This window comes from Hyaena hyaena, unplaced genomic scaffold (assembly GCF_003009895.1).
Source record: "Hyaena hyaena isolate Hyena2069 unplaced genomic scaffold, ASM300989v1 scaffold_390, whole genome shotgun sequence".
In the NCBI taxonomy this organism is placed as follows: domain Eukaryota; kingdom Metazoa; phylum Chordata; class Mammalia; order Carnivora; family Hyaenidae; genus Hyaena; species Hyaena hyaena.
In genome coordinates this window covers 657941-799078 of record NW_024081018.1, presented here as the reverse complement: position 1 = coordinate 799078, position 141138 = coordinate 657941, and the positions used below count along the sequence as shown (strand labels likewise).

The following is a 141138-nucleotide window of genomic DNA, read 5'->3' as shown; positions in this document are numbered from 1 at the left end:
TTATAGATAGTCCCAATCCACAATTATTTACTGAACTTCCACTACATACAAGAGAGGCAAAGGGCTGAGACTATAACAAGGTTTCTTCTGCCCACGAGCAGATGAAAGACACAGATGTGCAAAGCTTTCAGACAAGGCCGGGGGGGTAGTGGAAGAGACCGGATGAGTGATTAGCTCATGTTTTCTGAGCTAGAAATTGGTCCACAAGATCTGACCAAGGAGACCTGGGCAAGCCATTTAATATCTCTGTGCCTCAGTTTCCTCCTCTGTAAATTACAGATGATAATAGTAGCTATCTCTAAACTGTCCAGGAAAATAGCACTGTGCAAGTGCCTGCTGTTTTATTAGTGTGGGGATACAAAAGTATTTCAGAAGCTGTTGCTTAGTTGTCAAAATATTTGCATTTTGAGCACATTCTAATGTGAGGATTGTGGAGCAAAATATTTGAAATATGAAGTGTCCTGGGAGATACAGAGTAAAAGCTGCTCTTGGGGGAAGTGGGGAGGGGGAATGGAGGGGGAGAGAGAGAGAGACAAAGAGACATAAAGGGACATAGGCAGAGAAAAAAGAGACAGAGAGGCTAGCTAAGGGTCAGTAAAGGAACACAGAGGAAGAAAGATTTGAAATGGGCTTTAGAATCTTCCTGAAAAATCATAACCCTTTGAGTTAAAAGTTCAAACCCTGAGGTAGAGGACCACTTCTGACACATAGCCTCACCAGGTTTGAAGTCCATTGCCAGAGCCTGCTCACAGCGCAGTGCACAGCCGGGCACTCAGTCCGCGTCTGTGGAGCAGAAAGGAACAAGACAGAAAGACAAGACATATACAACTTCAAAACCGATTATTTCCTCCTTTATTTTTAGCCAGGGACCAAATCCGGAGCTGGGACTTTGTTTCCACTGCAAGCATTCACCACCAGTTTGTCAGCACAATGAAATCGGATACAGGAGTATCAGCAAAGGACTGAACAGGGCATACTTTAAACAGCATTCGACTTTCTGGCTCACAATAACAGATCATCTTTCGCAGAAACTATTTTCATCCTACGTATGATTTGATCATAAGCCACTTTCTCATTAAAAAAAAAAAGTTTCACCTGAGCAGTACTTTTTTGTGTTTTTGTTTTTTCCTTAGTTTATTGTCAAGTTGGTTTCCATAGAACACCCAGTGCTCATTCCAACAAGTGCCCTCCTCCATGCCCATCTCCCCCCTTCCCCTCTCCCCCACCCCATCAGCCCTCAGTTTGTTCTCAGCATTCAAGACTCTCTTATGGTTTGCCTCCCTCCCTCTCCCCAACTATTTTTCCCCTTCTTCTCCCACTTCATCCTCTGTTAACTTCCTCCTAATCCTCCTATATGTGCAAACATATGATATTTGTCCTTCTCTGCCTGACTTATTTCGCTCAGCATAACACCCTCAAGGTCCATCCATGTTGCTACACATGGCCAGATTTCATTCTTTGTCATGGCCATGTAGTGTTCCATGGTATAGATAAACCACATCTTCTTGATCCATTCGTCAGTTGATGGACACTTAGGCTCTTTCCATGTTTTGGCTATTGTGGAGAGGGCTGCTATGAACATTGGGGTCCACGTGCTCCTATGCATCAGCACTCCTGTATCCCTTGGGTAAATTCCTAGCAGTGCTATTGCTGGGTAATAGGGGAGTTCTATTGTTAATTTTTTGAGGAATCTCCACACCGTTTTCCAGAGGGGCTGCACCAGCTTACATTCCCATCAACAGTGTAGGAGGGTGCCCGTTTCTCCACATCCTCGCCAGCATCTAGAGATCTCTGATTTGCTCATTTTAGCCACTCTGACTGGCGTGAGGTGGTATCTCAGTGTGGTTTTGATTTGTATTTCCCTAATGATGAGGGATGCTGAGTGTGGTTTCATGTGTCTGTTGGCCATCTGGATATCCTCTTTGGAGAAGTGTCTCTTCATATCTTCTGCCCATTTCTTCACTGGATTATTTGTTTTTCAGGTGTGGAGTTTGATGAGTTCCTTATAGATATTGGATACTAGCCCTTTATCTGATATGTCATTTGCAAGTATCTTTTCCCATTCCATCAATTGCCTATTAGTTTTATGGATTGTTTCCTTTGCCGTGCAGAAGCTTTTTATCTTGATGAGGTCCCAGTAGTTCATTTTGCTCTTGATTCCCTTGCCTTTGGGGATGTGTCAAGTAAGAAATTGCTGTGGTTGAGGTCAAGGAGTTTTTTTCCTGCTTTCTCCTCTAGGGTTTTGATGGTTTCCTGTCTCACATTCAGGTCCTTTATCCATTTTGAGTTTATTTTTGTGTATGGTGTGAGAAAATGATCTAGTTTCATTCTTCTGCATGTTGCTGTCCAGTTCTCCCAGCACCATCTGTTAAAGAGGCTGTCTTTTTTCCATTAGATGCTCTTCCCCGCTTTGTCAAAGATTAGTTGGCCATACATTTGTGGGTCCAATTCTGAGTTCTCAATTCTATTCCATTGGTCTATGTGTCTGTTTTTGTGCCAATACCACACTGTCTTGATGACAGCTTTGTAGTAGAGGCTAAAGTCTGGGATGGTGATGCCTCCCGTTTTGTTTTTCTTCTTCAATATTACTTTGGCTATTTGGGGTCTTTTTTGGTGCCATACAAATTTTAGGATAGTTTGTTCTAGTTTTGAGAAGAATGCTGGTGCGATTTTGACTGGGATTGCATTGAATGTGTAGATTGCTTTGGGTAGTAATGACATTTTAACAGTATTTATTCTTCTGAGCCATGAGCATGGAATGTTTTTCCATTTCTTTGTGTCTTCTTCAATTACCTTCATAAGTTTTATATACTTTTCATCATACAGATCTCCTATATCTTTGGTTAGGTACTTTTTAAAGGAAAAAGTAAAAAAGACTAATGAAATCCAGCCCCTAACTCTGTGCCTGTTGTTGAGATAGCCCTGACAGGGGGTGAGCCCTGATTGGAGTCATATGACCCGGGTACACCTCCGGACACCTAAAGGAGGAGCCAGGAGAGCTTTTTCTAAGGTGAAAATGGTGGAGGCAGGGAAATCTGCAGATTTACAAGGGTTTATGGAAAGACCGGGATTCAGCCCTACAGCATGATTCACAGGTTACAAATCAGCTTTGCACATATTTTATTACTTGCTCCTCACAACATCTGGCAAAGTCGTTTTATGATTTACACAGAAAGAACCAAACCCAAAGAAATTCAGGAACTGGTCCAGTGTAAGGACACCTCAGGGGTGTAGGCCAGATTCTCTCCTGCTGGATGGGAAATTCCTTGAGGACAAGAACATCAATGTGTTCAGCTTCAGATCCTCACCAGAGTCAATGTGGGACCTAGCTCAGAGCAGATAATAAATGTTTGCTTGGAGAATGCATGTGTATAAATTGGACGATGCCTTATCTCCGCACAGCGCAGAGTGCTGGGTGAGCAGTCCTTCCCCACTTGGAAGAGTCCATGGTAATACCTCTCTGAATTCCCTTCTGACACCTGTATGCTCTCTGTGTCAACAGGACAATGGGGCATCCATTCCATTCTGTGCCCCTTACTTCATTTAAACTGGTATATTCATTTCCTATTGCTGCTTTACCAAATTACTGCAAACTCAGTGGCTTAAAACAGCACAAATTAATTTTCTTACAGTTTTGGAAAACATTAGTCAGAAATCAGGGCTGGTTCCTTCTGGAGGCTCTGAAGGGAGAATCTTTTTCCTTGTCTCTATCATCTCTCAGAGGCCATTCCTGCATTCCTGGCCCTGTGGCCCCCGCCTCTGTTATTCAGAGCTTCTACCCTCACATCACCTTCTTCTCTTCTGTGGTCAAATTTCCACCTGCCAAATGTCACAGGACACCTGTGATTACATTTAGGTCCACCTGGACAAGGTAACGTTAACAGGGAGCAGGATCTGCGGCTTTTTGGGAAGCGTTATTCAGCCTACTGCATTTACCGCTATTAGACTTAAAATTTACATTTTTATTTTATATTTGCCTGTCCTTTGAAGACACTGTGAGCAGCTTGAGAGCAAGGACTGTAGCTTCTTTACCTCTGTACTTTCAGCTCCAAATACAGTGCCTCACCTATAGTAGATGCTTCCGCATGGTTATGTGAATAAATAATCCCGGGTCTGGCAGAGTAAATATCCCGCTTCTGTCCCAGGATCATCCCAGTACAGCATTCGAAAGAAATCTAAAACTACTTCAAAAAAGCCTTAAAAGATGAGTCAGTCTTCAGCAAAATTCTTTGGGGGACATAGAGAAAGAGGTCACACAGCACATTACATAGCAAAGCTTCCTAAAAATGCCCCCAGAGGGGCGCCTGGGTGGCTTAGTCGGTTAAGCGTCCGACTTTCGCTTGGGTCATGATCTCGCGGTTCGTGGGTTCGAGCCCCGCGCTGGGCTCTGTGCTGACTGCCAGCTCAGAGCCTGGAGCCTGTTTCAGTCTGTGACTCCCTCTCTCTCTGACCCTCCCCTGCTCACGCTGTCTCTCTCTCTCTCTCCTAGAAATAAATAAAAAGCATTAAAAATTTAAAAAATAAAAAAAATAAAAAACATAAAAATGCCCCCAGAGACATTTCTCCCTCTCCTCCAGGCTCCTTCGCTCTGTCTCTCCCTTCTTCTGCCCATCCTCTGCCCCCAAGCAGCCAAATCTGTCATTGTTCCCAGGGAAAATGCAGGAGCATCAGGATTTAATTTTGACACTATCCATTCTCAACCAATGGGCAGGCTCTCACTGGAAGCAAAAAAAAAAAAAAAGGCGGCACTATCCACTTCCTACATTCCTGGGTGTGTTCCTGGAGCTGTCTGCCACACGGCAGGGTCTGCCAGCCACTGCATCTAGTTCCCAGTGATCCTATTTGGACTGTATTCGGGACCAGCCCTCTTTCCCAGGAAGCAGTTCAAAGAGAAGGCCTCCAGGCAGGGCCCTGAGGCTGACTCTAATGGGTGAGGGGAGAGAGCTGCCTGGCAGCCTGTCCCCCCAGAAGGCTGTGGAACTTGCAACCTCTCTAAGGGAGCCCGGCGCCTCCAGTGTGAATGCCTTGAAGGCCTTCCCTCTTCCTCCTTCCAGATTAATATCAAAAACCAAAACGGGTCTGAGTAAAATCTCACTTGGTTTGGTAACTATTTGGCTATACGTTTATGATGCCCTGGCACAATCCAGCCTCTACGCTATGATTCTGGGCACTTCGCTGCGTGGACAAGTTACTCCAAAGGCAAAATAATGACAAGAGTTTCAGTGTTTTACTTGCCTCCTAAAATGGAATAAATAGCCCAGAACACATGGCAGGAGCGTATGAACATTTTTATAGCTTTGGATACCTATCATTTGATTATTTGAGGAATTATACAAACATAGCATCACAAACAATATGTTAAGTACATATTGCCCATAGTTCTGCTAACATGAGGGTTATTATTTGTATTTATTCATGCTAGTTTCATAGTTCAGAATGATATCTTAAGTATGTTTAAACATGTTTTTCTTTATTGCTTTCAAGGCTGTGTATTTTTCTAAGTGATGTTTGTTCTTCCTTTTTATTTGTTAATAAACTGCTCATCTCCTCTGGAAACTTACAGAATGGAATCCAGACACAATTATACATTTGTATCAGTTATTTCCTATTTCGGGATAAGCTTCCAAGATGTATATTTTTCACATATGTTTTTTCTATAGCCTGCATCTACCATAAATTTTAGAATAATCTTTACTTTTTTTTAGAATGGTGTTTATACATTCATATTTCTCTATCTTGTTCTCAATATTTGTCATTTCTTCAAGTGGTTAGACATTTATCACCCCTTCAAACACAAGATTTTTTCTTCTTTGTAAAAATGGTACTGTATGTTTTACTTTATCTGAAATTTATTATTCAATATGATACAATGTATTTCTTTAAAATAGTACATTGCAGAAAGTAATCAACTTCCTTTTTTTCTTCTCATTGCCTGAATAATTAGTAAATGATGAAATCTTTCTGCATTGTTGTATTGTTTTTCATTCATTGTAAATTAAGTTTATAAAGTAGGACATCTGTAGCCACAGGAATTTGTTTTGTTTCATGCACTCAACAAATTTTCTTTTGAGCATCTACCATATGCCAGACATTGTTCTAGATGCTAAGGATATGGCTGTGAACAAAGCAAACATCTCTGCCCTGTGGAGCTAACATTCTGGTGAAGGAGTGGAGGGGGGAAACAATTTTTTAAAAAAATACATGATAGATGGATACATAAATAAAAGGTATGATAGGAAAAATGTTAGGGAGCCTGGCATGGGGGTGAAAAGTTGGAGTTTTCAATGGGGAACTTAAGGACCTCACTGAGAACTCAGACGACGACGTGTGAGCAGAGACCTGAAGGAAGGGAGAAAACAAGCATGTACCTATCATCACTATGGGGGTAGGGGGCGGGGGGACGGAGGCAGGTTCCAGAAGAGAGAACAGCAACTGAAAACGAACATCAAGTTCCCTGGGGAGGAAGATGCCTGACGTGCTCCGGCTGCAGGGCAAGAAAGACCAGAAGAAAGCAGCGGAAGCAGTGGAAGCAGCGGATTTGTTAGGAAGCTCCAGACAGTGGTGCAGACAAGGAGCCATGATGGCCGCCACCCGGGCTGCGGTGGGGGGCGGCCAGAAGTGGTGGGTTCTGAACCTGCTTCCGACCTGAGGTAAAGAAGGTCAAGGATGACTGCAGGTATTTTGGCCAGACTATCGGAAGGTTTTGCATTTACTAAGATGGAACAGACTGGAGGAACAGCTGAAATTTGGAATTGGTTCCATTTTAAGCTTAAGATGCTCTACCAAGTGGAGATGTTCTGCTGTTTTGTTTTGTTTTGTTTTGTTTTGTTTTGTTTTTCCTGTTTGGGGATCCGTAGTTTTGATAAATGTTCCTTTTTATAAAGCATTTTATTATTTTTTAAAGTTTTATTTGAACTTAGGTATTTCAGGAGAGAGAGCGTGAGAGTGGGGAGGGGCACAGAGAGAGAGAGAGAGAGAGAGAGAGAGAGAGATCCCAAGCAGGCTCTCCAGTGCCAGTGCAGAGCCCAATGTGGGGCTCAAACCCACAAATCGTGAGATCATGACCTGAGCCATAGCCAAGAGTCGGAGGCTCAACTGACTGAGCCACCCAGGCGTCCCTACAGTGCATTTTAAATCCTGTGAGGCAGTATTTTTTCCCACTGTTCTGTAAGGTTGATATCAATTATTCAGCTTCTGTAAGTATTTTGTAAGGCCTGAAACTAATATTGCAGTAAATCTATTAACTTTGAAAATACAGTCACATTTATTAGATTTATTAGATTTATCATTTTTTAGTAATGATCCCATATATATTTCCACTTGCTCACATCCTCCTTTCCTTTTTCCTGTTATGGTTTAATAATTTTCTTGGAATAAATCTTGTGGCTCAAAGAAAACCCTCAACTAATTTATTTTTGGTTCATGGTTATAAATGGAATCTCTTTTTGTTTTATATTTTTATTAATATGCAGCTGTATTTCACTGAGAGCTAGAAACCCAATTGTTTTATGTTGGTTTCTCTTGGCTACATCTTTGCTGGATTTGCTTATTATTTCTAGTAATTTAGGGGTTGCTTTTCTTGGAACTTTCAGGTATATAATCATGTCAGTTACAAAAAGTAGTATTTTTTTATCCCCATATTTTGATGTCCTTACCAAATAGCTATTACCAAGCATTTCCAATACCGTGTTGCATGAACAACACTGGGTGACTCTTGTGTTCTTGCCTTAATGGGAGGAGCTGTCATAAATCTCCAGTAAGTGTGACATGAGCTCTTCAGAAAAAGTACATCATTCTCACGGTAGCATAAAAATCTCCGTATCTTATTTTGAAGATTTAATGAGGAATAAACATTAAACATGGACTGTCTTTTCAACAACTGTTAAGTAAATGAGCACTTAAAACTTCCTTTTCTGTTTCACTCATCACTTCATCTGCTACATTTCCTCCCTTTCTCAAATGGAAATGAACTAGTTAAGGAAGTGCCAAGGAGTCCCAATGCAATTATATTTTTATTTCTTTCTCTTTAATTTTTACCAGCTTTTGGCTTGTGTTAATTATTGCATTACTTAGGACCTAACACTTGAGAATTGTTAAGCACTAGTTGTTTGATGTATGTTATCACTCTAAATATTTGGGACTGTAGGAGCACGTGAGTGGCTCAGTCAGTTGAGCATCTGACTCATGACTTCATCTCAGGTCATGATCCCAGGGTTGTGGAATCAAGCCCCACATCAGCCTCTCAGCTGAGCATGGAACAGCTTAGGATTCTCTCTTTCTCACTCTCTCTCTCTCTCTCTCCCTCTGCCCCTCTAGCCCAGTCGCGAGCTCTCTCTCGCGCGAATTAAAAAAAAATTGGGAGAGGGGGCGGGGTGCCTGAGTGGATCAGTCGGTTAACTGACCGACTTCGGCTCAGGTCATGATCTTGCGTGATTTCAGGCCCCAGGACGGGCTTTGTGTCTGAGCGGACAGCTCAGAGCCTGGAGCCTGCTTTGGATTCTGTGCCTCCCTCTCTCTCTGCCCCTCCCCCACCCACGCTCTATCTCTGTTTCCCTCTCTCTCTCAAAAAATGAATAAACATTTAAAAAATTTTAAAAATTTGGGGTTGTAAAATCTTCTTTATTTAAAATCCTGTTGTTGTTTTTTAAATTTTTTTAGTGTTTATTTATTTTTGAGACAAAGAGAGACAGAGCATGGTTCCAAGCTCTGAGCTGTCAGCACAGAGCCCGATGCAGGGCTTGAATTCACAAACCATGAGATCATGACCTGAGCGAAGTTGGACGCTGAGCCACCCAGGTGCCCCATTTAACATCCTGTTTTCTACGCACTCATGACAGAACTTAAAATATGCTCATCTTTTTAGTCTTTTTTAAAAAAGCTTTTTGGTTTTAATTATTTTTTCCAGGTAATAAATAGTTATATTTATTTTATAACCCAGATTTTAAATTTATTTTCTCCTCATAGGGAGGTTTATCTCCCTGACATGTAATATAAATGATATACTTGGATGATCTTTCCTTACCCCTTATATTTATCTTTATTGAATCCCATTTTTTACTTTCCTATTTTCTTTAACTTGTCTCAGTGGAGAAACAGAAACACCAAATTTTGTGGTAATATTTTGATAGTCTGGAATCTTTTTTGAAATTCTAGCGCTTTTGGTAGGATTGGGCAGATATTTGAATGCAGGCTTTTCTTCCTCCCCAACCATGTGCCAGTGATATGTGGCAACAGGTCTGGGAAATAGGCATTATTATCCTCATGTTACCAACATGGAGGCTCAGGAAGGATAAGCGATTTGTCAGTGTTTTACATCTAATACGTTCTATAGAACCACAAAATAAATTTTAGTAGATTAGCAGTTGATTTTACTTTGATTCATTGGCCTTAACTTTCAGCAATGTCCTAGTAGATTACTTTGTCCTAGGGGTTTTCTGCTTCTTGGTCTTCTTTGTCCCTGGTTGTGGTCTTCGCCTCTGTAGGGCTCTGCTGGTAAATTACACCCAGCCTCTCCCTCCGGCTTCTAAGAAGAAAAAGTGAGATCGGTCAATCTCACTTGCTTCTTGGCAGAAGGGAGGCTCAGATCCAAGTGCGCCCCTTTCCAAAGCCATGAAGCAACCTCCACGACGGCGTTTCTATAGATATGACTTGGGGACCACTTGCCGCAGACACATCTGAGACATTAACCGCTCACTTACAAAACGAATTCCTAGGCCCCATCTCAGACTCACTGAGTCGGAAACTCTGGGGATACATCCCAGGAAGCTTAACTGAATCTTAACGTAATGGGCTCCCAGCTGGATCTTGTGTACTCCCAAACCTGAGAGCCACTGCCCAAGTGTGACACGCATGCGTGGAAGAGACAGAGATGTCCCCTGATGAGTCATGTCCTTGTGGAAGTAAGCCTCTCCCTTGAGTGTGAGCAGAATGTGTGACCTGCATTTAGCCAACAGAAAATGGCAAAGGTAGTGGGACAGATACTTCTGTCATTATGGGACACATAGTCTCTAAGACTGTCTTCAAGAACTGCAGAGAGAGACAGTATCCCACTGGTCTTCAACAGGTGAGCTACCATGTTGTGAAAATCTATGAAAGGGCCACATGCCAGGAAATATGGGTGACTTCTGGTTGCTGCAAGCAGGCCCCAAATGACAGCCAGCAAAAACAGGGACCTCAGTCCTACAATCAGAGGAACTGAATTCTTCCAGCAGCCATGTAAGCTGGAAGAGAACTCCGGACTCCATAAAAGAACGTAGCCCCAGCCTATAGCTTGATTTTAACCTTGTGTGACCCCGAGCAGAAGACCCAGCAAAGCCATGTCTGGACTCTTGACCCGCAGAAACTGTGAAATAATAAATGTAGGTGGTTTGAAGCAGTTGTATTGTGGGACCTGGTTACACAGAAATAGAAAACTAACATGCCTCTCTTCTCAAAATATCAACATCCATCTTTCTTGTCACGTTAGTTGCAGACTTAGGGGTAGAGGCTCTAAGTTATTATCTATTTTTTTAATCTTAACTGTATCTTTTAATTTTTTTAAATATTTGTTTATTTTTGAAAGAGAGAGAGAGAGACAGAGCACGAGCAGGGGAGGAGCAGAAAGAGAGGGAGACATGGAATCCGAAGCAGGCTCCAGGCTCTGAGCTGTCAGCACAGAGCCCGACGTGGGTCTTGAACCCATGAACCGTGAGATCATGACCGGAGCTGAAGTTGGACACTTAACTGACTGAGCCACCCAGGCGTCCCTTAACTGTGTCTTTTAAAGTAGATAATACACCATTATACATTCATTATAAAATTTAAAAGCCCAACCACACCAAGTATTGGCAAGGAAGCAGAGTAACTAGAATTTTCATGCTTTGGGAATGGAAATGGAGAGGGGGTCGGATCGCTTGGGAAAACCGGCATTTTTAAAGAAATTAACATATACACACTTACAATCTAGCTTTCCCATTCCTAGGTATTTACTCAAAAGAAATGAAAACATATTTCCACTCAAGGGCTTACACACAAAGGTTCACAACAGCCTTATTCACATAGTCCAAATCTGTAAACAACCCAAATGTTCAACAGTTGGATGAATAAACCAAATGTGGTCCAACCATACAACAGAATACTATTCAGAAACAAGCTATTGAATATACAAAATAACATGAATGAATCTCTAAGTCATTACCAGTGTGCAGAAGCCAGATACAAAAGAGATACTGTATGATTCCGTTTATATAAAATGCACACTGGCCTTTAATGACAGAAGGCAGTTCAGGGGTGTAGGGGGCCAGGAGGGAGAGAGAGATGGACGGCGAAGGGACATGAGGAATCTTTGGGGAATGATGTACATGTTCTATATCCCGACTGCGGTCGTCATTTCCCAAGTATGTACAATTTTCAAAATTCATTGCCTTGTGCATTTTGAACGGATGTGGTTTAACTGTACGATGAACTCGATACACTTGGCAAGGAAAAACAGATCCATCTGGTACAAAATTCAGAAGGTACAAAAGGTGTAAAGTGGCCCTTTTATTAGTGCCCCTAACAGAGGCAGCCACTGTAACCAATTTCCTGTGTATCTTTCTGGAGATATTTTTACTTAACACAAAGTGAGATTTTTACATATAAGTACATTAAAAAAAAAAAAACACCAAACACCTCCTCTTTCTTTTCTGTTTTTTTTTTTAATTTTTTAAAAATATTTTTATTTATTTCTAGGAGAGAGAGAGACAGCGTGAACAGGGGAGGGTCAGAGAGAGAGGGAGATACAGACTCTGAAACAGGCTCCGGGCTCTGAGCTGGCAGTCAGCACAGAGCCCGACGCGGGGCTCGAACCCACGAACCGCGAGATCATGACCTAAGCGAAAGTTGGACGCTTAACCGACTAAGCCACCCAGGCGCCCCACTTTTTTGAATAGCTATATAATTGTCCCTTTATGGTTGTCCCATAACTTACTGGGCTAGTTTCTAATTGATGGACATATTTTTACAAAGAAAACAATGAGCTTAAATTGCTCGGTAAAGGAACATGTGAATTATTTTGTTTTTAAAGGTATTCTTAAATTACTCTCCATAGAGGTCACACCAATACCTATTTCTACCAGTAGCAAGAATGCCTATTTTTTCCCACAGCCTTGCTGGCATACTATATTATCAGATTGTTCAATGTGGTAGATAAAAAATATATGTATCATTATAATTTTATTTTTGATTTCTCTTATTATGAATGAGATTGAGCATCTGTTCATGTTTTTATAGAGTTATTTATGGGTGCACCTGGGTGGCTCAGTTGGTTAAGTGTCTGACTTTGGCTCAGGTCATGATCTCACAGTTCGTGAGTTCGAGCCCCACATTGGGCTCTGTGCTGACAGCAGGATTCCTTGTCTCCCTCTCTCTGTCCCTCCCCTGCTCACGCGCTCTCTCTCTCTCAAAAATAAATAAACATTTTTAAAAGGAGTTATTTATAGTTGCCTTTGCAGTTACTTTGCTGTGAACTAGTTATTCATATCTGCCTACTTTTCTATCGCATTGTTGGCCTTTTTCATATGGTCTTTTAATAGTTTTTTATACATGGTTGTGGCTCAGGTTCCCTAGGAAACAGGCTGAGACAAAGCTTACCCGCTAACGCTTTACTGGGGGAGTGCAATCCCAGGGCAGCAAGAGTGAAAGGAGAAATGGAAGTGAGGCCAAAAAGTAGGGAAAGCAAATGCAAGGTGGCACCTTACCAAGGTGGCCACAGCTTCGTGAGGAAACGGACTGTGGCTTGGCTACATGAGTATCAGGGCCGAGGGCTGGTGAGAATGGGGAGAAGGTGCTATCTTCTGTCAGGTCCCTCCCATCCACAGTCTCTCTTAGGTCAATGTTTGCCCCACAGGGCATTAGTTGCCCTGCACTTCTGGGTGGCCCTCCCAGTACAGCTTGCAGGGGGTGGGGTGGGGGCAGATCCTGTGTTCTGTGGCATGGCGTTTCCCTGAGTCCAGAAGAGGGGAGAGTCCTATCTCCCACATCTGGGCACCAACACAACTGTGGCCTTCATCCAGCCTTCATCCTGGTGGAGGACAAGCCAGCAGTGTGTTGGGGACAGGCAATGAGAGCTGTGGCCAGGGGACGGCACTGAGCAACCAGCTGAGGCCCTGGAGAGTCGGGTAGATCTGAGCAATTCTGGAGAAAATTTTATATCTTTTTTATATAAAATTATAAATTTTATAGATACAGTTCTCCTATAATCCCTCAGATCTACCTGCAATACCCAAAAAGGATAACTTTATATCTATATAGGATAAGGACATTATATTTTATTTTATATACATTATGTATATCACATATAAAGGATATTATTAAATGTATTATCCTTTTTGCCATATTCTAAGTTTCAGATACTTCCCCCTGCCCAGTTTGCTATTTGATTGTGACCACTTGTGGTGATTTTTTGACTTTGGAGAAAAAAATTCTATTTTCTTTTAAAAATTTTTAGTGTTTATTTATTTTTGAGAGAAAGACAGAGTACGAGCAGGGGAGAGGCACAGAGAGAGCGAGACACAGAATCTGAAGCAGGCTCCAGATTCAGAGCCCAACGTGGGGCTCGAGCTCATGGACAGCGAGATCATGCCTGAGCCGAAGTCAGGTGCTTAACCAACTGAGCCACCCAAATGCCCCAGAAAAATTTTATTTTTATATGACTGGATTTATCAATAATTTCTGTTATGACTTCAACCCTTTCTTACTCTGAGATTATGAAAAGAAAAAAAACTTTCCCATCTTTCTGGTGCTTCTAGGATTTCAGTTTTCAAAGCTTAAATATCTTTGATTCATCCTGATTTTATTTTGGTACAAAGACACACCGTATGGATCCCAACCTTATTTTCCAAATGGCCACACAGTTGATCCTGATGTAAAAGGACACTTTTCTCCTATATTAAGTTTCCTTACTTCGAAGACTCTTTATTGAACCTGCTTTCACCTACTGGGTCTGAGACTCTTTAGATTGAAGAAACAATTTATGAGAGGAGAGCCCCACACAGTGAATGGAGGTCCACTTTGTCTTGGACCGTTGTGCACTCCAGACAGGGCAATTGTGGGCAAATAGCAAGAAGTTATTTATTTTTATGTTTTGACATAATGGATCCTGCATTTTGTGATGCTATGTGTAATGATTTGAACTGTGACATGTCAAGATGGGCTGATGTCTCTGTAACTGGCAACACCGTGGTGACATGGAGGAGATGGAGCTTTGAATTACAGCTTCTTCCCCCTGGAGATGGTCGTAAAACATCAATGCAATTTTGGATGTGCTATTTTTACTTGGCATGGTCTGTGGGATAACCTCAAAGGCGCTTAAAGTGCCAAAAGACGAGTAAGACAGGAATAAAGGGGGAAGACAAAACATTTCTTTTAAAAGAAACTGGCCACTAGAGCCACCCTTGGCCAATAGCATTAACCGTTTCCTCATGTGCCCCAATGCCATTTTAGTGATGCTGAATGATTTATGATCCATCCCTCCTGGCTAGACATAAATTTCTTGGGGGCGTAGACTGAACAGAGACCTGGCTATATTTAATCCAGGGGCTTAAGCTAAAGTCTGAAACACAGTAGCTGCTTAAAATGCCTTTCTGGAGTGAATGAAATAAACAACAGGATAAAGATTCAGAAAAACTCCCATGATGTTTTCCTGACACCATCTCTGTTCCCTTCAACTCCACCTGGATTCTGGGGTCTCACTGTGCCCTTTCATTCGCTGACTTCCCCACTTACCCTTTTATGTGGGTCTCTTCCCCATGACAGTGTGAACTCTTTAAAGACAAACTGTCTTAATCAGTTTTATATCCATAGCACCTAGTAAACACTCAATAAATGTTTGTGGAGTGAATGAATGAATGAAAGGTCTGTAGGCAGACTGTTCGAAAAAGACTGAAAATTGTTACTGGGTAGCTCGTGTCTGTGCTCTTCATGTCCAGAAAGGAGATCATCTTCCCAGAAGAGCAGAAAGAGCATATGCTTTGGACAGAGAACACCTGAGTTCTGATTCCAACTCTGCCACTTACTTTGGACAATTCACTTCTTTTTTCTGCGTTTTAGTCTCTTGCACTGTAAAGCAGAAATAATGAGAATTGGAGATAAAGTTTGAAAAGTCCCACCACAGAGCATGGCATATAGTAGGCCCTCTATAGCAGCTGTATTATTGCTGCTGTCATTATTATTATTATTATTTACTATTACTGTTATTAAGAGGTGTGAGGGCAATACAGAGGAAGCTGTTAAAATTTATAGTTTAGGTAGCTTTGGAGGAGATGATTTGGGGAGGGGATAGGTGTGGGGAGACCTCTGATAATTTCTGTGATGATGATAACCATCAGATACTGAGCATTGACTCTGTCAGGCATTCCACACACATCACTTCATCAAATCCTCACAGCAACCCTTAACATTGGTGGTATCACCCACTTGTCAAAACGAGGAAGCTGAACCACAAAGCACTTCTCTGAGGTTCAAGGTCAGAGAGGTAGTTGATGGTTGAGCTGGGCTCAACCCAGATCCATCGTGAAAGCTTTATTTTCAACTTAGCTCTTACCCTACTCTGAATAACCCATACTCAGGAGCTGAGAGTGTTCTGGGAATAAAACCTCAGGTAGAGACCTGTCAAGAACCTAGATAGTGAGTTAAGCTGGGCTAAGGTCTTAAGTAAAATTACAAGACCATTTACACCCATTTTATCGTGAACCCATGCTTATCACGTCTGCGGTCATTAACAGTCTTGGTATTTTAAACAACTGAGCTTATGCTGAACCAAATGGACTGCACTGGGTGTAGGGAGGTGGACTTTGGGGGGAAAAATTGCACCTGTACCCATTCCTTTAGCAGCAGCAAGTTACCCGTGGTTTTAGGAGAGCTGCCTTTTAGGGAGCTTTCCTGGGCCTGGCTCATCACACACTGGAGAATGTCATTGGTTTGCATTTCCTCAGCATGCATCAGATGTTTGCCTTAGCATACCATACATTCTCCAAGCACAGGGGACATGCAGACTCACCCCAGGCATGACGGTCACAAAGCTTCATCTGGCTCCAGTCTCATTAACCTCTTCTCTAGTGCACAGGCTCATCCTAGTCAGACTTTTCTCTGGCATCATAGAGCTTAGAACCTGATTCTGAATTCTCCCGGGCACTGTTTGCCATTGTTGTGCAAGCCTTCTCTCCACAGCTGGATAGTCTTAATGTGCTCTGATCCCCATCATCTTCATAGGTATTCAATAAATATGCCCTGAACAGAGAGGTTAACAGAGCAAGCTGAGTTGAGCAATATCACCTCTTGGCATCAGTTTTATGCGGCATCAATATTCAGGAGGGGCTGAGGCAATGCGGAACAGGATGGACTCCTTTAAAACCTCTTGGTTTGTATATATGTCCCTCCCGCAGAGAATCCTGCTGAAAATAAACATAGCTTGCCCTGTGTGTGTCCATCACAGGAAGGATATACAGCACGAATAAGAACCATCTTCTCTGGGGAAGCTTTTCCAAAGGACACTATCTATTTATTCAGCAAATATTTACTGAGCAAGACGGGAGGAGGAAGGGCATTCCAGGGAGAGAGAACGGTTTGAACAGAGCTCAAGAGAGGGGAAACCAGGGGTATGCATGGGGTCTAGTGTGTAGTGGGAATCTGGAGGGAACATTTGAAAGGTAGGAAGGAACAGATCAAGAGCTTTGAAGGCTTGGCAAAGGCATTTGGGCTTATTTCAACAGGCAAGAGGGAGTCTAAGAAAGATTCTGAGCAAGATGGACATAAGCAAAACTGCTCATTAGGAAAATTAATTTGACTGTAGTGCCTAAAATGGACCGAGATGAAGAAAAATCAGATAAAGCAGCCAATGACTGGGTATCCACTATGCACCCAACAACACCATGCCAAGCCCTTTATACACATTGTCTCATTTCATAAAAGCAATGGATAATTGATTTAAGACTCAGTGCCTGGCTCATAGTATTTTCTAATCTTCACAATCACCCTGTGAGTTGAATATTATTATTACCTCAACCTTTTTTTCCTTTCTTTTCTTTTTTTTTATTATCTCAATCTTACAGATGTCTATGCTTCAAACAAGTTAAGCATATTATACCCAAGGTCAAAAGTGTTAACTGGCAGAGCCAGGTTTAAACTCAGGTTGGTCTGACTCTAAAGCAGACTCTTAAGGAAGGGAGATGTTAGGAAGTAATTGTAAAATCCTGACATGTGGTGGTGAACTAGAAGAGGGGCAGGAGGGAAGAAAAAGAGAAAATGGATGTACAACTGAATTATGGATACATAATAGACATGATGTAGCAATTGGTTCACTGTTGAAGAAACAGAGTGGTCAAAGATGGCTCAAGGTTGGGAGCATGGGTGACCAACAGAAGGTGGCACTATAGTGAAAGTCAAGAATATAGGAAGTAAACTAAATTAAAAGAATTCAAATTATGTTGGGTTTGACGTGTTGATGGCATTATCAAGTAGAGATATCTTGCAAGCATTTGAAAATCCACCTTATTCCTTATACCTTGTCCCTCACATAATGTCTCATTCTTAAATGTCTCATTTTTTCTTTTATTTAATGTTATTTTTAAATGTTTATTTAGTTTTGAAAGAGAAAGAGAGAGTGGGGAAGGGGCAGAAACAGAGGGAAACACAGATACCGAACAGGCTCCAGGCTCCGAACTGTCAGCACAGAGCCCGATGCTAGGCTCCAACTCACAAACCATGAGATCACAACCTGAGCCGAAGTCAGACGTTCAACTGATGTAACCACCTAGGAGCCCCTATTTAATGTTATTTTTTTAAAAATTTACTGTGCTAAAATATGCCCAACATAAAATTTACCTTTCAACCATTTTAAGAGTCTTATTTTTTTAGTTAGCATGAAGTTGACTTCTGGTTTCCGGTATAGCATGGAAGGAACTTGGAAGTCATCGGTCCATCCAACCAACAAACAAGCAGCAAGCTGAACACACTGAAAAATCAACTCTTCTTACATCCATCAGAAAAGTGAGCTCACAGAGCAAACTACCATCCCCAAAATGGAGACATAGACAGGTACGTCCAAAGAATTACAACTTATTATAGCTGGTGGGCACCAGTACTGGGAGAGGAAAATCTAAAGTGTAGCTGTCGAATTGCTGGAGGCTCAGACTGAGAGTCTGAGAGTTACAACTCAGGGCGTGGAGGCAATCCTGGGGAGTGCCCATGCTTTTGTGATTTTTAGCTCTAGAAGCTGTACCAGGTTCTTCTGGAGAATATCAAGGGAAAATCCCCTTGTACCTCCTTCTGGCAGAGGAAGGGAAAAAGTGACCATTTTGAAATATGCCAGAGTATTCCATTCTTCTTAACGAAGGCCTCCCCCAAGAGAAACTATTTTACCAGAGCCTAACTTACTAGGGTTTATTCAGAACTTTATTCTTAATTAGGGGAAGGGACATAGCCAACTCTAGCCTCCTATTCCGCCTAACGGGAGAGAAAATGGAGAAGCCTGTATGAAGTTCATACAGCCCAAGGCCACAGCCTCACTAAAAGACTAAGACCTAATCATCGGACTACAGACCGATTTCCTCTTTTCACTCCTGACCATCATACCACTAAAGGCCTATTTACCAGATTTCCTTAAAACTTTTTTTTAACGTTTAATTCCTTTTGAGAGACAAAAAGAGAAAGAGTGTGAGTGAGGGAGGGGCAGAGAGAGAGAGAGACAGGGAGACACAGAATCAGAAGCAGGCTCCAGGCTCTGAGCTATCAGCACAGAGCCCAAGGCGTGGCTTGAACTCACAAACCGTGACATCATGACCTGAGCTGAAGTCAGCCACTTAGCCAACTGAGTCACCCAGGCACCCCTACCAGATTTCCTTTTATCCGAATATATCATGTCAGGCTTTCAACAACCAAAAAACTTTGCAAGGCATAGTAAAAGGCAAGAACCCCACAGTTTGAAGAGGTAGAGGAAGCATCAGGACCAGATTCAGATATGGAAGGGATGTTGGATTATCAGACTGGGAATTTAAAACAACTATGATTAATACCCCAAGGGCTCCAATGGAAAACCTAGCCAACACTCAAGAACAGATGGGTAATGTAAGCAGAGAGATGGAAAGTCTTAGAAAGAATCAGGAAGAAATGCTAGAGATAAAAACAAACAAACACAGTAACAGAAATAAAGAATGCCTTTGATGGGCTCATTAGTAGACTGGACGCAGCTGAGGAAAGAATCTCTGAGCCTCAGGGTATGTCAATAGAAATTTCCAAAACTAAAAATCAAAGGGGAAAAAAGACTGGAAAAAAAAAAAAAGGAACAGGATATCCAAGAACTCTGGGATATAATGGGAATACCACAAGAAAAAAAAAAGAGAGAGAAGAATAGAAGAAACATTTAGAGCGATTACGACTGAAAATTTCCCCCAAATTAATGTCAGAAACCAAACTACAATCCAGAAAGCTCAGAACACGGGGCAGGATAAATGCAAGAAACAGATAAATAAACAAACAAAACAAAAAAATTACGCCTAACCATATCATATTGAAATTGCATAAAATTAAAGAAAAAATCTTGAAAGAAGCCAGGGGGTTGGGGGATGAGTGGAACACCCTACCAACAGAGGAAGAAAGATAACTAATGTGGCTTCTCAGAAAGCATGCAAGCAGGGGCGCCTGGGTGGCTCAGTTGGTTGGGCGGTGGACTTCGGCTTCAGGTCATGATCTCACCATCCGTGGGTTCAAGCCCCGTGTCAGGCTGTGCTGTCCGCTCGGAGCCTGGAGCCTGCTTGGGATTCTGTGATTCCCTTTCTCTCTCTGCCCCTCCCCCACTCAAGCTCTGTCTCTCTCTGTCTCAAAAGTAAAATAAACATTAAAAAAAAAAAAAAGAAAGCATGCAAGCAAGAAGGGGATAGAGTGAACAGAGGTGAATAGGTTAGTGTTGAGCAAAGAAAAACCACCAACCTAGAATTCTGTGCCCTATGAAATTATCCTTCAAAAGTTAAGGAGAAATAAAGACTTTCTCAGACAAACAAAAATTGGGGGCATTGGTTGCCGGTAGGTCCTGACTTGCAAGAAATGTGAGAAGTCTTTCAGAGACAAGGAAAATGATGTCAGGAAGAAATTCAGATTTACATTATTTTAAAAAATGAAGAGTGTTAGAAAAGGAATAGATGAAAATAAAATAAAAACTTTTCTTGGGGCGCCTGTGTGGCTCAGTCAGTTAGGCCTCTGACTTCAGCTCAGGTCATGATCTCTCAGTTTGTGGGTTCAAGCCCCATGTCAGGCTCTGTGCTGACAGCTCAGAGCCTGGAGCCTGTTTCAGATTCTGTGTCTCCCTCGCTCTCTGTCCCTCCCCTGCTCACACTCTATCTCTCTCTCTCTCTCAAAAATAAATAAACATCAAAAAAAAAACCTTTAAAAAACCTCCTTTCTTTTTTATTTTAGAGAGGAAAAGAGAGAGAATCTCAGTCTCCATGCTCAACATGGAGCTGGACTTGGGGCTCAATCTCACGACCCCTGGGTCATGACCTGAGTTGAAATCAAGAGTTGGATACTCAACCAACTGAGGCACCAAGTCACCTCCTTTTTCCTATTCCTAATTAATCTAACAGATAATTGTTTGGAGGGAGGAATTTGGAATATTTTGTTATTACAAGACACTTGCACTAACCACAAAGTGGGAGAGTGTTATTTGAAAATGAACTTGGATTGGTTATAAATTGTATACTGCAAACTCTAGGACAACCATTAAAAAAGGTTTAAAAGGGGGACATCTGGGTGGCTCAGTCAGTTAAGCGTCCAACTCTTGGCTTTGGCTCAGGTCATGATCTCATAGTTTCATGAGTTCGAGCCCCATGTTGGGCTTTGCACTGGCAGCGAGAAGCCTGCTTGGGATTCTCTTTCTCTCCCTCTCTCTCTGCCCCCCGCCTTATGCTGTCTCTGTCTCTCTTAAAATAAATAAATAAACTTAAAAATAAAGGTTTAAATGGAAGTATAATTGATAAGGTAAGAAAAGAAAGAAAATGGAATTATATAAAATAATTAAAACTTAAAACTTTTTTAAATGTTTATTTATTTTTGAAAGAGAGAGATAGAGGGTGAGTGGGGGGTGGCAGAGAGAGAGGGAAACACAGAATCCGAAGCAGGCTCCAGTCTCTAAGCTGTCAGCACAGAGCCTGACGTGGGACGTGAACTCACAAACCACGAGATAATGACCTGAGCTGTAGTCAGCCACGTAACTGACTGAGCCACCCAGGCGCCCCCAAAACTTTGAAAGCCAGAAAAAGAATGGAAGACAAAAATAGGAATGAATGGAAAATAGCAACAAATACGGTAGACACCAAAACAACTATGTCCATAATCACTTTAAATGTCAATAATCTACATATGCCAATTAAAAGACAGAGATGTCAGAGTGAATCAAAAAAAGAGACCCGATTTAGGTGCCTCAGGTGTCTTGTCGGTTAAACATCCAACTCTTGGTTCAGCTCAGGTCATGATCTCACGGTCCGTGAGCTGGAGGCCAGCACTGAACTCACGAGGAGCCTGCGTGGGATTCTCTCTCTCCCTCTCTCTCTTTTGTTTCCCTGCTTGATCTCTCTCTCTCAAAAACAAAACAAAACAAAACAAAACCAAGTCCCAATTAAATGTGGTCTACAAGAAACCCATTTTAAATATAACATAGATCATATATATAAGTAAACATGATTAAAAGTAAAGGGATGGGGAGAGATACTCACCAACAGAGAGCAAGAGCTTCTTTCACTCAACATAATACCTTGAGGGTCACCAAAGCTGTTTCATGTAACAAGAGTTTGTTCCTTTTAAATCCATCGTAGAGATGAACCACAGGGGGGTTTTGAATCCATTCATTTATCGAGAGACAATTGGCTCTCGACAATTTCAATTTTGGCAATTACGAATAAGGCTTCTATAAATGTTCCTGGATACGCTTCTGGGTAAACATAAATTTCAATTTCTCTGGGGTAACTACCTATGAGTGCAATTGCTGGGTTACATAGCAATTTATGTTTCATTTTGTAAGAGTTTATCCAATTGTTTCCCAGTCTCGCTGCAATGTTTTGGAGACATATTCTGATGCATGAGAGTATTCTCGTCAGCACTTGGCGTTGTCAGGGCTTATATTTTAGCCATTCTAACATGTGCTGTGCTATCTCATTGAGATTTTAATCAGTATTTTCCTAATGGCTAATGATGTCAGATATCCTTTCATGTACTTACTTGTTTTATCCTTTTTAGTAAAATGTTTAAGGTTTTTACTCAGTTTTGATTCAATTGTTTGCTTTCTTCCTGTCAAGATTTCAGAGTTCTTTGCATATTTTTGTTACAAATCCTTTGTTGGACATATGACCACAAATTTTGCCCTGAGAGGGTCTGTGGCTTGTTTTTTTCATTCTGCTTCCCTTATTACCAAAAGCATTTAATTTTGATGAAGTCCAATGTATTCATATTTTTCTTTCATGGATCATGCTTTTCTGGTCAAGTCTCACAATTCTTTGCCTAATCCCCAGGTCGTAAAGAATTTCTCTTGTTTTTGTCTACAAGTTTTATAGTTTGATGTTTCACGTTGAAAATGATACGGATTAAACATCCATCCTGAGTTAAATTTTGTACACGATGTGAGGTTTGTTTTTCTACTTGTGGATGTCCAGCTGTTTCAGTGCAGTTTGTTGGGAAAAAAGCCTGTCCTTTCTGCACCAGATTGCCTTCGCGTGCACTTGTGAGCTATAGTTAGCCCTAGACGTGTGTATCTGTTTCTAGATTCTATACTCTGTTTCATTCATATATGTATCCCTCTTGTTGCTAGTACGACACTGTTTTGTTTACTATAGCTTTGTATTAAGTCTTAAAATCGGATAGTGTGATTCTCCCAGCTTTGTTCTTCTTTTTTAAAATTGTTTTAGCTATCTTAGGAGCCCCTGGGTGGCTCAGTCGGTTGGGTGGAGTGTCTGACTTCAGCTCAGGTCATGATATGGTTGGTGAGTCGAGCCCCACACAGGGCTCCACACTGTCAGCACAGAGCCCTCTTTGGATCCTCTGTCCCCTTCTCTCTGCCCCTCCCCTGCTTGCAGTCTCTCAAAAATAAATATTAAAAAAATTGTCTTAGCTATCCTATTCCTTTGCCTTTATGTATAAATTTTAGAATCAGTTCATCTATATCAAAACCCTAAGATTTTGATAGGAACTGAGTTAAATTTATCAAGTATCAAATCTATACTTTATTGAATCTTCTAGGCCCTGAACACGGCATGATTTTCCATTTTTTTAAATGTCCTCTTTGATTTCTTTCATCAGTGTTTCATAGTTTTAAGCATATAGATCCCATATGTGTTTTAGGAGATTTATATCTAAACGTTTTATTTTCTTAGCTATTGCCAAGTGATAATGGTTTTTTAAATTTTGGTTTCAAATTTTTTATTGCTAGTATATAGATCTATGACTTTTAATGTATTGATCTTACATTCTGTGATCTTGCCATCCTGTATTAATTAGATGACGTTTCGCGTGTGCGTACAAATTCTCCGGGGTTGTCTGTGAATAGAGATGGTTTCATTTCTTGCTTTACAATCCAGATGACTTTTATTTCTTTTTTCTAAGATCATAAATACATGTGACTTTTATCAGGTGCTTTTTATACACCTGGTTATTGCTTTGACTCTTTTTTTTTCTCCTTCAAGTGGCAAGTGTGAGAATTACATTGATTGGTTTTCAAGTTATGAACAATGCCTGCATTCCTTGGCTAAATCCCACTTGGTCATGGTGTATTATTCTTTTTGTATTATATTATTGAATTTTATTTTCCAATATTCTTTTGAGGATTTGCATTTATGTTCATGAGAGTTATTTGTTTCTAATTTTCTTTTCTTGTGATTTATTTTTCTGCTGTGGGAATAATTCTATTCTATCAGTGGACCAAACCTTTATTTTAAAAAGGATCGAAACTCAGAAATGGCAAGGATTCTGCAAACATCCCGTAGAAGATAATTCCTGGATTCTTGAACCAGTGCCATTTGCTGGGCTGTGAATCGGGTATAGTTTCTTTTATGTTTTGCTCCTGAATCCAAAATACAGATAGTAGTCATGCCGGTTGCAGTGATGACTGACTTTTGTAATCTCAGTATCTCAGTGCCAATTATTAAAACTAGTCTTCCCTGCTGACACATTTTCAGTGATGGATGTAAAATGTAAATTCTTCTATAGCTGCACTGTCCACCTGATCTCTTTTTTTTCCCCCTTCTGTTGCCGCACCTAGAATGGCAGAAAACTTACTGGCCAGGAAAATCCAGACTTCGGTGCAATTCACAACTACAGATGCTCCCTGACTGTGTGGTTTGACTTAAAAGCTTTTCGACTTTACAAAGGCACAAAGGCAATATTCAGTAAAAGTTGTACTTCGGATTTTGAATTTTGATCATTTCCGGGGCCGCCTATACACCTCACAATCCTCGGTCGTGACACCGGGTACAGCCAGTCGGCCGCAGCTCCCTCCTGTCAGCCACATGACACTGAAAGGTAAACAAGGCCTCTGCTTACAACCATTCTGTGCCCATAAGGCCATTCTGTTTCTCACTTTCCGCACTTTATTCAATAAATTAAATGAAATAGTTGACACTTGATTATACAATGTTATGTTATAAAAGGCATTTATGTTACACAAGTTTGCCCAACTGTAGGCTACCGGAAGTGTTCTGAACACATTTAAGATAAGCGAGGCTAAGCTATGATGTTCAGTGGTTTATGTGTATTAAGTGCATTTTCAACTTAAAGATATTTTCAACTAATTATGGGTTCATCAACATGGACCTCACCATAAGCGGAAGAAGATCTGTATATTGATTTCCAGAGGCCTTAGGGCACTTCTGCTTCCTTCTCTCCAGGACGGTACAAATAGTTCAGATACCCCAGGGCCTCTGGGTAGCAGGCATTTGGTTGAATAGATTGCCCATCTGGGGCTCACAGTCATTCAGGTGAAGGCCAGCTGGGTCAGCAATGGGGAAGTAGATAAAGGGGGAACTTTCCACAGGCAGCCCTTCTCCAAGCGATGAGAGGAATATATAAGTCAGCTATTCGTTTGTTTAATTGTAAACATTTTTAAATTTTGTCATAAGCATTAAGTTGAGATAGTCTTAATGTGGAGGGGTGTCTATGAGATAGAGGGGGAAATTAAATAATAAACACACTAAAATAGTCGAAATTCAGGTAGTGCTTTTTATATGCCAGGCACTTCTCTCAGCCTTTTACATATAGTGACCCATTTAATTGTGACAAAACCCCCAATAAGGTAGACATCATTTGTAATCTCAATTTTACTAGGTAACTGTCACAAAAGGGTTGTAGAATACTATGAATAGCCTTATGTATACAATTTTAAAAAACCCACCTATGAAGATACAAAAAAGAAAATATTACGTGGAGGTAAGGTTTCCCGCTCTAAGCCTAGAGTGTGTGCATGTATAGGAAAGAAGATTTTCACTTTTGTTGCACATACTTCCATTTGCTTAGATTTCTTTTTATGAGTGTGTATTACTTTGATCCTTTAAAATTGTATTTTTCTTCTGGAGTCCCTGGGTGGCTTAGTCGATTGACTGTCCGACTTTGGCTCAGGTAATAATCTCACGGTTCGTGAGTTTAAGCCTCACATCAGGCTCACTGCTATCAGGGCAGAGCCTGCTTCAGATCCTCTGTCTCCCTCTCTCTCTGCCACTCCACCTCATGCTCTTTCTCTCTCAAAAATAAATAAAACATGGGGGGGCCTCGGTGGCTCAGTTTGGTTAAATATCCAACTCTTGATTTTAGCTCAGGTCATGATCTCATGGTTTTGTGAGTTTGAGCCCTGAATCAGGCTCTGCGCTGACAGTGAGGAGCCTGTTTGGGATTCTCTCTCTCTATTCCTCCCCTGCTCATACTGTCTCTTTCTCAAAATAAATAAACTTAAAAAAAAATAAATAGGGGTGCCTGAGTGACTCAGTCAGTTAAGCGTCCAACTTCGGCTCAGGTCATGTTCTGAGCTGACAGCTCAGAGCCTGGAGCTGCTTTGGATTCTGTGTCTCCCTCTCTCTCTGGCCCTCCCTCGCTCACACCCTGTCTCTCTCTCTCTCTCTCAAAAATAAACATCAAAAATAAAAAATAAATAAAACATTAAACAAAATTATATTCTTGTACAAACTATTCACTAGAGGTAATATGCACTGATTGTTGAGTTTTTTTAAAAAAAACTTTTTAAGAGGCGCCTATGTGGCTCAGTCGGTTAAGCGTCCAACTTCGGCTCAGGACATGATCTCACGGTTTGTGGGTTGGAGACCCCCCCCCCCATCAGGCTCTGTGCTGACAGCTAGCTCAGAGCCTGGAGCCTGTTTCAGATTCTGTGTCTCCCTCTCTCTCTGACCCTCCCCAGCTCACGCTGTCTCTCTTTCTCTCAGAAATAAATAATAAAAAAATTTAAGAGAATAAAAATAAAAAAACTTTTTTAATGTTTATTTATTTTTGGGAGAGACAGTGACAGAGCATGAGTGGGGGAGGGGCAGAGAAAGAGGGAGACACAGAATCTGAAATAGGCTCCAGGCTTGAGCTGTCAGCACAGAGCCCGGTGGGAGCTGGAATCCACCAGCCGTGAGATCATGACCTGATCTGAAGTCAGACGCTTAACTGACTGAGCCACCCAGGTGCCCCTCAAGTTTTTAGAGAAGGAAAACAAGCACAAATGAGAAAACAGAAATGACCTGCAATCTCACCTCAGAGAGGAAATAAACATTTTGGTGTTTATATTTTCAGTTATTTTTTCTTAGTATAAATATATGATTTTAACGTTTATCAAAAACTTGGTCACTGGGTGTTATATGGAAACCAACCTGACAACAAACTATTTGTTAAAAAAAAAAAAGAAGAAGAAGATGTGTTATATTTATACAATAGAATACTACATGGCAATGAGAAAGAATGAAATCTGGCCATGTGTAGCAACATGGATGGAAATTGAGGGTGTTATGCTGAGCGAAGTAAGTTAGATAGAGAAGGACAGATGCATTATGTTTGCACATATAGGTGGATTAGGAGGGACTTAATTGAGGACCATGGGTGAGAAGAAGGGGAAAAATAGTTGGGGAGAGGGAGGGAGGCAAACCATGAGAGACTCTTGAATGCTGAGAACAAACTGAGGGCTGATGGGGTTGGACACTTGTTGGGATGAGCACTGGGTATTATATGTAAACCAACTTGACAATAAACTATTTAAGAAAAAAAAAACTTGGTTGACACTTGGGGAGAATAGAAAGTCTATATTGGCCCCTGACCGCCCCCCCTCCCCCATTCCTGGCACAGAGCTCCTAAAAACCCTCATAATTTCTCCAGTGATAAGAGCCCTGTGAGAATCTCTGGTTCTAATGAGGTGACTGTCGGTGGGCTCCTGGGTGGGGCTGGTCACTGGAAAGACTGTGATTAAAAGCTTGGAATTCTCATTCTTGGAGAAGGGAGAATGGCTGAAAATGGAGTTAATGATGGATCACGCCTCCATGATAAAAAGGTCAATTCCCACAAGCACATGGAGAGCCCGGAAAGCACATGGAGGTTGGGGGAGAGCAGCACTGGGAGAAAGTATGGAAGTTCCCCGTCCCTCCCCACATACCTCGCCCTGTGCATCTCTCCCATCTGGGTGTTCATCCGTATCCTTTCTTATATCCTTTTATAAGAAGCTGGCGGATCTAAGTCTGTGTTCCCCTAAGTTCTATGAGCAGCTCTGGCAAGTGAATCAAACCCAAGGAGGGGGTCATCGAAATCTCTGGTCTACAGCTGGCCAGTCAGAAGCACAAGTGGCAGCCTGAGCCTGCGACTGGCATCTGAACTGGGGCTGGGGAGGGGTGTGGGGGTGCCGGACTTGTGAAACTGAGCCCTTAACCTGTGGGATCCGACACAGTCTCCTGGTAGATGGTTTTGGAATTGGGTTGAATTGTGGGAGCCCAGCTGGTGTCGCAGAGAATTGCTTTGTTGTGGGGAGAAACCTCTCTACATTTGGTGACCAGAAGTGAAGTGTTCTGGATAAAGTAGAGGAGATGGACAGGAGAGACACACAGTGGGGAGGGGGAAACGGAGTCTTTCCATACACAGCACCATAACGCTGTTTTATTTATTTTTTTTTAATTTTTTTAATGTTTTATTTATTTCTAGGAGAGAGAGAGAGAGACAGCGTGAGCAGGGGAGGGTCAGAGAGAGAGAGTCACAGACTGAAACAGGCTCCAGGCTCTGAGCTGGCAGTCAGCACAGAGTCCGACGCGGGGCTCGAACCCACGAACCGCGAGATCAGGACCTAAGCGAAAGTCGGACGGTTAACCGACTAAGCCACCCGGGCGCCCCTGTAACGCTGTTTTAAAAGCCGCCCTTTTCAGCTAGCGATTTTGCCATGAGCATCTTTCCAGGTCATTAAGCATCCTCGCACAGTATGGCTTTGACCATATTTTTGGTCGCCTACTGCTGTACTTTCCTGCTGTTGGAAGTGGGAGAGGGTGATTAATCGAACATTTAATGTGGTGGAATAATATGACTGAGAAATCAGCTATATGTGGTTTTCTTGGCTGTGGACTCTTCAGAAAAAAATGTAAAGTATGTTCCCCACATCCTCCCAAGGAGGGAGGCCAGAGTTTCCAGTCCCGGAGGTCAAGGAGGACAGGAGCTAGTTTTCCAACTAGAGGGCAAGCCTTACCTGTGGGGCAGTGACTTCTGGTACCTGAGAAGAAGGTGCAAGGTCACGAGCAACCACACTCATGGCAGAAGCTGAACACACACTCCCACCCCCTGTACGTGCCAGGTGGCAGAACCTGGTATGGGCCGGTGGGCTGCGAGGAGGAAGCAGCACTCCCAGAGAGGCAGGGCCAGCTTCAGCATGCACTGCAAGGGACAGATGGAACTGTGGCCATTTTCACTGAATAAGGACCAGCTGCCCCAGTTGTACAAGATCAAATGCTTTGTTTGCTTATTTGGGGATTTTTGGTTTTTGGTGTGTGTGTGTGTGTGTGTGTGTGTGTGTGTGTGTGTGTGTGTGTGTTTTAATCCAATGGGCCAGGGGATGAGGCCCTAATAATATTTTAAACTCACCAACTGTGGATGGGGCTTGGGATCAGACTTATTTTTTTATTTTAATTTTTTAATGTTTATTTATTTTTGAGAGAGAGACAGACAGAGACAGAGAGAACATGAACAGGGGAGGAGCAGAGAGAGAGAGGGAGACACAGAATCTGAAGCAGGCTCCAGGGTCTGAGCTGTCAGCACAGAGCCCGACACAAGGCTCGAACTCACAAACCGTGAGATCATGACCTGAGCTAAAGTCAGAAGCTTAACTGACTGAGCCACCCAGGCACCTCCACTTGGGATCAGATTTAAATAAACCTGGCAGGCCCCCTGTGTGGCTCAGTTAGTTAATCACCTGATTCTTGGTTCTGGCTCAAGTCATGATCTCACTGTCCTGAGATGGAGCCCCACAATGGGCTCTGCACTGGGTGTGGAGCCCAAGTAAGATTCTCTGTCTCTGTCTCTCTCTCTCTCTCTTTTTCCCTCTGCCCTTTCCCTACGGGCTTTCTCTAAACAAACCAACAAACCTGGCAAAATAATGAATATTGGTATTTCTTCCCCATTGAGTGTCATGGAGCTATTCATTCCTTTTTTATGCACAACAATATGAGGAACATTTATGTGGCTAAATCACAGGCTCTTCATTTCAGCATCTCTTGGCCCCTAAGGGGCGGCAATGTCTGCTGGGCCAGTCAGCTCCGTGGATTAAGCTCCTTGGATTAAGAGATCAGAACTGGGCAAAGATTGACAAGAGTGGGGAACCTGTTCCCAGTCCTCACTCTCTCACTAATGTGCTTTCTACCCCGGAGCAAGTTCCTTTCCCTCTCTGTGCCTCCATTTTCCAGTCTGTAAAGTTCTGTGGACCCGTGAGCCCTTGCCTCTTGGGAGCCCTCAGCCTAGAGGAAGTCTAGACAACTCAGCGGTAAATGACATGACAGCCACGGAAACCAGAAGCAGCTCACTATTCTCCCGTGTGCTCCGGTCAAACCAGATTGTGGGCCATGTTCCAGAACATACTCTGGGTTTTACACCTCCACGGTTTTGCTCTTGCTGTTCCCCTGGAACGGGGGGCCCCCATTCCTGCCTGTGAAAATCCGACTCGTCCTTTAAAATTCGCCAACAGAGGCTCTCCACAAGGCCATTCCCATAGGAGTCCTCTTCCGGTCATCTTCCACTGGTGTCTCAGGCCTCTGACTACAGTCATCAGGGTACATTTTGCAAGCTCCCTGAGGGCAGGGGCTGGGCCTCACTCGGCTCCGGGTGCTGCACAGGACCCAGCCCAGGATGTTAGGAGTTATGGTGCAGCCAAATGTTTGTGGAACTAAAATTGGGACCTGGGCCTAGGCTTGGCTCAAGTTTCAGGCTATTTCAGGCCCTGCGATGGGTGGGGCGGCGAGGGGGAATGCCGGGGCTGCACGATAAAAGGCCTGAGCGGGAATGTGGCCTGGGCTTCACTGCCTGGAAGGGCCTCTGTGCCTCCCTCCTCTCCCCACCACCCAAGCCCGAGCAAGGAAACAATGTGTACTAGCAACTCTTGCATCGGACTCCTGGGGGCCCCTTAGGACCTTCGCTCCGCCCACTCTGTCCCTGAGTCCCTATTGGTGGGGGCCAAGGGCCTAACCTGGTCTACAGGAAATGGCCGGAGGGGCTGTGGGAAAACGTTAACGTCCAAGCTCCCGGGCTCTGCTTGGGCCCCACTGTTGCCCTTGGTCTAAAGCGTCGTGTTGACCCTTTGTCCGGGCTCTGTTTGGAGTGTGCAAGCGGCATGAGCTCATGCGAGGCTGAGTCGTCTTTCCTCACTGCTGCAGAATGGGACAAATGTTGAGGGCGGGGAAGAGGGGGGTTAACTCTTTTCCTGGGGAAGAGGCCAGGCTCGCAAAGAGTAAGGTGGAGCCTCCAACCCTCAGAAGGCCTTGCAGGCAGAGCTCCTGCCCACCGCCAAGCAGGGGCGAGGCCTGCAGGATTAAGACAGACAGGTGTGAGGGGCGGCGTTGGTGATCTGGGCCAGCTATAGGAAGAGCTGGGAGGGTGAAATGGTTAATGGTTTGTTGAAAAACAGGGAGAGTCCCTCCTCCAGGGGCCCAGCTGGCTGCAAAGCCAGGAGCTGAGGCTCCAAGGGTGATGCAATGGGGCCCGCCCTGCACACCAGAGAGGGTGAGGAAGGGGAGCTCCCACCCAGCAGCAGCCTCCACTGCAACAGCTGACCACTCTCCTCCGACTCCAACAAGCCAACCACGGGGCACGGCCTGTGGGGCAAACGGGGCAGGATCCCGGCCACCAGAATTTCGGGGGTTGCCGCTTCTGCCTGTGCCACCGCATCCGACCCCGGTGCCCTTCCGGCCCAGGCGAATCCCTCTCCTGGCCCCCAACAGCAGACCTGACCAACCTGGCCAACCTCCGGTCTCTGCCAAGTCCAAGACCATTTCCAGTCCCAGGGGCCGCTGGCAGGTAGCAGGTGGGGAACCTGAGAGGTGGAGACAAACAGTGCAGTTCCTGATCCCAGCAAAGTGGCACCTCCCCTCACCAGCCCACTCTCCATGGCCTCGAGACAGGTCAGTGGCCAGGCAGACAGTATTCTAGAAACTGCTAGCAGACTAAGGACAAACCCACGTGTGGGTACGCTGATGTGAACTCTGGAGACAGACTGCTGCCCACTCCCCACGCTGGGGGCTGGCATGGTAACTGCAGTTTGCTTCTCAGAAGGACTCTACAGGGTGGGGCACACGGAGGGAGTGAGGGGAAGACAGCTAGGGGTCGGGATTTGGTGACAAAGCACAGCTGTTGACTCGAAGCCCCATGAGGACAGGGACACAGTCTGTCCTGGTGACTGCGGGCTCTCTGGCATCCAGCACGTCTCCTGGCACAAAGCCTGTGCTTAATAAATAACTGACTGGCAGAGACCTGGGCTCAAGCTGATGCCCAAGGCCAGTTGGTTTCACAATTTCTGTAGTCTGCTTTTTTTGGTAAACGCCTTACCCCCTCCCCCCCCACACACACTCACAGGGGCAGGAAAGTACACAAAGTAGCACAAAGAATCATCAAAACAGATTCCTTGAACATTGTTTACCATTACTGGACGCTTGCTCAGCCCTTAATTTTTATGGGCTGTAGCTTGGGAAGCTGAAACTGCAGAGAGATACATCAGGGTTTCTGGTCCAACCCAGAAGAAAGCGTCTGAGGAAGTTTGGAGGGGCTGCTAGATAGATACACAGTAGCCAGTCCCCAGGCCAGGCTGGGCCAGGGAAGTGGCAAGCGCCATGGCTGGAGGAAGTACGATCATTCCGGGTGTAAACAAGTTCTCAGCACCAGCAGTGAACCACCTTACCTGAAGCAAGCAGGTATCTGGGGCTGCTCCTCATTCTGGGAAGCAGGGCACACTGAGAAGTCCAAATTCTCAGCAGTGATGCCTTCCCCTCCAGATTTGTGGCTAGAGCCACATTCTAGCGCCTTACATTTGCACAATATTTGTAACTTGTTCAAAGCTCTTTTACAATTGTTATCTTACTAGATTGGATTGTTGCAAGCCCCAGATGGAGAGCTATCTCCCTGTTTTGCATGAGGAAGCAGAGGCCCAGAAAGGCCCAGGATTCCGGTGTCCAAGTTGGTAGCAGAGTCAAGACGTGAGGCCACATCTCTGTCTTCCCAGATGCCCCGCTTTGCTCCATGCCACGCAGCCTCCCCGTGAGTCGGCCGTCACGAGTTCCAAGCACTGGGCCCCACATCCCCTGTGGCCGAAAGGTGCCTTCCCCCAGTTCCCATTCACAGCCGGGACAATTGGCGCCACTGTTTACATTTTTGCTCCTTCTCTCTGGCAGGACCTGGTGCCAGTGACCCAACCTTGTCTGTTTTGCTTGAAAGCCTATCCCACTCTGCCTCCTACACCCACACACTCTAAATTCATGTTGCACTCAATTGGAAACCAGTTCCCCACTCTGGGAGAACGACGGAGCCAACTTTTACGGCAAGACGAGGGAGAGGGAGCGCTTGAGAAACACTGACAATGACAAGCTTGTAAGCCATCTGCGTATGTGGTAATGTGTTTTCGAAACACTAATCTGATCAGAGCAGGACACAAAGCAGCATGTACCTACTGATCACAGGTATGTAAAAGCGAGCTTCTGTGAAATTGCCACGAACCAGAAGTGAACTTAGAGAGACGTGAAGAGATTTTTATCTTCACAGGTTTTTCTTGCCTATAACGTTCAAAACAATAACAAATTATAAGTATGATCATAATAGGGGCGCCTGGCTGGCTCAGCCCGTAGAGCATACGAGTCTTCCTCTCAGGGTGGTGGGTTCAAGCCCCATGTTAGGCATGAGCCTACTTTAAAAAATAATAACATAAAAAATTATTTTTTAATTAATTATTTTTTAACGGTTTTTATTTATTTCTGAGAGAGAGAGAAAGAGAGAGAGAGAGAGAGAGAGAGACAGCTTGAGCAGGGGAGGGTCAGAGAAAGAGGGAGACACAGAATCCAAAGCAGGCTCCAGGCTCTGAGCTGTCAGCACAGAGCCCGACGCGGGGCTTGAACCCATGAACCGTGAGATCATGACCTGAACTGAAGTTGGAGGCTCAACTGACAGAGCCACCCAGGCACCCCTAATTATTTTTTTAAAATAACTAATTATTTTGTAAAAATATGATTACAACAAGCAGAGGAGGAGGCAGCGAAGCAGAAGGCCCCCAGGGGACTATCCATCTTCCCAAAAAGGCTAGCGTTAAAGAGAGTGGCAGGGGGAGGAGATTGGCCACGGGTGGGGTGGGGGGGCGTTGTGAAGGAGCTGGGTGGAAACTGTGCTCAGAGATACAGGGGTGCACCTGGGAGCCTCGCCTCTGGGAGTCCCTCAGGGCCAGGAAGACACCTAAGCAATCTGCCTGTTGCAGGGGCCCCCTGCTCGTCAATTACAATGTTAGTGGTGCCTCCCCGAGTTGTGCAACATGGAGGCCTTGGGACAGAAAGAAGATGGAGTGGATCTGTTGAACGTGGAGCCACTGAGCCTTGCCCCCTCGCTCCTGTTGTCATCTGAGATCTCTTGCAATGTCTCTCCACCTTTCATCGAGGAGGGTTGAAGCACGGCCTGGGCCATAGAAGATGAGAGGCTTCCACGGGGCAGCCGAGCCTTGCTTCTAGTGGTGAACAGGCGGGGGTGAAGGGCACCAGCCTGGGGCCCCTTGGGACTTTGGGACAGTGCGCGGCACAGGCACATCAAAGTCGCGTTCCGGCTCCAGCTTCAGCCCTCACTCTGCCCCATTTTGCACCCTGGGTCCCACCTGCACTGACATAGTTACAGTTCCCACGGTACATCCCGGGGTATTTCCCTGCCCTGCCGCTTCTCATGCTCTCCCTTCCCTACTTTGTCCGGCTGTCAAGAGTCAGCTCAAGTCACCTCTACAAAACCGTTCCTGCTCATCCCTACCCCTACCTCGCCTACCCCCCACCGTCTGTCCCCTGGTAGAGATCAGTACTTCTTTCGTCTCTGTAGCCCCAATATCTAGTGCGGCTCCTGGCACATCTTTAGCATTCAATGTGTAGTTTATGAATTTAAAAAAATGAATGAGTGTGGGGAGGAAGTTTTGGGGTAGACAGAAGAGTGAATTTGATTGGCAGGACTAAGCCCACGTGGGATACCCCAATGCCACCACGTTTTTGGTGATGGCATCTCCCAATTCCTCTCCACCCCCAGGCTACTCCTTTCTAGGGCAGGGTCCCTTCCGGTCCTTAGGCTCTTTGGTAGCTTCCCTCCACCACACACAGCAGGTGCACCGTCCTTGAGTCTCTATTCATCTCAACTGCTGGCGCCTGCTCCTTGTTCTCACCTGTGTGTGGGTTGGACTGTTCAGGAGAGTGAGCCCTGGCTTAGCCGTCTGACCTTGCTCAGAGGTGCTGAGTCAGATAGGTGGCTGGGTGGGCTGCAGACAGGTCAATTCTTTTATTTTTTTTTTTAATTAAAAAAATTTTGATGTTTATTTTTGAGAGAGAGAGAGAGAAAGAGAGAGAACAAGAGGGGGAGGGGCAGAGAGAGAGAGACAGACACGGAATCCAAAGCAGGCTCCAGGCTCTGAGCAGGGCTCGAACTCATGGACCGCAAGATCATGACCTGAGCCAAAGTCGGAAGCTTAACCAGTGGAGCCACCCAGGCACCCCAGGACAAGTCATTTCTTGACATCCATGAGAGGCAACCCCCCTAGCTGAGTTGTGTGAGGCCACCTAGAAGGGGGAGGGGCAGCACGCAACCGCTCGTACCCATGTTATATCATCACACTCTCTGGCTGGGTGAGTTCTTTGGGCTCCAGCCCGCACATGGTGGGGGGCAACGGCAGCCAACCATGCCCTCTGCAGCAGGCTTGTTTCCAAGAAGGCCCTGGGCCCTGGCCTGACATGAACCACATAGGCCTGGTGCCTTTTCTAGGGCAGAGAGTACTATCCATCCGGCCTTCCAGCCTAGCACCCAATTCCCATAGGTGGGCCTCCCCACACCCCTCCTTGGACCAGGCACTCAGCTAAGTGGAGTCAGACTTGCTGGTCTCCTTCCTGGTCAAACCACAAAGGCTTCAAGGCTTCTTCTAGGCCAGGCCCTGTCTTCACCATCTGCAGCAGCTGCACTGGCCAATTCTGTGAGCGAGGTGTTACATTTGTCACTCTGTTCAGGAGGGGTCCAAGAGAGGCTGAGCTTCTATCTCCAGGAAGCTCACAGTTTGATTGCTAACATGCATGGCAGACCTTGGGATCTGAGAGACAAAGCGCTCAGACAATGCAGTTTTTTACAAATCAAATCCCAAAGACAGACACATCTATGTTTTTGTTTTTAGTTTTTTTAGTTTTTTTTTTATTTTGGTTTGTTTGTTTTATAAGCTATCCTAAGTCACATGTTTTCCTATTCTAGGGATGTGGAGCTTTCACCTCTGTTCCAACTGGCTCTCCCTCTGTTCTCTGGGCGGGCGGCTCTGATCCCTGGACTGTGACAACAGTGTGGGCAAACCCACGGGATGAAAGCTACGTTAGGCCGTGTGTCCAAAGACCCTTGGGACCCTCCCGGCCCCAGCTGGGAGATAAGGGGTCTGGCTCCCTTGTGGATGAATCTGGCATTCCGGTCCCCCTACCCTCTGAGCCTTCTGACACAGGAATACCCCTGTGAGGGAAGTGGGGGGCTTGAAGGAGTGGGCAGATGAGAGAATCCTAACAGTTCAGACGCGGATGTGCAGAAGTATGTATCCTTTCGGGCACTTCCAGGCCTCATTCAGACAGACAGCCCCATGGGGCGGGGTGGTTGGAACATGGGCTTCTCTGACTAAGACTCCTGGGGCCCCAGAGGCAAGTATTTCACAGTCTTCCCAGCCTTGAACACACACCAGTGGAAAAGATGTCATTTCAAACCACAGCTTCTTAAAAGAGTTGAACCTGTCAGAGACCTGGTGGGCTTCTGGATATAAAAAGGTGGGCTTGGTGGGGCGGGCGAACTTTCAGAAGAGGGCGCTGGGAGGACCGAATTACTCATCACAGTAGAGAGGAATCTGGCTTTCCAGAGTCCATCAAGGAGGAGAGAGGGCGGTGGAGGATGGGAAGGGAGGAGCGGGAGGCAGCCACATGAGACCGCAGTGGGCTAGGGGAGCTCTGTGGGGTGGTGTGGCCAATGAGAAACCCCAGGTGACGAGATCGCCAAAATAACTTCTCAGAACATTTCAGAAATGTGATTTTAAATTGTTTGCTGTGTGATGTAATCTCTCCCCTGTGGCCCACAAACCTTCATTAAAAGTTCTGTTACATGTTACAGCATTATTTTTGCAGTTGTTTTGGAATAGGGGTGGGGGTTGAAAGGAGAAGGGGCCCCGCTCCATATCTGAATTGACAGCAGGAACTAAAGAAACAGCCACAGCACCAGAATATGAGTATCACTTCAGATGAGCCAGAAAACTAGAGCCAGAGGTAACCATGAAAATCTAAGTCCCCCTAGTAATTCACAGAAATCCTGGGGAGGACACTGGACTTTCCACAGGACACAGGCGGGCGTTTAGCCAGTGTCATTTAAATCTCAAAGGACACGCTACCTCAGCTGACATTAGGTTACAAATAGGCTTTGCCTCTCCAGCCGGGCTAAGACTTGCAAAACATACAATGTATCACGCACACCTTTACTATCCAGGGCCTTAGCGCAGAGCACACAGTAGGGACCAGTAGCAGCATGCGAATGGCCTGGGTGCCACTAGGAACTGGCAGAATCTAATGCTTCTGGGGAGGAGCAGGAAAACCATTCAAGCCAGGGACTTATCTGTCTCTCGCCCCCAAAGCCCCCCCTCCTGCTCTCCACCCCCCTTACCCATTAGCCCTATCCCTGTGGCCAGATAACATCAGCTCTGCGACCTGAAGGTCTTGTAAACAGGCAAGACCCAGCGGAGACGGTGGGGGAGGAGGTCACAAAAGGTTGTGCGGAAACCACACTGCTCTGAGTCTGTCCTGGGGTGAGCAGAAGGGGAAGGAGGTGCTGGTTCAAAGGGTCTGGGGCCATCAGTGGGCTGTCTCGAGCCCCGCCTATTTCCTAGTTCTGGCTGTAGAACGGGTCGTGTGGGGCTCCGGTCTTTGCTTCCAAACATCCCACTTACACTTTTCGGAGGCCTCGCGGGGACCCCCACAGCCCAAAGACTCCCTCCCAGTTCCGAGGCATTCCTGCGGAAGCCTCGCGCGTCTCAGAGGGCTGATGCCGCCACCTGGCGGCGGAAAGGGTCTGACTCACCCTGGGAACCTCGGCGAGGCAGGAAGAAGAAGGCGTGGCTTCTGCGGCCGGGTCCCGCGTGGTGACGTCATGACAGGCCGCCGTTTCTCCCCGCCTCTTCTCTCCCCGACTCGGAGCTGCCAGTACTTGACGTGGCGTCACCACCGTCTACCCTTACTTTGCGTGCGTGTTTGCGTGCGGCGGAGGTGGCGGCGCGGGCCGGTCGGAGCTCGGCGCTGCTGCTCCTGCTGCTCCTGTCGCGGCCGTAGCTGTCCGGCTGGTTTAGACTGCCGAGCGGACGAGGCGCTGGCCACGGCACTTTGGCACCGGACGCAGCTCGGCGCGGCCCCAGCAGGAGGGTGGGCGAACGCGTGTCGGAGGGCGCCGCGCGCGCGGGCGGGCGGGCGCCCGTGAGGGAAAGAGGCGGGGGCGGCGGGTCAGCCGCGGGCCGGGCCGGCCGGGGGATGTCGATGCCTGACGCGATGCCGCTGCCCGGGGTCGGGGAGGAGCTGAAGCAGGCCAAGGAGATTGAGGACGCCGAGAAGTACTCCTTCATGGCCACCGTCACCAAGGCGCCCAAGAAGGTGCGGGGGCTCTGGGTGGCGGCGGGGGCCTGGGCTGGGGCCTCGCGGAAGGGGCGCGAGAGAGAGCCCAGGGCCCGGGATCCGGCTAGTTCGGGACTTCAGGGGCCGGGTTGGAGGTGGTCCGGGACGACCGCGGTGGCGTTCGGGGTGGCGAGCGAGTGGCCCCAGGCCTATCCCGAGCTGGAAAGGCCGCCCCTGACCTCACTTTCCTTTGTCCCTCGGCCCTAGCCCTCCGGGATCTTTCTGAAATCCGACAGGGCCGGGCCTTGAATTTGAGGCTGACTTTTCCTGGTTGCAGGGCCTTGCGAAGACGGGAGTGGGGAGGTGGGGGGTGGGATGGGCGGGGGGGGGGGGGTGAGCCAACTCACGACCCCTGTGACCAGACCCAGGGGATGGGGCCGGACAGAACCTCTCCCTTCAGGTGAGTGGGCAAATCTGGCAGAGCCGCTTTGGGCAAATCTTTGGGAGCAGTGACTGTTTTATCGTCCAACAACTGCGTGCTAGCGTGGAGGCAAAAGGAAAAAAATACGTGGAACCAGCTCGTCTATGCAGGTGAAAGCAGTGAGGGTAGTGTGAGGTTGGAAAGGACACTATGGTTTTCACCTTCTCTGGTCATCCAGTTGCTTGGACATATGTAAGGTATTAACGTTTGGAGGTTGGTGACAGCAGACACTGCCATGGATACAGGTTGATGGTAGTCATGTGAATAGATCACTCAAGCATCCCTTGGGAAGGGAGCTTGGGTGGGTTGGAGGGGTGGGTGGTAAGGAAGGATTGCTCATTCTTCACTGCACTCAACTAAGGCAGAACAAGTTGAGTCTGTTGTGCTGCGGGTTGAGCTCAAAGGACGCCCTTCTAATTCTCTTGTCCTGAAAGATTAAATAGCAGCCTTTGGGAGATTTTAGTCTAGCCAGCCCTCTGGACGGTGGAACTGGGATCCCAAGTGCCTTGTGAACGTTTGCTGCCAGCCACATCTTGACTTTCCACATACCTGGCACCCAGTGAACAGCCCAGAGGGACCTTTGCAGAGGGGTGACCTTTCTGAAACCAATGAGAAGCTGGATAAATATTTCCCTCCTTTAAAGACAGTGTTTCAAGGCCGCCTGGGCCTGCAGCGTTTGCTGGGATGCAGTGCTTGTGAGAGCCGAATGGAGCCAGTTTTGCGGGACTAGTTAGAGTCCTTGAGGCTCCTACGCCTGATTTAGTTAAGCTGTCAGAGGGGAAAAGATGACTTTGTTTTTTAAAGGAGATGAATCTACCACTCCAGAGAGCAAAGGGTAGGATTGAAAAGACCGTTCACTGCTTTGCGCCGTGGCTCTGTTTTTCCGTAAAATTAAGAAACTTCCCCATAGAATGCCTTAAAAAGGTGGTTTGCGGTCCTTTGGTTCTGCGAAGTGTGATTGAGCTTACTTTTAGTGCTGTCAGTTCCGCTGACTGCTTTGGGGCAGTAAGTCTGTAATCTGCACTATTTGGGGGAGACAGTCACAGCCTTTCTAAGAATGCTTAACCTATGATGAGTTAGGGGAAAGGCTTGTACCCTAATTCCCTGACTCTTCCTCTCCCCATTAGCGTATCCTCTTTTGTCTAATTGCTTCAGAAATTAAGCGTTTTTATTCTTTCTTAATTTGAGTTAGCCTGTATCCTTGCAGGTGCCACTTTTCATAAGACAAAGTTTACTTTGTGGATTGTAAGCTCCATAAAGGCGAGGCGGGGGGGGGAGGGGGGGGGACTCATGCTCACCCTTGTATCTACTGTACCCAGCTCTATACTTAGCATACAGTAGGTACTCAAATATTAATTGCCCACCTGCTAACTAGTAACTGAGATGCCTACCAGGAATAAATACTCCTTTTCCTCTTCCCAGGAGGAATACTGTTAATGTATGTTGTAGTCAAGGCAAATGCTAATGATTTTAAAGACTCATATTCCATTAGCTGTGAGAAGCAGTCTCTGCCAGGAATGTGGGAAGCCCCTGTTAGAAGTTTTCATTTGCTAGTAAATAAATGTACCCCATGTTTCATATTAATCTTGCTCTTTCTGAGCCTTATTGTTTAGCCTGTACACAGTACTTTGTATTAAAGTGATTTATGATGACTAATTACCCTTTCCCTAGTGATGGTACAAGGCATTTATTTAGTTAATGAGTTGGTTGAGGACTAGTCAAGGTCACATAGCAAGTCCTAGTTGATCTGTTTTTTCAGAACAACTAAATTGTACGTTATGTCTTAAGTCACTTTTGTACCTCTGCCATGTATTGATAATGTGAGAAAGCATGAGGAAAGAGGGGAAAAAACGTAGCTCAGCATGTACTGAATGGTACAGGAAAAAGAGGCCTCTTCAAAAGGTGCCATCCTTAACCTGTGAGAGTTCCAATGTGGTTTTAGACCAAGTAATCCTTACGTCATTCCAAGCCCCGAGGCCCCTCAGGAAGTGAGGTGCTAGTCAAGCTACAGGTTACTTTAGGGTGACCTTGATGGTCCTCAGATCAGATTCCAGTGTAACTGGTGAAAGTTTGTTCACTTTGGGGAAGAGTGGTTGTCTATCAACTAAAAGCATAGATAGAAATTCTTCAAGTATAATCATAACTTACTCAATTTTGTGCACTCTAGGGTCTACCACAGTACTGTGAAGTTAATAGGACTTGTTGGGGGGCACCTGGGTGGCTCAGTTGGTTGTACGTTCCAACCAACTTCAAGTTGCATCCAACTTCAGTTCAGGTCTTGATCTCACGACCCTTTGTGAGTTCAGACCTCATGTTGGGCTCTGTGCTGACAGCTCAGAGTCTGGAGCCTGCTTTGGATTCTGTGTCTCCCCTTCTCTCTGCCCCTCCCCTGCTCATGCTCTGTCTCTGTTTCTCAGTAATAAATAAATGTTTAAAAATTTTTTTTTTAAAAAATAGGACTTGGTTGGATCAAGGCTTGATCTGGGTGTCAAAAAGTCAACTAATTGGCTACCGCCTTAAGTAAGTGAGCTTCTGTGCCTCAGTTTCCTCATCTACCAAATAAGTGCTTTTTATTTGAAACAAGTGGAGATAGGTGCACGTTAGGAGCTAAGATAGCAAAAGTGGTTTTAAGGGAGTCTATTAGTGTTCGTATACTACTTTTTAGTGAGCATTTGAGATGGTTTACAACACAAGACATATACAATATAGATGGAAAGTCAAAACGACAGAAGGAAAGGGAAAAAATACTGTTAACCCTGAGGGCTAAGACGGTTGATGAGGCTGATCATCACATGTAACTCCAAGCTTCCTTGGAGCCAGAGTATAAAGGAAATCACGTTAGCAGACATGGGAAATAATGCTTACCATTTTCTTGGGAAGACAAGTTTTGCTGACACATAAAGTTCTAGGGGAAACTTTCATGGGATGGTATTGACAGCTATGGTAAGGCTTGTTCCCAACTGTTAACTGTTTTCAGTTGTACTGCTAGGAATATTTAGGTATAAAAGGGGTCCCTGAGTTGTAAGGGTAATGTACGTCAAAGCACAGCTAAAGAGGATTCTTATTTAACGTTGGTGGTTGTCAGTCAAGCCAAATAAGTCAGTTCCCCATAATCACTGGGCATTATCCCTCTTTCTGCTACTTTGTTGTTGCAGAGGTGATGACTGTCCTTGGACCTTTGGAAATTAACATTGTGTCAAGTTGATTTTTTTTTTTCCCTTAGAGTAAACTCACATCTCCAGCTTGTTGATGGATAAGTTTGCTATTCTCTACACTTCTGAACATTTATTGCCATGGGTGGGTAGAGGAAGGGGGCCTCTTCAGAGTGATACATTAGGTATCTTACCTAACATCTCTGCAGAGGGACTTTTACCGCCAGCACAGTAGAGGAAAAGAGAGACAAAACAGCTATTTTTGTTTGTAGGATATTATTTGATTAAGGCACGTATAAAACCAGTTCATCAAAAGGGTGGGCTGAGACTTATGAAAGCACACCAAGTATAGCTTTCGTGGGTACTGCTCAGCTGTTAATGTGTTGGGTGGAATGCAGTAGGATGCCCTCTCTTCGTCAGGGTTGTGTTATGACTAATTCTTGTTGCAGTTTTATAGAATTTGTACTGATACTTCTTAGATTCACTGAGAAGAGGTTTGATAGGTGGATATTTCTTATACTTTCTACATCATTAGTATTGAGCTCTGTGCTGACAGCTCAGAGCCTGGAGCCTGCTTCGGATTTTGTGTCTTCCTCTCTCTCTGCCCCTCCCTTGCTCACACTATCTTTCTCTCAAAAGTAAATAAACATTAAAAAAATGTTTTTTAAGTATCTCAATTCTCTTCAGAACAGCTGTTTTAATGGCAGTCTTCAAACAGGAGTCAGGGATATAGGAAGATCTAGTTTGGATTTCTACACAGATATTGATTATCTCTCTTTTTCCTATTTGATTTGTTTAATTAGGCACTAGTTGCCATATTACTTTGTTCTAAGTTTCTTTGCACTTTTATCTTGTAACAGAAATCTGTTCATTGTCTAGATCCCTTGCTGGCAAGATTACAATTAACGTATCTTTTGTTGGATCCAGTGTGTGTTACCCACTGTATTGTAAAGTTATTTATAAAGGATATTTTGATGCATAGAATCGGGTAGATTTCTAGTTGCCTGTGACTCTTGATAAATTTATTCTTCCACCTCAAGTAATTATGATCTGTAAACAAGTATTTTAATGCCTTCTTGGGGCTGTTAATCAAAGAAACTGGCCACTAAAGGGGAATCATTTATACTTAACCAGTTCTAAGTTTGGGAACTTGAATATTAAAATTTTATAAAGAAAGACCACCCTTATTCTACTGGGTAGAATAACTCAGAACACATCATGTTGTGGTGGGTCAGAAACATCTTCATCACATATGAAGAACAACACATTTGCATAGACTAGAGTTTTTTCCAACCTGCAATCTAAGAACCCAAAGTTAAAGACCAATTCTTACCACAAATTTTCCTTTCGACCGTTGTCAATAGTGTTGGTATCTTACATATGATAAGCAGTTTAAGCTTCGCATTGAGGTGTGTTCACCTTTTCTCTTCCAATTCTATCTTTCTCTTTGTCTCTTTCAGGTATTTCACATGCTCTCCCACTGTTGCTTGGCTAACTAAGGAGCAGTACAATGTACGTCAGGCACTTGATTTTTGGAGTCAGGTTTACCTTCAGTTCCTACCATCTGATAACCCTGTGATTTTTGGACAAGTGACTTAACCTGTCTGAGCCTCCATTTTCTTGTCTGTAAAATGAGAAATGATGATAGTACTACAGGATTGTTCAAGGGTTAGCATTTAGTAAATTTACTCATTTTACTTAGCGTTTTTGTTCCTTTAAAACTAGAGTGACCATATTTCTGGTTTGCTTGGTGCAGTTCCAGTTTGTATGTGTTCACCCGCTGTGCTGATCAGTGACTACCTCCATAAACTCTAAAAAGCACTCTTGGTTTATATGGAATTTTGAAATAGTCTTAAAGAGCCAAAACAAAGATGTTTCTATTGGAATGGCTTTTCAACAGGAAAGAACTTTTCCCGAGAAAAATGTTATTTTATGTAGAGCTTAAACCTGTTTAACACTAAAATATTTGATTTCTAAGAGGTACATAGAACTTAGAGTTTGTGCTAGAAATGGGTTGGATGTGCTCTGCCTGACCACCACCCCTTCCCCTTTCCTCCCCCCCCCCCCGCCCCCACATCACACGAAGCACTTGTAGAAGGTGGGCGCCCATCAGACAGTGGGCCGGCTGAGTCCAGGAGTTTATATCCTCAAACCGTAATTATCTGGGAGTCTTCCCAAACAATCCTTGAATTACATGCAACAATTCCAAAGACTCTTTTGAGGTGTGACTTTACCTTTGTATGTGGTCACCTTCAGCTCACAACTCAGTGTTCTCCACCTGCCCCCCCCCCCCCCCCCCCCCCCAGGTACTGTTTCCCTTTGCTCTAAACAGCCTGCTCCTAATTACATGGAACTGATTCCGGCAGAAGTGTGTGGCCTTTGCTCCAAGGCAGTTACAGGACCAGGGTGGAGCCCTCATGGCTTTGTTGACAGACTGGTTTCATTTTTTTCCATTCAGTCGAGTGCCTTAATCTCACAGTGTGTATAATGGCGGGTACTACTTAGCAATATACAATGGGGCTTAATCATTTACTCCTCAAACAGGCCACAAAGTGAAAAAGTAGAATGAGCTACAGGTAAAAGGTGGCATTTGGAACCCCATGGTTGAGACGAGGAAAAGACTTGAAGAAACATAAATCGGGGACTGGCCCTGTGTGCTCCTGCTTTCTTGCCACAGAAGTCCCAGTGCCTCAGCTGGCATGCCTCTGTAACGGTGCCGGTAGGGCTTAATGGGCTTAAAATGTGCTCCCTTACCAGCCCAAAGCAGTTCACTTCTAACCACGGACACCCTGTACGCAGCTGTGTGCTAGAATGAGGTTAAATGGGTTGGGGGGGTAGGGATACGGGACGGAGGAGGCCTGCTCACTGTTGCATGCTGCTTACCTTGGGCCTGCCTCAGGCTTAGTCCTTTACCATCTGAAGAACTGCAAACTCTTACGTATTTTTGTCTTCTTTCCTGAAGAGTGTGTGCACCGGGCCATCCGTGGAATCCCCCCGAACATGCTGTGTGCTCAGGGTGCCAAGGAAAATGCTAATGTGCTGATCCACACTGGTGCACAGCTCTGTGAGCTAGATGGTGGAGTGGTGAGTGACAGGATGAAGGGGTTAAAGGCCTGGCCGAGACGAGTGTACCCATTGGCCTCCTGAATGAAGCTGTCCATATCACTGTGTTTCGAGTAAAGTAACTTCAGGGGAAGTTCTGTTTTTAATAAATGTTATCAGCTCTTACAGTACTCCTCAATTAAGATGAACTTTTGGGACACAGGTTTCCATGATCATAACGGGAATTTATTCCTTTCCCCGAGGACTGGCTTGACCTCAGGTCAGGGTTTTTGGGCTGTGATTTGTTTTCATTATGATCATAGGATCCTGAAATTAAAAAAGGGACTTATCAGGAAAGTAAGTGGTGGCCAGTGGTTCTGCTCTACCCTTTGGGACCACACCCTGTCTCTTTCCTCAGAGATTTTAAGGGAGATGTATTTGGGCTCTCATGATGATTAACTTTACTTTGGAGACGTAGAAAAGAGCTCTTTGTCTTGAATTTTTAAAGTATACACTCTCATCTCTGCTTCTGATTTTAGAAGAGAGGTCAGTAAGTAGACAAGCCTGTAGAAGGTAAAGAACCGAAACTGGTTTCTCTTCTGCCTGTTGGTGGGATGCTCCTGAGATATTTACTGGATGAGAGACTCTTGAACAAGGGTTCTTAATCTTTTGAGTCACAGATCCCTTGAAGAATCTTGTGAAAATTATAGTTCTTTAGGAAGATTCACGGGCACAAAAACTTACATACTTTTCAGAGAACTTGTGATACTCCCTGAAACTCACCCCTGGATCCTGGGTTAGAAGAGGAGGTCTCTAAGCCATAGTGTCTCTTTCCTTCACAGATCCAGAAACAGCTGATTGTTTCCAGCTTGCAGTTTGTCCTTGGAACGAAGCTGAGGTTGTTGCTGTTCTTTGTCAGCCCCTCTTTGGGATGTTCCTCGCCTTCCCAAGGGACTCATTATCAATGCCTTGAGGGCTCAACTCAGGAACTTAGGCATACTGAAACCAGCATTTCAGCAACTTTTGGGGATTCTTGTACTGCCTTGTACTACCTCATGCCCACTGCCCTTCCTGTGAGCTGTGAGTGCCTCTAAAGCTTCAGACCTGATTCCCAGCAGTGTTCAGAGTGAGGAGCTCACATGCTGCACTAGCAAAACTAAACAAAATAACTTGTTCCCATTTGTCTCAAAAACAGGTTTGCTTTCAATGTAGTAGTCCTCAAAACTATTTTCAGGACTGACTTGATATCTGAATCATACGTTTCAGTTGCTTTCTCTAGACCAGACATAACTGAGGGCAAGGGCTACATCTCACACATATGCACGGTATGCAGTGCTGCCGGTATAAGTACCATCAGTTGTTTATTGAGTAAAACATTGTGAGATGATTTCTCTAGGAGAAAGTGAGTTGGACTCACTCGGTGTCTTTGGCTCGTTGTCCCCTTCAGTTGGCAAGGGTGGTTTTTCTAACTTAGTTCCCTCTCACATGGGTAATAATGGGAATATGGAGAACTGCAGAGGAGAAATGGGTAAGAATCTCCAGCAGCTCAGTAGATCCCTTCATCATGCCAAGATCAGGAAGTAAGGAAGGAGACTGTTAAGATGCAAGGCCTCTAGCTCCTTAGCCCAGTTGCTTGACAACCACAAGGCAGTAGGTGAGAAGCTTGGGGATATTCTTACTTGTAATGGGAAGGTAATTTGATATCCCGCCCGGTTTTAAACCCTTAGCATTAGGGATACTGCCCTAAGTTGAAAGTGGTGTTCACGTGCTCTTGATTTAAGGAACAGAGGCTTACCTTTAGGGGGTTAAAGATTTGAGGGCCAGCAGTGAGTCGGACAGTTTCATTTTGGAATTTGTGTTGGAGTGTTGAAAGTGATAAACCAGAGTGCTGCTCAGCAGTGCTGGGCAGACTTCTGATTCTTCTCATTCTGCAGCCCTAGCCGCCCCTTCTGAACCAAAGGCTAAGCTCCATGTTCAAAAGCTATATATGCCCTTGTCTTTGAAATCCACCTCCTTTAGAGTTAAGTCTTCTGGGAACTGGGCCAATGCTTGTCCTAACCAGGAATCAGGTCCTAGTTGGCACTGAGGATTCTGTGTTTGTTGTTTCTCTAAGTATGTGATGTAAGCAGAATTCAGGGGAAAGGGAGACCTTCAGAATTTTGTAGGTTTGGAAGTAGAAGTAGGTGCTTTATGGAGATGGCAGATGTGTTCGGTTATTCTGGTAACTAATTCACTTCCAGTGGGTAGCCAGGTAGTAGTACCCTACTTCTAAGTCAGTACTTAAGTTTTTAGGGCCCAGCTTTGGAGTCCCAGACTCCTTAGCAAGCAAGACATGAAGATTCCCAATGTTCAGTTCTTATGGAGAGTGGCCCAGCTGCCTTGTCCTGCTGGACTAGATGAATTGTGAATGTTAATTATACTGATCAATACAGTGGCCTTGGTAACAGACTTGTAGCTGCTGTAGAATCTGTTTACTTCAGGTTTGTAACAGAAAAGAGAGCAAGCTGGTCGGGAACATGATGTTCTAAATGTAATAAGCTGTATTGTAAGTCCAGGGAGGCACTGACCCTGTTGCACCCTCTTCCCCAGGGTTTCCCAGAGGGAAACATTACTCTGGGGGTGGTTTCTGTTCATATTTGCTGGTTGAATATGAATTGAGGTCAGCAAAGGCACGGCTTCTATGAGCTGGGATAAAGAATATTTACAAGTCATAAAGGTTAGGAGAGCATCCATGTTGGGAGGCATCTCATTCCTCTGCCCAGTTTGCACTTAGGAGTGGAGAGTTGATGGGATTAGTTTCAGCTCTTGCATTCAGAAGAAGGAACCCCTCCTATCTGAGAAATAGAGGGTTCAGAATTCTGCACATTCTTTTCTGACGCCACAGGGAGAGGATTAGCTGAATGCTGGGCATGTTTGGAATGAGAGCACCTTGCCAGTTTTTACTGATTTTGGACCAAGCCATTGTAAAAATATAGTCTCTCTTCCTGAGACAAGCTCTTTGTCGTGTTCTCCTAAACTCTGTGGATCCGTTTGATGGATTGGCTGTACCTGACAGATGGAGTTGGTATTACAAAGGCAGATTTTCTGCTTTCTTTGCCTTATTTGTTTTATCTCTGAACACGATGTGTCTAAATCATTTGTTCCCTGTGTGCGTTCAGTTGCTTTATCAAGAGCCTGGTAAACTCAGTGTGCTTGTGTTTGCTTTTCAGATCCTGCTTAGATTGTCTCAGATGAGTGCTTCTCATGGAGTAGAAGGAATGGAAGGAATCAGTCACCTAGGGAACTTTTTCAAAACATTCATTTCAGGGCCCTAACCTAGACCTACTTAATCAGAATGGGAAAGGGTTGGTGGTAAGGGGCAAGTGGAGAATAGGATAGTATGTGCTTTTTGAAACTGCTGAAACCTGGAAGATCCCGTATTTAGAACCACTCTCAGACTATCTAACAAGGCTGACCAAAATTGTTACGATATCTGATATTGGGATATAACTACCATCTATCTTGGATGACTTTGGCCATGAGGAAAAATCGTGTGCCCCATGTGAGAGGTCCTGAAAATAGCCTATAGTTACTCTTCTTTTCCACAGTGTTCAGAGTAAGCTGTGACCAGAAATCCTGGAGCTGTCAGCTCAAGGTTAGGCACCTACTGCTGTCTCCCAGGACCTGTGCTGGGCACTTAGGATGAATCAGTGAACGAGCCAAAGATCCATATCCTGTGGTGTTTACATTCTTGTGAGGTTATTATTTGGGTCACGTAAGTCTAGTATAGTGGTTTTTAACCATTTGGGGTTTGGAGCCCTATCAGAGTTGTATCCTTGTTCCAGAAACACACACATACACACACACCGATTTGCATATAAGGGGAGTTGGCAGCCTGAGCCCCGTCCATGAACTCGAGCTAAAAACCTAGAATGCTTGTCCAGAATTGAGAATGTGGTGATTGGGATAAAGCCAGGCCATGAATTGTGTATTTGGGACTATTACCTGCTAGCCATGCTGGGTTGTAGTTTCTTCATCTGTACAGCCAATCCCATTTGCAAAGAACTTAAGAGCATCTCAAAAAAAGTAAGTATAAGCAATTGCTAGGCCTCCACTACACCAAGCACATTTCTTAGTCTTTGCTCTTTGAACGCTAAGAATGATTTTGACTCTCTGTTCCCATTCCCCCCACTCACATCCCTAGTCTCTGGTTGGCTGAGCTTGTTGGACTCAATAGATTAAAAATCAGGTCAGGATATGAGAATTTCCTTAACATGATTAATACTATTAGTTCCTAGACTAAGAGTGACAGTAAAATTATAAAGATCATGAGAGGGCATTACATTGAAATTCTGGCTTTAAAACAACATCACAGGAGGAGTTGATAGATGAGCGGCTGAGGAAATGGCCAACAAGTAAAGACTGGAGAAAAGATGATGGGGAAAAAAGGAGGGCAGAATTCAGAAAGACAGTTGACTGAGCTGGTAAGCCAGATAGCCTGAAACCAAAGGGAGTGGTTTTGAGACCCAGAGCAAGAACAACAACAAAAGGTTACATTTTAGTTCTGAAGGGTCTGTCACTATTGTTTTATTATTAAGCAGAACTCAGGATAAAAGGAAAGAGCGGATAAGGCTTTGCTTCACTTCACGTATGCCAATATTAATATGTCTCTATCCTTGGAAAAGTTGATGTTTGACTTGAAATGGCTAAACGTGCCTCAGGGTTAGTACAATGTGGAATACAACCTGTACTGCAGAGACAGGAGTGAAATTTTGTTTGGGACACTGGGAGAAAGAATTCTGTAGAAATAACATGGCCACATACAGAAATTGGAGCACAGTGAGCTCAGAGTCCTGCGCCAGTATCTGTGCCTTCACCTCCCTGAAATCTGATCTGTAGTGTAACTGCAGATCAAGACCTCCTTAGAGGTGGTCTTTACAGGGAATTCTTGTTGCTCTGCCTGAGGCCTATGGGGAACTTTCCAGACCCACACTGAGGGATGCTGAAAAAGTGCTGTGTTTAAGGTTTACCAGCCCGAACTTTTTACTCCCCTCCCCCCTTTTTTTTAGAGCGATTGCGAGTGGAGGAGAGGGACAGAGGGAGTGAGAATCTTATGCAGGCTTCACACTCAGTGCAGAGCCCGGCGTGGGGCTCCATCTCAGGAATGTGAGATCATGATCTGAGCTGAAATCAAGAGTCAGATGCTTAACCAAATGAGCCACTGAGGCACCACCAGGCCAAATTTCTCTACAATCAGAGCCCATAGTCCTCCCCAAAGGAGCCTGGAGGCTCTAGATGATTCCAGTTGAACCGCTCTAATGGTCCAGCATATGGAAAAACTGTTCTGCTATGAAAGTTTCTAACTTGCTGTTAATATAAGGACATCTTCTTGTTTTGTTCGGTGGTGCATTAAACCCAAAGCTACCTAATCTAGGGGGAGTATAGTCATTCCATCAATTGTGTGTATTTTGTTCTTTTAAAGAAGCCCTTTGAATGATCAAAGGAATTTCAGACCTCACTTCCTGGGACTGGTTAGGTCTATTTTAAGATTCTATTCACCTTATGAAGCTATACAGTTAGTTATATAGATTGTACTGTTGTGTGAAAGAAAAGTTCCACCATTACCATTGTGCACAACATAAATAAGTTACCTTAAAAAGCACATTTAAAATATATTCTCTGCTGTATGTATGTAAGAAAGGTGGTCATTTCTAATGAAAATAGCAGGTTTCAGGGCACCTCGGTGGCTCAGTGGGTTAAGCTTTGAACTTCAGCACAGGTCATGATCTCACAGTTTGTGGGTTCGAGCCCTGCTTCGGACTCTGTGCTGATAGCTCAGAGCCTGGAGCCTGCTTTGGATTCTGTCTTCCTCTCTCTCTCTGCCCCTCCCCTGCTCATGCTCTGTCTCTGTCTCTCAAAAATAAATAAATGTTAAAAAAAATTTTTTTAAAGAAAGACAATAGCAGGTTTCCCACATGAGGAAAAAAATCTTTGATCCGTTTTAACCATACCAAATTGAAAACCTCTTTGAATAAATAAATACAGGTGGAGTTTCTAAATTGCTTTTGATGCCTGCAGTAGAAAATTCTGTGGTCATTTCTTTCATCCTAGTGATCTGGATTAGATTGCCCATGCATTCTCCCCGTCCCCATTCTGTCCCCAGAAGACAGTGGAAATGTATGCCAGAATGGAGCTTTTTGCTTCCATGTTTTGGGCTCTTACTCTCTCCTCACCCTTTCCAAGTCTAAGGAGCAGTACCTCCCAGGGCAATTCATTGGCAGCTTCAAAATACTACATTTCTTTGCATCATTTCACTTGTCACAAAATCAACCTAGATTTTGGAATGGAGAGAATTTCTCCTCCTTCCCTAGAGCTCCCAAGTCTTGATCTGGAAGCTCAGAAAGCTTCCATGTAGTAGCGGACCATCTTGTGACTGGCCTCTTGAAAATAAAGGGGAAGCTGCTGTTTTCCCTGGCCTGTTCCAAAAGGAGAATAATATAATAGTACTGGGCTTATAGGGATTTTTTTTTTTTGATTTTTTTTTTTTTGCTTTTTTTTTTTTTTAATTCTCAATTTTTAGCAAAATTGCCTTCAGCAAGTCACTTAGCCCCAACCCCTGTTCTGTTTCTTCCATCTGTGAAGTGTAGATCTCATAGTCCAGAGATTCCAAAATGTTTTGAAAATACAAATCTTCTGTAAGGAAATCATGTCTGTGGGCCACTGATGTTGAAGCAGAGTACTTAAAGTAGAATGTCATAGAAATTTAGGCATTCGGGACCTTGATTTTTATGGCACCAGTAAGTGTGGATTTCAAATCTATAGTCAGCTTTAGGTAAAAGTCCTGATGTAATGCTTACAGTGGTTTTACTTGTTCTTTATATGCCAAAATTTACATAAGAACAGTTTGAAAAATATTTAGATCAGTGACTTTCTGGCAGTGTTACTTATTGATAAAATTTGCAGAGTAACTCTTCCTATACCAAATTTGATTTTGACTTTAGGTTTGCAGTACAGCCTAAAGCAAGAGATCTTTATCTTTGTGCGTCTTTCCTCATTAGACAATGGCTGTTCAGAAAGTCGTACGTCAGGGCAACTTCACTTCTGTGTTCTGGTTGGGGAGCTAGAGAGATTGGGGAATTATACTGTATTCCTTCTGGAGCAGTAGGTAATTCGTATTGTTAAATAGCTCCAAACACATTGGAGCCAACAATTCCTTTCAACTCCCTTGTTTCTTTTTCTTTTTTTTTTTAATGTTTATTTTTGAGAGAGACAGAGAGACTGGGTGAGGGGCAGAGTGAGCGAGACAGAGAATCTCAAGCAGGCTCCGCACTGTCAGCACAGAGCCTAACGTGGGGCTCCAGTCCACCGAGCTGTGAGATCAGGACCTGAGCCGAAACCAAGAGTCAGACACTTAACCGACTGAGCCACCCAGGCACCCCGTCAGCTACCTTATTTCTTACAGTCTGTCTAAGGTCATGATTTCATACAGAGACTTTTATCTAAAATTGAACATACACATCTCAAGTTAGAAAGTCAGGAAGGGATGGCAAATATTACCTTTCTAGAATGAAAAATACAGTTATGTTTTTGATGTGATTGATTGTCAAGATTTTTGTCCTTGAATTGTGTTTCTAATCTCCTAGACATTTGCTTTTTGTGTTTTGTTAAGAGCTGTGGAAACTAAAGCCACCCACAGCTGACCTTTACAGTGATTTTACCTTGTTCTTTGAAATTGAAACTGCTCCATCGGTCTACAGTCGATTCTGAAAGATCCCATTGATCCACCCACGTGTGGAAACAATACCTGTTACTACATAGTTACTATTTAATATTAAGTCTTTAAATTATTTAGTGTTGAGTTTTGATGGCTTTTTCCTCCCTTGAGCCTACACTTTATGGGAAGCAATAGATGGTAACAAAAAAAAACTGATATGGGTTCTGTCTCACTAACCTTTATTGGGTATTAGCCTAGGGTTTAGAAAGCACATCCAGGTCCACTCAGCTGCCACTCTTTTGGAGCTGCTTGTGGTTCTTCTGCCATCAACTGTTTGGCAAAGATTTTCATGTCTTTCACCTCTCAGTGGACATAGCCTTCCCAAATGCTGCTCTGACTCACAGGTGGGATTCATTTACTCAAGCAAATATGTGTAGAGGGTTTGAATGTCTTGAGATGTCATTGGCTTTCAACTTCATTTAAGCTAAACTTCCAGATCAAGGAAGGAAGGACTGTTTTCATACATCTCCAGTCTTGTTTCTGCTTGGCAGGCAAAGGGATTGTACAGAGGGTATTTACTCAATCTGTGTGGCCACCTTCCAAAATGTCAAAAACTCTGCCTTCCTTCTACACCTGCCCAGTGATCGATTGCTTGCTTTCACTGTTAGTTTTTCTTCTGCTAGAAATTAGTTTGAAGAATACAGATTTGCCTGTTGTAAGCAGCTGACAAATTTTCATCTTAAAGAACATCCCAACATACCTTGCAGTGAGGTTTGCCGGTTTAACTTCTTGTGAGCTTTATTTAAAGTCAAGATAGGCTTTAGAAAGGACTGTGAATTAAGGCTAATGACTTTTTATTACAAACATAGAAGGTGAACAGTAGTAACCTGGCTCAGTCTTTCCCAGCACTTAAGAATTATTGATTTTTAGATTCTGAACCAATACAAAGTGATTCCTATGTGGAAAAAAAACAAAGTGCAGAACATTTTAACATTCTATTTTTTGAGTAAGAAAGACAGGGAAAATAAGAGTACAAGTATATACTTTGCTATTTTTTTTTAACCTGTAGAAATGAATATAAGCCAGAAATGAATGAAAATGGAGAGGGGGGAGGAGAGTTGGGAGATAGAAATGGCAGTGAGACTTCTCTGAATATCATACCTTTAAAACTTTTGAGACATGTGTCTTATATGTCAAAAGATTAAATTTTTTTTATGTCTTTATTTTATTTTGAGAGAGACAGTGAGCAGGGGAAGGGCAGAGAGAGGGAGACACAGACTCTGAAGCAGGTCCAGGTTCTGAGCTGTCAGCACAGAGCCCGATGCGGGTCTCAAACTCACAAACCATGAGATCATGACCTGAGCCGAAGTCGGAGGCTTAACCGACTGAGCCACCCAGGTGCTCCATATGTCAAAAAATTAAAGAGGAAGAAATTACTTGTAAACAGAAACAAATGAACCTAACTACATATTATACTGATATTAATCATTCAGAATACCATACTTCACCTATACATCCTTGGTGAGATATTTTCTATGGACAAAAGGAACTTCAGTGAAATATTGACAGTTCACTATGTAGAATATTGTTAGTAACATTAGTCTTGTAATTTTGGAACAGTTTTATTTGTATTCTAGAATAAAACAAGTGTGGGGCGCCTGGGTGGCTTAGTCGGTTAAGTGTCCGACTTTCGCTTAGGTCATGATCTCGCGGTTCGTGCGTTCGAACCCCACGTCGGGCTCTGTGCTGACTGCCAGCTTGGAGCCTGGAGCCTGTTTCAGAGTCTGTGACTCCCTCTCTCTCTGACCCTTCCCTGCTCAGCTGTCTCTCTCTCTCTCCTAGAAATAAATAAAAAAAAAAAATAAAAAATAAAAAAAAATTAAAAAAAACAAGTGTATCATTGCTATTAGAGACCAGGATTGTCAACATAAGACAAAAGAGGGTGCCTAGGTGGCTCAGTCGGTTGAATGTCTCGTTTTTTAAAAAAAAGTTTAATGTTTATTTTTGAGAGAGAGCACAAGTGGGGGAGGAGCTGAGAGAGAGGGAGACACAGAATCTGAAACAGGCCCTAGGCTCTGAGCTGTCACAGCGCAGATGCGGGGCTCGAACTCACAGACCATGAGATTATGACCTGAGCAGAAGTCAAGACACTGAACCGACTGAGCCACCCAGGCACCCAGAATGTCCGACTCTTGATTTTGGTTCGGGTTGTGATCTGGTTCATGGGATTCCGCATCAGGCTTCGCGCTGTCAGCACAGAGCCTGCTTGGGATTCTCTCCCTCTCTCTCTACCCCTTCCTCTTTCTCTTAATAAATAAACTTAAAAAGACAAACCATAAGAGAAAAGAAATACAAATAGAAAAATTAAAAGCTTAAAAAATGTTAAATTTGAAATGAAAATATCAATATAAACTCATGAGTAAACAAAAAGATTTATTTCTCTATCCCCTGTAAGAACTTAGAAGCACTAATGCTTCTATTAACAATTAGCATACTTTATTCTCAGATATTATTTTCTAAATACCATCCCCCACTGAAAGAAATCAAAGCTCCTTGGAGAAATGGAGAAATGGTTGATTCCAGATCTGAAGCAGAGAAAGAACAAGGTGAGCCTGGTAGATCTTATGCCAGAAAGGAAGGAAGCATTTAAACAGAAGAATCAGCTTGAAGGAGACTCCCACTGGCCCAGTTTGAGACAATTGGAGCATTCAGTGTACTCATTGTGTTACTGAGTGTTACAGATTGAATAAATAAAAATATGAATGACAAAGAAAAAAATGAAAGAGGGAGAAGAAAAGTTTTTCCTTACAAAAAGTAATGCCAGCTAATATATGCGGTAAGAATGATAAGGGGAAAAATCATGATTCTATAACATACCCCCAACCCTGACTGCAATATAATTGGTTCAGGCAGGGATTATGAACAGATGGTAAAGTCACTAGGGAACAGGATATTCACAATCTGACAAATATCACCTCACAATTTAACCTTTACTTGCAAAGGAGAAAGTACACCTTTTCAGTGACTGATGATCTCACTTTAACCCAGGGTTCAGTTTAGTGTCACTAATAATGGAACGACCTGACATTATATGCTACCTAATATGCAAAGTAAAGTATCTAACATTTATCTATGAAGTATTCTTGCCAAAATTTTAATCTCTCTCTAATCAAACCTCAAAGCTGAACTTCAGTTTATAGGAAAAAATAATCTGAAAAATTCAGAATATGGGAGATTCCATAAGGCAACTAATTGGCCTGAACTCATCCAGGAAATGTCAATATCACAAGGAGAAGAGAGAGAGAGAGAAAAAAGGAGAACTGTTCTAGATTACCAGACACTAAAGGAACCTAACAAACCAAATGCATTTAGTGAATCTTGATTCTGTCCTGAGTTGGAAGAATTAGGGAGGCATGTAGGTCTGTTAACTATGAAAGACATTCTTTATTTTTAAATTACCCAAGTATAATTAACACAGTGTTATGTTAGTTTCAGGTGTACAATATAATGATTAAGTCATTCTACACATTACTCAGGGCTCATCCAGATAAATCTACTCTTAATCTCCTGTATGTCTTTCACCCATCCCCCACCCACCTCCATTCTGATAACCACTAGGTCTGTACTCTGTACTTAGGAATCTGTGTTTCGTTTCTTTTTTTTCTTTCTTGTGTTTTAAATTCCACATACAATTGACAGTATGCTTGTATACATGTGTAGATGGAGGGTATAAAGGTATTCATTATACTATCCTTGTAAAGTTTTTGTATGTAGAAAATGATCATAATAAAGCTGAGAAAATGAAACTGTGGGGGTGCAGAGGGAGTTGGAAGGAAACTTTGGTGTATCACTAAAGTCGTGGGTATATTCCAGGAACCTAGATTCCTTTAGTCACCTGTACATAAATAAACGGGCACCTGGATGGCTCAGTCAGTTGAGTATCCGACTTTGGCTCAGGTCATGATCTCATAGTTTGGGGGTTCAGGTTGGGCTTTGAGCTAACAGTGTGAAGTTAGCTTTGGATTCTCAGTCTCCCTCTCTCTCTCTGCCCCCCACCCCATGCATGCTCTCTCTCTCAAAAATAAACATTGGAGTTCCTGAGTGACTCAGTCAGTTAAGCACCCGACTTCAGCTCAGGTCATGACCTCACGGTCCGTGGGTTCGAGCCCCACATCGGGCTCTGTGCTGACAGCTCAGGGCCTGGATCCTGCTTCAGATTCTGTGTCTCCTTCTCTCTCAAAAATAAATACTAAAAATTAATAAGTGTTTTAAAAGTTAAAATAAATAAACAAAAATACACTAGGGTTGATGATAATTGAATGTTAAGAGAAAAAGAATGACAAGTGTGTTTTCATAGACTATTGGTAGCAGATTGAGGATGAGGGAAGTATGGACAGGCCAGGCAGCTGGACAAGCAGATAGCTAAATAGCCATTGAAACATAGTCGGGATGTGTGTCTATTGTAAATTGCAGCTTTCGAAAGATTAAGAAGTCCTTTCCTGTGCTATTTGTTGCCACTTTTTAACCTCTTAATTTTACCTCTAGTTGGCAGTTGGAGGCCCAGATCACTTACTTTCATTAGAGCACTTTAGGAGATCATGGAAAAGCCAGTGAGATACATTGTCCCACATGAAGGGTGAGGGTGGGGTGGAGAGTAGCTGATAAGTATAAAACTGCTCTTTGCAGAGGTTTTTAAGCTTTATGTTCCTTCCTCAGCAGTTAAGTGACTTGGCATTGTGAGCCCTGGTGTTGCCTCACCCCTTCCTCCCACCAACCTTGATGAAAGATCAACTTGAGTCCCATTTTTGAAAGGAGTGTTTCTTCTGGAATTGGATTCCAGCAGTGTGTTTGTACGCGCGTGTGCACACTCACATTATATCCTGTTACTCCTGAGACACAGAGGAGTGGAGTGGAGGAGGGAGATACCTGCTGTGATTAGTCAGCTTGCCTTTCCCTCCCCCTCCAGAAGCTCAGGCCCCATCTGGGGAAACTGAGAACTTAAGAAACTTGAGACAGGGAGGGAGGACAGGGAGCAGCCAAACCTGCTGAGTCTCAGCAGACTGGTTTCTGCACTGGGGAATGGAAGACGTGACCAAAGGTGGCTGTGGATTTGCCTCTGTGGCCTGAGATTGATTCCCTTGAGATAAATTATTTTCTGGTGGTGTACCTGAGGGCACCGTGCTGGGAAGAGGATACCCTTCTTCTTTGGGAAATTTCTTCTACCTAATTGAAGGTGTGACAGATGTGCAGACTTCTGTAGTTCTTATACCAAAAAGTTGGTGTTTATTGATAACTGTTTCTTTTGATCCATCAGAAATGGAGTCAGACCGATCAATGGTAAGTATCAAGGAAAAAATCTTGTACCTATTTAGCTTAGGCTGACAGCCATACTCTCTTCCTTTCTTCTGAATAAAGAGCAGATGAGGGAAGTAGAATGAGGCAGATGAGGTAGAATCTGTAGAAGGAATATATTAGCCAGAAGATGTGTGAAAGAGGGATTAGAAGAGATGTAAGAATCCTGGCGGGTGTTCTAATACATTGCTTAGTAATTGATCTTGATAAAATTGCTAGCTTCCTAATAGTCATCTTTTTGCTCAGTTGCAAAGAAATACACTGACCATAATTTCAAAACAGAAAAATCTGCACATCCACTATGCTAGAGGAGACAGTTGGACAGATTATATAAATTTGGGGATGTCTCAGAAAATCAGTAGTGTACCAGAAGGAAGTACTGGCCCTTCAGATACTCCTCAGCAGTTGAGAGAGACTGATCCCTTTACTCACTTCTAAGCTGTGCTTTCTTAATGATTTGTTTTCCTAATAATTGCTATTTACCTTTGAGTGTAGTCCTTCACCCTTAGGAGGAAACCTTTGTGAGGAAATTAAAAGCTGTTAGATAAGCATGTGAAATAATAAGTTTAATAAGATGTCTAGCCTACCCTCTGATTTTTGGAGGTCTAAGCTAAACAGTATCCAGATAAGGTTGATAAGACCACAATATCTACTATTTTCCTTAAGAAGCAATAAAATTCTATGACAGCCATTTGCATTATCATTACCTTTGGTCAAAACACATCTACAGATTGTACATATTTCCTCTCATAGACCTTTCCTGAAATACCATTGGGTATTTAGTAGGTGCCTACCAAATACATTGATTAGAAGGATACAATAGTGAATATTCTCCTCATCACCATCCGTTGGCGATAGTGTCAGTGGAATTCTGATGGCTTTTAATTCCCTGTGATTCAGGAGCTAGACAGCAGAATGGAGTTGGACCTGGGACAGAAGTGTGGTTAAGCTATTTGATATTTGAATAGATACAACAAATGTTTGGGGAAGGAAACTTTTCAGCTTCTTATGGTAAGAAATATCAGTTGGGATAAACTGAATAGTATACAACAATTTTTCTTCCTTGGAGGCTTATAACTGTTTTGGATTGCCTGTGATCCCTTTTTCTTGATAAATTACATACAGCAATCCTTTGAGCTCCCCTTGTCACCGTTCTTAACCACTAGGTGGTGGATGTACCATATCCCAGATTGTTTCTTTGGTAGAGCTTCTCTTTATCATTTTCAGTGTCACGTTGAAGAGAGTCAACCTTTGTACCCACTGAGCCCTTAGAAAAGCTTCTCTAAAATAGCACATTAAATTGGCCTGATACTTAATTGAGTTTTTAAGGCACAGCAAGTAGACTTCTGTATTTGGATGTGCTATTTGGAGAATGGGTCAATCTGACCTTCTAGCCTTTCTCAGATGTAATATGAGTTCAAGAATGAAATACTGGCATGCTTGTCGTGGGTAAGGCTGTTTAACTGCGTGGTAACATTCAAACACAAAAGAGTTCTTTAACGTAGAACTTTATGATTTTCAGATACTTTTTGGATTTCCACTTACTGTATCTTTTTCCCCCTCCCCTCTTTCCCATTCTACATCATATTTAGACCTTACTCTTCCTTACAGATACAGCTTTGAAGAAACACTGAAGTACACCGACTAAAAATTATGATTGGAAGAAATCATGACAATAGGAAGTAATGTAAACAGAACAATCTTGTAGCTGTCTTTGGATTTTGTTTTTACTTAAATGATCATATTGGGTATAAATGCAGTGAATCCATCCCAGTTAGAGAGCTGTTACAGAGATCTGGTTTCATTAGAGGGAAAACTTGTGGTACCCAAAAATTGCTTTTGACAGCAGTGTCATTGTTTACAATGTGAAGGTGAGTGGCATTCCAGGAAGTACTTCAGAAGGAAGACAGAGTTACTAGCTATGCAGACAACCAGGGGGGCAAGCAGGCCTGGTGGGACCTGGCAGGGCAGAGGTTCTTTTGGCGCAGTTGGTGCTGGGAGAGGAGACAGGTTATCTTGCATCTTTGCAGAGCTGTACTACCTTACTTACGAGCAGTGAAGAGTGTCAAAGGGTTGCGGGAATAGACAGCCATCCATCCATGTCATGGCTTGAATTAACATGCTGCCCACTTCAAATATGAACCACATCCCTGATTTGAGAGGTGGGGCACAGCACTGATTGGTAAGCTGCTTGCGACACAGTCTCCTATTAGGTGGGAAAGATTTTGCTAAGCTTTAGGCTACTGACACGCTGCATTAATACAAGATGGGATTATGATTGTTAAGTCACTTCTTAGGTTGCTGAAGAAACACAATTCTATCTTGCCACAGCCACCTCTCTTATTTTTTTATTTAAGAAACTGCAAATGTTACTGCATTTCCCTCCTCCACCGCCAGGTAGGTGGTGTCTGGGAATATGCCCAGAGCCTTTTGAAAAAACATGAGCAGAGGAGGGAATCGTAACAGCCAAGAGAGAGGACTAGCTTCCGACTAGACTGTCCATGCCAGGAACAAGGGGGCTGTTGGAGGAAGGGGTGCTTTGGAGAGCGTGAAAGGCATTGATGGTATCTTGACTAGTTTTTCGGCCACCGAAAGAACTGCATATTGGGTTGAAAGTCATTACCTTGGTCCTGGATTAATCTCTTCAGTAAAACTAGCTTTGCTGACTGCAGAAGTCATGTGAACATGCAGTGCAAAATCCTATCTAGAAGGGCCACAGTGCTGACCTGTGGCCACCTCAATGGAGTGTGGGTTTTTTTGTTTTTTTTGTTTTTTGTTTTTCTTCTTTCCTCTTCTTTTCCCTGAAAAGAACTAGTGCTTTTGGCATTAAAGCTATAAAGTTTTAGCATCTGAACTGAAAAAGCTGTGTCAGATATACAAAGATACTTATTAATCAGGTTCCAGTGCCATATATGTTGTTTAGCCTGAGTCTCTTTTGTTGACTTACTTTTTTTTCTGTGTCACACATTTAAGCCTGATTCTTCTACTGCCTGTTGATGCTACCCTATCTCAAAGGTACATGTGACGGTGGAGAGGAATGTTTTGCAGCTGTAACAAATGGGTAGTTTACTATTCCTGACTTCAAAGTGGCTATAACCATGTTGTCAGCATTATGGAGAGAAGATTTTAATCTGTATTAGCTTTTCCATTTCCAAAGATATCTGCTAAAGACTTAGTTTAATGGATTCTCCATGGGAACCTTTCAGATTTAGTCAGATTGTGAGGAGTATCTTAATTCAGTCTCAGACCATTCCATTTTTCAGGAGGCTGAAGGTTTTTTGTTTGTTTGTTTTTATCTTACAGGGTTTATCAGAGTTTAAATAAGAGTTTAAGAGGAAAGTTTAAGCCATTTAATGGAGGGAAATGTTTTCATACATTTTAGAAACATCCATTAATTTGACTATAAATAATATTAATTTTATTTGCTATTTATTAAAGCCAATTTTCCAAGTATCCTTCAAACAGTTACCTAGTTCTGGTGTATTTCACTTAAGGAAGTTTTTTTTTTTTTTTTTTTTTTTTATGTTTTATTTATTTCTAGGAGAGAGAGAGAGAGACAGCATGAGCAGGGGAGGGTCAGAGAGAGAGGGAGTCACAGACTGAAACAGGCTCCAGGCTCTGAGCTGGCAGTCAGCACAGAGCCCGACGCGGGGCTCGAACCCACGAACCGCGAGATCATGACCTAAGCGAAAGTCGGACGCTTAACCGACTAAGCCACCCAGGCCCCCCTCACTTAAGGAAGTTTTTAATAACAGTTTACCAAGTCATTTAGTTTCGCCTTCCTTCAAGTTACTCATAATTTGTTGGACTTTGCTGGGGTGTGCATATATATTTCACTTTTCTGTTGTGTATTCCAGTGTTTCACTGGGTGTAGCAGGTTCTAAGGACACAGCATTGGCTTTGTGAGGTATGGGTGTGATTGGACCCTGACTGGGCACCCCAGTGTCCAGCACCATTTCAAGGCATTTCCATAATTTTTCAAACAACAAGACCATTGCTAAATTTAGGATAAGAATGTGCTACAAGAGCATATTCTGGAAAATAAAAAAGAGCAGAAGCACTATGAAATTGTACCTGTTTTTTTGGTACAGTTGGGAGGAAGAGTGAAGGGTTTGATGTGTCAAGGTTGTAAAAAGCGAGAAAACTTGATGGATTATGAGAAGGAAGACTTGTGAAATTTGGACAGATGCTAAGAAAAGTTGGGTCTTAAGCTCTCCCACCTACCCCCCCAGATTCTGAAACAGTTGGAAAGAGATAGTAATTGGCATTTGAGGAGGAGTCAGCAAGGAGCCTCTGCCTGCCCCATTCTGGTAGGAGAGTTGCTGGCTTAGTAGGGGCCACTTGATACATGAGGTTTAGGGAAGGAAATGTATGGCCTTAAAAAATGGAGCATTTCGTAGAATCCTTGTTGTAAGCTTTCAACTGTTTGTCTTCCTCTTACAGCAAATCCAGTTTGCTGATGACATGCAGGAGTTCACCAAATTCCCCACCAAGACAGGCCGGCGATCTTTGTCTCGCTCCATCTCTCAGTCCTCCACTGACAGCTACAGTTCGGGTAGGTATGAACTTTATGTCCACTGTGATCTTTCTTCTCTGCTCCAGAGTCTTACACTAGCTCTCTACCCACTGGTCTTTACTTATCTAGAATCTGAAAGTACTTCCTATCAGGACTTCCCATCGTTGTGCTAAAAGCTGATAGTTAGCAGTTGAGCAATGGGAGTGTCCCCAGTCAGGCGTGTAGCTGGTGAGGCTTTTGTCATCTGGAGGCTCTCTTCCCATGCATGGCTGTCTCCGTGTGTGGTCTGTGGCCAGTGCCCTGTTGGTAGTCCTGGGCTGGTTCCCATTCCCACGTTATCTGCCCACGTACAAAGGGAGAAAATCAATTCTATTTTGGCTGACAGAGCTGGCTTGGAAAAAGATGTGTACTTTGCAAGCTTAATTTCTAGTTTTATTGTATAAGATATACCCTGCCACTTAACTTTTTCTTTCTTGGCTCCAAGACTGCTTGAATTGTGACAATAAAAACTAGTGTTTTGGCTCCTTTCATGGTTACCCTTTATGTTGAAGTGTCATCCCCTGTTAACCTTTGGAGTAGGAAATGTTCAAACCACTATAGTGTGGCTATAGCTCTGTCGCTTTCTAGTTCTCTCCTATTTTAACCCTATGTAAGTACCCTTTTTTTTTTTTTTTTTTAAACTGTGGCCTTCTCAACTTTAGGCGGGGTACTAGAAAGGTAATGTGGGAAAAGATGTAGAATTTCGGATTTGAGTACTGGAGGAATATAACACTGGAAGATCCACAAGGGCGTCCATCCTAAACCCCCCCCCCCCGCCCCCCGCATTGTTCAACTGAAGAAACATCCAAAGATTCAGAGACTTGCCCAAGGTCATAGATTGCTGCTAGTGTCTGCAAGAGATTTGTACCAAAAGCCATTTATTGGCTTTTGCCAGAATACTATTCATATGGTATTATTTTTTTAAGCTTATTTATTTTGAGAGCATGTGAGCATGAGTGGGGGAGGGGCAGAGAGAGAGGGAGAAAGAGAGAATCCCAAGCAGCTTCACTCTGTCAGCACAGACCCTGACGCAGGGCTCAAGCTCAGAAACAGAGATCGTGACCTGAGCTGAAGTCATGAGTCCAGTGTTCAGCTGACTGAGCCACCCAGGCACCCCTGTGGGTATTAACATTAAGGACTGGGCTTGAGGCAAAAGGAATGTGAAAAAACAAATAAGTAAACACATCTTTAAAAACTTGTCCTTTGTTCGTGCCGCTGACAACCCAGTGTAGATAAGATAGGCAGATAAGAGAAAATGGTGGTATACAGGGTTAACTCCTGAATAAATGAATACACGAGTCACTGTGGGCCTGTGTACAAGAAAAGGTTCCGAATCTAATGGCTGCCATAAATAAAAGTTGTCATTGGAGTGACAGATACAAAAGAGTGGGGGTCATAAACAGGCTGATTACAGCTAAGAAAGAATTAATTGTGAAACGCTGAGTTATAAGAGGAAGAAAAGAGTGAGCGAGGAAAGCTTTAATGAAGTCCTCAAAGATCTTGATGGCCATGTATTTACAGGAACCTATCGGAGCATTTTTAAAAGCTTTGTAATACAGTTAAATTGCTCTAGTGGGACAGATACCTTTAGGATATTTGCATTAGCAAGTAGTATGTAGGAGACAGTGAGAGAGACCTGATGTACTGGCAGAGACAGAGATCAGGAAATACTTAGTTCAGAGAAGAAAGAGGTGATTTAAGAGGCAGGGAGTGATTATTGTATGTCCTCCTGCATATCTGTCCAAAAGGACATTTTTAGCCTTTATGTGAAGCTGCTTTTTTTAATGTTGAACATCTTGAGTGATCTTAGGCCTGACAGTACTACTAGAGCTGCTCGCCTTTGAGTCCTTTCTTTCCATCTCCATATTTCTTGAGCATAACCCAGTAGAAAATCCCTTGTAAGATTTTCTTGTCACCGTCATCTTTATTAGTGGTTCTCTGAATGTGACTTTTTAACAGCAGTGTCAGCAACTGCTGGGAACTTGTTAGAAATAGTAATTCTTGGGTCCTGTCTGAGACCTACTGAATGGGAATTTCTGGCAGTGGGGCCTAGCCATTTGTATTTTAACCTTCCACGTGATTCTGATGATTGCTTTAGATGCTTAAGTGTGAAAAGCAGTGATCTACAAAAATTGCGTTTCTTATATGCCCTAAATTATTCTTCCATTTTTGCTGTGTCTGGTTCCAATCCAGGTTGGGACCAAGTGCCCCTGTTATTTTGGGATTCATGAGAGCTGTGCAGTATCGGGGTCAGTAGCTTCTTGTTATGAGCACTAATGGCAGAGTGTCATTAGAGTGGATAAAGGGGCCACAACACTGAAAGATCCACTTGATTTCATTCCTGTGTGTTACTCTGGAAGAGCAGAGCTGAGAGTGATGTAAAAAATTGCTGCAGTTAAGAGTTCACGCAACTTAAACGAGTCCTTTGGGAAGTGCACTTTGTGGAGTTGGGGGCTAGTGAGGTTTTTCTGTCCTTGTTTCCTTCTCTCCTGGCTCTAGCTGCATCCTACACAGATAGCTCCGATGATGAGGTTTCCCCCCGAGAGAAGCAGCAAACCAACTCCAAGGGCAGCAGCAATTTCTGTGTGAAGAACATCAAGCAGGCAGAATTTGGACGCCGGGAGATTGAGATTGCTGAGCAAGGTAAAGAAAGGGAGTGGGGAGGGGGCCAGAAGAAACCCCTTGCCAGTCATCAGGATCTATAGACAACTTCACACTTGAAAACTGACTTGCATGTCCCCTGGGAACATTCAGTGTTCTGGATTCTTGTATAAGCCGATCTCTTTTGGAGCCAGAGCCTCAGGGTTCTCGTTCTCCTTGCTTCCTGTTCTCAGCATGTAGTAATTACGCAGAGTTGTTTCTGTGTTCCTCCCCCACGATACTGTATTTGGAGATCTGCCTGTGGAGTCAGCAAGTCCCGGACCACTACACAGTGGTTAGTTCTGCAGGATCCTACCGTAGCTGCCAATCTCAGAGACCCACAGTTCCCAGAGGCAGCAAGTGTGGGAGGGTTTTCAGCTAAGTGTGTGGTGACCTAGGGTCCTGAGCACCCTCTGCTGGAGCTAGAGTAAAGGTGACTGGCAACTAAATTTTGGTTTCCTCACTCACCCCACTCCCCATAAAGTCTTTTTACTCTTGTTGCTTTCCCACTGAAGGCATGCTCCGCTCAGGGAGTGGGGTGGGTGGTATGGAAACCAAATGGGCTGACAGAATGGGCTTCGACAGCAGAGAGAAACAAATGTTCATCTGCTGGGGGTGAAGTTCTTCCTTCCTGGTCTGATGATTACATACAGGAGCCCATTAGCCACTGCCATACCCACTTCCCTGTCCTCTCAAATGAATGAGGAGACTCACCATCCATTTCAATCAGATTTGAGACGTTACTTCATTCTCCGTTCAGTCCTCTGTGTATAAGGCTGAAACAGTGGAGGAAGATATTCCAAGTGATTGGATGACAGCTACTCACTGTTCTGCTGTTGAAGCTGCCAGTCATGGAGGAAACATGGATATCTGCCATATCTTGCAATATCTCAACAGATACAGATCAGCCTTAGATGTTGCTGGGGCAGGACTTGGTAATATTGCTAGTGCAGACCTGGCTCAAATCCTCTGTTCTTTCACAGACATGTCTGCTCTGATTTCACTCAGGAAACGTGCTCAGGGGGAGAAGCCTTTGGCTGGTGCTAAAATAGTGGGCTGTACACACATCACAGCCCAGACAGCGGTGAGTTTACTGGGAGAAAAAGGAGGGACTTCTGATGTGGAGAAAACATAAATTTTTCTCTTAGTTGCTTTTCCTTCCCTATCCATCCAGTCTCTAAATTCCAAATGCAAATGACCATTAGGTGGGGCCTCCTGTTACACAATAATGTGGTTTTCTTCCTTGCTTGCATACGTATAACCTGTAACAAACCTGACTTCAGGAGATCTCAATTTGCAAAAATATGGTTGTTAGGAAAATGTAAAGACTTCGGCACACATCTTTCGGGTGAAGTTAGGTACCAGTGTGCTGCTTGCTGGGTTATACCCTTCTGTGGTGTCTCAGTGCAGCCAGGTTGCTGCAGAGTTGCTGGGTACTGTTCTCGCACATTCTACCCCTATCTGGCCCTCCTCTTTCTCACCCTGTCTTCCTCCATATCTGCGTAGGTGTTGATTGAGACACTCTGTGCCCTGGGGGCCCAGTGCCGCTGGTCTGCTTGCAACATCTATTCCACTCAGAATGAGGTGGCCGCAGCGCTGGCTGAGGCTGGTAAGTTCAGCTTCTTTCACCACCTTTGCCTCAGAATAATTATCTAAATGTAGTGTTTATGTATTAAAATAGGCCTTACAGTATCCTATAAGGGGCTGTAAAATTTGGAGGGTATTAAGAATATCAATAGGAAGAAAATGGGTAATAAATGAAGGTCTGTATCCGTGATGAAATATCACGTGATCATTAAGAATGACCAACCCTAGGGGCGCCTGGGTGGCTTAGTCGGTTAAGCGTCCGACTTTCGCTTAGGTCATGATCTCGCAGTTCGTGGGTTCGAGCCCCGCGTCGGGGTCTGTGCTGACTGCCAGCTCAGAGCCTGGAGCCTGTTTCAGTCTGTGACTCCCTCTCTCTCTGACCCTCCCCTGCTCACGCTGTCTCTCTCTCTCTCCTAGAAATAAATAAAAAAAAAAAAAAAAAAAAAAAAAGAATGACCAACCCTTGAAAAGAATCTTAATTACATGGGGAAGTGCTTGCTTACAATGTTAAATGAACAAATAAGAATATTCAACTGTGTGAGGTATAGGAGTTCAGCTGGTCTTTTTTTCACCAAAGGCTCATCACTTTTGAGAGAACACAAATTAAGAAGTGCCTTCTGTATTAGTAGTTCATTGGATAATGTGGTGTTCGATGCCGCATTAAAAATACATGGACTGCTTGTAAGTTCAGTTAAGCAGAAAACATTTTTTATTGTTAAAATGTTCAGAAGAAAACTACCATGAAATTAAAAAAAATTTTTTTTAATGTTTATTTTTGAGAGAGAGACAGACAGAATGCAAGCGGGGGAGGGGCAGAGAGAGAGGAAGACACAGAATCTGAAGCAGGCTCTGAGCTGTCAGCACAGAGCCCATTGCAGGGCTCAAACCCACGGACCAAGAGATCATGACCTGAGCCGAAGTCAGAGGGTTAACGGACTAAGCCACCGAGGCGCCCTTGAACCATGAAGTTTCTTGAAGGACCTCCCGTCTCCCAGAGATCCTCAGAGAGCAATTTTTTAATACTTCTGTTTTTCTTGATGACCTTTTTCTGGTGTTTATTGCAGAAAATTGAGAGGAATTTCCAGAATAATAATGATAATAATCCTAATACACAGGGATATTTGACACATTTTTTTCCTTTTCTTCATTTTTTACAGAGATAAATAAATCTCAGTATGTATACAATTTTATAACCTAAAACATAACATTTTCAGAAGTAGTTTCCCATGTCACTGAAAGCTTGATGGCAGCATTTGTAATAACCACACAGCCCCGTGATTTTACGTCACTGTTACACTCATGCTAAACATTTAGGTTGTTTCAAGATATTTGCTAATGTGAATAATGTTCCAGTGAACAACTTTCTTTTAATTCCCACTTCATTTTATCTCCTTAGGACAGAGTTCCAAGTATGAAATTGGCCAAAGAGAATAACACTTTAAGGTTCCGGAATACTTTCTAACAATAAAAATCTCTTAGATTCATTACCGATTTCTGAACTAAAGGTGCTCTTTTGACTTTTTGCCCTTTGGAAGTGGTTTCCTTTCCAGCATCGGTTCTGTAGCCTTTCTCTCCGTGTGGCTCTCAGCAAGTGGAATTGGTTTGGGAACTCCAGGAAGGAAGGCCAGCTGATTTGTCCCCGTCCCCACAGGAGTTGCGGTGTTTGCTTGGAAGGGGGAGTCGGAGGATGACTTCTGGTGGTGTATTGACCGCTGTGTGAACATGGATGCCTGGCAAGCTAACATGGTAATAATGCGTATTCATCCTGCACTTTGACCACAGATTTGTTTCCTTTTTTCCCCTCAAAGCATGGCTCCCTGCATATGTTTTGGATGTTTGTTTTTACTGCACTTACTTTGTTGCCAAAGTGTTTAGCTTGATAACCTATTCAGAATGGGTCGGAGCACTGAATGGCACTGAATGGATCGGTGGGGGAAGGGTAAGACCAAAGTGAACACATGTGGCTCAAACACGGCAGAAAGAGAGAGAAAGAAGGAATGTGGTACCTCTTTGGAGTAGGATTCTGGTTTCTTCCCTTCCTGCCCCAGCTCTCCCTTTGCATTCCAAGGAGTTATATATTTCAAGACTCTAGGCTAAAAACGAGTCTGTGATTAGCCTAATACTCTTCACTCTAGCCAAGAACAGACTTAGGAATCCTCTTAACCATTTTACACCGACAAATTTGACTGTGTTTCCACTGTCTAAACCTGCTCTAAGGAGCTCTGAGCAGTGCTCTTCCAAAACATACAGGGCTCTCTTGCTAGTATAGAAAGTGGGTTCAAAGTTCCCCCCCAGCTCTAGCAGCCTGAATGCCCATAGAAGTCTTCTGGCTGTTCTGTAGATCCTGGATGATGGGGGAGACTTAACCCACTGGGTTTATAAGAAGTACCCAAACGTGTTTAAGAAGATCCGAGGCATTGTGGAAGAGAGCGTGACTGGTGTTCACAGGTAACAGATTCTGGAGTAGCTGCCCCTTGTGTTCTTGCCTCAGCAAAGTCTTCTGGTCTCTGTTAGGCTTTAGGGCTGTGTTTCAGACTTGTGACTAAATCGGGAGTATCTTCATTAGATAAAACCTCTGAGTTTTTACTTTTGAAGAATCCAGGAGACCCTAGAAGGAAGTTATCTCAGGTTCTAGTTCACACATTTGTCTTTTCCACTTAGTCCACTGTGAGTCTCAGCCAATGCTGGGAGGTGTAGGCAGTGAATATATCTGGAGAAACTGTACTCGATATTGTATTATAATTTTATATTTGAAGTATAAAAAAATCCTATTGTAAAACTATACGTTATACACACTACAAAAAGTAAAACTGGGCAAAATACTCTTGGCTTGTCGGAAAACATAAAAGATCCCTATCTGAAAGAGTGTTTCTCAGTCAGGGGCACGTCGCACATGCTCACGCACACCGAGGGAACCAAAGCAGAGCCATTGATAATCTTCGTTTGTCAGGGGTGGGCATGTTTTTATATATATACTGAGAAAATGCTGGTCTAAGGAAATACATCCCCTTTTACGGAAGAGAAGTAGATTTCTTCAATCGAAAGGGGGTTTTTTTCCCTTCCAAAAAAAGGGGGGAGGGCTCAGGGGGACAGAAAATGGAAAGAGGTGTGAGGACAGATGACGAGGAAATGATCTTGTTTCACTGATATTGTTGGGCAATAGATAAGACTGGGGAGGGCAGCATGGAGCTGGAAGAGAATGAGGCAGATTTTGCTGCGGATTGTGTTTTACCAGCTAACTCCATTTTTATCTGTTTTTGTGGCTTCTTCTCCCTTTAGGCTATATCAGCTCTCCAAAGCGGGGAAGCTCTGTGTTCCGGCCATGAATGTCAATGATTCTGTTACCAAACAGAAGTTTGATAACTTGTACTGCTGCCGAGAGTCCATTTTGGATGGGTAAGTTGAAATGTATAGATACTCAAACTTACAGGGGACAGATTTGGCTTGGCTTGCAGTGTTAATCTGATACCCCTCCAGTCTTGTCCCATGGTCTTCCTTTGGCTTTAAAGGTTTGTTAGAGGGGTCCATTTCATACTGAGCCCGGCCAGCTTCCAGCCAGCGTTCTTTTCATTGTGTGGAGAGGGACTGTGTTTGGGCTAATAATGTTTAAGTTGAGCCCTTGTCTGTTTTCCACAGCCTGAAGAGGACCACAGATGTGATGTTTGGTGGGAAACAAGTGGTGGTGTGTGGCTATGGTGAGGTAAATAGCTGGGCCTCAGGCTGTCTTTTCTTAGACTTACTAGAAATGTTGAGTGAAGGAGATCTGTGCTGTCAGTGTGGTCACGGATGTGAGGATAAAACATGCTTTTAGATAATGTATCTCAAAATAATAGCCCAAGTGCTTCATTCAGATATTTGAATAGAGACGTACAGAGTGAACTGAATCTTCACATCCCACATTGTCTTGCGGAATGGAGTGTTGGCATTCCCCCCCCCTCCCCCCGTAACACTTATCTTTTATAGGACTCCGTTCAAGTGAATATGTAGCGATTTAGCCACACAAGTGCCTTGGTACTGGAGTGAAGGGTGGGATCCAAAGTGATATGTAGTTGATGATTTGCAAACTAGAAAAGATGAAGGAGATTTTGTTGTCATCTGTGACCCACGGAAGTGTCTGAGCTGCTGGGCCATCCTTGAGTTAGAAGCCTCTCAGATGAGAGTTAATCAGGTTTTTCTGGAGTAAGATAGGAGAGGTCACAGTTGCTCTTCCTTGGTTTTGTTTTCCTAATGGTAACACCTATTTGATCTCCTTATTTCTTTTACTGTCCCAAGCCCCAGCCCTTGCTATGAATCTGAATGTCCGCTAAATCCCCTCTCTGACCAGGGGTCCCTGCATAATCTGGATCTTTTTCTGCTCTGCTTGGATTGAAGCATCCCCGCAAGGGCTCACTAGATGATTGGTGATTTCAGGGAGGTTAATCCCCATCTCCCGAAGAGCCTACCTGCCCCAGTACCCATGCCGTAAAGGGCTGGTCTCCCTGACTTCTTTCTTACACCTTGCAGGTGGGAAAGGGCTGCTGTGCTGCTCTCAAGGCCCTCGGAGCAATTGTCTACATCACAGAAATCGACCCCATCTGTGCTCTGCAGGCCTGGTAAGAACAGAATGGTAATACGATTAGACTGACCCCAGCACCTCGTGTTTCTGAGAGTTCATGATGGATCGTATTAACCATTCCTTGCAGAAATCTCTCAGAGGAGGAGAAGGCTAGGATGACTCTGTTCCCTCCATTTTAATCCTGGGGCCCTCCTGGAGCTTCTTGGCATTTTCCCTTCCTGAATGGAGTCTCGGGGAGTCTGAAGAGGCCAGTCTGTAGTTTAGCACAGCTTGTCACTTACATCCCTGTGAGGTGGCCCTGGACCTGACTTTGCAAGGGAGTTTAGCGGTCTCATTTTGTGACCAGCTTCTGTCCCACTGCTTCCTTGTTTGCTCATAGTGTTCCTTCCTTTTCTTCCAGCATGGATGGGTTCAGGGTGGTAAAGCTAAATGAAGTCATCCGGCAAGTTGATGTCGTAATAACTTGCACAGGTAAGTATCAACGCTTTGAGGTGCGTGGAGGAATGGTAACTCTGAGGCCAGATCTTGAAAGAGATCTGACCTTCACATAAAGTAGGTGAGACCTATGCTCGATGTAGAAGTCTCAGAACTAGAAGAAGATACCAGAACCTTAACATGTTTTCCAGATCAAAGAGCCTTTTTCCCTGATGGCTTTTCATACTCTTTAATCTTAAAACCAAATAACCAAGCCTGAAGAGTGGTCATGCAGTATACACTTTCCTCACAAAGTATGCATGCCCTTTCGTGCAGCGAACCTCCTCTTTCCCGTGTTCTACTGAAAGCCACTTGGTACCTTTGTTTCCCAACATCTTCCTTCAGTCATTCTCCCTTTACTTTTAGGAAATAAGAATGTAGTGACACGGGAGCATTTGGACCGCATGAAAAACAGTTGTATCGTATGCAATATGGGCCACTCCAACACGGAAATTGATGTGGTATGGCTTCTCTCATTCATTGACTGCAAGGCCTTTTCCCCCTTCCTTCCATTACAGCCACAGTCAACTGTGCTGTCTTCCTTTCAGACCAGCCTCCGCACTCCAGAGCTGACATGGGAGCGAGTGCGTTCTCAGGTGGACCATGTCATTTGGCCAGATGGCAAACGCGTCGTCCTCCTGGCAGAGGTGCGTGCTCCAAAGGGCTTTGGCAGTGCACACAGATCCGTGGCGGAAGGGGGCCAGGGAAGAGACGTTATGCCTCGTTTCCCTGAACTCTGTCTTTGGAAACAGATCTATTTCATACATTTTCTGGTCCCTAACATAGAACCTGTCAAAAAAATACCTACCTTTTACCAAGTAACATACTATTTCCTGACCACAGCTGATTCTTCGGCTTGTCATACTCAGGTGGACCGAAGAAAATAAGATACAATCTTGAGTCCTGATCTGGAACTATAATTCTTTCTCTGCCGTCTTGAGTTGCATTTGCTTAGCTTGTATGACCTTGGAATCTGAGACCCGAAGGGAAGCAAAACTCACGCCAGGGCTCTCTTTCCTTTCCAGGGTCGTCTGCTCAATTTGAGCTGCTCCACAGTCCCCACCTTTGTTCTGTCCATCACAGCTACAACACAGGTATGTGACCAAATGCCTGCTTCTCCTGCCCTGGGATTAGTGGGACAGGGCCTCGGGCAGAGTTCCAATGAGAGTGTGCCCTGCTGTCTTCTCTTCAACCTGTTCCAGGTCGCAGGTGGGCAAGGCGGGCCTTCACAAGTGTAGGGAAGGGTCATCAGTCAGGCAGACTGGGTGTTTGTGTCCCTTTGAGTTGGCTGTGTTAGCTGAGAGCGTAGTGTTCCGGCTTAGTTGTATTTAGTCTGCTCTTTTATTAGGAACTAAACAAAAACAGCAGCAAATCGTTTTACGATGTGGTGGTGGTTATTCCAGGCCACGGCCTGGGTGCTGTCACTATGACAGACCACTATAGCACTTCCCCAAGACCCTGTTACATCTAGTTTTATTTTTATGTCCCTGTCTGAGAAGCGTTTCTGTGTTTTTTCTCCCTCTTTTCCCAACCTAGGCTTTGGCACTGATAGAACTCTATAATGCACCTGAGGGACGGTACAAACAAGATGTATACCTGCTTCCTAAGAAAATGGGTGAGTGAGAAACAGTAGGAGCCTGTGCTGAACCTCACACTGTGGCATGGTTTGGTGAAACGATTACCATGACAAGTACTGGATTTAGAGTCAAAGTTCTAATCCCCATCCTAACCTTTCATGGTTTCTGGACCTCAGGACAAGTTGTAATCGCCACGAGCCTCAGTTTCTTCATTAATAAAGTGAGAGTAATACTTCTATACACTGCAGAATTGTAGTAAGACAGCTAACGAGCATAAGTGTTTAACACGGTGGTTTAGGGTAGATGCTCTTAGTCTGAGTAGCCTTATGAAGTTCAGTAAACTTCCTACCGCCAGTGACTATAGCCTGTGACCAAGGAAAGAGAAACAGAAAGAAATCTAGGTTTTATCCATCCTCTGTGTAAGTAATGCAGCCTTTGAGATTCTAGGGGATGGTGTTGTGTTCGTGTGGAAAACACGTCCCCTCTGATTTTTCCCTTCTTGAATAGCCGTGCCCACCTCCCATCTGTAATTGGCCAGTCCCTGTCCCCTTGATTAAAGCTGAAAGACTTCTCGCTCTCATCTCCAACAATTGGGTTTTTTTTTTTCTTGAATTCATATTCATAAAAGTAAAGCCCAAGAAGTTTATCCAGGGAAGAGTAATAAATTTGCAACAGCTGCCTTAGAAATCCATGATCCAAAAATTTGAGGCCCTTATGGATGTTATTCTAAATAAATCTTATTGACACAAAGGTCTTTTGAGCTACCGGTGTCTACTTTGTGTCGTAGTTTGAGTGTAATTCAAGTTAAGGAAGTTGCTGCAGGAAGATGAGAGTAATACATAGCAGGTTGGCCCCTGGAGTAAAGCCAGAAGCTTTGCCAGAAAAGGAGGGGGAGGTACAAGGCCCCCTCTCCCCATCTTGTTACCCTGGCAGATGGCTTTCTAAATGCACTCTGGATGTACAGAGGGAAGTGCCCTGCCAAAAAGGCAACTTTGAGGGTTCTTTAAGCAAATATTTTGATGCTTTCACAGTTATTCCATTCCTTGTCCTCTTTCTCATAAAGCCTCAGATGAAAATAGGGGGAGGTTATGCCCTGAGAGGCAGGTTGAAATGGAGTCTGCCCCCTGCCACTGTGTTCTTCCTAGATGAGTACGTTGCCAGCTTGCACCTGCCATCATTTGATGCCCACCTGACAGAGCTGACAGATGACCAAGCGAAATATCTGGGACTCAACAAAAATGGGCCGTTCAAGCCCAATTATTACAGGTACCTTGGGGAAAACAAGTGAAAAGCTCTTTTACCCAGTATTAAACCAAGCAAGTTAGCTGGCTTTCTTAAATAAAGTGTTGTGCCTCATTTTGAAGAGTATAAGAACTCTGCTCCAAACTAACAAGGTAGGCAGAGAAATTATATATCTGGTGGCAGATATAAGGAGTAAGAGTTTTCTAGAATTTTGAAGCTTGGGCCTCACCCCCTGAGAGTCTGATACATTTGGTCTGGCTTGGGGCCCAGACTTATTTTGTAAAAGCTCCCTAGATTAATCTAATGTACAGTCAAGGTTGAAAACCACTGGCTTGTATTTTCAGGAAGCAGGAAATGAAACCAGAGGCAGCAGTGTCACAAGCCCTGTGGGAGCACAAGGAAGAATGATCCCTGGGGAATTGTGTTAGGGGTCCCCAGCTGGGGCCGGGGAGGGAACCTGGGGAGTGTTCTCTGTTTCTGATGTTTCTCTTGGATGTCTCGGTATGGAAGACACAAGTGCTAAACACCCAATCTCTTTATTTACAGATACTAATGGACCATATGCCCAAGGACCAGTCCACATGAACCACACAACTCTAAAAGAAATATTTTTTAGGATAACTTTTATTTTCTTCTTCCTTTCCTGTTAATTTTTTTTTCCTATAATCTCATTTTTGTTTTTTTCATCTCATTATCCAAGTTCTGCAGACCACACAGGAACTTGCTTCATGGCTCTTTAGAGGAAACTGAGGTTCAAGGTTCCTCACCCTAGTCACTAAAGAAGGATTTTACTCTCCCAGCCCAGAAAGGCGATTCTTTCTTTCCCGCTTCTGGGGACTTTAGTCTTAATTGGGTACCTTGTTAACAGGAAATGCTAAGGTACCTTCTATGTTGAACAATCTGCAATGTCTAAATTGCCTTAAAAGAGCCCATTTCTTAGCTGCTGAAATCAGTGCTCTTTCACTTCTTCAGAGGAGCAGGGATGGTACCCACCAGCCAGGTAGGTTAGACGTAGGTGGCGCATGTTCATTCCCCCAGATGTTCCCAGCCTTGTTTCCTGTGTGAAGGTGGTGTGTCTGGTTCAGAGATGTGTATTGTTAAGATCCAGTCGGTCCACTTGGATTTAGTACAGCCCTTCCTCCACTCCCACCAGACCTTCTCATTTTTCAGGTTTTTAACCAGACTGCACTCTATTAAGTTGAATTTTGTCCCTTAGCATCGATTTCTGTTGTACAAAAAAAAAAAAAAAAGAAAAAAAGATAAAAAAGAAAAAAAATGAAAAGGAAAAAAAAAGAAAAATGTTTAGTGTTAACACTGAGGAACTGCTTGGGTGATTAGTTGTTACCAGTTTCTCTTTTGATCCTTTGGAGCTGAGAGTACAGAGTTGAGTCTAGAGAAATGCTGATCTCACCCTCTTGATAAGTCCCTCTGTTTCTAAGCCCATAGTTATAGCATCAGTGAACCGGGGCCGTAACAGCAGATTCTATGAGCTCTGCCCCATACAGCTTGTGCTGAAGGCGAATTTCTTGAGCCATTACTCAGTCTAAAACACTGAGCTCTATCTTTAAGATTTATCCTTTAAGAGCAATTTCTGGTCAGCTGTGCTTTTGCAACTTAAAATATTTAAAGGAAGGTAGATGTGGATGGGAGGAGGAAGGATAAATTGGGCCAGGGTGAGGGAAATGTAGTTCCATATAACTGGTCCGGGACTTTAGGCCCCATATATAATGTTAGTTTTACAGAAGTGGTACCACTTTTAATTGACACATTTCACAAAGAGTTTATGAACCAAGATCTTAAAGGGCAGTTTGTGCACAGAGAAGGTGAAACATGCGTCCTGGCCCAGACTCGGAAAGAATCCCTAGAGAGGCCCTCATAGATTAGAGAGGTGTGTTCCCATGCCATGCACCCTGCTTACCAGCATTTCTGCATGGTCCGATGAGCTTTATGCTCATGAGCTTTAAGTATATAATTATCCAGGATTCTAAATCCTCAACTTGTTCTACCTGGTGATCCTTCAAAGTTGGGTCAGGCATTAGTGCTAGGTACTAGAAATGTTCATTTCTCTGTTGCCATTGATCAGAGAGACAGACATTAAAAATAGTAACATATGAAAGGAAAGCTTTCACTCTGCAGCCTTCTAGCAGAGTCTTGCCAAAACGTTTTGCCTTTTCCTCTCCTAGTTCTCCCCCCACCCAGCCCCTTCCTACTCCTTTTCCGTGTGACCATGCTTTCTTTTCTGTAGATGCTAATGGTTCAAGCCCTTTTTTCCCAGGGCACTGAACCAGCCAATCAGAACACCCCATCCTTTAGGGGAGGTAACCTGGCCAACAGTGGTATCCATCGCATCAGCTCTGCTGGAGGGAAGGGGCCCAGGTCCCACTGCCCTCTGGCCTGCCCCCTGCTCCCCATCTATTTTCTGTGTCCATAGGAATAATAGGTAAGGGCTCCATCTCTGTCAAGCCATGTAACAAAGGACACTGTGGGAAAATGTCTGGCATCAGAGGGAGCGTGTGGAGAGCAACTTGGGAGGGACAAGTTTATTTTGTATTGAATGATTTTTAATGAATGCAATATTAATCCTTGCAGATGAGCAATAATCATTAAAGTCAATTAAAATGACAAGACCTTACTGGAATTCTGTGTCCTTCTTGACTGAACAGCAGAACGTCATTAGAATTTGTCTTCTAGGGTGGATGAGTCATGGGTCCGTCAGCAGTCTCTGATAGAGATTTGCCGAGGACCTAATATGGAGAGGAGCAGGCTGGGTACAGAGTTCTGCAGTAATATCTCCATACGTATGCAAGGAGAGAGAGGGAGGGAGGGAGAATCTCATGGAGGCTGGCACAGGGCTCGATCCCATGACCCTGGAATCACAACCTGAGCCAAAGTCAAGAGCTCAACCGTCTGAGCCACCCAGGCATCCCTGTAGTTAATATCTTACATTTTGTTTGCCTGCTCTGTACCAAAGCACTTTCACTGTAAATTTCAAGAAGCCAATCTGCAGGGCACCTGACTGACTCAGTCAGTGGAGCATGTAACTCTTGATCTCAGGGTTGTATGAACTCTTGATCTCAGGGTTGTGTGAACTCTTGATCTCAGGGTTGTGTGAGTTCAAGCCCCAAGTTGGGTATAGAGATTACTTAAAAATAAAATCTTTGAAAATTAAAAAACAACAGCAAATCTGCTTATGCTTCAGGGCTTCTTCTTTGTATAGTCACCCTTTAAAACCCTGTACCTATTTTTTCCTTAAAGTCTCCAGGGGTGCCTGGGTGGGTCTGTTGGTTGAGCGTCCGACCTCGGCTCAGGTCATGATCTGATAGTTCATGGGTTTGAGCCCCACGTCGGGCTCTGTGCTGACAGCTCAGAGCCTGGATCCTGCTTCCAAGTCTCTGTGTCCCTCCCTCTCTGCCCCTCCCCCGCTCACTGTCTCTCAAAAATAAATATTTTAAAAAATTTAAAAATAAATAGAAAGTCTCCAAAATTAGGAAAGCTTCAGCCCCTCCCACACCTGTACCCATTTCTAGAATTGTCTCTGTCGTCTGATGTAATAATATTATCTATTAATATCTTTCAAAAGTAATCCCTTTTCTGGGGTTGGTTAAGCGTCTGACGTTAGCTCAGGTCACCGTCTCATGGCTTGTGAATTGAAGTTCCAAGTTGAGTTGAGCAGTCTGTGCTGACAGCTGGAGCCTGCTTCGGATTCTGTGACTCCTTCTCTATGCCCCTCCCCTGCTTGTGCTCTGTTTCTCTCTCAAAAATAAATAAACTTTAAAAAAAAAAAAAAAAGGATATTGAGCAAAGTAGTTTAGGTAGCGGATGCTAAATCTACCTGCATCCTGGCCAGAATTCACTATGATATTCGGAAACCTCAGCAAACTAATAAAGCAACTTAAAAAATTACCTGGGAAGGTAATTGGTGATTCCAGTTAAAGTGTGTAACCATGCATGTGCGCACTGTCTGTCAAAAACAACAAAAGGAAATGGAATACGAAATGTTTAAAGGAGTTTAAGTTTATAAATAAATTGGATATTCAAATTTCTCTCAAAAGTAATTAACATTTGCTAGATTTATAAAGAAGATCTCTAAGCTGTACTTTAAAAAGCTTAAGTATGGGGCGCCTGGGTGGCTTAGTCGGTTGAGCGTCCGACTTTCGCTTAGGTCATGATCTCGCGGTTCGTGGGTTCGAGCCCCGCGTCGGGCTCTGTGCTGACTGCCAGCTCAGAGCTTGGAGCCTGTTTCAGTCTGTGGCTCCCTCTCTCTCTGACCCTCCCCTGCTCACGCTTTCTCTCTCTCTCCCCTAGAAATAAGTAAAAAAAAAAAAAAAAAAGCTTAAGTAATGTTCTTGTTACTTTAATAAATTGCATATTTTTTTTTTTTTTTTTTTTTTTTTTTTTACTGTGGTGGTTGGTGTCTTCTCTGCCCGTACAGCATCGTTTGAAGACATTTTAAAACATCCTCTAGAAAGAATTGTTCTAGATTGTGGGCCAGAGGGTATAGTTGTCTCTGATGTTCAGGCTTCCCCTGCTGCCCCCCATCCTGCCTTCCCTGTGATGTGGTTCTCCACTGAACCTCCAGATGGCGACTTTTCTCACATTCTCTGCTTGTCACACATGGTCTCCCGCCAACAAACGATAATAAAATAGAGCTCCACAGTCCCCTGTCTGAAATCTTGAGTTTTGAAGTTGAGAATATTTCATATTTTTGGGAAATACACAAATAGTATATTATGTAATACCTATGGGGTGGGTGACATTCCATAATCAAATGTGTTGACACTCCCTCAGTTAAGGGATAAAGACCATCAAAAGCCTCCCATTAGTTTAGATTGGGTTTTGCTGCTAAATTGATTTGTGACAAGCTTTGGGGGAAATCTTTGATGTTTAAAATGTTTAATTTTGGGATTGTGGATAAAGGCTTGTAACTGGAAGAGTAACACATAATGTTTGCTATAACTGCCTCCATTCTAAATGCTTTACGCAGTAAACATACTTGATCTTCCCATAAGACAGGTACTACTATCATCCCCATTGTACAGATGGGGAAACTGAGACAAGGAGGTGAAGCTTGCCCAAGGTTATACAACTCCTAAGTTGGTGAAGCTGGAATTAACCCAGACAGTCTGGCTTCAGGGTCCATGCTTAACACTAGGCAATATTGCTTCTAGGAAATAGCCCTAATCAAGGTTTGGTTTGAATGTTGGTTATGGGGCTGGTTAAAAATATGGATTCCAGGATCCTGACCCAGACCTGCTGAAACAAACTCAGGGCCATGAGGAAACCAAGTCACAGTGCCATTGACAGCTAGACCTAGGATTTGACCTCGAGTCTTTCTGGCTCCCTGTGGCCTTTCTTCTGAGTCACCTTGAAGCTCCCCAAGGGTAGTTTCCCTATGGTTCTTGCTTAGTGAAGATCCTCTCAGCAGAGGGAAGAGCATGGGCATGAAGACCCAAATCACAGACGCCATGACTTTGCTGACAGCCCTGACAGCCCAGGGACCTTCTGCTTCCTGGTGCACAGAATTCAGCTTCCCAAAGCCAGGGCCAGACCAGGTCAAAGTAATCCCCTCTTGGGGCCCCAAAGATTTACTGATGACCCGTTGGACCCTTGTGCTCTGGATTTGGCTGTTTTTAAATCACAGAAGTTCACACATATATTCATTACTGACTCCACTATTTCAGTGCATAAACACCAAATGAAGGGTCCATTCTCTGCAATGATTCTCTTGCCTTTGTATTTCTATCTGGGCAGATTACTTCCAAAGGGCCACCTAGAGGTGTTTTCTCATCAGGGAAAGCGTAGCAAGGAACTTGAACCAGATAAATATGAGCATGCTGCTCTACTGAAGGTCAAGTGAGCACAGCGTTCTCTGAGATGCAATAGCTCCTACAGTTTGCTTTCATGCAAATCTGTTGACAGAGCGGATAGCTGTGTGTGAACTTTCTTTCAAGCAGATGACTGGATCTCAAATCTAATAGATACAGTAAGAAGGGAACTGTGTTTCTCTGTCACACGAACAATGGGGAGCAAACCACCGCCTGTGGCTTTATCCTATCTATGCAGTGGGTTTCCTAAAGTGTATGCTTTTGTTGTTGAATAGTGTTTTTTTTTTTAATAGTTTATTGTTAAGTTAGCTAACATACAGGGTATACAGTGTAGTCTTGGCTTCAGGAGTAGATTCCCGTGATTCATCACTTTCACACAACACCAGTGCTCATCTGAACATATGCCCTCCTCAATGCTTAGCTCCCATTTTCCTCTTTCCCCCACATCCACCAACCCTCAGTTTGTTCTCTGTATTTGAGTCTCTCATGGTTTGCCTCCCTCTCTGTTTGAAACGATTTTCCTTCCCTTCTCCTATGGCCTTAAGTTTCTCAAATTCCACATATGACTGAAAACATGTATCTTTCTTCTGTCTGACTTCACTTAGCATAATACCCTCCAGTTCCATCCACATTGTTGCAAATGGCAAGAGTTCATTCTTTTTCATTGCTGAGTACTATTCCATGGTATATATAAACCACATCTTCTTTATCCATTCATCAATTGATGGATTGGGCTCGTTCCATAATTGGCTATTGTTGAGAGTGCTGCTCTAAACATTGGGGTGCATGTGCCCCTATGCAACAGCACTCCTGTATCCTTAGTGCTATTACTGAGTCGTAGGGTAATTCTATTTTTAATTTTTTGAGGAAGCTGCACACTGTTTCCGAGTGGCTGCACCAGTTTGCATTCCCACCATCAGTGCAAGAGGGCTCCCTTTCTTGGGAGCCCACACTTGGATAGAGTGTTCCGTGTGCCTGTAAGATTTAGTTGGCTTATTGTGTTGTTTAAGCCCTCTGTTTCCATGATTATCTTCTGTCTGGTTGTTCTAGCCATTGTTGTGAGTGGAGTATTGGAGTCTCCAACTATTACTGTAGAACTGTCTGTTTCCCCCTTCAATTCTATCAGTTTTTGCTTTATATATTTTGATGGTCTTCATCAGGTGCATAAATGTAATCATTATAGCTTCATGCTGTATGGAGGCTTTTATTAATACATAATGTCCTCCTTTGTCTCTTCTATTTTTTTTTTTTTTTAACTTAAAATTGATTCTGGGGCACCTGAGCGGCTCAGTTGGTTAAGCACCGACTTCGGCTCCGGTCATCATCTTGCAGTTTGTGAGTTCAAGCCCCACGTCAGGCTCTGTGCTGACAGCTCAGAGCCTGGAGCCTGCTTCAGATTCTGTGTCTCCCTCTCTCTCTGCTCCTCCCCCACTCATGCTCTTGTCTCTCTCATGCGCTCAAAAATAAACAAGAAAAATAAAATAAAATAAAATAAAATAGATTCTATCTGATAGTACGGCCACCCCTGCTCTCCTTTGATGACGATTTGCATGGACTTTTTCCATCCTCTCCTTTCAACTCCTTTCATCATCTCCAGATGTGCCTTTGGGTCTCAATGAGGTCCTTATAGACAGCATACAGTTAGGTCATGTATTTGTCCACTCTGCCAACCTCCATCTTTTGATTGGGGAGTTAAATCTATTTATGCTTAAAATAACTACTTATAAAGAGGGACTTACTTCTGCCATTGTGCTATTTGTATTCCATATTATATGCCTTACAGCTTTTTTTGTCCCTCATTTCCTGCATAACTGTCTTCTCTTGTGTTTAGTTGATTTGTTTTTGTAGTGAATTGTTCAAATTCCTTTCTCATTCCCTTTTGTGTATATTATATAGCTATTTTCTTTGTGGTTACCATGGGGTTTCATTGAAGATTCTAAACTTATGATGCTCTAATTTGAATGTATACCTTCAATAATATATAAAAATCTGCTCCTTTACTCTGTTCTCACCCCTTTTGGTTGTTGATGTTACAAAATATCATCTTTATATGTTGTGTGCCCCAAAACAAACTAATATTTCTTTTTTTAAATTTATTAATGTTTATTTTTTTGAGAGACAGAAAGCAACATAGAACAAGCAGGGGAGGGGCAGAGAGAGAGAGGGAGACACAGAATCTGAAGCAGGCTCCAGGCTCTGAGCTGTCAGCACAGAGCCCAATGCAGGACTCGAATCCACAAACCGTGAGATCATGACCTGAGCCGAAGTCGGATGCTAAACCGACTGACCACCAGGTGCCCCTAATAGTTCTTTAAAATTCATTATTTTCCTAAGTTATGTAAGCTACAAAGTATGGAGTTACAAACCAAAGATGCAGTATTACTAGTTTTCACACTAACACTTTTTTCTTTATTATTATTATATTTTTTGAGAAAGGGGAGGGAGCATGTGTAAGCGGGGAAGAGGGGCAGAAGGAGGGAGAGAGAGAATCTTAAGCAGCTCTAGCTGGACACAAGCCTCAATCCCATGCCCCTGGGATCATGACCTGAACCGAAATCAAGGGCCAGACACTCAACCCACTGAGCCACCTAGGCATGTCCAATTTTTTTTTTTTTTAATGTATTAGTCTCCTATAGAAAACAAAACAAAACAACAACAGTAACAACAAGCCACTGGGGGTGGGGAAATTGTGCCCTACAAGCTGAAATTGATCAAAGTTACATAATTTACTCTCCAGCTCTTCTCCTGGAAGTTGCAAAGCCTTCAACAAATTAAGGGTTCCAAAATAGTTACATCAGACAGATTCTGTCTTGCAACTCTGCTCCAGGTAAGGAGACAGACAGATTCCTGGTGCTTCCTACTCTGCCATCTTCCTAGAAGCTGCTCCCTGCACCCCCTACGATTTTAACACTTGCCTATCATTTGAGTATGTCCCTTCATCTCCTGCCTGCCCCAGGTCAAGCTGTCAGATAAGACCACAGCCCTGGACAACAGCTCGACTGTAACCTTGTGACAGACCTTGACAAAGATGCTCTGCTTGTCCAAGCTTTAGTCAGGTTCCTCTGAGCCCTTTTCTTTTCTTTTTTTATGAGACAGAAAGAGCAGGGGAGAGGTGCGGAGGGTGAGGTAGGGTAAGGGGGATCCTTGCCAGGCCTGCATGGCCAAAATGTACCAAGAATCCTGCTAAGTCAGTTTAGCAAGAATCCCCCTACCCTAGCTGTCTCCTCTTGGTGACTTTTTTTCATCCACTGACCCCCTCATTCCACTTGACTGCTACAAATCCCCAGCTAACTTTGCTGGATCTGGAGTTGAGCCCAACCTTTCTCACCTATTGCAAGAGTCCTGACTAAAGTCTTCCTTACCATGTTAGCGAAGTGTCAGAATAACTTTTTCTTTGCCACCCTTGAGCTCGATGCACTCAGCAAAGCCATCCCCAGATTTCTGACCCATAGAAACTATGAGTTAATAAATGGTTGTTGTCTTAATCCTTACATGTTAGGGTAACGTGCTGCACAGAACTAGAAACAAATGCTTGGTGCGTCCTGGATGCTGTGACACATGGCTCAGATTCTCCTTCCAGGACTGGGCTCTCCTACTGCCTGGAGCATTGGCTGCTAGCACTTTGCAGCTAAGTCTTTCTCCAGTTATTGCCTTTGGTAAAGAGAGCTACCTTGCCCAAGGACATACCCCCTCCCCAGGCAGTCTGCTGCCCAAGGATCTGTCCATGCCCGAGTATAAAGGCCTGGCCCCTTGGCCTCCGATATGGGATAACTCTGAAGGATCCGCTGAGATCTCTGAACAGCCGTGCCACAGTTGGACTTCTCCCTCCTCCCACGCCCCAGACCGGTTTCTCTTACCTCCTTAGGGGTGTTATTACCAGGATCAGTCTCCAACACAGCTAAATGCAAATCTCTGCCTCCGAGCCTGTTTCCTTAGGTTTTAGTGACCTCAGACACCGTGTGACCTTGAGCAAACCCTTTACATTTCAATATCTAGGTTTCTTTATATGCAAAATGGGAGAAATACCAAGAAAAATGAGTTTAAGTCTTCGGCACAGTGCCCGCCATATATATAGTAAGCACAGAGACAGTTGCTGTTATTATTACTATCTACCAAAAGAAAATCCCAAGCTCCCTGCTCGCCTCACCTCAAAAAACCAGCTGGTGCAAAGTCTTGAGGTAGTCGCAAACTTGGCATGCTAGAGAGAGAGAGGGGAGGGCTATGAAGCTAAAGGAGGAGAGGGGTAGGGGGTGAGGTCAGAGAAGCAGGCAGGGCCCTGCTGAGCCCATGTGGGCCTTGTCCGCTAGGGTTTAGAGTTACGCTTAAATCTAAGTGAGGCGGGAAGCCGTGGCAGATTGAGAGCAAATAAGTTACACAGGATGATACGTGGTTCTAAAAGCTCAGTCTGGCTGTGGGGAGAATCAGGTGGCTGGAGGGGGGACCTACTGATGTTCATGAAGAGCGGGGGGAGACGCCAGGGCAGGTTTTGATGGGAGAGCCACTGGCCGACTAGATGTAAGGGGGAACAAGAGAAAAATTAAGGACACATCCTAGGTTTTGGCTTGAGAAAAATGGGCAGTTGGTAGGATCATCTATTCAGATGAGGAAAAGCAGAGAAGAGCAGGTTTGGGGAAAGGGAGGGACAATTCAGAGTTCGGTTTGTAACATGTTTAGTTTGAAATGCCTGCTAGATATCCAAGTGAGATGTCAAATCATCCATTGGATGTGATTTTTAAAACTTTTTTTAAGTTTATTTGTTTATTTTGAGAGAGAGGGAAAGAGAAGGAGCAGCAGGGAAGAGGCAGAAGGAGAGGGAGAGACAGAATCCCAAGTGGGCTCTGCACTACCAGCCCAATGTGGGGTTCAATTGCATGAACTGAGTCGTCAGATCATGACCTGAGCTGAAATCAAGAGTGGGTCACATAACTGACTGAGCCACCCTGACGCCCCTGGATGTATGTTTGGGTCCTCTTTTGACAAAGCCATACTGCATGTAAGAAGGCCAGGATGTGGTGGGGCACCTGGGTGGCTCAGTCGGTTAAGCGTCCGACTTTGGCTCAGGTCATGATCTCACAGTTTGTGGGTTTGAGCCCCGCTGACAGCCAGCTCAGAGCCTGGAGTCTGTTTCAGATTTTGTGTCTCCCTCTCTCTCTCACCCTCCCCTACTTACACTGTCTCAGAAATAAACAAAACATTAAAAAAAAAAAAAGGCCAGGATGTTCTACATTAATATGTCCTGGGGCAGACAGCTGACTGAGGCCTTTGGAAGACAAGATTCATGTTATTTGCCTAACTAACTAACTAACTAACTAACTAACTAACTAACACATTATCCATCCTTTCTTCTTTTCATAGCCATTAATGGAGAAAGCGCCACACAGCACTGCAGCTAGATAGAGGTTAAGACCTGGCCCATAGACGCTCCACAGGTCATGACTTTAATATGCAGCATTTCAGTGACTTGTAATAACCTGACCAGGGCTAAGATGGAAATTGCCAGAAACAGGCTCACTTTGCCTCCCAGCATGCAGTTAGGTATGGATGGATGTGAAGCATCCTGCCCAGTAGATGACACCCTGCAGGCACACAGTCCGTGCCAGCTTCCTACTCCAGAGCCCAACTGGGACAATCACCATGTTCTTGGTGCAGCCCCTGCCACGCTGTAATGACTCCAATGTGAAATTTAACTTCCTCCGGTCTCTTGAACCATAACCACTTATGGTAAAGGAAGGGCCTTCTCGCTTCACCTCTTGGTAATAATTCTTTTTTTAAAAAAATGCTTTATAGTGTTCAAAATGATTTCACATACATTAGCTCATTTGATCCATAGCCTCATAAAACAGATGCGATTATCATCATTTTACAGATAAGGGGAGAAGGAACCATTTTCCTAAGTGTCACTAAAAATTCTCAATTATTAAACACAAATATCAGTGGCTTCTGCATATTCCATTTTATCAGTGCTCCATTGTTTAGCTACCCATTTTCTTATTGGCTGTTTCTCAATTTAGGTTGGTCCCAACTCTGCACAGCTGAAAATACCGCTGGCTGGAACATCTCATCATACATATATCTTTGTCTAAATCTTTGTTTCCTTAGGATCCATGATTACAAGTGGAATTAGTAAACTAAAACCTTAAACCTTCCCTATTCTGAATGTGGCTGAAGCAGTTTAGGGTGTTTAAAGGCCTATCCTCCCCGCCCCCCCAATGATAGAGCTTGTGGTAGGTCAGTCTTAGAACATGGCGCAACTGGTCACTAAAACTAGAAAGCAGTTATGTGTTGGATTTTGTGGGATCTGCTGATTTTATCCAACAACTGCCTGGGTCCCTTTCCTGCAAATTCCTTCGTTTTTCCTGTCACCTTGGCCCAGCCCAGCTCAGATGAAATGCTAATTTACAACGTGTATTACTGGATATGAAAAGTAACAGGGGCAAAGGACAGGAAGGTCAGTAGGAAGAAGCAGCAATAGAGTGGCTTTAGACTAATTCATTATTTTACAACAAAGACTTTAAACGCACCTACCAGTTGGGACCCTGGTGGAAGTTTCGCCAAAGTTGCATCACAGGGACTTTCTGGGACTCGAGCTGCAGCAGCAAAGATGGAGCTCTGGAGAGAGAAAGATGGAGAAAATGTCTTTAAGGAATTTACCACACGGTAACAGGTAATTATCACCCGTCACCTCTAAGATGTTTAATGGGCATCTCAAATGTGACGTGTCCAAAATGGAAATCTTGATCTTCCTCCTAAACCTGTTTTTCTTTCTCCCAGACTTCCCTATTTTAATAAGCAATGCAACCACTCACCTAGTTGCTCAAACCAAAAATCTAGGACCTCTATTCCTCTCTATCCTGCTGATAGGATCCAGCCTTTCACTGAATCCTGTTGAATCTACCTGCACAATGTCGAAATATCGTAACTACCCTGGTGCAAGCACCATCATTTTCATGTATATAATCTAACCGTTTTCATCTACAGAATCTCCTAATCTGCTTACCCTCATCCATTCTCAACTCTCAAATCCCTGCTCCAAAAAAGCAGCCAGATTGGTCTTTTAAACATCAGACCCTGACACCTCCCTGGTTACCATTCTCTCATGGTTTTCCTTTTCACTTAGAATAAAATTCAAAAATTTGTCATGCCCTTCATGGCTCTGCATTATCTGGCCCTCCTCTCCACCTTTCCTCTCCTCTCCCTGGCTCACTCACCTGACCCACTGACCTCAGAGCCTCTGTAGCTGGCCGGTCCCTCCGATTGAATCGCCTCAATGGTGCTTCTTCAGAACTCATTTAAAATCATACTCTCAGGCTTGTTTTCCCTGGGCATCCAACCTAATATAGCCATGAGTACCATCATCACCGCCACTACCTAATCCGTTACACTTCTTTCTGTTTCTTCTCAGCACTTGTTTCTCTAATACCCTATTTGTGTGCTCATTCTTTACCTCTCCCACTAGGTTCTAAGTTATGTACCATTAGAGCAGGAACTTGATTTTTTCCCCATTCTATCGCACTGCCTGAAAGCACAGGAAGCATTTAGTAAGTGTTTATTGAATGAATGATAAATGCATGTTTGTCACAAATCTGTTTTATTGATTTATTCATTTGTTTAGCATAAACAAGTGAATGTAAACTCAGTGAAAACTGGGATCGTGTCCATTTTGTTCACCATTATATCTCCTAAGTTTTGAATAGAGCTATAGCAGTGACAAGTGCAAAGCTATGTTAAAGGAAGGCAGGGCAACTAAACTGACCGAAGGAGCTACGGGAGGACTCACAGATAAATCGGCACCTAAACACCGACTGAAAGAGGAGAGATCCAAAAAGACTGGGGAAGAGCCGCGTCAGAGGCAATCTGGCGAGGTGTTGGGCAGCCAAGATGGCTTCCAGCACGTGCCGCCACACTTAATATGGCGACGAGGGAGGGTTCCTGGAGGAAATCACGCGAGAGTTGCATCACGCCTTACAGTCCGTGAAGTGCTCCGGGGGTGTGGAGCAGCCAAGATGGAGCCGGCAGCCGGCGGCCCCGGCCCGCTGATCATGAACAACAAACAGCCCCAGCCGCCACCACCTCCGCCACCCGCAGCCGCGCAGCCTCCACCCGGAGCCCCGCGGGCCGGCGGAGGCCTCCTGCCCGGGGGCAAAGCCCGGGAGTTCAACCGCAACCAGCGCAAAGACTCGGAGGTCAGGAGCTTCGGGGGGCGAGGATGGCACCGGGCGGGCGGCGGCGGGGGGCTCGGGGCCGCTCTCGGGTTCCAGCTGGGCTTCCCGGAGGGTTGGACATGGCCCGGCGGAGGAGTTGTCATTTTACAGAGAAAGGAGCAGGAAACAAGGCTGGCATCCCCGCAGCCGGGGGTGTGAAGTCGGGGTCCCGTCCCCGAGCTCCGCCGCTCGGGAGAACCCGGAGCCGGCGACTGCTCGCTCGCTCCTCTGGGGCGGGGGCTGAGGGTGCGGCCTCCGGGCCCCAGCGCCTGGGGAAGCCGCCCCCGGCCCCAGTTCGGGGATGCGGAGTCAGGGGTCTGCGTGCGCTCCAGCGGGCAGGCGGGCGGGCGGCTGCGTCCGGACCCCTAAGCATCTCTGCCCGCGGGTCCTGTGGGCTTTGCAGCGCTCGGTGGGCGGTGTGTGCGGGCTGCGAAGGGAGCTCGAAACCGGACGGAGCTAATTATCGCTAATAGTACTACGCGCTCGGCGTCTCTGAGAGTAGGTGTTGGTAACATTCCCTATTCTCTCTGACCGTAGCTAGTTCAGGTCCTGGCCGTAGTTTGACAGTGCCTAATGCGTCCTGGGCCGAACTGTTAACAATCATAAATAGGCATTGTAAACATGCATTAGGGCTCAGCATTGCCTCGCTGCCTGGTGGGGTGTTCCTCTGGTTCCGGAGACACCGTAGTCTGGAACCGACTAGTCATCTCACCCGGAGTTAAAGAATTCCTCCCACTGCCTCCCATTGTAGATTTCATGAATGAAGACACACACGTCGCCGCCCTTTAGGGCTTCTTAATCAGCACGTTCCCAGAGTATATCCCGTGAGGTCTCCACCTGGGGTAACTCAGGGGCGGGTCAGTAGTGAGATGCTTAATGATAGGGAATTCCTCCTTGTCCAGGCGCAGTGTACCAGGTCATACCAGAGGCTGATGATACCATCTTTAGATATATGAAATCAGTTCCTCCCAAGCTTTTGTATTTTGTTGGCTAGTGCAGACCTCTGGTAAAACGTGTCAGAATTTGCTAAGTCCAAAGTAGAGGTCCTTTTTTGTTTGAATCGAATCATTTGAAAAAGCAATGAATCTGAGTTTTTAGAAGCCTTTGCATTGTGGGGTGATGGAGGAGTATGAAAGTTGGGGGGTGAGCCTACCTTTATCAGAGGAGGAGTTTAGTTTAAAACTAGTTATGGAGGTGCCTTGGGTGGCTCAGGCAATTGAGCATCTGACTCTTGATTTTGGCTCAGGTCATGATTCCAGGGTTGTAGGATTGGGCCCCATGGTGAGCATGAAGCCTGCTTAAGATTCATTCTCCCTCTCTCTCTTCTTTCTTCCCTCCCTGTCTCCCTCTGCCCCTCTCCCTTGCTGGCTCTCAAAAATAAAAATAAATAAAATTAGTTTTAAATTTTCCTAAGTAGCCACAGGTGATCAAATGAATACCCTTTGATGCATTTAAATGTCTTTTTCTAAGACACTAAACTAAACACACGAAAGGCCAGTCAGTGAACACATTCAAGCTGAGAGACCTGTTTCGAGTCGTTTTCTTAGAGATGCTGGTGCTGCGCTCAGCTTTTTGGGGGCATAGCTGGACTCGGTGGGCTGGGAGCCCGAGCAGTGCCTGGAGGACAGGGAGGCCAACACTTGATGAGAGCCCGCTGTGTGCTCCATGATTTTGATTCGGCCTTAAAAACCTTGAAGATAGGGATGCCTGGGTGGCTCAGTTGGTTGAGCGTCTGACTTTGCCTCAGGTCGTGATCTCACAGCCCGTGGGTTTGAGCCCTGCATCAGGCTCTACGCTGACAGCTCCTGAGCCTGGAGCCTGCTTTGGATTCTGTGTCTCCCTCTCTCTCTGCCCCTCCCTCACTCATGCTCTGTCTCTCTCCTTCAAAAACAAACAAAAAAACTTGAAGATAGATTTTTGTCATCCCTCTTCCATAAATGAAGAAACCGAAATTCATTAACTTGTAAAAGTGTACACCTCTGCCTCTGATGGAGTAGAGTTTTTTTTGTTTTTTTGTTTTTTTTTTTCAGTTTCTGTGGGTTTGTTATGTCATTTTGTGGGTGGTCTTTGTCTTCCCAAGTAGCTTATAATTAAGCCTGAGGGCTCTACGTGTTCATCACCTCTTCTCCCTGTCACCTCTTCTCCCTTCCGAGCACAAGGCTTCCAAGATGGTGTTTCTCGGTGACCACCAGTCCCTGTCAGTGAAAAGATTCTTTTTGTCAGATTCTCTCCTGTGTGTGGGAGGGAAGGGAAATCATACTCTTAGGCTGCTACCTTCTCACTGAAATTTGAGAGAAGGGCAAGAAAGCTGAGAGCATCAATACTCACATTGTCCGGAGCTGTTGATGACCTACTAGCCAGAAAGAAGTGAGGCTTCCGGAATCTTAGCACCATGTGGAATGGTCCATTCACTGCACAGAATATGTGCAGTGTTCATTCATCTGATGAGAATTTATTGGACTCTCAGCTCTCCATTCATTCCCTCATTCGGGCCAGGTAGCGCGCTGGGCATTGTGGAGTCGTTGGTGAGCAGAGTGGACAGAGTTCTCACTGTTGGGATGCTTGCACTCTCGTGGGGAGGGAGACACAAAACAAATACACGTGCCTGTGTGATTCTCCGTTGTAAGCTCTCTTAAGGAAAAATGGAAGGTGCTGTGCAAGGCCTTAATCGGGAGACCTGAGCTCGCCCTGGAGACGAAACGTGATAAAACCTCAGAGAAGTGGAGGCGATGGTGTCTTGTCACACGGCAGGGTCTCTGGGCGCACGTGTGTCTCTTCCTTTGGACAACACTCACAACGGTCTTTTGCGTTACCCTCTCTTCTTTTCTCAAAAGGGCTACTCCGAGTCCCCAGACCTCGAGTTTGAGTATGCTGACACAGACAAGTGGGCTGCAGAGCTCTCGGGTAAAGCACAGACTTCATGTTATTTGGGCATGTTTTCTCCCAATTGTTTTTAATACAATTAAGAGTGAATGTCATTTTGGCATTCATTTTTTTTCCTCTGGCTCATCCCCTGGTGATGAGACAGATAGATAGATAAAACATGTTAATTATGGGATTCAACCTTGTATAGTTCATAACTTTGGTGTTCACCTTTCTTTGGTGAGGCACCTGGTGCGGTCAGGTAGTTGGCCGTGGCCCAGTCACAGACGGTGATGCTCCTCTGCCATCCGCCGCCTGCCTGGCGGTGGCCTCTCCTAGGGCGGGGGGTCATGGGGCATGCCAACAAGCGTGCCCGTGCCGTGCACATCTGCCGCTCGTGTGTAACATGCGCTAGCCTGAGCTGCTCCCCAGGCCGCCATCGTAGCCACCGGGAGACACGTGTCCGTGGTGGCAGTCAGCCTGTGGCATGGAGGGGTCGATGTGCACCAGACTGGAAATGCCTGGATTTGTACATAACTGGCACTCTGATTATCTGCTGCAGGGGAAGTCAGCACTCTCTCTGTCATGCCCGTGAGAGCACTAAGATTCCCCTTAGTAATGGGAGAGGCCCGGAGTCACTGTGACTCAGGGACAGAATAGGGCCCAGAAGCAAACGCTTTACATTCTCTGCTATGTGTGAGACCTGCTACAGAATGTGGACACGGAGCTGATGAGGCTTTGTTCTTGATAGAGCTTTACAGCTACACGGAAGGGCCAGAATTCCTGATGAACCGAAAATGCTTTGAGGAAGACTTCCGGATCCACGGTGAGATGATTCCCCTCACTTCTCGGTTCCTTTCACCGGGCTTCATAGAGCCGCAGGGTTTCTCCTAGCCAGCTGAGTGGCTGGAGTCACCCGGACGGGCCTGCGAAACCTGCTGAACCATGATTGGTCAAAGCCACATGGGACCTTTAGGGTGGGCCTGCTGGTGCCCTGGTGGTGGCTTCTCAGCTCGTGAGTATTGGGGGGAGGAACTTTTTATGTGATTGAAATTGCACCAAAAATAGTCGTGTTTCCAGTCTGGAGATTCAAATTCATAGAGCAGCATTGTGACCTTAACACTGCTGTAAGAGAGTAACCGAGAGAGTTTTCGGGTCCTGAACTCGGGGCGGGGAGTTACCATTGTGCCCGTTCCATCGTGAGGACTTTTCTGGGCTCAGGTGTAACTGGTCTCTTGCCCTGCAGTAACGGACAAGAAATGGACCGAGCTGGACACCAGCCAGCACCGTACGCATGCCATGAGGCTCCTGGATGGCTTGGAAGTCACCGCCAGGGAGAAGAGGCTCAGGGTGGCTCGGGCGATCCTCTACGTTGCCCAAGGTACCAAGTGGGCCCCCAGGCGCCCCGGCACCACCCCGTCAAGTACAGGGAGGGGCTCAGTGAGCTGTGTCCTGTGTTGGCAGGCACCTTCGGGGAGTGTGGCTCAGAGGCAGAGGTGCAGTCCTGGATGCGCTACAACATCTTTCTGCTCCTGGAGGTGGGCACGTTCAATGCCTTGGTGGAGCTTCTGAATATGGAGATAGAGTGAGTTCTTCTGAGGAGCTTGGGGAGGGGAGGTGGGGAGAGGGGACAGAGCTTGCAGAACTAACCACTCTTGAGAAGAGCGAGTGGGCCACATGGGGCCGAGGGGTGGTCCCAGCTCCAGGCTAGTCACGTTGAACTTTGGCCTGTTGGGCAGTCGTAACACGTGATGTAGCGTTTTATTCCCCAGCTTTGTCAGGGCAGCTTCTCCTCTTCCTTCCTGGAGGAGGGCCTGACTCCCACATTTCTCCTGCAGCAACAGTGCGGCCTGCAGCAGCGCAGTGAGGAAGCCGGCCATCTCCCTGGCTGACAGCACAGACCTGAGGTGAGGTCTGGACTCCCCAAGCGCAGGCTCGGAGCAGGGATCTGGGGGCAGGTTCAGGTGTCCTCACTGTGCATACTCCTTCCACGCATGCTGATCTCCGTGTGTCCCGTGCTGGCCCCTGCTGAGGGCCCTCCCTAGGGGGCTCGGATGGGGCCACTAAAGGAAATCTAGGGGAAAGCCGCTCACTAGAGCCATGGTGAGGTGCGGCCTCCTGCCCACACTGCCGCCGAGAACTTTGCAGTGTGGTATTTTGTGTTGGGTGAAACACACGACATGGTTCCTTGGGCTCCTCCTTCTCGTGGGTAGCTCGACCCCCATCTACTTCGTGACGTCTTATGGCCACGCGGGAAGTGATAGCAACTGCTAAACCTTAAGATCATCTTCCCGTTTTTGTGAGGCTTAGACTCTGTATGGGAGTTTTCAGTCTGAGTGTGGGTGCCCACTGCGGGTGGGTCTCTGGGCACTGCCCGCTCGCTCCCGATTTCCACTCCATCATGGTGACCCTTGCTTGTTCTTGCTTGACCCTGTGCTGCCGCTTCTGACCCAGCACCTACTTCCACAGCTCGCTCCCACCTGAGTTTTCCTGCGCCGGGAAGCTTCAGGCAGTAAATGCTTTTGGCTGCTATTGTTCATATCAGTGCATGCAGCAACCATTTCTTGATTAAGCACTTGCTTTGAGTAAGCACTTAGCTCGATGCTGGAATAGCAGGCAGAGTAAGATCAGGTCGTAACCTTAGCAGCTGGCATAAGAAGGGCACGCCAAGAGGGAATCTGTGGGCCTCAGTTTTCCCTGTTTCATAGCCGTCTGCCACCATCTGGCCTTTGTGCACCAGCTTTCCTCATGTTAGCTGGGACATGAAGAGGCCAGGACGCCCCTTGGTTCCCCATCCTGCACCACTGTGACTGGCTCTTGTTCCCAGGGTACTGCTCAACATCATGTACCTGATTGTGGAGACCGTTCACCAGGAGTGTGAGGGCGACAAGGCCGAGTGGAGGACCATGCGACAGACCTTCAGGGCCGAGCTGGGTAGGGCCCCTGGACATCTGGGGGGTTGAGCTCTGCCCGGGAGCTGAGGCCGCTGGCCTTTGGGAGGGTCCTGTTCCTGCTGGTGGCTCTGATCACTTTGTGTTTCCTCTAGGTTCCCCCGTGTACAACAACGAACCGTTTGCCATCATGCTGTTTGGGATGGTGACCAAATTTTGCAGCGGCCATGCCCCTCACTTCCCAATGAAGAAGGTTCTCCTACTTCTCTGGAAGACAGTGTTGGTGAGCACCCCCTTGAAGGAGAACTCAGCTGCTAGAGGTCAGGGCAGGAGAGAGACTTCACTGTATATCCTCTTAAATGTTGAATTATATGAAAAACTATATATAAATTAATATATAACCAACTGCTTTGGTTTAAAACAAGACAGCACTTTTGGCTCAGTGCAGGCAGGGAGGACTTGGTCATTGAGTCAGAGTAGGTTGTTGGCTCCTTGACTCCTGGAGCTGCTTTTCTGGTCATAAAACACCTTCCCCCCTGACAGGCCACTTCTGAACCTGGAATCAGTACAGTGATTGGAAGCAGCATTAGAGCTGGTGTTATCAGGTCCCCTCAGTCATGGGGTCACATGAAGGAAGCAAGAGCAAGCCCTGGGCTAGCACCATCTTCCTCGGGGTGTGGCGTGGAGCCTGTTTCTGGCTGGGGAGGGACAGCTGCACCCCTGGCTTGGGGGCCATGTCAGCTCAGTGCCTCTCCCACCTGGACAGGAGACCTCAGCAGGGAGCAGAGCTGCAGCTGGGACTCCATCTCCCTCTGGGGCTCACCTCCCTCTTTTCAGAGCAGGCCAACTCTGCAGAGCCAGGCTCGCGAGTGTAGGGTCTCTTTGGAGTGGTATGCACACTTTGTTTCCGTCAGACATCCTCTTGGTTCCTCACAAAGCCTCACCGAACCAGAGACAGCAGCCGAATATCCCCGGGGTTGTGGCTTCTAGGGGGATGCTGAGAGGAGGCTTTAAAAGAAAACTGGAGTATCTAATAACTTATTTCCAATTTGAATTTGAAACACTAGTCTGTACAGCTTTTGAAGCACATGAGTCTCACAGACTTTTCTAGAAACCTGAAGGGATAGGTTCTTCAGTCTGCTTTTTTGACAGGAAGAGTATATATCCTGTGTACATTGCTGAGTGTGTGTGCACTAGCTCAGTCAGCCCACGTGTCTCCTTCCCTTGGTCTGTTTTCTCCGCTCCCTCATCGGTGTTGCTGAATTCTCGTGTGAATGGGTTTAGTCCCTTGATCAGGGATTGATGCAGGCCGTGGTGTCTTGCGTGCTTTCAAGCCTCACATGGGGCTGAGGGACCCGTTTGTAGCTGTGTTGACCCCGGCCCCACCCCTTGTACCCTGAGCAGTGCACTCTTGGCGGCTTTGAGGAGCTGCAGAGCATGAAGGCTGAGAAGCGCTCCATCCTGGGCCTCCCCCCACTGCCCGAGGACAGCATCAAGGTGATCCGCAACATGAGGGCTGCCTCTCCGCCGGCATCTGCCTCGGACCTGATTGAGCAGCAGCAGAAGCGGGGCCGTCGGGAGCACAAGGTGAGGGTGACCGGTGTGCCCCATCACCCCCGGGGGTCTGAGGTGCACAACGCATGACAGCCTGGTCCTTGGGTGGGGGGGTTGTTGGAAGTCCTCTCTGAGCAGCTAGTCCAAATGAATGCCTCCCAGCCAGCGACACTGCATCTTCAGCCCAGGGCCCAGTCGATTGTGGGTACTCTCCATGTGGCACTTTTGAGGCACTGCGGCAAGAAAGGATTTGTCCTCTAGGCCCCCCTTGACTTCCTCTCTGGTCCACTGCCCTTGGCTCTGCCTGCCACCTCACTGTGGTATAGCTTGTCTAGCCTCCTTGACCTCTTCCGGTGCCTCGCGTGGCACTTGTCCGATTCCCCTTCCCTCTCTTTTCAGGCGCTGATAAAACAGGACAACTTGGATGCCTTCAACGAGCGGGATCCGTACAAGGCTGATGACTCTCGAGAAGAGGAAGAGGAGAATGATGATGACAACAGCCTGGAGGGGGAGACGTTCCCCCTGGAGCGGGACGAAGTGATGCCTCCTCCGCTGCAGCACACTCAGAGCGACAGGCTTACCTGCCCCAAGGGGCTCCCATGGGCGCCCAAGGTCAGGTGAGCCTCAGACACTAGGGGCACTCCTGGCTCTTGAAACCAGAGGCCCTGCGCCCCCAGGCCTGCCCCAGGCCGGAGTCACCAGCACGAGGTCCTCTGTAGGGCCAGGCTGACCTTGGCTCTGAGAAGGTACCCTGTGTTGGCCCGGAGGCCCCAGGGTGCCGGCCTTGAACAGAGAGACCTTGAATCAGGAACATGAGTTAGCTCTGGTTAGAGTCACACTAATGAAGGGGGAATAGGGAAAAATGAAAATAAGGACATTTAACTGAACCCTTTCCCACTCACCCTGGGGTTGTATTTGGTTTTTAACAGAAAAATTAAAGATTAAGGAACAGCTTGAGAATCCTAATTCTCAAGGTGTTTGAGATATGTGTGCATAAGTCAGGTGGGGAAGTACCTGGGTAGAAGTGGTTTCTGTTTAAAAAGGCATCAACTTAAGAAATAGGTGAGTGTGTGAAAGGATACAGAAGGCACGTTCTTAGTCTGAAACCCCAGATTTCAGTGATCTGTGGATGGGATTACAGTGCAGGTCTTCAGAAATCACGAGCTGTGCTGCTTGTTTGAGCCAGGAAAACAGGACTCCTGTGAACGTATCAGAAGCTTATAGGTCCAATTGTTGTAAAAACTTTGCATATTTGAGAAATTCTTTTGACAAACTTGTTACCAATATCTGAATGACATGTGCTTTTAAGTTTGATGTATCATCTTAGTTTTACAGGTAAACTGGTTACACATAATATATTTTCAGGTTATTGATTCAGCAACATTATAAAGGACATTAAAACAGTTGGAATATTTTCTTTTCTTTCTTTTTTTTTTTTTTTACTGAAAAGAAAAACTGGTGGGAGACCTTTTCTTCTGGCTTTGCAATTTCTGAACCTTCTATGTTTTATTAACCATGACTCCTTGAAATAACATTTAATAAAAACTTTATTTGTTCTCTTTGGCAGAGAGAAAGACATTGAGATGTTCCTCGAGTCCAGCCGTAGCAAGTTTATAGGTTACACTCTAGGCAGGTGAGTGTGATCTGAGTTTCTTTTGAAGAAAGGTAGCGGGAGTTCACTCTCCTGGCCTCTGGTGTTTGTGGATCGAGGCGCATTGATGTCTGGCCTCAGCACAGGCCTTTCTTTATTCTGCAGTGACACGAACACGGTGGTAGGGCTGCCCAGGCCAATCCACGAAAGCATCAAGACTCTGAAACAGGTAGGCAGCCTTGGGTGAGCTTTTGGCCTACTTTGGTCCCAAGTGAGTAAAGTGAGAGCAGCCCCTTGGGAGAAACCTTTTGAGGCGGTTGTGCACCTGAAGGAGCTGGGGGCGGGGAACGTGTGGACCGCAGCAGTACTCTTTAACACAGCTCTTTGTAAGTTTTACGTACCAGAGCTAAGCTCTTGTTGGGGACTTAACTGGGGGGTTAAAGATCTACGTGACAGTGGGAGTTTTAAGGAGCCCGATAAGTAGGCCTCCCTTTTCCTAGCCTTAAGTCTAAGGCATTTGAAATCAAGGAGCGGGCAGATGGAGATCGAAAACACCGGCTTTACTGCTGTTAGAGTGACTGGAGAATGAGCCGTAAGAACATGGCAATAATCTGCGTCCCAGTGCAATACTTCCAGAATTAGGCAGATGGGGCCAGTAGTGCTGGAACCCCGCTAAGCCTGGTTGAGGAGCAGAAGAGAACACAGGCTTTTCTTTTTTCTAAAGAGAAAAGAGAAGGAGGTTGGGCTCAGAAAATCCTGTTCCTCCTCCATACCCGCCAGTCAGCAAAGGGAGGAAAGAGCATGTGGGAAGAGGTAGGGAGACCAGGAGTTTTTACACGTGCATGTCTCCACATGGCCTCAAGAGTGAGGAAAGGATGTCTTCCCTGACAGCCTGTCGGCGGTGTAAATGTTGATATATTTTTGAAGTACGTGTTTGAGATTTGTAGTATGAAGCCGGCCTTGTATGGCTAGGCTTTTTGAATACTTGCTTCTGAGTACTTGAGTACTTCTGAGTACTTGATTCTCCCTTCCGTAGTTTTTTTCTGTCTTTATAGCTGTCTGAAAGCCCGTTTCCTTAAGTTTTTTTTCTAATGTGTGCTTTTTAGACTGTTTTTAATAAGTATGTGCCACTTAGAAAATATTTCAGGATTTGAGTTAGGGATCTTTGTGGCAACTTAGCTCTCTTTGAGCAGCTCAGGTTTGAGGGAAGTCGCATGGGCTCTTTGCCAGGGTGCAGGGCTCTGGCCAGAAACTGAGAGGTGTTCCCGCTCTCTCTCCAGCACAAGTACACGTCGATTGCAGAGGTACAGGCACAGATGGAGGAAGAGTACCTTCGCTCTCCTCTCTCGGGGGTGAGTCCGAGGCCGCCTTCAGCCACTGGGCCTCCAGCAGCTCCCAGGCACCGAGCTGGGCCCAGACCACAAAGCTGTCCCAGGCCCTGCCCTCAAAAACCTCCCAGGCTCGCTCCCACAGCAGGGGTGGCGCATGTCTAGTGTGGTGGTCAAGAGCACCGCCTCTGAGCCAGCCACCTGCCTCTGACACCCAGCCCTGCCACTTGGTAGGTGGCAACTTAGGCAAGTTACTGAATCTCTCTGTGCTTTAATTTCCTCACCTGTAGAATGGGAATGAAAATAGTACCTCCCTCAGAGAGCTGCAGTAAGGATTAACCAAGTTATTGCAAGCCTGGTGCCTGGCACGGGTAGCGTGTGCATTCTTCCAGGCCTGCCATCGTTCTCGACATCGTTAGTTACATCGACACTCAACAGTCTCCTCCAGCCAGCTAGCAAGCTGGCCTGGGGGCCCCATAGTCAGACTGCGGTTTTGTGTTTGTACCTACTGTGCTCCAAGGGAGAAGAGGACGTGGAGCAAGTTCCTGCGGAAACCCTGTACCAAGGCTTGCTCCCCAGCCTGCCTCAGTACATGGTGAGTGCTCCGGCCCTGGGACCCCTCCGGTGCCCGTCACTGGTACCTGCTGTGGGACCGCCCGCCCCAGTGCCTTCTGAAGGACGACTTCTCAGGGCTTCTCCCGCTTCCCCCCAGATTGCGCTGCTGAAGATCCTGTTGGCCGCCGCCCCCACCTCGAAAGCCAAAACCGACTCGATCAACATCCTGGCAGACGTGCTGCCTGAGGAGATGCCGTAAGTGGTATTGCTGTGAATGGAGCAGGTCAGGGGCCCCAGGAGAGGGGTATAGGGAAGTGTTTTCCTCTGGTCCCACCCTTGCTAGGTTGGTTTTGTTTTTTTTGTTTTTGTTTTTGTTTTTTTTTTGGCTTAATTTCTCTGTAGGTTAAGTTTAGGGTATTCCTGACTCAGAAGAAAGAAAATGTATCAGATTAAATACTTAGTTTTACTGGCTGGGGAAGTGGCTTAGTGTGGTCGGCCTGGATTCCAGTGGAAACTACCGCTGAATGAACCTCTGTAAGATGAATCAGGCTGTGTTCGACATTTCCTGAAACTCTCCCTCGAAAGCTGCGTGAGCAGCACGTCCAGGACGTGTAGATTTAGCTTTTGGACAGTTTACCAGCCTACGGCTGAACCTGAGCTGGGAACGGATTCTTTCCTGGTCGCCGGTGATTTGGCATGTGGGGGGTTGCGGGTATCTCTGGCTGATAGTGGAATCCTTAGGGCTTCTTTTTCCCCAAGGCACGGACCTCATTGCTTTGATGTGAGAGTACCAAACAAGATCATTTTCTGCTTTGAGAAGGGCCTGAGCTTCGATCTGACCTCCTTCCTGGTGCCAGCTCTGAGCCGGTCTCCCTGGGGCCTGGGCCCCGTGAGTCTGGCAGTGACAGCTGGGCGAGGGAGGAGGCAGGGATTGGCGACTACCAAAGGGAGTGTCCCAGAACACTGGCCATCATGATGGTCTTTGGAAGAAGGGTCCCAGAGTCCAATATTAAATCTTCTCTTGGAGAGACTTACAGTGAGAAGTCCTGAATTAAGAAACCGATTTCACTCAGTGCTTCTTCTGTTTATCTGACTCCAGAGCGCTTTTTTCTCTGTAGCATGAAACGTCTACATGTACTAGTGTTCCACAGGATACACTTTGAGAAACCCAAGTTCATCTCGTGGCAAAAGTTTAGAAAGATCTTGAAAAGGAGAATTTCATTTGGGGAAGAAAAGCAGGGAAATGGGCTAAGAATGTGTTTGAGGCCCCATAAGGAGCAAGTGGTGCAGAGCCGGATTGCTTGCTGAGGTGGGCGGGAGGAGCCCGGGGCCTGGTCTCGGAGCTGTCCCTGGGGTGACACGGGCTGTTCATGGGGTGGGTGGTGAGGTGGGAACCTTTGCCCGGGGAAGGCTCAGGGTGCCCATCTCTCCTGCGAGCGCCCAAAAGGTGGTGCTGCCCATGCCGGTGGCTCACCCGGAAATCATGTTTCCAGCACCACGGTGTTGCAGAGCATGAAGCTGGGGGTGGATGTGAACCGTCACAAAGAGGTCATTGTTAAGGCCATTTCTGCTGTCCTGCTGTTGCTGCTCAAGCATTTTAAGTTGAACCACGTCTACCAGGTACCTGTGGGGCCTTCCTTTCTGTTCACTGGGCCAGGGCTTCAGGCAGGGCTGCTCCTCTAGCCCTGAAGAACAGAGGCCTTGCCCTTCAGACCCCCTTGAGCTCTGCATGAGTGTTTTAAGACACAGTCCTCCAACCAAGGCCTTTTATCACTGGAGGGAAGAAGGTGAGGTCCTAAAAGGCATGCCTAATTTTTTCTCTTGGTTTCAGTTTGAATACATGGCCCAGCACCTGGTGTTTGCTAATTGCATCCCTTTGATCCTCAAGTTCTTCAATCAAAACATCATGTCCTACATCACCGCCAAGAACAGGTGATAAGGACGAGGGATCAGGAAGGGGTAGAGATGGCCAGGTGGCCAGAGGCCTGGCTGTCGTCTCCGGGGCTCATTCAGCACCTGCAAGCCAGCCCCATGCCGGGCTTCGGGACACAAAGATGAACGAGTCATGGTCTCTGCTGTGGCGAATGCCAGTGTGTCAGGTCTGAGTCCAGCTGGTCTAGTGACAGGTGACTCGGTCTGCGCCTGGGTGGGAGGGTTCTCATCTGGGCCCTCACTGTTGTGTGCTTTTATATTCTTCAAGGAGTTCTGCCTTGTGCACTGTAAGGACCCACCTGCTGATTCTTACCCCTGGCCCCCTCGCCTGGTGCCAGCTGTATTTGATGGGGCACCGCAGAGCGAGCTGTGGGCCAGACACCGTCTCTGTGAGGGGCTGGGCATACGTTAATTGCCTTGAGAGGTTGTCTTCCCCAGCCCCAGACTCCTTGCTTTTGGGAAAGCAGGGTCTGTGGGCCTTACAAGATGACAGGCTGGTCTCTGGCGTAGAGGGACCGTATAAGTTCACTTGTAATGGGGACTTGGTCGTCCTCTAGCTGGGGAAATGCAGGGAGTGCAGGCTAGGCAGTCCTGCTTCCCCTCCTAGCAAGTGAGTGAGGAAGGCCAGGAGCCAGCCGTGCCCCAGCTGTTTGTCCAGCCCCTAGCCTTGCTCACGGTGGTCGCTGGCCTCTCTTAACCCCCGCAGCATCTCTGTCCTGGATTACCCCCACTGCGTGGTGCATGAGCTGCCGGAGCTGACCGCTGAGAGTCTGGTGAGCCACACTGTCTCTTTGGCGTGGGGGCGGGGGCGTGGTGTCTGAGGACCTGCCTCCCCCGACACAGGTGTTGAGGGGTACACAGATGAGGTCACTGTTGGGTGCTGGTTTTTAAAGCACTGAAATTGCATAGAAGGGCTGGAGGAAGGACCTTGCAGAGTGGACAGATTTGGATACAGGAACGTGGTGTTCAGGGGTTGCTGACCCAGAGCTCCCCTGGTCTAGTGCTTTCCCTTTCACACTGGGTCTCTGTGGGGCACAGCTCCGCAAGGGCCCCAGTGTGGGTGCCCCAGGTGAGGAGGCTGACGGCACAGACCCCTCAAATCACACTCCGTGGTTCCTGCAGAAGAACTCGAGGGGGCTCCTTTCCTCCGCCAAGCTCTGGGCTGACAAGAGGAGAGGGCTGCCGGGACAGGCCAGGAGAGAGCTGGCTGTTCCGAGTGGGGTGAGAGGGCCTTGGAGAGCACTGAGCGCCCCGTGGCTGTGCGAGTCATGGTCGTTCCTGGGGTTTCCCTGCAGGAAGCAGGTGACAATAACCAGTTTTGCTGGAGGAACCTCTTTTCTTGCATCAATCTGCTTCGGATCCTGAACAAGCTGACAAAATGGAAGCACTCGAGGACAATGGTGAGCTAGTGTGGGCAGCGGGCTCGAACTCGGAGCTCAAGGCAGAAGGCCACACTTCGTGCTGTCCCCTCCCAAGATGGCCCTGGGGCAGGCTTGCTGCTGCCCTGTCCCCTTTTCATGGGACTCTCCTGTAGCCCCATCCTTGCTTGTTAATGGCTGCTGTCTGGCTCCTTGCTGAGTTGAACTAGAAGCTAGAAGAGGCTTAGTCTTGCCCTGAGCCAAATCGACACTTAGAGAAGGGATTTTACTCCATCTTCTTAATCTCCACTGGTAACAGAACCAGGGTTCTAGGAGTTTCCCTTAACCCTGAGTCTGAGGACACCTTTGGGTAGGGAGGTCCATGAATCCTCAGAGATTTTACATACATGCACATAGGAACGTTCGCAGTGAGAGGATTCATGGCTTTCCTCAGATTTCTCAATGAGCCGTGAATTTAGCAGTGGGGAGTCCGTGCCTGGGAACACCCCACAGTCTGGGGAATACCCGCACGGCTGATTACCCTTAACCCTGGAAGCGGTAAGTGGCAAGGTTGTAGTGCCGGTGTCTCTGCCCTCAACCTGGTCCTCTTGCCCCTTCCCAGATGCTAGTGGTGTTCAAGTCGGCCCCCATCTTGAAGCGGGCCTTGAAGGTGAAACAGGCCATGATGCAGCTCTACGTGCTGAAGCTGCTCAAGGTGCAGACCAAGTATCTGGGGCGGCAGTGGCGGAAGAGCAACATGAAGACCATGTCCGCCATCTACCAGAAGGTGCGGCATCGGCTAAACGATGACTGGGCGTATGGCAATGGTAAGGCTCTGGCACAGGCGGAGCAAGGGGCTGACGGCTTTCTAGAACCCTGAAGAGTCCAGTTCCTGCTTTTTTGGCATCAGGATAGGAGCTCCAGGAAGGACTTCAAGAAGCTGCCTTGGCTTGGCGTCTGTGATCATCCCCCATTCCTCTCTTCCTCCCCCTGAGGTAGACCCTATTTCAGAAACCCTCACAAGATACTTTCCCATCTGTTCTCTCCCCACCACAGCTGCCTTAATTCTGGCCGCTGAAATCCCAACAGAGCCTGATGGCTGCCTTGCCCCCAGTTCCTTCTCCGTCAGTGCTTCAAACTGTGCCCCAGCGATCTTTTTAAAAAGCAGATCCTGTGGGGCTAACTCCCTAAGGAAAATCCTTCATTAGCTTCTCTTTCCCTTAGAATTTGAGCCAGACTCTTAAGTAAGGCATGTGAGGCTTGCCTGGCCTCCCTTCCCCTCCTTCATAATCCGATCCAGCTTCTCTCAGCCCAGCCTCCATCACACACAGGGGTCCAGGCACATGAGCCATGTTGTGCCTCACTTTTCTTGCCCCCGGCAGGATGCCTCCCCCCTCCCCCTAACTGTTGGGTATCTGCGTGCATCCCTGCCATCTGGGCGGCTCCCTCGGCCTCTAGGCAGAGTGGGCTCTTCCAGGCTTCCCTGGCTGTGCCGCCGCACCATCTGGTTCCTGGCCCACGGCCCCATGGCCAGGTGACCACATCTGCACCCCAGTGCCCTGAATTTGTGTGGAACCCACGTGGCCCCCAAGTCCCTGGTCAGGGAACTGAAGAAATGAGCAGCTGATGGGACCTGCAGTTTCCAGCCAGCAATCTCAGAGAGCCAGAGAGAGTGTAACTTTCAGAGAATTGTGTCATTCCTCTGGCTCTCCCTGGACAGGTCCCCCTAAACTGCAGTGTGGCCTTTTTCCCTGTACATCTGGCTTCTCTATTTTTACCTGAGTTTCCTTTTTATCTAAGGAGAAAGTCCTGTCAGTCTTCCTGAGGATGGAGATCAGAGGTCTCCAGCTCCCAGCTGATGCTGAACATTTCAGGCCGGGGCCAGCCTGGCCCGAGCGGTAGTGAACCCAGGGGGAGCTGCCACGGGGGCCTGGCTCCTAAACATGCTTTCCTGCTTTGTCCCAGATCTTGATGCCCGGCCCTGGGACTTCCAGGCAGAGGAATGTGCCCTCCGTGCCAATATCGAACGCTTCAATGCCCGGCGGTATGACCGAGCCCACAGCAACCCTGACTTCCTGCCTGTGGACAACTGTCTGCAGAGTGTCCTGGGCCAGCGGGTGGACCTCCCTGAGGACTTCCAGATGAACTACGACCTCTGGTTAGAAAGGGAGGTCTTCTCCAAGCCCATCTCCTGGGAGGAGCTGTTGCAGTGAGGCTCCTGCACAGGGGACTGACCGAAAAGGAAAGGAGGGCTGATCTGGAGGTGCCCCAGGGGCTGTCCCAGTTCATTGCCGCAGTGCTCCCACCTCCCTCCAGGTGGCAGCACAGCCCCACTGCGCCCTCCTGAGGCCTCGCTGGGCTTGTGGGGGAGTCCAGATTTGGCCCTTCGTTCATTCCCGGCGTCCTGCTCAGAGCCGTCAGCTCTCTGCTTGGGATCCTCTCTTCCTTCACTCCTTCCCACCCTCTCCTCTTGGACATGGTTGGTTGCAGCTCATTTCTTAGTCAGCCCAAGGCCGGGAAAAGCCAAGATGGGCTGGGAAGCCATTGCATCTGAATGGCAGGGGTCGCACTGAGACTCTTCTGAGACACAACGAATCCTTGGCACGTCAGCTGGCCAAGGAGGGAGGGCTTAGGATTAGGGCCAGGGCTAGGAAGTCGGACTCTTGGTTTTGCTTTGGGAGGTTTCTGGTGTCATTCCAGGCTCCTGCTAAGTTTCATCCAGAGGCAATTGCAGAGGCTCCAACAGCTGCCTCAGTGCTTTGATCTTGGACAGGGTTAGGAAGAGAAGCCGCCCTTAACCAGAGGTGCCATTTTTCCTCTTGGTTTGCAAGGGTCTGTAAATACCTATATATAAATCTCTGTATTCTCTTGTGTCACGTGGGGGTTTTTCACGTGTTTGTGTATTTGGTTTACATTAAAAGGAAGTAAAAACGACTCCCATTGCCTTGTCTGCAGGAAGTATGGTCCCTGAGTATCTGTAAGTCTAGAAAGTAGGTTTTCCTGCCGACATTGATAGGTCACCCACTTGTTCCCTGCCAGGCTGCCTGCCTCCCACCTGAGGGGGGGAGACGCTGGGGGAGTTGGCATTTATCCATGGTGTTTTCTCCCCACGAGTCTGGGATCGCTCCAGCCCAGCTCCAGGGCTCGGGGCTGCTGGGGTGGTAAGTTGTCCTTTACCCCTGTGTTTGACATCATTGCCGCAGGAGCCCCAGGCATCTCCAGATCGCTCTCCTGAGGGGGCCTCGGCCGAACCAATTTCAGTGCTGGGGAGGGGCAGGGGCTAGGTCAGAGAGGGGGTCAGCCGCCCTGGGCCCTCGCAAGGGTAGGTGGTTGGGACTCAGAGGAAGCTTCTCTGCCCAGAGCCTGAGGAAGCAGACTGTCTGGAGTCAGCCTCACAGTGGGAAGGGGGGTGTCAGAGGGCCCAGGAGCCTGCCTTGCTGGGGGAAGAAGCGAGGAAAATCCGCTCGGGAGGTGTCGCTCTGCGGACTCCTGGAGCCTGCACCTGGCCTTCCTTTCCCTGGCCTTCGCATCCCTTCCCATGTCTGCTTCCGCCTGGTTCGATTGTGAGGCTTTGTTTCTGATGCTTGTGAAAGTACCATTCCCTTTCCAGAGTAACTTAAGGGTCTCCTATCTTATCTTTAGGCCATGTGTATGGGATCCTAAGTCTCTTGACTTGCGTAGGAAATGTACTCTGAGGAAATGTCCCTCTTGTTGGTTCTTCTGTGCAGGACCTGCTGGACCTGGGTTTTGGCTGAGCCTCAGTGCAGCCCCCAAGCTGGGCTTCCAGGTTAAGCCTGGATGTGCCTGCACGTTAGGGGCGTCACAGGGGAAGCGAGCACTGTATTCTTTCTGTAAGCCACACGGCCTCTGACGTAGGAATTCCCTGTGACTGATTGACTTTTTGCCCCTAAGCAACTTGCACAGGACAATGGAATTTGATACAATTTGTGTGTGCGTGATGGATTTTCTGCTGTTTCTTTCCAGGACCAATAAGAAGTATGCATCTTGTGATTTTAGTTTGGGTCAGATAGACGTTCACAGTCATACTCCACCAGGCAGCCGGGCTCACTAGCTTGTCTGAGGGCTTTGCTTCCTTTCCCCTTTTTTTTTTTTTTTTTGGATTTCCCCAATCTCCTCTGAAGCTTCCCTTAACTAGAGGTGCCATTTTCCCCTCTTGGGAAAGTTGGCAAAGGTCTTTGGGTTGCAAAGGTCTGTAAATATCTATCTATGTATCTGTGCAAAAAAGAGCACAGAATGACCAAAGCCGCAACGGCCATAAAGCCTGTGTAAGTTGGTGAATTCATACGTCATAGGTCCAGGGACTGGCCTAGGAGAGAGAGCCTTGTCACAGCCACCGAGTGTGCTAGTGCTAGGCTGGCCGTTCATATCCAGGCTCTTATACAGAAATGTCTCTTGGAACGAGTGGCCACCCACATCTCTGGCTTTCTCCTGGGGGTTCTGAGATGGGCGGGGTGCACAAAGACCCTTTGCAAGCGGTTGAGTTACATAATGTCCCAGGTACTACCCTGAGCACTTGATGTATAACATCTTACTGCTTCTAACAACCCTAGAAAGCAAGACCGTTACAGTGCTTGGTTTGCACACGAGAAAGTGGCACAGAAAGGATAAAGAACTTGCCCAAGGTCACAGGATAATGAGAGCCAGAGTCTGAATGTCAACCCAGGTCTCTGTTGGCCGAGTGGATCCGTCCCATTCCCCACCCCCCACCGTGCCTTTTCTCTAATGAATCCTTTTTATTCCCCAGCACTTACCACCAGTGCATTCATTTGCTCTTTTACTCACTTTAGGTCAGTACTTAGTATTTGCTCAGGCACAGTCCTTGGCAAGAAGATTCTTGGCAAACGTCAGCTAGGCCTTGGACTGGCCTCTGGTATGCCCCAAATGTGCCCCCATCAAGTGATTGGGGAGCTGTTGCTGCTATTTCCTTCTCAGCCTGAGCTTCGATGTCTTTCTGTCCCGTCCACAGAGGACTCGTGTGTGGCTGCCCCACCAGACCTGCTAGGCTTCTCTCCCAGGAGGCTGGCTTCCCGTCTGTCTTCTTCTGAACCGTCTGCTCGGAGAGGCAGTAGCTGAGCCATTCATTTGACCCTGGTCATGGTTAGCTTCAGGCTGCAGTCTCTCCTGTTTACTCACTTAAGGGCCTTGAGCTCATCAAGCTCCAAGCCTCCAGTGGCTTATCTGTAAAAGTCCGTGTAATAATAGCACAGTGGTCATGAATGAGACCACGGATAATGGAGACCTAGTACCTGGCTGACAAGGACCAGTATAGCTCTAAGGCTAATAAACGACATCTCTATTTAGTGTTGCTAATGGCCCTTCCCACCCTAGCCCGCTGTGAGACTGCATCCGGTTACTGAGTCCCCTGGAAAAGAGACCCCCCCACACCCCCCTTCAAGGACCAGAATAATGTCTTAGGTCTCCTTGTATCCCTCATCCTGAGCTCACTGCTCTAAATAGAGAAGGCTTTCAAAAGTCAGCCACTCACCGAGCAACTCTGCCGTCGTACTTTGAAAGCCTCTTCTGGACCAGGCCCTGTTGTGGTTGCCCTGGGCGTGCAGCTAAACAGAGTACCACACTCCCACTTTCCTCAACAAGCTCTCAGTAGATGGACAGATGGCTACAGCAGCAAGTGAGAGCAGTAATGTGGTCGGCACTGAGACGGACGTCTGCAGGGCCACGTGGGTCCCGCTGGTCCCGGCCAGTGCTTTCCTGGAGAAGAGCCTGGGTACCTTTTGCTCATTGCCCCTGCTGAAAATGGCTGGGATGACCAAGGGGGGGTGGGGGGAGTGGGGAGAGGTGTGCGCCCTCTGCCTGATACAGGACTTGCCCGCTTCCTGGCAATGCTCAGCTCTGCTCCAGTCTGGGGCTGCGGAAGGTCTGCACTCGGGGGTTGTAATTCAGGCTGATGCGTAAATGCTTTGGGGCAGGCGGAGAAGGAAGATTGAGCGCCTCTAATGAGAAGCATTTCCCCCATGCCGGCCTGAGGCCAGAAGTGGGGACTGAAAGGCCTGCTAGCAGCTAGGGCTCTCTGGGGCCTGAGGTCTGTGCCCCGGGCCAGGGTGATTTAGGGCTTCTCTGGGTGGGCCTCACTGGGGCAGAGGAGCCTTAGCAAAGGGACACAGCCTAGCAACTCTTAAATTTGGGATTGCAGGTGGGGCTGCTAACCATTTCCTTTTCCAGAAGGGGTGAACATCACCCCAACCTGGTGTTGGGGAAGCCTGGGACCTAGGCTGAGGGCTAAGGTCACCTTCGGAGTGAGGCTGAGGGCAGGGGCGCCTGAGGACCTGGGCACTGCGTCTTAGGGGTGAGACGTCTAAGGTGTGGAGGAGGAGGGGAGGACAGGAGGATGGCTAATGGGAAGCAGGTGGAAGGGCTGCCTGTGTCCCAGCCAGAGGACAGGGCTACTGGGATGGCCCAGTCAGTGGGAGAAACCATCAGCTCACAGATAATCCCGGGGAACAGGCTCCGGGATGCCCATTCATATTCATTATGTGTGAAGTGGGCGGTTGTAAAGTTAGCTTTCTCTTCATTTAGCTGTCACTGAACAGAAAAATATGAGCTGCGTGCAGATGCCCCTGGATGAGAGCCAGTAGCTGGTCTCTGGCCTCCCCGTGCCCTCCCCCCGCCCTCCAGGGCCTCCCTCCCAGTTTGCTCCCAGCCTCTGCCTGCCTCTCCCACTCTTGCTGCTCGGCTCTCTGGCTTGGCTTTACTGTCTTCTCTAGTCTGTCTCTTTCCCACTCGTGCTTCCTTTGCTTTCATAGCTCCTTCCCCCGCCGCCCCAGCCCCCAAGCTGTGTGAGAGTGGGAATCGTGTTTTCCTTGACCACTGGTCTGTCTCTGACACCCAGCGCAATGCCTGGCACAGACTGGGCCTTCAGTAAATATCTGTAGGACAAACAAGTCTTTCTGCTTCTCTCTGACTTTGTGATGTGGAAGTCCAAAGTCTTGCTGGTCACTCCTTGGGTAAAGAAACTTATAGAGCAGTGGTCTTAGCCCTGAGTTAGAAGTTTGGGTTTGAGCCTCGGCTCATTGTTGGCCAGCTGTGTGAAGGGCGTTGTGTTCATCGGAGGTGCCAGGGCTGCCTCTTCCTACGGGGCTGCCTCGGACTCTAAGAGCCTCCCACCCGAACCAGAAGCCAGGGCCTCATATAAAGGGAGGGGAAGAAAGAACGGTTTCTTCTGAGGGACGCTTGAGCCCAGCCACGGTGACGGTCTTGGCGGGAAAACCTGACCTGCTCGGGGACGTGCTCCCTCTCTGGGAAGGAGCACAGCACTGGTGTCTGTGTGCTGGGGCTTCTCTGGGCCTGGAAGAGGAGGCACGGGGCGGGTGCCCGGGCTGCTAGCTGAGGCTGAGCTCCTCTGAGCAATGTGGTTGTGTTTACCGGGAGGGTGGGAGGCCAGGCCTGCTTTTTTCCTGCTTTCCCGGCCGCGGAGATAAGGCAGAAAGTGGGGATGAAGGATAGAATGGCTAATACTCTGAAACCACAAGAAAGAGTTCTGGCTTTTGTCTCTGCCCCGCAGCTCAGACTCGCTCCTGGGGCGTCTGGGAGAAAGAGGCTGTCCCACCCCCACTGCTCCAGGGGAGCTCGGAGCTCTCAGTGGGCTCCCCCATCTTTCATTCCACCTCCCTTCTGCCGCTAGTTCAGCCACAAGCTTATCTCCACTTTCCCACTGCCCTTCCTACCCTCCCCCCCCAACACATCATCCCTTTCCCTTTGACTCTAGAGTGGGGCTCTTCCTGCCACCCGCACACACCAGCTGAAGCCACAGAGCTCCTGGACAGGTGACAAGGCCAGGCATGGCATGTATCAGCCCTGGGGCCCTGTTGCAGCCTACCTTCCCCTAGCCCCCAGGATCCCTGCTGGCCCCTCAGGGGGGCCCGGCTGAGCCTGAGCCCTGGGCACAGACAGCTGTAGCGTAAATAACCAAGTGCCAAACCCTGAGGATGCACAGTTGCCTAGTGTAAAAAACACTGCCATCTTTATTATGCTGGGCAGCACACTTTTTTTTTTTTTTTTTTACAAAAATCAGGGTTGAGATCTCAGGGCCTTTGAATCTGTGGAAATCTGTTTTATTCTCACCAACATCCGATGAGTAAATCAAGGAAACCTGCTCTGGCCTGATCCCCTAGAAGAGAATCCAAATCTTTGGTGGAATTTCTGCCCCTTTGGCGGGGGAAGAGGACTCCATGGCATGGGGCACAGGGCAGGAGTAAGGGACAGCCAGCGCCCAGGCTGCGGGCACCTTTGACATCGGCTGGACTGCGGGCTTCCAGGCCCTCGTGAGCTCCAGACGCTGAGCGCTCACCCCCTGGTGGTGGGAGGGGGGATAAGGCTGGCCTTAGCCGTCATGCAAGGCTGGTTTCCCCTAAGTCACAAAGAGCTGCTCCTGGTTCAACCCGCGTCCTCCTTTTATTTTATGGGGTTCCCTGAATAAGAAGCCAATTCAGTCATTTCAGCTGGAGGGATGACCATTAAACTTGGACGAAATGTGAAGGAAGCAGGGCAGTGTCTTCCTCCCTCCAGCCCAGAGTTGGATGAAGGCGCTCAATGTGTCATAGGAAGAATCCTACCTGCCTTGAAGGCCCCTTTCTCCTGGGCAGCCCCGTCTTATTCTAAGAGAAAAAACTTTAGCTTATTCCCTGCGGGAGGCTGAGGATCCCAGCTGCTCTGCCTGGGCCTCCGAGAACCATCTGGGGTTTGGAGGCAGAGGTGTGTCCTCTCTGGCTTCCAGGCTGGGGTGGGATGGGCAGCTTAGTCTGTGTGTCCGTGCAGCCAATCACGTGGTCCAGTTCAGTAGGCTGGGTGGCTCCTTGGATTTCACCCTGAGCGAGATGAGACTCGGAGACTTATAGTCGCCATCTGGGGAAGACTCAAAGCTGTGGGCCCCCAGGGGAGGGGAAAAGCCATGGATGGAGTAGATGCCAGGGTGGGCTCCGGGGGAGGCCGGCACCCCCATGAAGCCAGCTACGTTCCCATGAGAGTGGGAGTATGGAGACATGCACGGGGAGGGCATGCCCTCTGGAGACACGAGGCAGGGTCCCGCGGGGCTCCCTGACCCTGGACTGGGCCACAGGGAGTTCTGCAGCTGGAAAGAGAAGGGGGCCCATGAATTAGTAGCCCAGGGGCTGCCTCCCTCACCTGAGGGTTCTGTCTTTGCTCCTAGGGCTCCAGAAACCTACCAGGAAAGCTCCACATGGCCCAGGTCTAGAATCTGCTCCCTCCACTCCCCCCCCAACACTGGAAATGACATACTCAAGAGGCCCCTGCCACTGCTCCTCCAAATGAGGTGCCTTCGGTGATTCCTTTGTGCCAACTGTCTGTGTGCCCCGTTTGTGAGACAGAAGAGCCCCACTTTGCAGAGGAGAAGTGATTTGCCCACGGCCACACAAAGCCCTAACGCTGCTTCTGGTCTTCCTGGGGCCAGAGCCAGCCCACGGGACTTGGCCAGGCCCTGGGTCAGGAGAAGAGGGGTCTCACCTGGGGGTGGCTGTCTGTTCGGGGCAACACAGAGATGTCATAGGGAGATGGGAAGGGGTTCCGCCCCTCCTGGATCTTCCCATAGCGCTCGCGCTTCCGCCACTTCGCTCTGCGGTTCTGGAACCAGACCTGGGGGCCAGAGGGGAGAGGCCGAGGGAGTGACAAAGCAGCCCTGAGGAACAGAGCCTGCCGGGAGAGAGCTGATGGCACGTCCTCCTGCCGGGTGGGGGGCCAGCTTCCTGGAATGGAGCCGGGGAAAGGCCCAAGCTCAGACGGGACCTACTGGTCCCTTGGGCCATCCCCCATCCCCAGCCACCAGGCTGAGTCACTCTTGGTTCTCCAGCCTGGTGGTGTCACTAAGGGTATGGCGGGATCTGTGGCCTCGGAAGCCTGGGCACATCCTAGGTGTACCAGAGCACAGGTTCTAGCCGCCTGCCTCATCTCCTTTCCCAGCGTGCACAGAGCCTGCCCCTCTCCACAGCCTCATGTCTGGCTAGGCAATAACACTTGGTTCTTCCTCGTTGCCTCCTACCCCAGCTCGCCTTTGAGACGATCTGCTACCTTGCTACTCCCCGCCTTCACTCTGGCTTCCCCTGTCTGGGCTGCTCTGCCCCTCCTTCCCCACCCCCACCCCCACCCCCGACTCTTCTGCCACAAACACACACGTACATCTCCACTGGCCCCGTGTGATGCCTGGCCTCTCTCTCGTACTTACCACACCCCATTATCATTATCCATTTTGTAATCTGTGTCTCCCAGTCATTTGTGAGCTCTTGGCAGGTGAGGGTGGCCTGGGTGCTGTGCACATGTGTGTACATATCTGTGATGAATTTGCCGTTTGGCATGTGCCCTTTGACTGTTACATTTATGTGTACCAGTGCGTGCCTTTTGTACTTCTATCATTTACCAAACGTTTGCATGTCAGGCTCTGGGCTAGATGTTGGCAATGTCGAAACGAAACGAAACCAAACCATCCTCTTGCTTTTCAGGACTCTATCTGAAAAAGATAGAGTGTGTGTGTGTGTGTGTGTGTGTGTGTGTGTGTACGCGCGCGTGCATGCGTGAATGTAACCCCGCCCCAGCCCCTCACACTCCCCCACGATCCCCTCACACTCCTACTCATGAAAGCAGGTGAAGCCATGACAGTGAAGAAGCTCGGCATACCCCAGCCCCCTAACCCCCAGATACAGAGGTCCCGCAGCAGACCTGGGGCAAGGTCAGGGATGGACCATCCCACCTGCCCAGCTGCCTGGCCTCGCTTTCTCCACTCTCCCTCCCCTGCGGGCAAATGAAGGAGTTGAGCTGGTGAAGCTGATTGCTCTCCTGGGAATTCTTCCCCATCATCCCCTGTTATTTCCAGAAGCCCCACTCCGGCCAAGCCCTCTGCATTGTCCTTATGGTTGTTGCTGTCCATGGGGCAGGGCCTACGGGGAGGTGTCACATTCCTATCAGAGAAAAGAGCCCTACTCTCAGGCCTCAACCCTTCGGGAAGCTTTGGGACTGGGAGCCTTGCAGCCACCACGCTCACGACCCCGTCAGGGTAGAAAAGGCCTGGCAGAGGAGCAAGAGGGTGAGCTCGCCTTCGAGGCAGTTCCACAGTGACAGCGATTCAGACCCCACCCGAGAGGCTCACTGCGGGCCTGGAGACTCAATGTTCCGGACGTCCCTGGCTCATGGACTCTTATGGGCTCTTGTAAATGTTTGGTCTCTCACCCTGATGGCCTCAGGCCCTGGGGAACCCTGGGAGGACAGTCCTAAGAGTCTGTTTTGGGGGAGGATCCAGCCGAGAAGGGGAAACAACTCAAGCCCCTCGGGTCCGGCTCTGCATCCAGCTGTAGGGCCTTCTTGGCCAGAGGGTGGCTGGCCTGTTGGTGGACTGGCCTGCGGGTCCCCACATTCCACCAGAGCAGGGCCCTACCCTGGGACCCTCAGGCAGAGTACCTTGAGAGGCTCCATACAGGGTGTGCTAGGTGTGAGCTTTGTCCCTATTGAGTCTCCTCCGTGTGGGGAGAGAGAATGCCCTCTGCCTAGAGGGGACGCCCTCACCTCTCCCGAAAAGCCCACATCCCACTCCTCTCCCAGCGCCTCCTGCTTGGCTTCGGGGAGCCTGGCGTGTGTCACGCAAGTTCAAAACAAGGCAGTGACTGTCTTCCTCTTGGGCCCGGCTTTTACTGAAGCCTCCTTTCCACCCCCACCCCCTGCGTCCCCCCTTCATGTTCTTTCTCGCTCCCAACATGTCTTGGACACAGACTTCCCTTCTCCCTTTCCCCTGTTCCCAGCATCTGTCCCTCCCCTCGCACCCCTGCTACTTGCAGCTGGCCACAGCCCCATCCAGGAAGCCATGGGGCCTGATCTCTGCTGCGGAGTTTTGTCGGGTGGGGAAGGGTCCCCGGCCAGGCTCTCCTGGCTAGGGCCTGGGAGCTGGCAGGACTAACGGTTGCTGGCTCAAGATGGCTTTGAGCCTGAGACCCCCCTCCCACCCCAGCGGGGACCCTCCAACCTCAGGAGCAGCCCTGATGGGTGTTAGCATTTCATGGCTTCCAAAATGCTGTCACATCTGCAGTCCTCAAAGACTCCCTAAGGAGGGAAAGTGAGACTGTGCCATCCCATGGCATGCCCCAGTCACCTAGAAAATGCCAGAGCTGGACTCCCACACAGGTCTCGACTCCAAGAGGCTACCACCCCCATGAGGCATAGGCTTGAACTTGGACTGCAAGCCTGTGGCTGCAGCAGAGCTGGGCATGGAGGGGGAGCCCAGGCCGGGCAGGGGGGGCAGGCACCTGGGAAAGGGCCCATGGTCGGGGGTGGGGGGGATGTAGAGGCAGCCAGAGAGGCTCATGTCCGGAGTGCCCTCACCTGTACCCGGGCCTCAGTGAGGTCCGTGCGCAGAGCCAGCTGCTCCCGGGCATACACATCAGGGTAGTGGGTTTTCTGGAAGACTTTCTCCAGCTCCTCCAGCTGGAATGTGCTGAAGGTCGTGCGGTTACGGCGTTTCTTGCTCTTGTTCTTGGCCAACTCCATGGAGTCAGGGAGTCCCGGGGACAGAGGGACACGCAGGCTGGCCAGACAAGGGCCTGGGGAGCCTTGCAGGTTAGAGGGCCCGTCCCTGGGGCCCCCTCGGCAGTCCAAGGGCAGCTGGGGAAAGCTGGCAGCTTTGGAGGCCTTCTCCTCAGCTGCAATGGAAAACACAAAAAGGAGGATGGAAACCGAACCAGGGGGTTTTGTGGGTGGATTGGGGGAGGGGGAAGAACATTGAGCTTCAGTCCCCGCCTTTCTCTTCCCTGTCCCAGCAGCCACCCTCCATGGGAGCCTGGCATTCGGAGGCCTGTTTGCGGAGCCTCCAGCTGGGGAGGGGGCCCTAGGGGACCATGTGCTCTGTGGTCTGGGCAGATCTGCTGGGGCTGGAGGAGGGTTCATTTCAGGGAAGTGCTTTGTGCTGTGTCCCACAGGGTGTGGAGGTGCCAGGATTGGCTCCGTGGCAGGGCCCAGGGCAGAGGCGGGGGGGGGGGGGGTTGACATCTCCCGCCCCTGCCAGGAAGTGCCTCCTTGTCCCTGACTGTGGGCCTCAGTTCCCAGGTCCTCATGGCCATGCATCAGGACCCAGGTCCAGGCAGGCAACGGACAGGGATACTCAGGTCACCCACTGTTGGCTGGTCTGGCTGTGCCTCATTCTCTGGACCTCAGGTCTCAGGGCAATGTCAAATCCTCCAGCCCTGGAGTATGAAGGGCAAGATGGGATGAAGAAGCTTCCAGAAGGATAGTCTCATGCCTCTGAAAACTGTGATGTTTGGGCAAGGACTTGAGCTGCAGCATCAGAGGGGCAAGAGATAGGCTATGCTCAGAGAAGGAGAGATGGGACCAGGGTCAAAACAGGATTCAGCCCCCAACCCCATCTTTCTGGTTACTGTCTGTCCCCTCCCTTCTCAGCAGTTTCTATTGCCACCCCCCCTCATTGCCCTTGCTTAGCAAGGGGGTGGGGGGGTTAGGTCCTTGACTGCAGCTGGGCCCAGCTTCCAGCCGTCCCACTCTGACACGCTGGCCCTCGCTCAGGAAGCTCGGTGGGGCCCTGTCACAACCCAGGCCTGGTGAAAAATAGGTCACTTCTGACGGCCCGCCCTCTCCTCTGGCGAGGCCCCCGGCAGTGCCGCCATGAAGCCTCTCCCGGCCAGTCCTCCCGTCAGGACTCCAGGGGCGCCGCCACAGAGACGCCCCACTGACTCACACAGCCCTGCCCTGGCCCTGGCCCATCCCCAACAGGGGCCTGGGCCCTAGCAGGCCAGCGAGCTGGCACCCAAGACAGTTTCTTCCTTGGGACTTGGTGTCAGGATCACAGCTGTCATCGGGAAGGAGGGGACCAGGGAGAAGGGCTTCTCGGGTTCTGGCTCCCTGGCTGCCTTATGGAGGACAAGTGGGGCAAGGTCCCCCTCAGCTGGAAGGCGTTGGGTGACCCCCCAGGACCAGGCAGGCTGGGCAGTAAGCTCCATGTCATGAGGGCTGCCCTCGGGGCTGTGCACGGCAACAGCCCAGGCACCAGGTTCGCAACTCAAGTGCAGCTGAGGGGAGAAGGCGCTCCTGCCACTGACTTCCATTCTTAGGCAACACGTTTTGGTTCTAGAGGGAGCTGCACGCCCGCTGAGGACTCATGGAAGCTGAACCAAATAACTGAAAATGGTCAGGGAGACGGGGGAACTAACAGTTTAGGGGGCGCCCCACATATAACAGCTTTGAGAGGCTTGGACTCCTGGGTTCAGAGAGAGGTCCTGCTGGACTCCAGGGGAAAAAGGATGACAGTGGCTAAGGGATGGGGGCCAAGGGAGCACTGACATCACTGCAGAGCGCTCCCCAAAGCTCTGGAGCCTGCTGATCTGGTTCTTGAGCCCACATCTGTCCTAACAGGATCTGCCCAGAGGAAGTGACGAGCTCTGGGCTCTGAGCTACCTGAGTAAGAGGCACAGAGTGCAGCAGGACTTTCCAGAATAGCCACCAAAAAGGGGGGCCAACAAGCCTGCTGGCCTCTGCCGCCCTCCCATGCCTGCCCATTCTATGCCCTCCCAAGGGACGAGAGCACTTCTCCCCTCCTCATTGCCATTGCCCTGAAACCTCCATCTGCCTGGAGGGCTCCAGGGAGAAGCAGGCATCCCCCTCCTGGGAGGAGCAGAGGCACACCTCACAGAATACGTCCTGAAGGGCAAAGCCCAGTGCTTTGGTGGAGGTGGCCGCCGTCGTGGAGAAGTGGAGGTGCGATCAATGAAAGGCAGAAGTGGAGGAAAGGCAGAAGTTTGGGAAGCCAGCAGTTTGAATCTGAGCTTGTAAAGAGGGTGCATGCACCCACAGCGCCCTGCACTTTCAAGGTGTGTGCGCTGTGTATAGGGTTCGCGTGCACCTGGTGGGGACACCATGCGTTTAAAGAGGGCCTGTTCATGGTGGAGACTGGTGTCCCTCCTGGGGCTCAGCACCAGGTGCCCACAGCCTGCACGACCACAGCACCGCAGCAGAAGTCTGTCGCGCCTGAAAGACAGGAGCCCGGACAAAACTTTTCTCTGAGGCAGCGACGGTGCTCGGTCCCTGACTCCGCTCTCACGCCCGCGGCTCGCCCCCACCCTGAGGGCCGCCAGAGGCCCTGCTAGCAGCTGTCTCAAAGCCAGGGCAGCAGCTCGGGAGCAGGACCCTTTGGGACGCCAATCGGGAGCCCCAGTGCCCCCCCCCCCCCCCCAGAGAGCGTCCTCGGAGGCCGCAGGGCCAACTATCCGGCTTGCAGCTTCCGTGGGAGCCTTCGTCTGAGCTGCCGTTTCCCACGCGATCCGCAGAGCTCGCCAAGGCCTGGGCTCTCGAAGCGCCGGCCGATAACCTGAAGCCACGATGGACAAGAACGCCGTGCGCGGGACCCCAGCGGGGCCTTGGCGCTCTCGAGAGTTTCCAGCTTTGGCGTAGGGGCCTCGACCGGTGACCAATAATTTGGAATCCTCGAGGTCTGCAGTGGGTCTGATGAGCAAGGGCCTCCGAGGCGGTGGGCGCAATCCCAGGTCAGGTCAGAGAGCCGAGCCAGGGGCGGCCTGGGCGCAGCAGGAAGGGACGGCCGGGCACTGCTCCGGCCCCCTGAGCAGCCGCGCGCGCCGCGCTCCGAGGGTGGCTGGCACCGCCAGTACGCGGCCCGGCCGGGGTTCAGGGCAGGGCCGGGCGCTCTCCGTCAAGGGTGCCGCGAAGACAGGAGAGAAGCGCCAGCCTCTGGAGCGCGCGACTGCCCCGCCTCGGCAAAGATCGCGCCGCAGATGGGGCGCAGCTGCGCGCTCACTGGACTGAACTGGAAACGCCCGCAGCCCGTCACTTTAGACGCCGAGAGGTAAGGTGGGTTCCCGCATTACCACCACTTCCCACCTCGTAGACTGTGCGGCCCTAGTCCCCCGGGACCGTCCCTCCCCACCGGCCCGGCTCCCCCGCGGGGACGCAAGCCGCCCGCGCCCGCCGAGTTCCGGCCCGAACACCCGGGAGGCGCGCGGCGGCCGAGGTCCCAGGCTCAGCTCGCACGCGCTGCGCCTGTTTTTCGTTTGGCCTGTCGTCCGCTCAACCCGGATCGTCAATTTTCTTCTCCCACTCGATCTCGTTTTGCCGTTTTCTGCTCTTTGAGGCCGTCCTTTTTTCTCCCCTTTCATTTTTTCCCTCCTACTACTCTGTTCGTCCTTTCCCTCCTTCTCCATGTACCCGCTTCGTTCGACCGTTCGATCCTCCGCTTGCTTTTTCTTCCCTTTCCGTTCGCTCTCCGTGTGTTTCTTAACGTCCTGCCTCGCTTGCCGACCGTCGTTGACCTCTCCTTCTCGCCTCTCTGCTCCATGGGCGTGTTCAGTTTTCCCTCTTTTTGGTCGTTGTTAACACTCTTCGGTGTTACTTCCGCGCATTTCGTTGATGACGCCCCCGCCGTCGCTGGGCCGGTCCCTCCGCGCCCCGCCGCTCGTCCAGCTCCAGCGCTCTGCGCAGCTCGCCAGTCTTGGCGTCCCCGCGGTGCGTGCGGGAGGCGCCGCGGGGACGCGGGCCCGCGTGGTGGGTCTTGCCGGACGCGCGCGCGCGCCCAGCCAGGCCGGGTACCTGTCCCCCGCGGGGCTCACGACGCTGCGCGGCCGCCGCCGTCTGGCTGGGATCAGAGGAGCCAGGCCAACTGCTTCTCATTAAGTCCCAACTGTGGTTTTTATCAGGAGAGACTCTTTCAAAGGGCACAGACACGGAGCTCCGCGGACTCGCTCATTTCCTCCGCTGACCCCCACGCACCTCCCCGCCCTCCCCTACACATTCCCGTTGCCCCGGCTGAGCGAAGGCCTGAGCTGCCTGGCCACTCCGCGGAGACGCGCGAGGCGCCAGCCGGGTGGAGGTGGGTTGGGGCCGATGTCAGAGGCTCCAACCCTGGGTCTTCGGTGCGGGCTGCGGCAGCGCAGATGGGCGAACGCCCAGACTCCTGCAGGTCAGTCGGTGCAGCGGGTGGCGGCGGGGCTGCGGGCCCGCGTTGCAGGCCCCGGAGTTCAGGCGCGTACTCGGTGCGTCTGGCCTGGCGCGTGGGGCACCGGCCCCGGAGCCCGAGGAGCCCAGGGGAGAGGCCCGCCGGGCTACTGTCGACGGCCCCGGCGGCGACGATCCAGTGCGAGGAAGCCAAGGCTGCGAGAAGGGCGGCCGTCCCCGTGCATAACGACGGGGAGGCCAGGTTGGTCTGAGAAATAAGAACACGGTTGTTCCGTACTGAGAACGGCCCCGGCACTGCGGGAACAGCCGCGGCCGCGCCGCCACCAGCCTCCCGCGCAGGCAGCGCCTTCCCTTCGGAGGCTGGGCCTGGGAGGAGAAGCCGGCGGAGGCAAGGCCGCAGCCCCCGGGAGCCCTGTTTGGCCACTCTAGGTCGGGGCCCGAGCTCAGGGCCCTGAACGGACCCCAGACACAAAAGCCGAGCTTCTCTCCCCGCTTCGGGACCCAGGGTTCAGTGTGCGGCCCAGGCCCCGCGCCCGGTCCCGGCTTCTGGGTCAGTGGCAGTTCCGGGCCAACTCCGGCCAAGCGGGGTTTCTCCTTCCCGCCTCGGGTCGCCTTCGGGCCCGACTGGGCCGGGGTGGGGTGGGGGGGACCGTCGCAGCTCCACCCTGGAGCGCCCTCCCCCTCCCCTTCCCGCCACCGGAGGCTTGAGTGGCCGCGCTGCCTTTGCCCGGCCTGGACCAGCGCCGGCGGGGCTTCTGAGGCACCCGCGGCGACGACGGGCTAGAGGGTCAAAAAAGTTGAGAGCGGGGCGAGCAGGCGAGGGACAGAGAGGCCCTGGCGGGCCCGGGAAGGGTAGGAGAGCGGGTCGGGGCTGAGCGCTACGCCCGCGCCGCGCGTTACCTTCCGCGGGGCCCTCGTAGAAGTGGCTGCCGTTGAGCGCCGGGCCGGGCCCGAGGTCCTGCAGGTACTTCGCGGGCGGCTTGGCGGGCTCTGGGAGGTAGGGCTCCAGGGGCCCGCAGGCCGGAAAACGGGTCGGGCGCGGGCCGCGGGGCGGCGCGGGGTGCAGGTGGGGCGCGCCGGCAGGGGTCCCGTGGGGGCCCGGTGGCTCGTCCCCCGCGGCCGCGTAAGGGCCGGGCCCGGGCCCCACGCCGAAAGGCGCGCAGCGCTCGGGGTCCATACCGGCTCCCGGCGCACAGGCCGCGGGGGCTCCGGGGCTCGCGCTGCCCGTGCGGCCTGTGAGCGCCCGCCAAGGGGGAGGGACCTGGGCGCGGGGGCGCGGAGCCCCCGGGAGCGGCGCGCGCCGCGGGGGGGCGGGGGACAGGGGAGGGGGCCGCGCCTCTGACTTAATGCTGGAACCATCCACGTCACGTGCAGCCCCGCGCGGGTTAACCCCTCGGAGCCCGGGAGCCCCCTGCTGCACCCCAGCCCCCGTATCGGAGGCAGTTAGAGCACAGGGAGGAAGCCACCTTCTCGCGACTGCAGGGTCCCTTTTGACTGCACATCTTGGTGAGTCCCTTGCTCCGGAGCAGCACCCTTGGTCCAGATACCCAGCCTGGAGGCTCTTGCCCCTTAGGGCGCGAGGCAGCTGGGGGCAGAGCCGCCGCGCCCAGGGAACACTTTTAGGCCTGGGCTCCTGACCGAAGCCTGGCATAAGGGCGGGGTGGGGGAGGGGCTGAGCTGGGCCTTTAACCCAAGTCTTTGCTAGGAGCTGGACAAACGTTGCCTCCAGCAAAAACACCTCCCTGGAGATTCCTGGTACCTCACAGGGGCGGGAGCCCTTGAGAGAGATGTGTGTGTGGAAACAGCACTAATCCGGGAAAGGGGGCTGGGAAGCTTGGGCCCGGGCACTATCTTTCCATTAGCTGCAGGGTCTTGAACTGTCACTAGTATCCTCATCTGACTCGAGGCTGGAGCGAGTCAATCCTTAGAGCTTTTCTATGTATTTCTGGTGGGTCTGAGAGGCAGAAGCAGGGCCAGAATGGACAGGGACGACTTGCAGGGGCGGACTGAGCAGGGTTCAGCAGAAGTTGCATTCGGAGCAGGTGGAGGAGCACCTGGAAGGCTTGGGGTTTGAACACGCGGCATGGAGTGAATGCCTTTCAAATGATCTGGAAGTGCCTTGGGGAACCACTGGGGAAAGGCTGGCCGTTGCCCAGACCTCAGGGCCCTGCTGCCCCAGGCCTGCCATTTTGCAGGGAGGTGAGGGTAGGGTGGCGTGTTCTAGAAAGTTGAGACTCCCAGCCAAAAGGAAGCACAGGACTAGCAAAGTAGCTTGGAATTTCTGAGACGAGAAACAACCCCCACCCTAAGATCTGGGAAGAAATTCCTGAGGACCCTGGAACCCTGCTCGCTTGTGTGGATTGAGTCCCCAAGTCTGGGTTACACTTCCTTTTATTTTCAGTACCTCCAGAGACTAGTGAGAGGGGTGGGGAGTCAAACATCATTTGTATTTCATTTGAATTCTCAATTTTTAAAGGAATCCAAGAGGCCTGGTGTGAACACCTCCCTCTTCCGCTGGGGGCTTAGAGGGGGTTTCTTGGCTGTCCTCAGCCTGAGTTGGGCTGTAAATCAAGGCCAAACAGGAACCAGAAGCCTTGCATCTCACAAGTAGTCATTAAGCCATTATTAAACATACCGTAACTTCTCTGAAGCCTTATTGGTTTAAACACCACATTGGAGGCATTATGGCCATTAGGGCCCCTAATCACAGACTGCAGGCTGGGGCAGTAAGATGGGAGCACCTGGGGCTGGTATTTCCAGCCAAGCTGAGGGCGGCTCAGCTCAGAATTAAGCTTCCTCTCTGGCCTCGCCAGGGGGATCCATTCTCTAGGACCCAGTGGATCCCAGCTCTGGGCAGTCAGTTTGCATGGATCACTTTTGCTCATAAATGAGGACTTTCGATAGTTATTGGGCTAGGGCTGTGGATACTGTCAACTTTTTGGGAGGATGTAAGTGTCAACTCAGGACACCGCTTCTGTTCAACAAAGTCATCAAGCAGCTTATTGTTTGAGATGCGAGTAGGAAATGTAGGACACAGGAAAAATATCACCAACAGTTTAAACAAGGCCACTTGGCTCAAATGCCAGTGTTTTGCCGCAGGTGATAACCTTTCTCAGCCTCAGGTTTCTTGTCACAAAAATGAGCCATGCCCTCAGACAATGAAGGGTCTCTGAGAAGCACTATGTTTTGATTAATTAATGATCGGGGCGCCTGGGTGGCTCAGTCTGTTAAGCGTCCAACTTCGCTCAGGTCATGATCTCATGGTTTGTGGGTTCGATCCCTGCCTTGGGCTCTGTGCTGACAGCCAGCTCAGAGCCTGGAGCCTGTTTCAGATTCTGTGTCTCCCTCTCTCCCTGACCCTCCCCTGCTCATGCTATCTCTCTCTCTCTCTCTCTCTCTCTCTCTCAGAAATAAATAAAAAACATTTAGAAAATTTTTTAAATAAAAAAATTAATGATCAATTAATGGTTGATTAATTACCATTACAATATGATTACCGTTACAATACCCAGAAACTGCAGCCCAGGTTTCTGAGTTCTATCACTGAATTGGCGAAAGGCTCCTGGCCCCAGGCTGAATGGGCTACAGGCTGGGGCTGATCAGAGACACCTAGGGACTCACAGCCCTGTCCAAGCACAGAAAGCCCTCCTGCCGTTCCCTGCTCTCTGAACAGAACCAATTTCCACACTGCCAGTTGAACTGAGGCAGCAGAGAGCCCCAGCATACATTCAGACTGGACGGGTAGACAGGGGTGCCTCACTGAGAGGCTTTCTCCCAGGATCGTGCAAGACAGGGTACACCTTTCCTGTTCCCCTTTTAAACCACTCGTGCAAACTCTTATCTTTACCTGTATGAGGTCTGGGAAGAGTTTGATGCGGCAGAGGTGCATAGAAAACACAAAACAATGGCACTCTTAGAGACACTTAGTTTTTCTGTCAGGAGGGCTGAGAGGTCCTGGAATCCCACAGGGGCCCTCACTTTACAGATAAAAACAACAGCTAATACATCTTACAGCACGCCAGGCACTATGTGATGTATGCTGTAAACACGGCATTATTCAATCCTCACAACTCCACAAAGCAGGCACAGTTTTTATCCCCATTTTACAGAGAAGAGACTGAGGCCACAGAAGGAGCCATTTGGCCAGAGTGGACACAGCCACCGAGTGGCAGAACCAGAACTTACGCCCAGATCCATCGTCTTCCCCCGTGACTCATCATCCCTCAGTCCTTCTTCAGCTCACGTGACAAATCGACAAATCGGAAATCATTCCGGGCACGCCCTCCTTTTCCCAGAGGAAGGTTGGGACTTTTCCCTGAAAAGGAAGTTGAGGCCAGAGTGGATCGGGGACAGAGTTGGTCCAAGGTGGAGCCACACTACTGCCTTCCTGATGGCCTAGGGGCAGTTTATTGAGCCCTGCTTCACCCAGCTGTGGTGGCTGGGACAGTAGATGGACGGTGCTTTCTGCTAAGCTGATAGCAAATGAAGCAGAGCGGCTAACACCTGAGAGGTTTTACGACCCACTGATGCAGCCAGATGTGGGACAGAGTTTTAAGAGAATTTGTGAGGTCCCCCTTTGTGCCGCTTAACAACCAGTTCCCTTATGATAGTGTTTGTCCCTGCTGCAGTATCTACAGACCTTGTGAGATGATCCGATGGGACAGTCCAGATCATTCTAGGTCCCATCATGAAAAAACCACTACCACCACCACCACCACCACCACCCCAAAACAAAAACTTTCCACCTGCTGAGAAAAAGTGCTTTTGAAATCAAAATGAATCATTTGGGATGCCTGGGTAGCTCAGCCGGCTAAGCGTCCGAGTCTTGATTTTGAGTCAGGTCATGCTCTCACGGTCACATTGGGCACTGGGCTGACAATGTGGAGCCTGCCTGGGATTCTCTCTCTCTCTCTCTCTCTCTCTCTCTCTCTCTCTCTCCCTCCCTCCCTCTCTGTCCGCCACCCCCCCATAAATAAACATTAAAAAAAAAATAAAAAATGCTGCTTACTGGCTATGTCTATGTAGCTGTTCTACATTAGTGTTTAATTCATTCATTCAATAGGAGGACTCACTATGTGACAGGCATTTGTGGGCACTGCCGTACGGATGTGACTCCTGCCCTCATGAAACACACACTTGGCCGGGATGGAAGCGTCTCCCCCACGACGGACACAATCATCATTTGGATGTGAATTAGCACGGGATCTGGTCTCGAGAGCAGAGTTCCTGGCTTCCAGCCTCACGTGTAAGGTCAGTTCTTGCATAAGGGAGCCAGTCCCAAAGACTGCTCTTTGGTTTTGGACCACCCTCAGCCTGCACCACGTGAAGGCCAGTGCCCTTCCCTTTTTCCCCAGTGGATATTTGAAAGGGCTCGGAACAGCGAGAAAGACGTAAACTCAGATCTGACACATACAAAACTTCCTTCCAGACAGGAAAAACTCTGTGGCTTTGTATTTTTTTCTTCCAAGGGAAGACAGTTGATATTACCCTTGTCCTGTTTAGACTCTGAAATCCTAAATTGATCCCTATGAAAATTCTGGGTTTGGGAGCCTAAGTAGATTGTTTCTCATTAGTGACATTCTCCCTGGAAGGTCAGGCTAAGGAATGGTAAATAAACCCTCAGATCCGGTGCTTCCTCCTCACCCATGATTTTTAAAAGGAAGAAAGAAGGAGGCGGGCAGCTCTGTGCTGTGGATGTACCCAGAATCCTGGGCTGCAGTTCTGACAATCTAGGCTTCAGTCTGTGCTTTGGGGTGAAGTTTCTGGAGAGTGAGGGAGCTGCTTTTTCTCTTCCGTTCATTTGATCGGTTGTGCCAGGAGAGTCAGTTAATCTGCCGGTACCTCTGTTGCTCCCCAGGAAAAGAAGAAGAATATGATTTTGTAGATTTCACTGGAATGAGCGAAACAGTGTTTATACAGATGTTTCTTGAGCCCAACTCCACCCTGAACCTATATTTCTCCACTTTTGCTCTCTGCCCGCCCCTCTGGGGTCAGGGTGGGATGGGGGCAGTGACGGAAAGGTGGAGCTATGTCTGGGATGTGTCGTGAGCGCCTGGTGTGGCTTCGTGTCTGCCTCACTGCCTTTGTGTGGAGGTAAATAGTTCTGCGGCAAGTGCTGGCCATGACCAGGGAAGTCATTTTGTGGGAGGGTTTCTGATGAACTCATTCTTGGTGTAAAACAGAAGGAGGCAAGTTTGGACTTCTTGGCAGTTCTAATACTTTGGTCAGTTAATATTGTGCGTTCACTTATTCATCCAGCATTAAAAAAATTTTTTTAATGTTTATTTATTTTTGAGAAGGGAGGGAGGGGCAGAGAGAGAGAGGGAGACACAGAATCTGAAGCAGGCTCCAGGCCCTGAGCTGTCAGCACAGAGCCTGACACGGGGCTCGAACTCACAAACTGCAAGATCATGACCTGAGCTGAAGTACGATGCTTAACCGACTGAGCTACCCAGGCGCCCCTCATCCAGCATTTACTGAATGCCTGCCGTGGGCCAGACTTTGGGGCTGCACCGTGAGGACTGAGTCAGGGAACTTACTCCCAGAGCTTTTCCGGGCTGGCAGGAGAGACACAGAGCAAAGGGCACGTAGATCACAGGGGCCATGGTGGCCATGAGACAGGCACCTGTCCTGGCCTGGGGCTGGGGGCAGCCGTACAGGGAGCACTTCCAGGTAGAAAACTGAGTGGGGCTTAGTTGGGGAAGAGGTATGGAGGGGACAGGAAGAGAAGGCATCCAGAGATAGCATCTCAGAGGTGGGGAAAGAGGAAGCCAAGTTGGGGAACTTGGACTTGTAGAATTGCTGGGGCCAGGGCAGGAAGAGTCCAGGCTGACGTGGGAGGAAGAGAGACAAAGGCGGAAGCGTCCACCTCAATCAAGAGGGACCCCAGGGGGAGGGCAGGGCAGTTCCACGGGCGTCCGTTCATGCACAGTGTCTGCCAAGGCCAGCTTCAAGCGCCGGATTTGCAAGTGGGAGACGGGGAGGGGCAAACCCCATGGCCCAGAAGTCCCTCGACTTTCAGGGGGCACAAGGACCCCCACCTGGCAGGCGGGTGGTAAGACAGCATGCAGAGACAAAATGGAGGAAAAGAAGCACAGAGCGCATCTGTTTGCTGGGCGCCCCAAGGTGGGGGGCTGGCGGAGGGGCAGGGGCTGGGAGGCACAGGCTGAGCGCGGCGAGCTGGGCGGTCTCTTGTCGCAGAGTTTTGGCTCTTACCGGGGATGCTGGCCGGGGCACCTCTTGAACTCATTTCAGCAGGAAATCCATTGGTTCCAGAGTGTAGATTCCAGATTTGTTGTTTTATAGGGCTAACAAGTATGTAATTATCACATTTGGGGCCCTTCAAAGGGAATGCAAACACACACCACTGAACACCCTTAGCAATGTGAGTGGGACGCACCCCAGAGTTCCGGAAGGCACTCACCACCTTGCCACAGATATACATCCACCAGTACAGTGTCCGCGCCTGCACTGGAGGAAGGCAGAGAGTGAAGTTTGCGAGGGACTGGGAGGAAAGAAAGGACCTCTACCTGGCTTTCTCTGGGGTCACCACGGCAGGAAGAGAGAAGTAGTGGGCCAGGTAATAATGATAATAATAATTAATAATAATAACATCCACCAGTTACAGGATACCTACAATGTGCCAGAAAACAATATTTCATTCATCTTTACGTTGTTACAAAGGTGGCATTCATATTCCCATAGTCAGTTACCCAGCACTGAGTAACACATCACCCAAACCTTGGAGGGCTTAAAGCAACAATAGTCAGTGACTATGGGCCAGGCATTTGGGAGCAGCTTGGCTGAGTGGTGGGTCTTGGGGTGTCTCGTGGGCCACAGTGCTCTGAAGGCTTGATGTGGGCTGGAGGATGGATTTCCAGCGTGGCTCGCTCACATAGTTGGTGTTGGCTGTTGATGGGGGGCCTCGGGGCCTCCCCGTGCGGGCCTCTCCATCTGGCTGCTTGGGCGTCCTCACAACGAGGCAGCTGGCTTCCCCCACAGCGGATGATCCAAGAGACCAAGGCGGAGAGGGTGCAGGGCCATTTTTGACCCAGCCTCTGAGCCTACACACCATTACTTTGGCCATCTTGTGCCGGCCACACAGTTCTTCTCAGTTCTGGTTTAGTGTGGGAGAGGCACTCACAAGTGTGGGGCCGTCGTGGAGACTGGCCACCCCAGACTGGGCTCAGAGAACTGCCCACATCCCTCTGCCGTGAAGTGCTGCTGGGATTCCCACTCAAGGAGCCTGACTTCAGAGGCTCTAATGCCACATGTTGGCTCAGAAAGACTGGCTATATCGATGAATTAAGAAGAAGCCCTGATGGGGCAGGGGCGGGAGCCTGGCATGTGAGCAGCAAAGCCCAGTGGCCAGTGAGAGCCACACCCACTGCCTGTCCTGAGGAAGACCGAGGAGGTACGGAAATGGGGACCAGGTGTGCCCTGTTTTTTCTGTAGCCTGAGTGTTCAGCAGTCCCAGGGGCTCCCTCAGTACAGCGAGGTGATCTCGGGTCTCTGCGGGGGCTCTTCCCCCATATGGCTGAAGGTAGGAAGCAGACTCACCTTTCCCCTGAGCAGGTACTACAGTCCCCCATTTGCATTGCTGTCGGCTTAGCAAAGGGAACCCTGGCCTTAGACCTGGAACTGAGCGATCGGGATTGGGAAGGGGGTCAGTACAGCGAGCCCGCTATGAGTTAGGTCTGAACCAGGCACTCCACTGTTTAAAACTGCATACAGCCCACCCAGGAGGTAGATGTTATGATTTGTACTTCACAGATAATAACACAGAACTCTGAGAAGTAAGTTGTCCAGGGGGGTCATACACTTCCTAAATGGTGGAACCAGGAGGGACCCCCAGGCCGGGAGCCTAATCAGCTCCCACGTCTCTGGTGTGCCGTGCTGCCTTGGGTCTTCTCAGACAGATGGAGGGGGCAGGGCGGGCTGTGCTTTCCCCTCAGTCTTTCAGTGTATCTGAGCCTTGGGTGGGACAGAGATGGTGCTGGGCAGAATCGGGGTGGAGAGTGCATTTTTAGCACCCCCATTCCAAATTCTAGGTGGATCCTTCTTACTAGACGTTTTTTTTTCTCCTGGGGAGACAAGATTTGGGCACATGAACAATGACCCAGTGATAGGACAATGTTTGCTAAGCGTGAGACAGGCTGCCGTGGCTGAGGAGCGCACACAGGCAGGAAGGCACCGTGTACCCCAAGTCCCCTCCAGGTGGAGAGGAAAAGTGCCAGGTGGTTGTGAGCACATCAACATCCATCACTGGACCCCTGGCTGCACAGCCCTGGGGATCAAAGCAAAGGGCCATTGCCCCTTGCAGAGAGTCCTCGGAGAGGTCTGAGCTGCAGCCTGAGAGGACATGAAGGGTCAGCAAACTCTGGACAGATGGACAGGAGGGCAGTTGCTGAGCTCAGGTCAAGTGGTCGAGGGACCAAGGCTGAGCCTAGGTCAATATATATATATGTATATATATATATATATATATATATATGTATATATATATATATATATACATATATATACATACATATACATTGGGAGGGACAGTGAGGGAGAGGCAGAGAGAGAGAGAGAGAGGGACAGAGGATCCAAAGTGGGCTCCACGCTAACAGCAGCAAGCCTGATGTGGGGCTCGAACTCATGAACTGTGAGATCATGACCTGAGCTGAAGTTGGACATTCAACCGACTGAGCTACCCAAGTGCCCCAAGCCTACTTCCTTTTAGACAATGGGAGCCATTGGGGAATAGTGAGAAGCATACGAAGGAGACCTGGCCCTTAATGAGCGTTTGGTAAGTGTATGGTTGTTATTTAGCAGGAGAAGGAGAGCTGTGCTTTGGGAAGAGAATCTTGAGCAGAGTAATCATAGTAATGAGGGTACCTAATGTTTATTTAGCAGTTACTATGGGCCAGGCTCTTTAAGTACATTGTCTTATTAATTTAATTTTTTTAATGTTTATTTTTGAGAGAGAGAGAGACAGAGCATGAGCAGGGAAGGGGCAGAGAGAAAGGGAGACACAAAATCCAAAGCAGGCTCCAGGCTCTGAGCCATCAGCACAGACCTGCTGTGGGGCTCGAACTCACAAACCATGAGATCATGACCTGAGCTGAAGTTGGATGCTTAACCCACTGAGCCACCCAAGCACCCCCTCCCCCCATTATCTCCATTTTACAGATGAGAAAACTAGGGCACAGAGAGAGTAAGTCACTTGCCCCAGGTAGCCAGGGGACATGGAAGAAGGGGACACAGTGTGTAAGAGAGTGAGTGGTCCTGCCATGACTAAAGCCTGAACTAGGGTGTGGCTGAGGGGATGAAGAGGGATGGCTGGGAAGAAGAGATAATTAGTGGGAAGAAGTGATAGACAGTATTGTCATGGGGAGGGGGGTTGTGGCGTACAGATGGCCAGCAGCCCCGAGAATGGGCCCTGCAGGGACAGGGCACAGGGATATGCCTTCAGGGGACATTTTGAACCTCTGAGGCAGATGTCCATCCAGAAAGGGGTCCTTCACTCAGTACACATTGTCAATTGCGAAGTCAGGGCTACTCTCCGGACTTTGGGGCAGAGGGAGGAAGGCTCCAAGTGGACTTCCAGGCTCTGGAATCTTGTGATCGCTGCCATTCTTGTGCCAGCACTGAGCATACCAGGTTCTGAGTGAGAGCGGGGCTGAGAGCTGGCTCTCGTGCCTCTCAGAGAGTGTGGGACCTGGCTGGGAAGCCCTGGAGGGAGTGGAGGTAGAGAGGTAGAGAGCCCAGCCATGGGGTCGGCATGATTCCTGGGAAACAAGCAGGCTGCTCTGGGTGCTGAGTGGGGAACGGTGGGGAGGACCAGGCCTGCGGCTGCTCTGAGCCGACCTGAGTAGGTGTCAAACCCTTGGTCCCTTTAAATGGGTGGGCAGAGCCTGAGCCCCGGACTTCAGGGAAGATGGCTCTCTCCACAGAGGTCCCGAAGCTTGGGATTGAGAGGACAGTGGTGATCGTAGCAGCAGCTCTTGCCTTCGGGGAGTGGGGGTGCTATGCCAGGCCGGGGCTCTGGGGTGAGGGCCTCAGGGGTTGCCGGCCTGCTGTGGGAGCCTCGGGCTCAGTTGGTGGGGTGTGAACATGGCGTGTGCATGTGTGGAGTATGTGTGGCTGGGTCTCCCCATTCGGGAGAAGCCTCAAAGCCATGCATCTGCTTTGCGGGGGGTGCGGTGGGGGAGCCTTGCAGCCCTGGATATGGTGGGGTGCATACAGGGGAGGGTGTCTGTAACCACACACAGACCCTGGGACGTCTGGGGAAAAGCAGCTCTGTAGGCACATTCACACCAGATCCATTGGACAAAGAGACCGGATATTTTGCTGTTTGATAAACTTCATAAAACAGTGGAGCTGAGTGATTTTGCTGCTGCCTGAATGGAAGTATTCTAAGAACCCATGCCAAGAAGATAAATAAGGCCGTGGGTCCAGGAGAGGAGCTGAAACAAATGTGCAGCGAGAGGTACATCAAAGTAAAACTAGTTCTCCTGATGACCGGGGGGTTCTGCGTGTGGCCAAGTGTATGCGTGTGTGTGTGTGTGTGTTGGGGCAAATGTTTGGCAGACACGAGCCTACATCGAGGGGCCCCGAGATGTACCCTGGGCTCCTGCCAATCCCTCTGAAGGCAGCCCTCTACACAACAGGCCTGCTCAGGATTTAGTAAGGATTAGGCCCAGCCCTGCTTAGTACAAAGGGAAAGCAGCATTAGCCACTGTTGGATTCTCAGACCCCGCAGTGAGCCAGCTGGGGTTCATTCAGACTGGAGTACCTGCAAGGGGAGGTCGGGAATCCCTCAGGGGGCAGGATGGTCCCATGCTGGCCAGTTGAAAGATTTATTCCGTACTGATGACAGGGGCTACAAGCTTGAGTATAGAAACATCAAGCCTCTCGTGTTTGGTTCCAAACACTTCCAGGGGTGAGGGGGAAATACAGGGGCCATGGAGATGGAACAGAATGCTAGATCTGGAAGGGCATCACCTAAACATCATCTAGTCCAAAGGTTCTCAAAGGAGGGGCCTCAGGTGAGCCACAGCGGCAGCATCACGGAACTTGCTAGAAAGGCAGATCATTGGTCCTACCGCAGACCTACGAAGACAGAAAGTCTTGGGGGTGGGGACCAGCGAACTTGAACGTTTTTTTCTGGGTGATCCCGATGCCATCTACAGATTGAGCATCGCTGACCTAGGCTGTCATCTTCATTTTAAAACAAGGGAAGGGAGGCCTAGAGGGGAAACTTTGCCAAGAGTGTATAGCTAATTAGGACACAGCCACTTCCCTCGTCACCCATATGTTCTCAGCTATTTATTTTGCAAATAACATGGGGGGGGTTAATAAATTTTTTCTTAGAGGCAATTGTTATGTGTTTATATATTTTCCATTTGTTAATTAGCTACTTAGATCGGCAGTGTTGCTGGGGCTCCAACCATGGAGTTATTTGCTATAAAGCTCAGGCTCTGGGAAGTGGACTCTCCAGGTGGGCCCCAAGCCCAGGCAGCCAGGCTGAGTTCCCTCAGCTGCCCCCGAGGTCACCAGCACCTTCTTTCCCTGTCTGTCCCCTGATGCTCTCTGTGACTACACCACCAGCCCTGTAAGACTTGCTCTGTGCAGATGTTTTGATCAGTAATCCCTCCCTCAATCTGCCCGGCCTAGTGAGGGTGGACGTGGCGGGATTAGTTTTGCCTACTGGCCTTCGCTGCCTTCCTCTCCTTCCGGCTCTCGCAGTGGGCCCAGCATGTTTCCAATCTTGCCTCAGTGTTTTCCCCAACAGAGTAACGCTTTAATGGGGCAGATTTGTTCTCTGTACGGGAAACATGTGGGCTCCTGTCAGACGCCGCGAGAGTGAGTTGCCCTCCGCCGCAGCCATCTGGTCACCTCTTGGGGCTTCCATCCCTGAGCTCAGGAGAAGGGCAGTTTTCTGGGTCTGGTGGCGTGAGGAGGACTGAGGGACTCTCGGAGCCTTCCGGGTGAGTTACCCTTGTACAAGAGCCGAGCGGTTGCAGATAGTGTGTTTACATCAGCGCAAATTCCCGGGGGGTTCGTGCAAAAATTCTGTTGTGGTCTGAATTCTGACAGTGGAGGAACTGCCGTGTCCAGTGCAAACTGCACTTTAGTGAAGAATTTTAGACAGAAATAGACTGAGGCAGTGGGGGAGAAAGCCGCTCCCTTCCTCCTCCAAAGGCCTAGCTGGAGATGGTTGGCAAGAGGGTGGGGAGCCTTCCCTGGCCCCAAACCTTATTAAACTAAGGCCTTGGCCTCCTGGGAACTTGATTTTCTTTGCCTGAGCCCTGCAATTTCTGAAGCTGGCATTCCTCACCTTCAGAGAGCTGTGACACCCTGGGATGGTTTGCCTGCCTCACCAACCTTGTCCTCTGCTTCTCCTGCCCAACAAGAGGTCCATAACCTGCAGTTAAATAATTAAAGTTAATTGAAGTTTATTTCGTCTTGAGCATTTCACAAAGCCCTAGAGATAATTGGAGTTTCCCTGGAGTGTTGCAAAACTGGATTTGGAAATCTCAGATCAAGAGAACATTGGGCAATGGAGGATGGAGACAAAGGAGAAAAAGAGAGAGAAGTGAGGGAAAGGAGGGAAAGACAGCTTCCTGTTTCCACTGGGTCTCCCTCTGGACTGGGCTGGAGGGCTCGGAGGGTTTCATAGTGATTTGGTCCCCAACGCGGTCGATTCCATTCTGAAGTACGGAGAACAGAGCCAGAGCTCAAAGAGCGACCAAAAGAGACAAAGAAAGAGCCCCTCTGGGTTCCCCCCACGCCCCCCCCCCCCCGACCCAGCCAAGGACAGTCTCATCCCCGGGAAGAGAGACCCTGTTGCTCCTGAACCTCCTTTCCCCCTGCTCCACAAAAACCCTAGCGGATTTTAGGGAAGCCCCTCTTTCTAAGTGTGAAGATTGTCGATTTGAGTTGGGCCCCTAGAAACTTGCCTCCTGCCCAGAAGATTTATTTTATTAAGTGGTCCACACCTGAAAGTAATTCAGTCTCTTCGCATGGGTATGGGGGCTGCGGAGGGAGAACCGAGGCGCGGCGGTGGCGGCCAGATCCGTTGCGTCTCCGCGCCTTGCGCCCCGGGAGCCCGGGTCTCTCCGCCACGGCCGTGCCGCGCACCGGCCTCCGGCGCCGGCTTTGCGGAGAGCCGCCTGGCGCGCGAGCGAGCGGGGAAGGGGTGCCGCCGGGCGCGCGGGAGTTGCGTGTGCATGTAGGTGGGTGCTGCGACCAGCGTCGCCCCCGCACCCTGGAGCTTCCAGGGCGCTTCTGGCCTGCCCATCCCGGTGCCCGAGTCCCGCTAGAGGAGATTGTTTGCCGCGTGGGCCCAGGAGCCCCCTCCCAAAATGGGAATAAGAGACTGAAATAGATAAAAGCATTCAAAGTTTAATGTCAACATCAAATCTCTATAAAACCAGATCAAAGGGAACAGGCGCTTGGTTTCTTCCCAGATCGCCAGGGGGCCTTGGGGCTCGGAGAGTCCCGAAGGTGGAACCCGAGGCAGCCCGGCACGGTCTTCTCTCCAGCCGGGGTCTCGGACTCCAGCACCGCGGCCGAGACGGACGCAGTGCCCGTGAACTTGAGGCCTGGTAAAATGACAGCAGCTCACAGCTCGTCCGCGGTGCGGTCAGGCTAGCTGGGAGCCGAACGGGAGACGACGGGCCCAGGAAACGCCCTAGCCGAGAGCGCGGCTCCTGGGGTCCGCGAAGGACAGATGGTCCTCCGACAGGCGGCCGGATGCCAGATGCTCTGAACCCGCCGCTGCAGCTCCCGGGCCGCCCGCGGTGAGCGGCCGGGCAGCGAAGCGTCGTGTTCCGTCGGTTGTCCGCGCCCCTGCGGTGCGGGCTCCCGCGCCTTCCCGGGGCTCCCGCAGGCTCAGGCTTGGCTTCTGCTTTCGTTTTCTCCTGCCCTTTCTCGATTCCATTTTTCGATAAACATACGTGTGCGTTTCCCTTCCGTTCCCGAAGTGATTCTTTTAAGGTGGGTGACTCAAAATGGAGCTTTCTTCTCGTGGTCACTGGGGGAATTTTGCAGGAGTGAAAACTCATGGGTGTTTCCAGTGAGCCGCGCGACTTCGGCTCTAGTCTAATTGCAAACCTGCAATCTAACAGAGGCTTCAAGGTTACCGCCATGAGAAATGTGAATGAAGACAAACCGTCACATCCTGAGGATAAATATAGAGAACTTTATTAGTAGTAAAATTACAGTCTCTTTCACCCCATATGAAAAAGAATTGTAAATTAAGGAAGTTCTCTGCGTGTATCAGTTTTATGTGCTGTAGCATTCCACTCCTCCAGACATAAATTTCCATGTCTGCAAAGCCAGCTCATAGGTAAAACCACATGTCTGTTTGGTGTGCCTGTGTGTGCTGGCACAATTGTATTGCAGGGGTGGACAGTTCATGGTGAGGGACTTTGGAAAAAGGGTCCCGGGGTGGGCACGCAGGGAGGGCCGTTGTGTTTGCAGAGCTGGGGGAAATACCCAGGACTAACATTGTTAAATAAACTAGTCAAAGAGGATTTCACCTAACATATAGTCTGAAATTGCAGGAAATTCATAAGCAGAAAAAAGGGCAGAAAAAGTAAAAAGAAGCCAATGGAACAGGATTGTCTCTGTGGAAGAAGGAAGGAAGGGAAGAGAGGGGAGAGGAGAAGGAGAGAAAGAAAAACAGAAAGAAAAGAAAAAGAAAAAAGAAAGGAAAGAAAGAAAGAGAAGAGACAGATCTGGTGCTGAAAGACGCAAAAGGGATGGAAGTTCACAAAAAAAATGAGTGGAGATGTCACAAAAAGATGGATGATGAGAGGAAAACATGGAGAGAAGAGAGAACACTATTAGAAAAAGAAATGTGGAAAAAGAAATGGAGAAGAGAGACAGATGGGAAGGAGAAAGATGCACAAAAAGACGTGAAGAAGAAAAACATCAAGAGAAAGACATCAAGAGGGATGGAGACAAAGAGCCTGAGCCCAGACTGGGGGTGGGGTGGGTGGGGAGGAGAAGATAGAAGTCCTGGAAGCTGGGAGCCTTCCCAGGGCTAGGCGCCTCCCCAGGGCCTCGCTTCTCAGATTTCCCCAACGCAAGGGAAATCCCGGGAAGCCTTTGTGGGCGCCGTTTGTTTGCTCCAGACCCGGATCTGATGATGCTGTTGATTTGGTTTTTAAACAGTGGGTTTGCAGCCTTCTGGGCTGGGGCAGGGGTCTGCTAGCCATCCTTAACCCTGCAGATTGGATTGAATTTCGGCCACTTTGATGGTCCTGTGATTGTCTCCCAGTTTTCCAATTTCCAGTCCCCTCCACTGGCTGGGGGTTGAAGAGGGACTTTAAAGACGCCTTTGATAACGTCTCACGGTTACATATTTCCATAACAATTTTCTTTACCAGACGGTTATGTCTGATGCAGCCCCAGATGTTCTGTGGGAGAAAAAGGGAGCCAGTCCCCTGTATCCCAGCCTGCCAGGCCCCAGAGACAGGCATGGGGAGGCAAACTCCGCTGCGGGACCCAGGGCCTTTCTCTCCTAGTCTCTACCCCCAGCTCTTCCTTGGCCACACTCTCTGAATCCTTCTCAGGGCCAAGGACACATCCTCTGTACACAGCTCTGGTACTAGTGAGGACTTCAATGTCTCTTTTCCACCAAAACTTCACTATGCTAGATCTCCTTCTACTCAGGCTGCTCGGTGACAGTTTGTGGAGTGGATAAAGCACTCCATGCTAATATCTTAGTAGGTCAAATTGATTCCAGGTGCCCCTCCTGGAGAATTTTAACAGGCCCTTCTGGAGACACGGTACCCTCAGGAGCATGAGGAGACGTTCCTTCTTCCTCAAACAAATGTATTGAATATTACTGTGTGAAGACCCTGACATGGGTGCAAAAGGCAGGCATACGTGTCTGGCCCTTAAGAAGTGCAGCATCTGCATTGCTGGGGGAATGGAGACTGGCATGCACATAATGCGGGCTGAAGGCTGAGTGCATGTAAAGAATGCAGGAGAGAGGCGCAATGACGTGGCTTCAGCGTTCAGCATTCTGGGAAGGCTTCATGGAGGAGGTAGCATCCGTTCTGGATTCTGGGGGACATGTGGGGCTAGACCGTGTGGAAATGGGGAACGGTAGGCACTGTGATAGGTGAATGGGGGACACTTTGGGAGGCAGAGGCATTTTTTGGTGCTCCCTCCCGAGACCAGATTTGGATAGTCGTTGGAGCAAATGTATCTCATTTAATTCATTTCACCCAACTGGTGTTGAAACGGGGCACCAAACTGGACACGTGCTGGACCTGGGGCACAGGGATGGAGACACCGCCCTCCTGGACACTGTTGGTGTAGATCATGTTCTACAGAATTCCAAAGGGCTACTCAGGGATGCTGGGCCGAGAAAGGGAGAAGCCAAGCAGTTAGTGGCCAGCCCCAACCCCCTCACTGCAACCAGAGCAGTCCCACTTTTTATGTCCCGGGGTTCCATGTAAAACTTCCTTCAGGATAAAAGGGGGAAGCTCTGCTGCTTTAAAAGAAAGAAAATGCCTGGTTCAGAGGTTCTTGGACATTATGAAAAAATAGCTAAGTGAATAATAAAAGCAGGAGAGGACATCAGGAGCCAAAGATGGTGATTAAGCCATTATCTGATCGGGATACCTGAGTTTCAGTGAAAAAAAATCAGAGTCCCTTCTGTACATTCCCTGTCTGTGGCCTGGGGATAGAGCACGCATCAGGTCCCAGGCTGCTGTTTTCTCTAGCCCTGACTTCCCACATCTGCTCTTTTCTCCCACTCCCCAGCTGGCTGGGAGTGGCTGAGTTCCAGCTGTTCCCAGAACACCCAGGGGCCCTATCCTAAGGATACCCCAAGACCCTCTCAAGGGGCTGAGCGCAGCAGCCCACCTCCCAGAGCTTGTTACCTCCTGTGGGTTGCAATACAACAAACTGCCACCAGAGGGCAGAACAGAAACGTGGGGTCCTGTTCTCTGAGGGCCAGGCTTGTTTCTGGCATAGTCTACAGAAAGTGGGGAGAGCCTCCTCTAAACACTGCCCTGTTGGGAAGGCTAAGATGAATGCAGACAGTCCCTGCCTGCAAGAGGCTTACAGTCCCATGGTGACTTCAGTGATTCAATTCCTTGCTCCTGAAGCGGGCAGGTGAGTGTGTCGGCGTTGTCCCTGGAATTCCTAGCCTCTTCCAGCGCCTCCTCCCCCCCAGCAGTCCTGGATGTGCCCCAGCTCCCTAGCCTGCACTCAGGGTTCCCACTGGCTTCTCCAGCTGCAAGGACCAAGGCCCAAAAAGGGTAGGCTCTTGGGCCCTGCGTCCCGGTGATGCCCCCCCCGACACATGGAGTGTGTTGACTGCTGTGGGCTCCCTGCAGGTAGGACCCCTGAGGGAACGGGATGGCAGAGCCCAAGAGGAAGACCTCTCAGCTAGGGGGAAAGCCAGCTTTGATCCTCCCACCTCACATCTCGGGGACCACCCTCCCCCAACCCGGGCAGGGCCTGCCCTCAGCCTTGCTGTGTTTCCCCCTCTCACTCCTCAGCTGAGAAGGGTGGGTGCCCCACTGTGCTGGGTTGGGGAGAACGTCCCCATGGGCTAAGTGTGCCCCATGTGCACTTGTGTGTGCTTGGGGGCTGGGCTGCGGGCATTCACACACTGCCGAGGTGTCCCATTTCCAGCCACCCTCGGTGCCTTAGCCCCTCCATCCATATATTAAGCACCTGTGCTGCACAGGGGCCTCTGTTGGGCACAATGAGAGTCATGAACAAGATGTAGTCCCCACCTTAGGGGACTTGGTGGGGTGGACAGAAAAGAGCTTTCCAGAAACATGCCCTGGAGGCACCGTGTGGTGGGCTGACTGGGCAGGTGGTGGCGGCATGCATGCACCATCTGCCTGGGCTTTGAGAGATGCATAACGGACAAGTTCTGGAGGGCAGGGGGCATGTCTGTCCTTGTGTTGATGGACCCCAGCACTTGGCAGCAGGCCCAGCATAGAGTAGGCATTCATTAGTATCGGATGAGTAAAGGTGGTGGTGGTGGGGTGAGCCTGGGACAGCGTGGGGGATTCTGACAGTCCCCTAGCCAGGGCCGCTCCTGGGGTGACCATCCATCCAGTCTTGAACTTGGAAACCCTGTATCACAGGAAGCCCTTCAGCCCCGGGCAAACGGGGATGGTCGGCAGTCCTAGCTGCTCCTCCCATTGGCAAAGTGTTTGTAGTTGGTTCCTCCCTTCCTCCCTGGTCCTCCCTTTCTCTCTCTCCCCCACCCATCGGGTCTCCTCTCAGGTCTCCTGGGCCCGGCCCTGCCCCCGCCATGGCCCCCAGCCTGACCTCCAGAGCCGCCCACTTCCCTTCACTTGGCTGTTCCTGATAAGGAGACTGGAAACAGGTTTGCCCTTTCACCTCCGCATAGCTTTCCCTGAGCCTTTGGGTCCCCACATCCTGGGTCACACCCGAGGGTCCCTGTGCTCCCCCCAGGCTGCAGGCCACCAGCCTGAGGCTCCAGATGGGAGCAGACCGTTGGGACGGGGGTGCAGCCTGCGCCACGGTCCTCGGGAGATGGGCCTCTCCCTGGCCGAGGATGGTCCAAGCGCCTGCTCTCTGAATGCAAGCGCTGTTGGACAGGATGGCTGAGCTGGCCATTGCTCCCCTACATTTTGACTGACATTCTCGATGGAATTGGCCGGATGTTTCTCCTTAACAAGAGACACAGCCTCGGGCCAGACAGCTGTGGCCCCATCAGCCCAGCCGCAGCTGGAGGTGCTGAGAACCCCAGACCCACGCTTCCTACTGATGGGATAATATCGCAGGACCGAAAGAGCTCCGGGGAAGGGGCGTGGCGGCTTCCACGGGGTCCCAAGAGGTCAGCAGGGCCGGCTTCTGAGCATCTTCTGTTCCTGGCCTGAGCTTGTTCTCCGCCCGGGTCTGTGGACCCCACACGTTTGCTATCATCTGACACAGCAGTCTGTGCGGGGCACGGACCACCTGGTACACAGAGAGCCCTTGGGTCTGCCCTGGGCCAGGCTCTGGAAGGCCCTGAGCCATGCCCAGACCCACTTCTTAATTTCAAGAGTACACTGTGTACAGACGTTATTGTCCAGAACTTCTGTCTCCCTGAGTTAGAAGTATGACTGGATGCAGCTATTACTTAAATGGTGTGTCATAATCTTCACCAATTCAAAGGCCATTTCACGAATTTGCGGTGCTTGTGGGGACTATTGTTGATAACTACGTCAATTTTATGGCCTTGAGATGGTGAAGATTGTATGTTTAGAGAGTTTTCCCCTTCGGTGAAATCCATTCGTGGCAGATACCAAAAGCAACACAGAAGCTTGCAGGGACTGTGAAGGCAAAGGAGACTGTTCCCACCCTTGATCTTGGGGTGGCTTGGGTGATCATAACCTTGTATATGAACATGAGGCTCAGGGCTCCTGTTTTCATTTCTGCATCTTTTATAGCCATTTATGGACTTTAGTCATGTAAGTAGCACCTTCGTGATTTTGGCCACATTTGAATGCCACGTGTGCTATTAGCATTTTTCTTTATTGGCATTTTTCTCTAAATTAACTCACTACGCACATATATCTACATATGCACACATGAGAATACCTTTTAAAAGGAAACTTGACATCCTTGTCATAAATGGAATACTAGTAGCACTTGTCATAAACAGGAAGTAGCCATGAAAATAAATAGAACAGAAGCGTAGCAGTGTGATTCCGTTGTGGATAGAGTTGCCTGTAGAAGGCTTTGAATCCAAGGTTTGCTTTCTTTCCTCCAGCGGGGATGTTAGCAAGTGTTAGGGGGCATCAGAGCCCCGCTGGCCACCTTGTTAGTGACCAGGTACCCCTGTCATTTAAAGGGCGCACGGTAAACAGATATGAAAGGGAATTGGAGAAGAATGATGATCTCACTCTTTCTTTGAAGCACCATCTAGGATTATCGCAGGTTCCACCCAGGGGCGCTGAGTGGACCTGCCCCGAGGGCATTGTTCCCTGGCCACTGGCCTAAAGCATCCCTCTCAGCTAGCTGATGACCGCACCTTCGAGAGTGCCCCACCGCAGACATCTGCTCCCTAAGCCATGTTCTTCAGGCCGCAGGCAGAGCTCCTGGAGTCGAGGGGTGCTGGTCTCGCCACCTCTGATGTTGCCCAGAATATCCCCACTTTAATGACACAGCCTTCGGAAGACTGTTTCCACGTTCCTTAGCAGAGCTACAGGGAATTTTCCATAATGCTTAGGAGAAAACCCCAAGCGTGAGAACAAGCAGGGCATTTGAGCTCCACTCTGTGCTGGTGACAATTCCCAAATGATACTCCCTTAAGGCCTAGACTTGTGCGTCTAGCTGTCTAGCTGTCCTGCCCACTTGCAGACCTCATAGGCATCTCAAACTTAACATGGCTGAACAGAGCAGGACTCTTGATTCCGCCCCCCTCCCCCCCCCAGCCGACCCCGGACCTGCTTC

At 48.1% G+C, this 141138-nt stretch overlaps 3 protein-coding genes and 1 long non-coding RNA gene across 8 annotated transcripts; 2 read left to right on the top strand and 2 right to left on the bottom strand.

Moving 5' to 3' along the window:
- Positions 1-38028: 38028 nt before the first annotated feature.
- On the top strand, positions 38029-77294 carry AHCYL1 (adenosylhomocysteinase like 1). The gene is made up of 17 exons (XM_039251126.1): positions 38029-38351; positions 62476-62587; positions 65087-65230; positions 66211-66311; positions 66734-66836; positions 68466-68560; positions 69156-69262; positions 70094-70210; positions 70451-70514; positions 71318-71406; positions 71770-71840; positions 72210-72304; positions 72392-72490; positions 72869-72937; positions 73380-73458; positions 74566-74686; positions 75209-77294. Exons 1-17 carry the CDS (start codon positions 38232-38234, stop codon positions 75213-75215), a joined length of 1593 nt encoding a protein of 530 aa, XP_039107057.1. The 5' UTR covers positions 38029-38231; the 3' UTR covers positions 75216-77294.
- On the bottom strand, positions 75824-91061 carry LOC120244543. Of its 4 annotated transcripts, none has more exons than XR_005531562.1 (5): positions 91017-91061; positions 87013-87096; positions 78567-78623; positions 77296-77406; positions 75824-75887 (listed from the first exon to the last, which is right to left on the bottom strand). It is a non-coding gene; the product is annotated as an uncharacterized LOC120244543 (long non-coding RNA). The 4 variants fall into 4 exon arrangements; XR_005531564.1 differs by lacking the exon at positions 91017-91061 and adding an exon at positions 88265-88325 and having other exon boundaries at positions 87009-87096; XR_005531561.1 differs by lacking the exon at positions 91017-91061 and adding an exon at positions 88265-88325.
- STRIP1 (striatin interacting protein 1) lies at positions 88477-105694 on the top strand. 2 transcript variants are annotated; one of them, XM_039251124.1, is made up of 21 exons: positions 88477-88670; positions 91523-91592; positions 92302-92376; positions 92797-92931; positions 93015-93135; positions 93389-93457; positions 94378-94484; positions 94597-94724; positions 95846-96028; positions 96395-96612; positions 97563-97628; positions 97752-97815; positions 98867-98938; positions 99435-99509; positions 99627-99724; positions 100963-101089; positions 101301-101401; positions 102108-102174; positions 102697-102801; positions 103382-103586; positions 104725-105694. In XM_039251124.1, the coding sequence occupies exons 1-21, from the start codon at positions 88491-88493 to the stop codon at positions 104970-104972; spliced, it is 2514 nt and encodes an 837-aa protein (XP_039107055.1). In that variant the 5' UTR covers positions 88477-88490; the 3' UTR covers positions 104973-105694. The 2 variants fall into 2 exon arrangements, with proteins under 2 accessions (XP_039107055.1, XP_039107056.1); XM_039251125.1 differs by lacking the exon at positions 98867-98938.
- Positions 105695-111525: 5831 nt separating this feature from the next.
- Positions 111526-120939, bottom strand: ALX3 (ALX homeobox 3). Its single transcript, XM_039251067.1, has 4 exons — positions 120604-120939; positions 115114-115430; positions 112258-112386; positions 111526-111865 (listed from the first exon to the last, which is right to left on the bottom strand). The coding sequence occupies exons 1-4, from the start codon at positions 120878-120880 to the stop codon at positions 111557-111559; spliced, it is 1032 nt and encodes a 343-aa protein (XP_039106998.1). The 5' UTR covers positions 120881-120939; the 3' UTR covers positions 111526-111556.
- Positions 120940-141138: the final 20199 nt, after the last annotated feature.

Coding starts and splice junctions, on each gene's coding strand:
- AHCYL1 (XM_039251126.1), top strand. CDS start 38,232: ATGTCGATGCCTGACGCGATGCCGCTGCCCGGGGTCGGGGAGGAGCTG. Junction 70,515..71,317: donor TGGTGTGTGGCTATGGTGAG/GTAAATAGCTGG, acceptor TACACCTTGCAG/GTGGGAAAGGGCTGCTGTGC. Junction 72,305..72,391: donor CCAACACGGAAATTGATGTG/GTATGGCTTCTC, acceptor TCTTCCTTTCAG/ACCAGCCTCCGCACTCCAGA.
- STRIP1 (XM_039251124.1), top strand. CDS start 88,491: ATGGAGCCGGCAGCCGGCGGCCCCGGCCCGCTGATCATGAACAACAAA. Junction 91,593..92,301: donor GTGGGCTGCAGAGCTCTCGG/GTAAAGCACAGA, acceptor TGTTCTTGATAG/AGCTTTACAGCTACACGGAA. Junction 96,029..96,394: donor GGGGCCGTCGGGAGCACAAG/GTGAGGGTGACC, acceptor CTCTCTTTTCAG/GCGCTGATAAAACAGGACAA.
- ALX3 (XM_039251067.1), bottom strand. CDS start 120,880: ATGGACCCCGAGCGCTGCGCGCCTTTCGGCGTGGGGCCCGGGCCCGGC. Junction 115,431..120,603: donor CTACGAGGGCCCCGCGGAAG/GTAACGCGCGGC, acceptor TTTCCATTGCAG/CTGAGGAGAAGGCCTCCAAA. Junction 111,866..112,257: donor GAACAGACAGCCACCCCCAG/GTGAGACCCCTC, acceptor TTCTCTTTCCAG/CTGCAGAACTCCCTGTGGCC.